Genomic DNA, 121,896 nt, shown 5'->3' on the forward strand with positions numbered 1-121,896 from the left:
AGAAAAAGAAAAATTTTGTGGACAGACTTTTAAGAAAATGCATAATATAGATACTGCAGTCAAGTTGATTTCTGTTTGAAATTACACTGATGCAGAATCTATGACTATGGTAATGCTCCACAAGATTTGTAGATACTGTAAAACGAGGAATGTTCGTGTACATTTCAATTTCACAAATTTTGCGAGAGGAAAGATGCGCGAAATTGAAATGCATGTGAAAGTTCTTGTCTACACTATACACATTGATTGTTATGAATGTTAGAGGTAACTCGTGAAAATTTCATGCCGCTAAAATATCATGTTTTATAGTGAGCAACATGCCATCTTGTGAGAGAAATCGTACAGGCTGTAAAAACAGTGTTCATGCCAGTGGCAGCAGTTTGGTCAAACAGCTTACCTTACCACCTGCTGACACATGATGCAATATTTGGTACACTTGGGTACCAAATGAAAATTTGCCATTTTGTTGAATTATTTTTTTTTTCAGTGCTGTACCCTGGGTTACCCAAAAATGTGTACAAATAATCTTTAGTATTATTGTGCACAAAAATGTTTTCTTGTTTGTGATTATGCAACATAATCAACATTGGGATCGTTAGCGTCGCGCCTCTTTATGCCGGCGCTGATGATGAGAAAATAGTCGCCATGACAACATTGCACAACTGTATGATAATGGACTCAAGATGGCGCTACACAACGCCGTACCCTGGGTTATGACGGTACGCCGGGGTACGGCGTGCCGAATCACATGTAGAGAATGCTTCCTCAGTTGTGGTAACCTCGATCTCTGCCTTCTTCATTCGCAGGACAAGGAATTCCTTGAGGAGGAGACCTCCTTTCTGGAATCTCTCAACGGTTCCTTCCGCCTCGGTCCCCCTGCGGTGACGTAGCGGTTTCTCGTCTTCCCAAGAGTGAGCCTGTTTCTTGCCGTAAAAAAACAGCATTCCTGCCTTTGCTTTTTACGCATCACAAACACAACAGCAAAAAAGGCATTTCCTTTGGTTTATTGTGCATTACAACGCACAGTGTGACGTCTGTAGTTATTCTTTTCCCCCAAATATACCATTGGTTGTGAACATAGAGAGCACATTCCTTCCAAATCAGAATACCCAGAATTTCTGGCTGTTGTGACTTTGAGTCTTAGCTCTGTTAAGGGATTTTTTTTTTTGTTGGTTCTGTTTCTTCTTTCTCTCTTCAGTCTTCTATTGTTTTGTGGATGAGATCATCAGCAGAATGATTAAAGTGAAGAAAGAGCAGTGCTCAGGTTGACGTTGGGTTTAATAAGTTCGTGCTATTTGACAAATTTTTGCTGAATGTCAGCTGTTGACTGTTTGCATCAAATATGTCTCTCACTTATGTCTTCCGGAATTACAGTATAATAAAAATGTTTTTGAGAACTAGCTGCCACATTGAACAAAATATTAAGCTGCCCCTATGTGCAAACATGTGCTTTCATGTGTATAATGCTGCAATATGACAATAAATACATTTGTGCTAATGTATCGTGCTGATGGGTCTCATTCACGTCATATATCAGCAAGAGCAAGTGCAAAAATATGAGATTTTTTTTTTTCTGTGGATCTTGAGAGGATCTTGTTAAGGTATGGATTCCAAGAAACAAACTGCATTTTTACACCTCATGAGGTCCCTTCCAATCTGTATTCATATGTATGTAGTATATTTACTTCTATAATAAATGCAATCAAAAGGAGACTGACCAGAAATGCATGTAATATAAATGAAAAATTGAGCAAAGAAAATGGGATTTTATTGGAATTCGAACCGGAGACCTCCAGTGTGCTAGACCAGTGCCCTGCCAAGTGAGCTATAGAAAACCCTGATGCAGAGTTCATACATATATCTCAGAAACTTCTCTATACTCTCAATGCTTGTGTGGTCAGAAGCTATTATAGTGTGTATATGTGTGTGTTTGTGTGACAAACACACACACAATAATCAATTGATGGAAATCAATGTGTGGATGAAATGTGAGGGATCACTGAAGTGATGCAGCTCTGTGAATATTGTTACTATTAGATATATTTTTGAATGAATGCAAACAAAGGGAAATGGAACAGAAATGCATTTATATATACTGTTTGAAAACAAACAGAACTTCTTTTTTTTCCCCCTACCCCTATTGGAAGAATTAAGGCGATACTAAAGAAGTATAGAGAAATATTGGAGTCAGGCAGAGAAGCGGAGAAAAGAGCTGGAATAAGATAGGAGTGAAAAGTTATGAGGTGGAGAAGGAGTTAACCTGTTGAGAAAGAGTCCCGAGTATTAAAGGGATGGTACAGTATTGGTGGAGATGAGAATTGGGCTTTTAACTTTTTGAGAGATACCAAGAAAACACTATGATATAGTACAGAGCATACCATTTTCAGTGGAATTCAAAGTTTATTTGATGAAAATCAGGTTTGAAATGACTGAAACATCCAAAAGCAAAGTAAAACAAAGCGATCGTAATAAAGTGTGGGTCCCACACTTTATTAGAACCCCCTTTTTTTGGATATCTCAGTCATTTCAAAACCAATTTTCATCAAATAAACGTTGAATTCCTCATAGAATTACATGCTCTTTCATATTTCATAAGAGGTTTCTCATTATTTCACCAAAAAATGTTAGAAACCTGAAATTAGGTCTCAACCAAAACTGTATGATCCCTTTAACGTGTCAATGGGAAATGTGTGTTGTAGTAAAATCAGCTTGTCCTCAATGAGTTAAGAGAACAAGAATTTCATAAGAACTGTAAGTTATTTCTGAAGAAACATGTTCAATTTTATTCTGTCTTCAAACCATGATCTATAAATGCGACCTGTTGATCCCGTTCTTTCGGTACTGATTTGGCATAAGTACTGTATCTGTTGTGTCCGAGTGCTTAATCAACTTCCCATGAGAAAAATACTTAAACCGTTGAAGATGAGTCCCAAGAATACTCGGGCAGGTGTCTATGGGAAATGCCTGTTATAGCAAAATCAGTTCATCCTTGACGGGTTAATAATGCGCCTTTCTATGACAGAAAGAAGTATAGTACCCTCAGCTTTGCTTTCTTCCTCTGGGTTCTCTAGTTGATCAGCTTCCTCCTTGTCATCATTATCTGAGTCGTCGTCGTCTTCTTCCCTTTCTAGGGATTGCATCAACATGGACAGGGGCTTTCCTGTCAGTCTGGGGTGTGATGGTGAAGGAGTCGGGGATGCGTAGAGGGAGACCATTGGGCTTCCGAACACTGTAGTGGTATTGGGTTCGGTGACTTGCAGAGCAGGTCCAGGCTGACTCTCATTAGGGGGTGATGGCTCAACCAGAATGTTGGGTGCAGGTTGCACAGTTGCCGTAGGTCTATCATGGGTGGATGCCTTAGATAGGTTGGTCGTTGGTGCTGGCGCTTCAGCAACTGTGGAGGTTATTGGCTTGATTGGTGGGGGAAGGCTGGGATGTTGAGTCCGATAGTGTTGGGCCAGATTGGAGGAGCGGCTGTTGATGTAGTTGCACCGCCTGCATGCGTAAGTCTGCTGCCGATGTCCGTCTTAAATATGGCACTGGAAATCAGTGTTATTCACACATCTTTGCCCACAGTCCGGGCATAATACACAGTATCCCATCCAGGCCTCCGCATCGTGTCGGGCCAGATTTGACTAGCGACTGCTGATGTAGTTGCACTGTCTGCATCAAGAGTCCACTGCCGATGTCCGTCTTGAGTATGATGCTGGAGATCCATGTTACTGATTTCACACATCTCCCCGCCCCACAGTCACGGCAATACACAGTATCCCTTCTAGGCCTCGACATTGTGTCTGTGAACAGAGAGGATGTTGAGATATTGATCAGGATGTTGGCTTAGATATGTGGGATGCTTTCTGGTGTGTGTGGGATACCTATGGCCTTTCTTTTCCAGTGTTCCGGCATTGCCTTCTAAGGAGCTGTTTGTTTGGGACTCGGGGGAGGAGGCTGGAATTTGAGCACGTTTCTCGTTTGGATGCCGTGGGTTGCTGTCAACTGGGGACCTGTCCTCTCTAGGAGGTTCCTGAGTGTGGCTTTCTAGGACTTCCTCATTTGTATTGGTTTTGTCATTCAAGGGATCCAAGAAGACAATTCCTTCTGGTTGTTTTTTTCCATGTCCAGGGGGCAAGGGCTCTCCACAATTTGGCTTCAGCCTGTCGCAGTGTACTACCATGGATTTTGGTTTGGGAGAACTCTGAACACAAACTATGACGTCGGACAGTTTCGTAACGATTAGAAAGGGACTCTTCCATCAAAGCTGAAAATTCGGTGAAACTCCCATCTTCTTTGCAGCCTCATGAGGCCACACAAAGTCATTCTCCCTTAATCCCACCTTCTGGATGTGTCGATCGTACTCGGTTTTCTGATGTCTAGCTGTCTTTTTCTAGGCATTTGCTGGGCATGATGGTGAGCCAGCATGTATGCGACACTGGAGCTGTTGGGCAAAGTCACCTTCCCACTTTTCTGTGGTCTTCATCAGACACTGATGACATTTCCAGGTCAATGGGGAAGCTTAATTCTCTTTCCAACATGATATTGGGTGACTCGCTGGTTGCGAGCTTCTCATCCCAACTCCTGGTGTTGTCTTCCTCCGTCATCATGGAGGTGATGTTAATCAGCGTTTCATTGAACCGCTCTACTTACCCATCGGACGTTGGGTTATATCCTGTTAGCTCTAGTTTTCCTGATGTTGCGGATGTTACACACCTCTTTGAAAAGATTGGATTAAAAGTTGGATCCTTGCTCTGTGTGTAGTTCATGAGGAACCCTGAAATGGCAAAGGAATTCGTCCACCAATTTCCTTGCAACAGTCTCAGCCCTAGCATCCGTAAGTCCACATGCCTCCATCCAGCATGTATTATACTCACAAACCACCAGTCTTCATTGATTTCCTGAGTTGCTTTTAGGGAATGAGCCCATTAGGTCTATTGCTACCCATTCCATGGTCACTCCTGCTCTGTATTGTTGCAGTGGTGCTTTCTGTTTCTTTGATGGAGATTTTCTCCTTTCACAAAGGTTACACATTCGGAGATGTGATCGCATGTCAGCAGTCATCTTTGGCCAGAAGACCCTTGCCTTCACTTTGGCCAGGGTTTTCCTCAACCATAAATGACCACCCAAGGGTCCCCCATGAGTGCCTGTTATGATGTTTTTTCTCAATTTCCTTGGCAATACTAGTTGCCTTGTGACTAACTTGCCGTCGTCAGTCTCCCAACGCCTATACAGCAAACCATCATGGACCTCTACTTTGTTCCAATGGGACCAGTATGTCTTCATTGCTGCTGACTCGTGTGTTGTACTTCCCCATTCCGGTCATGGATCCTACTTCTCTTTTGCAGTAATAATCCATCCAGTTTTATTGTGTGCTAGTTGCATGTCACACTGTTGTGTGTGTATCAAAGTAGATTGAGCCCCTATATCTCTGATGTGGACTGTAGACTCATCCTCAGACAACTCTTCCTCATCAGTCTTACTGGTAGCTATTGGAGCTTCATCTCTCCTCCCACACTGGTTGCACTGTTGACTTGACAGATCATCAGCATTCGCATGTTTTTGTCCAGGCTGATGTTTGATTTTAAAGTCATATTCATCGCTCAAAATGTCCCTCTGGATCTTTGAAGTTTAAAATCCATTTCAGTGATGCGTGATCAGTTCTCACTTTTACTGTACGGCCATACAAGTACTATCTTAAGTGTTTTAACGCTGAAACCAGCAACCCTTGATGAATGACACAGTAGTTTCTTTCAGCTCTGCTGACTGAAGTAGGCCAAGACTTTTTTCTTCCCCCATTTTGCATTTGGGAAGATACTGACCCTGTTGCATCTGCACTATTGTCATTGTTGAGCATGAAGGCGTTGTTTGAGTTGAGAATGTCAGTATGGGCATTTTCTGTATCCGTCATTTGAGGTCAATGAAAGCTTCCCTGCACTTGTCATCCCAATAAAATTTGTCTGACTTAGCACTAATATAAAGTGCATGAAGTGGAAATGCAATTCCTGCAAAGCCTTGGACAAACCTTCGGTAATAAGATGCCAGTCCAAGAAAACTCCAGACATCCTTCTTGCAGCTTGGTCTCGGCCACTCTTTTATGGATTTCACCTTGTCCTGGGGCCCATTTCATAAGAGATGTTAGGATGGCAACTCTTGCTGGAATGGCAACTGCCATTGGCAACAGCCAATCAGGAAGCTGGATTCTTGTCATTACTATGACAATTGCCATTCCAGCAAGAGTTGCTGTCATATCAACATTTTATGAAATGGGGCCCAGGTCTCAGTAGACGCTCCTTCTAATGAGACAATGTGTCCGAAGTACAGGAGAGATTTCTGGAAGAGCCGACACTTACTCGGCTTCAGCTTCAGGTTTGCCTCTCTTAGCCATGAGAAGGTGAGGGAGAATTGTTTGGTTTCCTCCTAGACCGTTCCTCCGAACATGATCACATCATCAAGGTAGATGAGTAGAAATTCAAACTGAAGGATCCCTCATTGCCTTCTCCATAAGCCATTTGAATGATGCAGGTGCATTTGTTAGCCCAAATGGCATAACTTTCAACTTTTAGAGGCCGTTGCATGCAATGAAAGAGGATTTTTCGTGCGCATCTTTATCAAGTGTGACATGCTCATATCTGGCAGAAAGATCAAGGGTTGAAAACCATTTTGTGGAGCCTAAAGCGTTCAGGGTTTCATTAATTCTGGGCATTGGTTATGCATCTTTGATGCTTACCTGGTTGAGGTTTGGATAGTCTAAGCACAGTCTTCTAGATCTGTCTTTCTTTTTGATTAGGACGATATTAGATGCTCAGGGGCTGTCTGATGGTTATATTACCCCTCTTTCAGGTCTTGTACCTGTTTGTCAATCTCTTGTCAATGAAAAACGATGTCATCTTGCTTTTTGCTTTATAGGGTATGCGTATCCTGGTTATTGGTTATGTATCTTTGATGCTTACCTGGTTGAGGTTTGGATAGTCTAAGCACAGTCTTCTAGATCCGTCTTTCTTTTTGACTAGGACGATATTAGATGCTCAGGGGCTGTCTGATGGTTCTATTACCCCTCTTTCAGGTCTTGTACCTGCTTGTCAATCTCTTGTCAATGAAAAACAATGTCATCTTGCTTTTTGCTTTATAGGGTATGCGTATCCTGGTTATTGGTTATGTATCTTTGATGCTTACCTGGTTGAGGTTTGGATAGTCTAAGCACAGTCTTCTAGATCCGTCTTTCTTTTTGACTAGGATGATATTAGATGCTCAGGGGCTGTCTGATGGTTCCATTACCCCTCTTTCAGGTCTTGTACCTGCTTGTCAATCTCTTGTCAATGAGAAACGATGTCATCTTGCTTTTTACTCTATAGGACGTGCATCTCCAGTTTTGATGCTATGCCTGACTATGTCAGTGCAACTGATATCTAGGGAAGAGGTTGTTGTGGGAGATTGAGAGTTTTCTTCTTGGATGCATCGTCCTGCATTTCAGCAGAGGTTAGTGCAACTGATATCTAGGGAAGAGGTTGTTGTGGGAGATTGAGAGTTTTCTTCTTGGATGCATCATCCTGCATTTCAGCAGAGGTTAGTGTCCCTGCTGTGATCCCTGCTGGAATTTCCGGTTCTTCGTCATGGAGGTTTAGGACTCTCATTGGAACAACATCTGTTCCAGCACCAACAAGTGTCCTGCCAAGCACCAGTCTTTTTGACGCCAGCTCTCCTTCCCCCCTCTACTGGCTCGATAAGCGCTGGGCCGCCCATACCTTCCTGACGACCAGCTATCCTCACGGGAACAATAGCCTCATGCCTAGGTGGCCCTGTGGTTTGTTGCACAGTCACTATCCTCGCAACAAAAGGGTCTTCTGACTGAGTTGGAGCACTGGATTTGTTCCCCTTTGATGTTCAGAGACAATTTCCTAATTTCTAAACTTCCTGTTAGAAGGAGAAAGTTTATGCCAGAGATTGCTTGGCCTTTGATATCAGCAAAAATCACTTTCACCAACTGGGTTGTCCTTCCAATGCTTACTTCCATCCAGGCAACACCTAGAACTGATAGTGGGGTACCATAAACTTGTGGGAGTTTTACTGTAGGTCATCACTGTGGTTTGCATTCCTTTTCAGAGATTAACATTTGAGTTGATTATTATGTCAGTAGATCCAGTGTCAAGAAATTTACACTCAGTTAAGAGCGCAGTTTACCTGTCACGTAAAGCCCATGTTTTGCCTCTGCACCGAGATTTTGGATTGTGATGACTGTCTCACTTACTTTGGGTTTGACTCCTTGTTGCTTGGTTTCGATTCTCTTATAGTTTTTCCACGGACCCCTCAGTCGGCTGTCTGATGTTTCCCTTGTTGTCAGCATTCTTCTTAGAGGACCAGTAAATATGGTTTAGATAACCAACTTTTCCACATCCATAGCATCGTCTTGTCACTTTCTGTGGGAACTGTCCTCCTTTTTCATCAAGGTGAGGTCCATTTGATGCTGAAGTCTTTAGCTTCTTTTTCTTCCTGTACCAGCAGGTTTGTCAACATACCCATCTGTTTTGCTTGTTGAGTAAGAACTGTTCCAATTACAACCGCTGGTCAGTTTGCTGTTCAATGCCACAGGTATATATCCAAGGCTTACCAGTTCCATGCTCACTTTGCCTTTGTACTTCAATTCTCTTGAAGTTCTCAGTTTCTAGTGCTGCTCTGATCTCATCATCCAATGATGCAGGACATGCTCTATGTATGGCTTCTCAGATCGATTGACTTTCCACTGCAGCAATGAAATGATTCTTCTCCAATCTCTCCCTTGAGATTGGAGGGATCTCAGGGTATGCCCTAACTGCAAGTTTGTGGATTGCCTGACCCAATTCCTGTATTTTCTCCTGTGGCGCAACTTTGCCAAATAATTCTCTGCTTGTTGGCTGGGCCCAAACCTTTGTCCAAGGAACCTTTTCAATTCCCTAGTGGAATTCATTTTTCTTTTTCAATTCAATTCAATTCAAACTTTATGTCATTTTTCGACAAAACATATATGTTTCACTTGTACACCTTTTTTGCATGTCACGAAGTGGTTTCTAAGTATCTTGCAAAAAAAAATAGCTCAAATCTCACCTCAACTAATACTATACTGTCCCTTTGACTTGTGGGGCCAGGGGAGTTGACACATCATGCAGCATGTTTGGGGTGGAGTGTGTGGTTGGATTTGCCAGCTCCTTGGGTTGTTCTGCTTGGGTAGAGCCAGTTTCACTGTTTGCATTTGGTGACTGAAATATTTTGAAACCTACTTCAGAATCCACTTTGTGGAAAGATTCTGGTTTTTCTGTGTTAGGAGAAGTATTATGGCTTTTTCCTGGTCGAGGATTTGATGCATTTCCCTGCCTTTCTTTTTCCAGGGCTTCAGATTAGGACCTTTCCTATTCTATCAATTTGATCTCCATCCTAGAACTGTGCAATGCTTCCCTCAACCAAGATAGCGCTTTCTCCATCTCCATGACTTTTTCTCCAGAATGTTCCATATTCCTTCTTTTTTCTTCTTTTTTTCTTTTACACAGTAGAGTCAAAACAATTCAGGCAAACTTACTCTATACTTGCCACCCAACTGCTAACATTCCAATAACAAACTGATTGATTATACATTAGATACAGAACTCTCTTGTGACTGATATAACACACGCAGGTGTGAGTAACAATGCTCGTGAGTGCTCATGAGTTCACTTTGCTCGTGAGTGTTCGTGAGTGTTCGTGAGTTCACTTTGCTCTTGAGTGCTCACGAGTTCACTTTGCTCGTGAGTGCTCGTGAGTTCATTTTTGCTTGTGAGTGCTCATGAGTTCACTTTGCTCGTGAGTGTTTTTGAGTTCACTTTGCTCTTGAGTGCTCATGAGTTCACTTTGTTTGTGAGTGTTCGTGAGTTCACTTTGCTCTTGAGTGCTCACGAGTTCACTTTGCTCGTGAGTGCTCGTGAGTTCATTTTTGCTTGTGAGTGCTTGTGAGTTCACTTTGCTTGTGAATTCACTTTGCTCGTGAGTTCACTTTGCTCATGAGTGCTCACAAGTTCTCTTCGCTCATGAGTTCGCTTTGCTCGTGAATGCCCAGGAGTTCACTTTGCTCATGAGTGCTCACAAGTTCACTTTGCTCGTGAGTGCTTGTGAGTTCACTTTGCCTTTGAATTCACTTTGCTCGTGAGTTCACTTCGCTCATGAGTGCTCATAAGTTCTCTTTGCTCATGAGTGCTCACGAGTTCGCTCTGCTCGTGAGTGCTCAAGAGTTCATTTTGCTCATGAGTGCTCGTGAGTTCACTTTGCTCATTAGCGCTCACGAGTTCACTTTGCTTGTGAGTGCTTGTGAGTTCACTTTGCTCTTGAGTGCTCATGAGCTCTGCCTTGGCCATCCAAGTTTACTCAATGACAATTTATCCGACAGAGTTCTTAGCTTCCTTAATACTCCATATATACCCTTTGTCATTATATCTTGAGGAATACTTGCGTCCGTTACCAAGACAGAGCATATTGTGGAGCTGTGAATAATCAGGCTTTTATTTTTTTTTATATTGCACAAGCATGAGAATACACAAATTGCATAGCAATGCATTCAAAACCGCTGATCATGAATGCTCATGAGAATTCTTGAGGGCTTACGAGTCAAAACTCTTTCTGCAAAGGCAAATGTTTTTTTGTTTATGATGTAATACCTGATTTATCTTGTGTTATGTTTTTGTTGAAAGAACAAAAAAAAAAAGAAGAATGAAAATAAATGAATTGAACTGAATTGATTTGATATAATTCAAGAGAGTATATTTGAAAATGGTGAACTATAAATACGAGGGACTTTTTTTCAGCCAAATTAGGTATCAGTCCTCCATTACTTCAGGTATGAGCAACTGTTTGTATCATTTCTGAGTTTTAATAGTGTACTACCATAGCGTAACATAATTACAGTGCATATGTTGCACTGAAGATGCTGATGAGAGTTCAAACAATGCCAAATTAATCGATCTCACTGCTGCCACCATTTGTAACATATTTTAGTGTTCTGAATGAGTTGTGCCTAAATGCTTCACGCCAACAAGCACACTGTCCAAATCAAACATGATGTAAAATCTGCCTGGGTTGCTTGCCTATGTATATGGCACGAGAGGCACTTCTTTTGTTTTAACTCGCACGGCAAATTCATGACAATCATGGCACTCACACATGTACCAGTACTCAAATCATCATCACCAGTATCCAAGTCTTCTCAGAGGAGACATAGTGAATGAAATATGTTGCAAGACAAGAACATGCTATTCTGGAGCATCCTTTAAGCAACAGGAATCTGAAGCAGCACACATTGTATTCCAAGTTATGATTTTGTGTTTGCAAGTATATGTTGTATTCAGCATTCAGGTTTCTGTGGAATGTGTGTACAATATGTATATAATGTATGTATTTATTCATATTAATGTTTATATTTTCTAATAAATTTGTATAAAAATATCAAAGTCAGTGTCACCATATCTTTCTTTTCATTACATTTGTGGACTTGATATCTGCATAGAACTATTGCTGAAATTTTGTGTGCATTTATACCAAATACATGTACAGTCATTCATGTCACGTTATGTTTTTCAAAACGTTTATCCCTGCTCTTGCTGGAAAGTATTGGCTGACTGATTAAAAGGAAATTGAAGCCAAAAATAAGAGCATAAAAACAAAACCATAATATGTACAACTGGTAGGATGTAGACAAGGTTTTCATTGACTTTGCATAGTGATGTAGGGAGATGTTGCACCTGTTGGCTTTCTGTTCATACAAGTACAGGGCTTGTGACATCCAACAGTTTTCAAGATTTTCTCCCTCTCGTTGCTGTATCTGAACTCTTGATCTGGCATTGATGACATGAATTCACTATTAAAGGGATGATGTAGTTTTGGTTGACATGGGGCTTTGGGTTTTTTTGTGTGTGAGATAACGAGAAACCTGTTATAAAATGTGAAAGAGCATACACGTGTATTATACAAGTCTAAGAATGAAAGATTATTTTAAAAAATTGTTCAATTCAAAGTTTATTTGATGAAAATAGGTTTAGAGATGGCCGAGATACAAACTTTATCTAAGAACACAGAGGTCCTAGTATGTAAAAGGTGGGACCCACTTTTATTAGGATTGCTTTGTTTCACTTTGTTTTTGTTTTTTGTTTTTTGATATCTCAGCCATTTCAGATCTGCTTCTCGTCAAACAAACTTTGAATTCCTCTTACAATTGTATGCTCTGTAATATTTCAGAAGTGGTTTCTTAGTATCTTGCAAAAAGTCAAAAGCTCAATCCTCATCTCAACCAGTGTGATACCCATCCCTTTAAACACCCATCATGTGATGACATTTGTCAACTCAATTAGCTAGGAAATCTAGTTTAGGGGCTGTTGTGTAGCCCCCATGGTTCTGCATCCTGTTTCTCTTTTCCCCTTTTTTTCTCTTCCTAATATTGCTCCTGTCCGTCTCTCTTTCCTTCTCTCTCTTTCTCCCTCTCCTCATGTTATCAAAAATACAACTGAATATCACGTTTCAGACAGTACTCTTTTACCGACAAATGATTGTCAGTTTTATTTGCTCAATTTCCATTGTATACAAATGAGTCATCTTTTCACTGCTGCATACCAGTTTCGGGAGGAAACAAAAGGACGAAATGCCCCATGAGCAGCTTCATTAACCCATAAGCCAGGATCGGTAGTTCTTGACCAAGGTTGCACTGGAGCCAACTTTAGTTGTACGCTGCAGTTTACAGTTTGTGTGTTGCTATGGCTTTTTTTTTTTTTCTAAATAACACTGTATGTATACATTATACATTAAACCTTGAACATTAGTGAAAAACAATTTTGTTTCAACCGGCCCATAGCAAATGATATTCTGCTTGCATAGATCACGATTATGACATCTCTTTTCAATAGTTGACCAAAATGACCAATGTGACCGATGACCAATCAATGATTCTACAGAGACTGCAAAACACGCCTGCCAAGGCAGGTACAGTATTCCAAACGGGGCTTCTAATACATTCCATTTTGATAGCTTTTCCTACACAAAGTTTATTACAGAGACATCAAAAACAAAAGAAGATTCTCTTTGGTTGTATGCCAGGTTTTCTGTTTGTTTTGCTTCTAGTTCAAAGTTCATCAATCTTTCAGACTTCCACAATGTCCTAACATCAAAAGTATATATCCTAAAGTTGTTTGGTGTCTTTGTCCTTTTCCTGGTCATAATACTTTCACTTTTTTTTTTTATAAATTACTAGTAGTCTGTTCTGGCCTACTTTCAGTTCATAAAGCTCCAAGGACACCAAAACCAAACCCACACATTATTACAGCATGAAGGCCCCCACATAGCATTCAATACTACAGTTTCCCATGGCACAATCATTGCAAACTGCATCACATTGGAACGTAGTGGAATGTAACAATCAGAAGACTGTGCAAGGTGATATTGGCATCAACAATTAACTTTCACGTAGACTGCACAGGACTGATGCGTGTCGCAATATTTAAGTGACAGTGGTGGAAGTGAAAACTGAACCACTCGTGACAAGTGTGAGCAAACAAGCTCAAAATTTCTACCAGTATTTCACGGCCGTTTCAGTGTCGGCAAATCATCATGTGTACAAACTGGACAGCGATGACTCCACTTTGAATTCTTTTGTTTTGCTGTCCTTTAAAAGCAATCAACTCTATTTGTACCTTGGTACCCACACAGAGAGAGACAAAAATTATCCTGTTAGTGAGTGTGTGTGTGTGTGTGTGTGGGGGGGGGGGGGGGTTGTGTTGTTGTTGTTACTGTTTCCTTTGGTACCTGCTGGATATTCAAACAGAATGAAATCATTCTGCAATTGACGATGCAAAACATCTTTTGCAATATTTGCAAATAATTTGCAATAAGTGATGAAACATTATAACACTTTTGTTCTGGAAAGTGGGAAATATGAAAGCAACTTTTCGTTGATAAAGCAAATGGGTTCTGGTTTTATATCATCGATGGGATTACCAACTGTGACTTTCTCCCATCTACTCAGTACATTGTAGATGCCTTGCCAAGAGATTTGTTGAGAATCAAACGGCCTATCAAATTGTTCACTTCTGTGAGACACCTACAATAGGACTGTACTAAAACTTGAACAGACTACACTTCCCTGCTGGTACAAAGAGTACTTTGGCCCCAGTATAAGGCTTTGCATCGGGCATAACCATCATGGCCATGTGCAATTACATTGTATCAGTATCAGATCATTGCATGGACGGCAGAAAAGCTTTACAAACAGCTTGAATTTCAGATAAGAAATTGATTTCATCTCCAAGCTGATGCCCGTTGCAGGTCTTGTGTATAATATCTTCGAGAGTGGACAGAACAGCACACAAAATAATGATTTTCCAGAATGATCATAATGTCATACTGTAAGAGTTTGGAAATTTTCACGCATTTCGCACAACCAGAAGCTAGCATGAAAATAAAAGCACGCAAACATTTTTGCAAGCCATAAATGATACAAAATGATCTGATTCTGTGGAATTACAGACATGGCAAATCTTACCCAGCCGAGCTGAAAAGATTATGCGAGTATATCCACTTTTATGGTATCTATGGTAAAATACGAGGCTGGGACAGGACAGCCGGGTCAACAATGTGAAACATTATCCCTCGGCTGGCTCCAAGAAGGTGAAAAAAAATGTATTGCGTGTATGATCTATTTGTTGAGTGAAATTAAACAACATGCTGCCGTCATTTACTGTGCCTCATGTCCTGCTAAAGTTTATCTGCACCCAAACTTGTCCTTTTCTTATCAGTGAGTGTGATGCACTGTGGCAGTCCATTGCCTTCAGAGAAAAGGGTTCACCTAGTGGTGAAATGTTCACACAGAAATTAAAGTTTCTGAAAAAATAACAAAACAAATAAACTGAAATAAATGGGTCTGATAAAATACTACATGTCATTCCCATTATTTGCATGTGTACCTGCTCACAACAAAATTCAGGAAATGGGGACAACTTGGAGAAAATACGGAAAATTTGGATTAGTAATAGGAAATTTCACCTATCATCAATGCATCACTACTAACAGGTTTTGACAAACTAGGAATACAAGGTTAAATGAAGTTTCTTCTTTCCTAACAAGTAGGAATGTTCCTATTACAATCAAACCTGTCTTAGCCACCACCTGTCTATAGTGACCACCTGCCGTATATGACCACTTTTTTTTTTCCATCTCTCTTGGGTGGCCGCTGTAGACAGATTTGACTGTATACAGTAACAGTTGGCAGGTATGTACATACAGTTTGTAGTGTATTTTCAGTATGGAATGAGAACAGGCTTGACTTAGTCTGCTATTCAGACCCATCTACTAGTGGCATCATTCCAAGAACATTGTGTTTTACCTTTCTTCTTGGTATTAACTGCATCCGGCGACACTTCGTGGCGGAGGTATAAAAAAAGCCATGACAAGAAACTATAAGAAGGAGAAATTTAAAAAAGGTACAGATATTCTTTAAGCAGGATCAGCACAGTACCTCCTCAGACAAACAATGTGTAAATTCCACTCCGATCATGTAGAATACATTGTACTAGCATCAAGCCATCGCTCGATTATTTCATAATTCATAAAATCACATGTGACTTTCAGACCACTCTGAAGGTAATTATACCAGTATTATATGTCATAATCATTATCAGTCATATTTTAAACTCCATTCTTTTTAATTGGCATTTAAGTATCATTTTTTTTTCACGTCATATATAAATGTCACTGATTCACATACAAAAATATTACTCAAACATTTTAATATTCCAGTCTCATTTGTACACATGCTGTTTGAAATATTTCCATAGATGATGAGATAAAAAGCTTTTTTGTTTTTAATATTTCACTTTAAACATTTCACCGTAAAGCACCTCACCCACACTGCTTCTTGAACCAGCTCATTTTTCATATCTGAAAATATATACATGACACTGAAGTTTGATAAATCCATTAATCTGATGAGGACGAGCTAATTTTGCTCTTACATACGTTTCCCACAGACAAGTCTCACACCAGTGGGTTAACTCGGGACTACTGTAAAAGTGGATATTTTCACGTGACTAATTTTTCGCGCTAGGCCGGGTCAGAAGAGTTTCGCGTGTTTTTAATTCCGCGGAATCAAGACATCACGCACAGGAACGTATGGCAAGCAAAAATATTTGCGTGTTTTTATTTTCGCGCTAGTTTCTGGTTGCGCAAAATGCGCAAAAATTTCCACTTTTACAGTAGTCTACAACGGTTTAAGAGGAAACTATACATGTAACTGAATGATAAGCAAAATTGATGGTGTATCCATAGACTGTTTATTTCACAATATAATTTCTTTTTAAGCATTCTACAGAATTACACATACCCTGATATAGTATATTGAAAGTGCTACACCAACACATCCGTTGTCCTTACGTACAAAGTCTGTAGGTCCATTCTTCACAAGAATTAACAAATTACTTTCAACACACAGCAAAACAAACACCTACTGTGAGACAGAGGTTTAAGTCTGGTTACAATCACAACATGTTGACAACTAACTAAGGTTAGATTCCTCATCATTTCAATGATGATAAGCTTTTTACACAAATAAAGCACACAATTTCTCGATCACATACTATTGCAATCAAACTCACATCAAATAAAACCCAGTAATGTTCACTGTGTGAATCACAAACAATAACATTGCAGAAAGCAACTCTGTCATATTCACTGAATCAATTTTTCAAATAAATAAACTTATTGCCTCCTGATACATAAAATACTTTAAATACATTTTGATTCAAAATTATATATGAATGTAGCAGTATGAAAACATGATACACGTACCTTTAAAGTCAATGCATGTACAGCAACTGGCATTTGTTAAAAATTCTTCTCATACTTCACATCAGTAACATATTATGTTATATTAAGATATGGAAAAAAATGAGCGAAATATGCAACATGTCACATAAATGATATTGCACCCATTAGGGACATTAAACATCACAGCATTTGCAAAACTCTTTGGAAAGATCGCCAGAGTACGCCTTACTATCGTCATGGAATACACGTACCACTTTGGTGTCTGCGTACATTGTAGGATGCTACCTTGTAACTACAATATTACAATGTTCCAATTTTCTTTAAAAAGGAAAGAGACAAAATCACAACTGGAGGAGCATTCTGAGGCCATGATATCGTCACTTCGACAAATTTGCTTATGTGCTGCCATCCAATATTACTTTTTTGGGAATTTTTTTTTTATCGAGCCCATCGAAGGTGCGGGGAGACTAAGGGATCGCCTGCGGCGTCTGTCCGTCCGTCGTCCCTCTGAAACGCTAAAAAAACTTGAATAACTCTCTATTGAGGACTTTAATTTCAATCAAACTTGGAGGGAAGAGTGGGTATACAAAGTTACACATTTTACCAAACATGATGGTCACCTCAAGGTCAAATGTCACAGGCAGGGGTCAATGAACTTCAGGGCCCAATGTTAAGTTTTTACGGCGCGTTTCGATTATGGCTCATAACTTTTGATGTATATGTCCGTTTGTTACCAAACTTGGATGGTAAATGTCCCTTTGGGAGTTGAAGGTCACCACACGGTCAAAGGTCACAGACGGGGTTAACGAACTTTAAGGGCCCAATGTTAAGTTTTTATGGCGCGTTTCAATTATAGCTCATAACTTTTGATCCATATGTCTGTTTGTGACCACACTCGACTGGTAAATGTCCCTTGGGGAGTTGAAGGTCACCACAAGGTCAAAGGTCATAGGCAAGGTCTATGAACTTCCGGGATTTAAAAAAAAACATTAATTTCTTCTATGCGAATGGGCGAGACACATTTTGGCATTTGCCTTGTTGTATTCTCTGTCAAATCTTAACGACCTGGTAGCGTAGGGATTCATGGGTGGCCTGTTGCTGGAGTACATTCGAAAATCACAAATAGTGCCCGTCAGCTGATACGTGCATCATAGCGTATGCTTTCCGACAATGGTCGACTCCAGTCAAGACTCTTCAGCTGTAGAGATCAGTGATAAATGTGTAGAAAATGCAATATCGGTACTCTCTGATATATCCAAGCCAGGCCAGTCTTCCCACTCAATGGTTTTCCCACACTACCGGGTCTTTAACGTAACTTTTACCAGTCCTTCTGTTTAATTTCAATTTTTGGCTACATTCAAGTCAACCTGGACATTAAAGGGCAAATCCAGTCCAAATATAAGTTAGTCTGAGAAGAAAGAGTAAAATATGAAGAGTTCAACGGTAAAACTTTGATTGAAATTGGGTGAAAAATAAGGAAGTTTTGACATTTTGAAGTTTCACTAATTTTTTTTTTTTTTTAGGAAACGGTTCTTGAACGGTCAATATGAATATGCAAATGGCAAAGTGAGCATGTCATTCCCTCACAACTTGCCATGTCGTATAGTTTGTACATAAAAATGTGAAATTTCCAGTTTTTCATTCAAACGCAATTATGCCCGATGCTCAAATCTGTAACTGGTCACTATTCTGAAGCTATTCAACCAGGAATAACAACATGTTTTAGACTTCAATGACAGACACATTGAATTTTCGTCATTTGTTTTGTACATGATCAATGGAAAATTGTGAGGTTATGATATGGTTAGCTCACTCATATGCATATTCATGTCAACTGTACAAGAACAGTTTTGCAGAAATTAGCAAAACCTCAAAATCAGACCAAACTTATTTTTGGACCGGATTTCCCCTTTAAAACAAATTGTCATATTAACACCACAGCAGATGCAGCAGATGTTATGACACACCATTAGCCATCTTACAGTGAACTGCACAGGGTTCAAAGTAATGTTACGGTGCTAAAAGCATCACGTTGCAGACAACGAGATTTGGCTTTATTAAGCATAAGCTGTCGTGGGTGTAGATAGAATGCCCCTTTACAATGGCACTGTTTGGTCAATCATTATATAAAAAAAAATCTACAATGTCCCATCTAATCTGAACTACATCTTTAAATAAAACTAATGTTATAACTACATACATGTATGTTTGAATACAATTCCTCTGCATGTACTAGAATCTGTGCGTAGTTAAGAAGTTCCACAAAATCAAATTTATCATGATAGAAAGACAGTAGAATTGATGAATTGAAGTTACAAATAGAGGTTAGAATATGATTTCGAAATAAATTTTACTTTCTTTACACAATTTGATAGGAAAATACGTTCAAACAGATCAAAATTTCAGAAAAAAAAGGTTTATCATACATTTTCTCCTTATTGTAATTAAATGCGTTATATGGTAATTCAGTTTAAAATCCTGGAGAGCCAGAGCACATTCAATGAAATTCATGAAATTAAAATGAAAAAAAAAATCTGGTTTTATACTGGCATCAGAAAGAATTGCAGAGCTTCCAGGGCCCTCCACAAGCCGTAGACCGCTTCTATAGTGAACGTTTTGCTTGCGCTCATGATGATTGTGTGCATGTTCGCACAATCAGAGTTTCCAGTTTCCTAATGGGTCCCGGTGGGAGAAACTTCCACGTTTTACAGATGCATGGGTTTGGAGTCTCTGCGGCAGTGGCAGTCATGGATAAATGAACACAAAACTTTCAATGATGAAAACAAGCTTTGGCTATTCAAATCACTGCACCATCAATAACATTAACCTGTTGAGGACGGGCTGATTTTGCTACAACACACATTTCCCATAGACACTTGCCCGAGTATACTCTGGACTCATCCTCAACGAGTTAAATTGGCAATTGTAGTATTCAGTAAACATCATTTCATGACATGTAATAATAAGTTCCTGTAAAAGACAGTATCAAAAAGAGTATAACACACAATGACAAAAATGTTAATATACATCTTTAGAAAAAAAAAATAATAAAAGAGCTCCTTGGGTCTCTGAAACTAAGCAATGCCCACACAGAATTCTTCTAATATCAATATAGAGCAATTATATGTAAGAGAGATTTTTTAAAAATGCACACATCAGTAAATTGAATGTTAATGTTGCTGGCACAGACAGTGGAATGTTATCAAAACAATGACAGTTCAATGAATGGAATGAGCAAAAATTTCTCTGGTTGAATTCAACATGATACCCTGTTGGCTAAATTCAATGTCCATTTCAACCCTGTTGAATGATCGATGTACAGAATACCCAGTGTTCCTGGAAGCAGTATTAGACACCCTTTCCATTACACTCCTACGCAACGCAGAGGAAAGCATTGGCAGATTCACCGTTTATCTCTCCATTCCTTAAAGGACAAGTTCACCTTCATAAACACAAGGATTGAGAGAATGTAGCAATATTAGTAGAACACATCATTGAAAGTTTGAGGAAAATCGGACAATCCGTTCAAAAGTTATGAATTTTTGAAGTTTTTGTGCAGTAACCGCTGGATGAGAAGACTACTGCAGTGTGTAATGTCACATGCGTACAACAATATAAGGACAATATAAAGAGAATTTCACAAAATATCATCTTTTGAAAAAAGTACACATTCCCTCGACTCGTTACCGACATATGTTATGGGTAATATTATTCCCCCTGCCTTTAGAAAGCGGCAAGCCAAGTGCTCTTTTATTATGCGAAAAAAGTGAAAATATGTTGAATTTTCTTTACATTTTCTTTATACGGTTGTACGCATATGACATTACAAGCTGTAGTAGTCTCCTCACCCAGCGGCTCCAACACAAAAATTTTAAAAATTCATAACTTTTGCATCGATTGTCCAATTTTCCTCAAACTTTCACTGATGTGTTCTACTAATATTGCTACATTCTCTCAATCCTTGTAAACACTTATGAAGGTGAACTTGTCCTTTAATCCTCCATAAGGTAGTGGCACTTGCCACAATGTATTTGTATCTTTTCTAAAGAATTACAAACCATGATTCATCACATAAGATTATAAAAATAACCCTGTGCTTGCTCATCTAAAATTAAATAATGGATAGAATTCTCATTAATTAATACAAAATTTATATACTAACCACACATTTCCAGTATTCTTTGTTTTTTCTTCAAATGAATTTTGACATCCACAAGGAAATGATTAAGTTCACTCACCATAAGCATATCATTTGACATAATTATTCTGATTTCAGCTGTGTGTCAGTTCTATCTCTCTCTGACCATCAAATTTTCAAGCCAGGGGTCCGTTTCATGAAGTCATCACATAAAAGTCATTACGGAAATCTCATAATGGCCAAAGTCACTCATATGTAGAACTTACGAAAGACTTTCAAAGAGAAGTAAAATCTCTATTTCACGAAGTCTCTCATTACTGTGTCTTATGAGCGAAAAGTCTCTCATAAGACTTTCATGAAACGGACCCCAGGATGTGCACAGTTGTGCACATCAATCCTAAATATGGCAGTAGGACCTCACAGTACTGACGCCTTGATTAGCTTAGACTCTATCCTTTCTATCCTACCATTCTGGCCACAACACTTTTTTGAGGTCATTGACCCCGTCAAAGTAACAGTGACTATCATGGCAGTACAACTTCCTAGAAGTAACCAACCTCTCCCACCTTCCTTTTGCAGGGTCATACCCTGACATCTGCTACAATCTACATGATGCAGTAACATTTCTGTGAGCTCACAGCCCCCTGGATTGGTCCATACTCGCATCGCTCCCCGTCCACCGTCAGAATGCCGTTGCCGTTGAGCGGCTCGAGCCGGAATGCCCGGACCACCCGCGTCTTGGTGACGTCGTAACGCAGGTAGTCGCCGGTCTTGAACTTTTCCATGGAGCTGAGGAGGTCGCGGCGGCCGACAGTGGAGTCAATGTACTGGACGAGGATGACCCCCTCGTCCATGGGCCGACACGGGTGGCAGACAAAGTCTTTGGAGATGTGGGAGATGTAGACGATCAGGATCCCGACAAATTCGCCCTCCAGGACCGTCCAATTTGACGGCACAGGCTCACTCAATTTGGGGAGCTCCACCTCTTCCCTTGCCCCATTCCCCCCTGGGACCTCTACTCCTACGTGCCCTGCTTCAGTGCAGGCATTTGAGTTCTGGTTGCCTCCGTGCGACCCAGGATACGGGGCTGGTGGAGGCGACTTCTGAAACAGGTGATTGTACCTAGATGGGTCCTCCACTTCCAGAAAGGATAATCTGCCAGCGGGCTTCCGCAGGAACCCAATCCGGATTATAGAGCCTATGGTGAAGCGGGTCTCGCCGAGGAAGCGGAACCGCTCACTCTCGATGTCGATATCGGCGATGATGCCCCATGCGATGGACAGGAAGGAAAAGGCATTCATGGTCTTCGATCTGACATTGACCAGATCCTTCAGGTGTGGCTTGCCTTTGATGATACGCATCACAGCATGGACTGCTATATTCTTGTGGCACTGCTCTCTGTGAAATAAAATGGCAATAGAAGAAAACAATGAAAACATTTTTTGCTTTTTCTTTCTCCTGCCTGCATTCAGTATCAAAAGCAAGGAAAGAATACATTTTCGCATATGCAGGACCATCTCCTTCAAGATGCAATCGTTCTGAAGTGAATTAAATGTTGGAGTATCTGAAAGCATTTCAATTCTAGTATCTAGTGTTCATGACATTTTGGTGCGCAATATTTTAAGAGTGCATCATTGTCATGCCCAACACTCTTTATCCCCTGCACAAAATATCTTATCTATCTTCAATAAAAAAAAAAAACAACAACAGACAAATCAACATACTGTACTTTAACTTGCTTTCATGATACCTGATTTGATCATCTTTAATAGTATTAGAATATTTGTCAAATCTTCCTGTGCATGCTGTTCTCATTTCCGGTGAAAGGATCTGGAGGAATTACCTCTTCCTGTTACTTACCTAGACTTTAGCTAGAATTGTGATCACTACAATTTGGTCTGTGTCTGAGGGATTGCCCTGTGATTTCTGGTGTTCTTGAAAAAAAAATTACCTCATACTTCCTACTAGCCAAACAAAAAAAAAAAGGTATGGTGAGATAAGCGGGACAATCACAGGCCGGACAAAGTCTGCCCAAGGGAGTGATAAAGAGCCAGGGTCACAGAAGGACAATTAACATGTAAGTGACAAGGCTTGCGCTACTCAGCATGATTAATACTCACACAGCTCAGCATTTACATTTCTTTCTTATTTTCCTTTTTTTTTTGCTTTGTTTTTCAGCAAATTGTCTGCTTGTGTGTCTATGAAACACCTGACCAATGCAATAATTTCAGAATAAACCCTAGCAAGGAAACCATGAACTATTGTCAGTCTAACCAAGTTCAACAATACATAAAAAAATAAAACAAAACAAAACAAAACAAAACAAAACATATCCAGTGTTAATTTTACAATTGTATTTTGTTTATAATGCACATAAATTCAAGCTCTGCATTCTATCTACTGCATAATGTGTACTCTATATGCTACATTTGCATGTTCATTTCTAGGATTTGATACGGTACCGTGTACCACTTGATTGGATGAAATGAATTTGAATTGATTCAGTTGGATCAAATAATCGAAAGAGCTGATAGAGCTTTGCATTTAATTGGCTAACCAGCCATGGGCATGTACTCTGGCTGTGATGGGCTGATATTATTAGGCAAGCAATATTATGATGCAGGTTGCCCAGTCCGACCCAGCTAATTTTGTGTATGCATCAAGGGGTCTTTAAACTCACCCTCTGCTAGATAGCACAGCTACACACAGTGCATTCCCTGACCCACCGGGGACCATGCCAAAGGGAACCTTGAAAGCTTTCTCCCTGTCCTCCCGCTCCCTGAAACCATTGATGAACTGCGGCAGGAGAAAAATAGACAGTGACAAGAATTATGTTGCTAGCCATGTCATAAAGGGTACAAATTGTATGTACTGTATACTGTAAAAGTGGTTTCTTTGCGGTGGTTTTATTTTCGCGCTTTGAGGTTGAACCGCAAATTTAACATCAGGCGAAAATGTTTTGAACTCGTCGCTTGTTACAACGCTATCATTACCAACCGCGAATTTAAACACAAGCGAAAAAGTCGGCACCGATGGAAACCGCGAAAGTTTCTGTACGCGAAAGAAACCACTTTTACAGAACGCCGAATATTTTGCAAAGTTTTCATTCTTGCAAAGTTTGCAAATCAGGTGCTATTTGTGACTTTAAAGACATGCAAAAATATTGACTCTGATCCCGATATGAATGTGACCTGCACCAAAACATTTCTCCCTTCAGTACTGCACTCAATGATTGCAAATTTAACCACTCATGAAATTTTCAAGAAGTCCCGATACACAAAAATTTAGACCCGCTAAATATATGGCGTATACAGTAATCACAAATCCCTGCAATGATTTCATTTGTGATATCACCTGTGAACAACGCTCAGCAGCATGCTGTCTAAACCATAAGAATGCTCCCTACCACAATATGCATTTAGAAGATTATCAATACATGGTAGTATCTTCTCTCCCCGAGGATCAAGTTTAACATTCGCTGTTCATATTCCGCCATTCCTGTCTGAACACATGTATTTAAAACTTTGAGTCAACTTTCTGTGTGTTTTCAAATTACGTGTACACTTCTTTCAAATGGTTGCTCTTGGCAATGCTAAGACTTGCCAGAAAGCCATAATCGAACTTAATAGCAGCAACCTTGGCATGAAAAACAAATTCCCAGAAAGAAATTGGAATTAAAAAACAACAGTTGTAATGAGGAAAGCTCAGCACTGGCAATAGACTGACCTTGACCTGCCTGAAAAATAAAGGCAAACATTCAAAACAAAAGACTGATCCTAAAAAAACAATAAAGTTTATCTGAGGTTTCCACATTCTTAACATTCTTGCTACTCAATGCTTGATAGAAAAAGATACTAGTCATACTGCTAATACTATAGGAAGTTCTGGCTATTAAAGAAGAATAGATGCAGACAACATACTGTAAAACGAGGAATTTTCGTGTGCATTTTAATTTCGCGAATTTCGCAAGCGCAAAGATTCGCGAAATTAAAATGCACAAGAAAGTTCTTGTCTACACTATATGCATTGAATGCCAGTGGCAGTTCGCGAAAATTTCATGCCGCAAAAAAGGCTGTCGGCTCAAATTCGCGAAAAATTCATGCTGCGAATATATCATGTTTTACAGTATTTGGGCATGAGGCACTGTGCCAAACCTACTGCATGATTTACCTGATGGCATAGCAGTGAGGCTATAAAATGAATGAAATTGCTACGCATCTTCATATGAAAATACAGCTTGTTTGGTAAGATTATTAAAAAAGAAAAAGAAAAGAAAGACTGGAAATGTGTATTAACTCACAAAAAGGCACAAGTACATTACATACTCATACGAATGGAGGAATAGATCAACTGATCAATATCACACATTGTACACAAATGCCAAACATATTCATACAGTACAAATTTTAATACATTGTAACCTCCACTGAAAACTGCTTTCCATAATCAACCAAATCAGACATTGGGTCACATGAGGGCTGAGTCGATTGCATAGCACGTCTTTACCCTTTTTGAGGAACTAATTAGCAATCAAAGCTGAAGTCCACTAAAGACTACTATTATGATACATAATAATGGAAAAACACAGACCATTTGCGTTAATATTTACCACACTCTCAGCTGATATGGATGTAATACTTCACCACTACAAATAACCTAACCGTATCCATCCTGAAAACATTATCAGCGAGCAAATTTGTCCCAGTGTAAATAGTTCTAATAGCTCCTCTTATCACCACAAATCTCTAAGTGTAACTGCAGTGGCTGTCAAACTGATAGATTTTAATAGTGCCAGCTTGACAAAATAATGACAACCTTTATGGCACTTCGCTCTCTCACTCAACTGGCAACACGCTGGTACATGTACATGCATACAGATTAATTAATGGGTAGAATTTTGACTGGATCCAACAATAAGTGCTGGGCTGACAAGTCTCATCATTTCTCATGCTTGGGTGCTGCTCATCTCTGATTTTAATCTCTCTCTTGAGTTACAAAAAAAAAGGAAAAGAAAAACAACAAAAACAAGAACAACCCCTGATATATTACCTATGGTTGTAAATGTATCCCTAATCGGAATCAGACCATTCTACAATTACAAGTTTGGAAGGGGTACACTTAAATAATTACTCTGGAAAATAATTGGATGAATTCCATTTATGGCAAGAATGAGTCTTACTCTTCAAGTTAAAGGGTGTGTACAGTTCTGGTCGAGGTGTAGATTTAGCTTTTAACATTTTGCGAGATTTTCAGAAACCACTCTATGAGCTGTCAAAGAGCATGCAGTTCTAAGGGGTATCAAAAGTTTATTCTATGAAAATCGGTTTTGAAATGGCTGAGATATCCAAAAACGAGGTGAAACATGTCGCCTTTTATTATTAGCACTTTTTGGGATATCTCAGCCATTTGAAAAACAATTTTCATCAAATAAACATTGAATCCCACTTCAAATTACATGCTCTTTCATATTTCATAAGAGGCTTTTCATTATCTCACTTAGGAATGTTCAAAACATGAATCCCTACCTCAACAAGTACTGTACAGTCCCTTTAAGATTTGCACATGATCATCATGTCCTGTTGCCTGATACTACTACAGCTATATACTACTCACTGTTTCTACTTCAATTACACATATTTCTACTATAATTCTGATGATGATGATGATGATGGTGATATGACATCAAATATCAAAACATGTACAAAAAAAAAAATTTCAGAAATTTTCATTTTTCCTCAAGAATTTGGGCACAGACAGAACCCTGTGTACGCCATCCATATTTCACTCCTTACCTCAAATAGTAACCCATCTCCTGAAACGATGATGATGCCACTGAACTCCTCGAGATCCATCATCTTGGCCAACTCACGAGCATGGCCTTTCCTTTCTGCATGGGACATATGTGGAGTTAGGATAAAAGTAGAATGTGGTGGATGCAGGCACGAGGGACTTGGAAAATCACCTCCATTATCAGTACATACTATGTGATGAGAATTTCAGTGGGATAATGTTCAACAACTTTAACGATTTCAATTATCATACTTCTAGTCTGGCACAAGCTGTCTGCTGCTCACCAGTTCTCACGCCCTTAAAGGGAAGCAGTCCTGAGATTTTCACCATACTGATAATTAAGAAGAGTAAAAAATACAACCATTCACCAATTTATACGCGTGGACATCAAAAATTGTCTCCATGTATGCGATTTTTAAAAAATAATTCCTGCAAGCGATCGTGTAAGAGCCTGCCAAAAGGTGCAACGTCATTGATGCCCTACTCTCAAGTTGACAGCCGTGCCTCAGAAAACCAATTTAAGTGTTCAAAATGATCATGGCCTTGCAACTGATTGTCACTGGCCAATCAAAATCATTGTTGCATGCATGTCTTCTTAATAGGGCAGACCCTGAGCCAATCAGAATGGTTGTTTCAAAATTAGCAATTATTTGCAATTGATTGCAACTTTCTTGCAACGGGGCCCATATCTGATTTTTTCATAAAATGTGACAATATGTGGTTTTATTATTTTAAACAAAATATTTCAAGCTCATACAATTAATATAAAAATAAATAGTAAACATGTATTTATAAATAACTAGGGATGACGAGCAGAACACAGCTGGAAAGAGTTGTGCATCGATGACGTATGACTCTCCGCCAAGACTTGCTCATTTGCAGAGTCACACTTTTTTAACCGAAATGTACGAGCTTATTTGGTGATTTGAAAGTTTGTTTTTGATGAAAGTAGTTCACTGGAGGTACCAACAACAACATATTTTTTTTTAATTTCATGAGGACTGCGTCCCTTTAAACAATTCAATCAGAATCCATAAATTCTTTCTGTATATATATTCTGAAAGTCAACTAAATATGAATGAACAAAAAACAACAACATAGGCTCTGAATCTCAGTGCACATCAAAGGTGGCAAAGTTTGTCTGACTTTAATTTTATGAGAGAGAAAAGTTATAAGATATAGGATAGTGTATCTGTGCATTTAACAAATTTGAAGTTCATTCCTTCCCAAACAGCTGTGCAGAATGATGTAGTGCACTGATGCTGTAAGGTCACTAACCTCTGAACCAAGGCTTTTGAATTGATAGGGTTCACTTTCATTCACAAGCCTGGGCAGAAAATTTGAATAAAATGTGTGACACCAAACTACATAATGATTAATTCATCAAGGCTGTGAAAGGTCTCATTTTGGCAAAGTTCAGTGACTTCGATTCTGGCCTTTCATCTGTGACAGATGTCCCCCATTCCTACAGTTGGGTTCTTGGTCTACAAAAGACGTTTCTGACCTTTTTGATGCTAAAGAGCAGTTACTGCACAAAACTCTAGATGAGGTACAGTGTACATGTACCATCAGTTTGAGGGTGCACTCTGCTATCTTCTTCCCCGATAACTGCAGAACTATCACAGCTTAAGGGAACACTGGAGTGAAATGTTTACCTGTCAAGTGGGGTCTGTATACAGTACCTGTTATGACTTTCTTGTACGTGATTCCCGCCTCGTCGAACATGCATTTGACCTTGTGTTCAAAGATTTGGGGGGCTTTCCCCTTGCCGCTGAATGGATTGATGCAGACTAGGTAGTGGGGCGGGGTGGGCAGGTCATCCTCTTTCAGATCTGAAACAAACGAGCGAAAAAAAGATCAGCAACGTAACACAACACAGATGTCAATGATTGCACAAGTGTTTTTTCATTTACTTCATGTCCACAGAGTTTCATTGCACAGAAACTGACTATCACCCACTGTGGACTTCAAAGTAAAAAGACGACATAGTGACTCAAAAAGAATGTATTCACTGTATATACATTTTAGTTTGTAGCGTCAAGGGAATGCAGATTTAGAACTGCCACAACTGGTAGATACTAAACATGTATTTCACTTAAAATATTAGAACATGAATCTTCTATTAAAGACATTTCAGAGTGACTGGTTCAATGCAAACTTAAGGCCTCTTTTTTTTTCTATCCTATCATTTTGTTCATAAGATTTAAATGATATGGTGCTTTAAAACATAACTGAGATTTGATCACAGAAAACCACACAATGAGATGGGGGAACAATTGTGTCTTATTAATGTAGAATATACATTGCACTTCTACTGCAGTCATTTTGCAGATATAATGCACTATCTAGTAAAATATCCAACTGTTTATGAATACTGCATGAGTGCCAAACATCCTCAGGTAGAATTCAAACTGCTTTCAGCTACATTGTATACTTGAGTCTTTGAGTCTTGCTTGTACACCTTACTGTAAATGCAGAAATTTTTCATGATATATTCATTTTCAAATATTTTGCGCTAGTTTTGGGTAGCATAATACTAACACCAATACCAATAAAACAAACCAAAAACATTTCTTCACAATTTTCTCTCCACATTTTGAACGGCTCGACAATTGCGCAGCACAAATTTAAGAACCCACAAATACATTTTTGATCCGCTAAAAATCGTTCGCATGAAAATGTTTGACATTAACGGTCTACATGTAAATGACTAAGATGAGACACAAGGAAAATCTTACGACACATATACTTGTAATAGTATAAGTACTCTCTAGAGGCTATATGTCATACTGTATGTTATACCATGGTGCTTGTTGTTGCTCTAAACTTTAATACCACACACAGATGAGCATCAATATCTAAGAGGTAATCAAGCACATTACACAAAAAGCAGAATAACCCACAGAAAGGGAAACACGTCCCCTAGGAGACAAAAGTCCACTGAATATGTGACTATACCAATGTGGAGGTTTATTTGCGTGTGTGTTTGTGGAGACAGTTAGCTCAACTTACAGGTTTCTGTTCTTTTGTTTTCCTCTGCACCAACTGAGTGAACTTTCTGTAATTTGGTGTACAGACACAAGTTGTGTCACACAACCATGGGTGGTTGATCACGAGCTGCAATGTACTAGTCACAAGGTCGTTGTGGCTATGGAAGCTTGTGTAATGAGGTGTATACATTGTAATTATGATTTGCTATCAGAGTGACTGACCTACTATACTACAGGAGTTTGTCATACCCTAAACTAGAGCGGATGACTGTCCTGAAGTACACTTGTAACTGATATTAACCCTCCCAGGCCCCCCTCCAGATCTCGGCCGTTGACTGCGCGATCGCGACGAAAATTGGCACACACATTGCCTATGATGTAATATAAAGTACTACGAAGTTAGATTTAAAACTAGAAATGTCGCTACGGCGACTGATGCCTCCGCCATAATGCATGATTCTCCCAATAGGTGTATAGTACAATGTCTTCACAATGTGTGATGACAGTTTCACATAACTGGCAAAATATCGAAAAAACAGGTTTATCGGAAATATCTTGAATGTTCACTTTCCACGAACTGGGTTTGCTATAATTGTCTATCAAAGAGTGCAGACCAGTACACATATTTGGGGAATTGAAAATTTTTACTTGACTTCTGACCGACCATATTATAAGTTTATGCATTGAGTATAATTTTCAAGGTATGAAGAAAGAGTGTAATTACAGTACAAAATATTTTTTTTTCCATTTAAACCTAACCTTTGACCCTTAACCTTTGACCTTTGACCTTCTGGCTGGAAATTTCCAAGAGAATCTCCATTAAGTAATACATGTACATATATTAAATTTTAAAACTAATAATGCAATCATTGCATATATATGAGGGAAATAGTAACATTTTGAGGAGTTGATCTTGACCTTTGACCCCTGACTATTGACCCATGACCCCTAAATTCCCTAGATAATCCCTGCCAGTCAGTACATTTGTACATGCATATGTACCAAGTTCCATGAAGATACATTGAACCATTTGTGAGAAAAGTGATATTGCAACATTTTCACCTAACCTTTGACCTTTTGACCTTTGACCTTATGACATGAAACTCTCTCTGGAGAATCTTTATGCAGTAGTACATGTCTACACTAAGTTTCAAGAAAATAACTGCGGGCATTGCATAGATATGGGGGAAATAGCAACATTTTTAGCATTTGACCTTGACCTCTTGTCAATGTCACTAAAATCTACTCAACTAATTGTCCCATCATACATCATCCTTGGACCAAGTTTGGTGAAAGCTGCTTCATCCAGTTTTGAGTTATCACGTAAACAGATAAATTTTAGGATTTGACCTTTGACCTCGGTCCGGTTTCACTGAAAACCTAATCAAGTAATTGTCCCATCATACATCATCCTCCAACAAAGTTTGGTGAAATTTGCTCCATACAGTCTTGAGTTATCGCGTAAACGGATAAATTTCATGATTTGACCTTGACCTTTGACCTTTAGCCGATTTCACCTAAAATCTAATCAAATCTTTGCCCCATCATACTTCATACTTGGACCAAGTTTGGTAAAATTCCAGTAAATATTACTCAAGTTATCGCGTAAACGAAAGCGGACGGACGTACGTACGGACGGACGGACGGACAACCCGAAAACATAATGCCTCCGGCACCACTACGTGGCGGAGGCATAAAAAATTGTCATTTATGCTAGATTATGCTAATTTATGCATAATGATGCATGAAATCGGACAATTTGGTATAAATCACTAAATAAAGCTCGAAATGGGCACATTTTTTTTGGTGTAAATATTCTTTTTAGTGTCCTAAGCAAATATGAGAGAAAAAAATTGAGCTATCCAAAAAAAATTTTAAAGTATTTTATTGTTTTTTTTTTATTTCTTATGTATTTCTTTGTTTTTTCGACTTTATGTTTTTCATTGTATTTTCGATGAAACTTGTCCGCGATATTGTTCCGAACAAGAAAATATGTTATTAATTGATTTTAATCAATAAAACCCCAAAATAATCATGCTTTTATGAAATTTGACTGTAAGCACAGTTTCCATTGAAATTGTACACGAATTCACGTTTTTGAGCAATTTTTGGTCTGACATGCATGTACATATTTATGTGAAACTTCGGAACCGCGCGCCCGGGCATCACAAATTTGGTGTCAAAAGATGCGAGAGACTTGACAGAAAAAAGTCATGAAACGTTGCGGCGATAGGTTTTCACGTTAGCGATACATCACGCGGAACATCGAGGGGGGGGGGCCTCGAAGGCCCCCCCCCCCCGGCCTAGTTAGGGTTAACTCAACCATGCCTCACTCACAATTATTCTATCCACAGCCCAGATACTATAAAAACCTTTGAATAGTGACACGGCTCTAAATTTTGACTTGACAAGAAAGCCAAGTATACAATGTCTGACTGCATATTACAGCCTTCTGTTGTTACAATGCAACATGACCACAATAAGTCTGTAAGATTAATATTGTCTGAATAAATTGATAAAAAATCAGCTGTCAAACAAGTGGCATACATTTTTTATAAGACGGAATGATTAATGATTTCAGTTGATGGTGATGACCAAGCACAGCTCCTGCTAAAACTACATAGCACTGAAAATAAAAACAAACAAAAGACCCTACATGTATACTCTTGTGCTGATTGATTTTGTAGTGATGTGTATCCACAGCGGGTGAAAATATTAATTATCTTGCTTGGAAAACAAGCATCTATGCTTTTAATTACACAGGGTGATTAAAAACTGTCAGTCATTAACAATGACCAAAATGCATCTCTCATAAAAACTCACTTCAAAACAAAACAAACAGTAGATGACCCTGTATTGCGCTGAATGATTACACAGCAATGACATACAACTATACATTTCAACAACTTGTGGAATATCAATCTTGCATTTATATTCAAGTGGCATACTGTATTAAAGAGCGATTATAGATTTCAATCAGTGATGAAGATGAAACATATCTCTCATCAGAACTAGAAAGCCAAGCATCCATTTTTCATAACAAGCATAACATGACAAACAGAAGACACCTTATGGCCGTAAATGACACAGTGACATATTTCAATATACATGTATTAAAGTCGGACAATCGTCACCCCTAATGGTACGTTATTGCATAACTCTTCCGAACGAACGAAATTTGTGCATGCAATTGCGCAATGTCAGACTGCAGTGCTATCCATTTAACGTGTGGGACAGTGCTGCCACTGACACGTGTGTGTGTGTGTGTGTGTGTGTGTGTGTACATTGTACGCATCATACACAAACTTTGTGGCCGCAATCTGCAGTGATTGGAGGAGAGAGGCCAGAGGACGCGTGGCTCTTTTGGCCTCTCTTCATGCGCATGCGCACTGTGAGTGTGCATCTATTCGGCACTGATCAGAAACTCTTGTGGCTCGGACAGCCATTTTGGGTCAGGTGATTTAGACTCCAGCATGTGTTCGCTGACCCACTGAGCCAGCGCTATTCTCATTCGGTGTCACATTTGATACAGAATGGGGGGAGGCAGCGTGTTGCGTTCGTCTCCGTGCCGCACAAACCACTCGCCACGACTGTCAGGCTTTAAATGGGTTAGTCAAATACCGGTTAGTGATTGGCTAAACACAGTCATGTGATGGAGGTACATTCGTTATGTTTGCCCAATTCTCATAATGTTCTCCCATGGGAAAACATTTTCACGTAACAAATGACAGAAGGCCTAACGACCGCGCACGCACGGTGAATTTGGCTCTGCGTAAGGGAGCAATCGAGTGCGTTGTGCTGGGTGGTTGTCGTTAATGTTGTATTTGACGTATTTGACTAACCCATATTATTTATAAATCATAACAGCTTTTGTTGTCGGGAACATACATGTACCAAAAGTTCCACCCTCAGGGTTTGAAATGCTATTTCAGGAGGCTATAAGTCCCTCAACTTCGTCTCGGGACTTATAACCTCCCTCAATAGCATTTCAAACCCTTCTGGTGGAACATTCGGTATGTTTCCTCCCCCGCCAATCATCACCTATATCATGATAAAAGTACCATGGCTGTAGAATCCTTTTCATGTAGACTACCATTTGACAGTCTCCTACTCATATCAAAAGACCTCTGACAGCATAATTTGGTAAAGAAAGATCTACAGAGCTGTAGATCTCTATTTAATTGTGTGAAGACTTCAGTGGCAGGCCTACAGATGTACTGTGCATGGCACTACGCCTGTGCATCTAAGTACTGATATGTGCCTAGACGCTTGCCAATATTATCAGTCATATTGCCAAGATGACAAAACTCCTGTAGGTCTATTAGACACAAATTGTACCTATAGTAGGTCTCCTTTGATGCTGTGATACAATACATTCTACATTTTTGTGCACTTAGTTTCTCAACGTTAATTTTTGCAGGTTTTTTTTTGTTGAACATTGTATTTTTTGTTTTTATTTATATATATTTTTAGGCAACGCCTAAATGATATGAGAGGCAATGATTAAAACATGTGCTCTACTGTGGGACAAATGTTGGTAATGTGAATGCCCTATCACAGGAGTGTGCACGCCGGACTTGTTCCGAGACAGCACGACCAATGTGAATGCATTTATTATGGGACCGTTACAGTGTTACACCTGGGCAATGTCTCGGTGCAACACCGGAGCATTTTTTTTTTTTTTATTCAGGCAATGTGAAAGCGGTATTGGTTATTAAATGGCTCTCAGTATTATAACAATCTGATCTGTAATGTGCAACCAGGGTAGTCTGTCCACCCTATACACACTTTTCTCTGTGAGCTACCCCCCACCTCTTCATGATCAACTATTGTTTGATAAAGTCCTATATATCCAAACAGTGATTCAGATCAGCACCTAAAAGCCTGGCCTTTTCACTCACTGTAAACGGGGTCCAAGAGTCCAGAGATATCTTCTCATTAATATTAAGATTTTTCAATATAGGAATGGAGGGATGAGGAATTCATTAAATTTTGCTCAGGATTTCCAGGTGCCTGTGTGCTGAGTCAGGAACTTTGTGGTAAAACTACCCTACATGTAGATACAAGGTTCTGCTAAAAGAGTTTTACTTTCAATTTCTCCACTTTATAAAACTGATGGGGATTAATCAGACAGTTTCATTATTCACTGAATATTAAACATCAATTGATGCTTTTGGTTTGATCTACATTTCTATGCAAATGTGCTTGCTTATCATCTGACAGATCAGAAGAATATTTCTTTAGCTAGTTAAATTTCACAAAACTGAAAATATTTTCTTGCTTTGGATATCAAAAGTGCACTTGATTAAGTAGCTCCTTGAGAAGGCATATGTGCTGCTAATACTTCCTTTGACATAAATTGTATGTATAGTAGCTCAGTAACAGATCATAATCACATGGAACGTGCACATACAAGGCCTGGTGTACTTGTTTTAAAAAAAAAAAAAAGAAGGAACTTCAAGACTTATGAAATTCATCTTGAATATCGTCTCTACCCTGAACCATTCAATTCCCATGACATCACAAATTCCTTTATCAAAAATTTGAAAGTTCAAAATGTTCTGCATCTTTTGAATTGTGAAGCTCCTACAGCCAACATGAAGGTGGCTGTACCTTTTTCACAAGCACTTGATAAAGTTTACAAACATGGACATTTGATAATCAGCAGATCAATTGATTGGACTCATGCTACAACGTACCATTATGTACATGTATACACTACAAAATGTTGTACATACACATATATAGCAAGAAGGTACATCACACCTCCTTGGCTGTTTATATACTCAGATAACAAAATCTTGCCCTCTGGTGAAAGGTTAAAACTGTACACCTCTTGTAGCTTTAAGGTATAGATACGAATGTGCTTTGTACACTCTGCTGATTAAGCATCCCTGCACAAAACAAAGAGCAAATCTAGATACTCTGTGTGCTTTTAATATCAGTTGTTTGATTTATAGGGTGTTGACAAAATATGCAAAGTGTCTACCAAACTTTGACTTCTTAAATGTTAATACAGTAGATATGACCTGAAAAACAATGGCATAGTTTTCCTAAAACCTGTTGTTTTGGTTTGTTCAATATTTGTGTGAGTTCTTTTTTTTTTTTTCTTTTGAAGTATTGATCTGCGGGCTAGTAGGATTCAGATGTAGAATGTATCTCGCTTGTGCGATAATGAGTTTGTTGCTTTCATGGTCTTAGATACTCCCTGTCAAAAAACAAGATTTAAACTAGACTCGGAATTTGTCAACACTGACAAATTAGGTGATCCGATCTATTGGGAAATCAATGATTTGAGTCCTGATCCCAATAGGCATGACCATACAGGTTTCATCTGTGTTGAGGGAACATTCGCCATGTGATGTTTGGAGTCTCATTTAGAAAAGGGAGTCAGACCTGCCATATTTGGTACCGAAATCCGTATGCACTAACGAAGATACATAATGAAGTATATTTGACCTTTGATCCCATTTTGCACACCAAAGATGGCATCTGAGCAAAAAGTGGTTATTTTGTGAAATGATTCTTGTAACATGGTCTTTGCGTGTGCAAAATATGGGAAAGATAGGACAAGTATTCACCAAGATACAGGATGAAACATGTATGACCTTTGACCCTAATTTACATACCCAAGATGGTGTCCGATCAAGTAGTTGTTATATTATGAAATAATGTACGTGACATGAACTAAACATGTGCAAAATATGGGGGTGATAGAGGCTGTTTTTCTTGAGTTATTGCAAAGAAAGTTGCAAAAAGAAAGAAATATCTCAATACATCGAAGATAAGCTTTAATTTCAACCAAGTTTTTTAGCATTATCCCGACATCGTATGAAAAAACAAAAGGCACATTAACGATAGCGCAAAGTCTCAGCTACAACATATGAAAATCTGGGAGAAATTCACCGAAGGGTAACTGAGCTAAAGCTCGATAAAGACAATCATGTCAACTTTCACATCTAGAAAAATTCCCTCCCATAGACATAACACGTCATAACGATGGTACATAAAAAAGTACACATGACCTTTGACCTTACTTTGCACAGACAAGATGGCATCTGAGCAAAAAGTAGTTATTTTGTGAAATGATTCTTGTAACATGGTCTTTACGTGTGCAAAATATGGGAAAGATAGGACATGTATTTACTAAGATACAGGATGAAATATTTATGACCTTTGACCCTAATTTACATACCCAAGATGGTGTCCGATCAAGTAGTTGTTATTTTATGAAATAATGTACGTAACATGAACTAAACATGTGCAAAATATGGGGGTGATAGGGGCTGTCTTTCTTGAGTTATTGCAAAGAAAGTTGCAGAAAGAAAGAAATATCTCAATACATCGAAGATAAGCTTTAATTTCAACCAAATTTTTTGACGTGATGCCGACGTCGTATGAAAAAACAAAGGGCACACTTACGATAGCCCAAAGTCTCAGCTACATCATATCAAAATTTAGGAGAAATTCACCGAAGCATAAGTGAGCTAGTGCTCGAGAAAGATAGTCATGTCAATTTTTATTTCCAGAAAAACTGCACTCCCATAGAGATAACACGTAAACTGGTTAAATTTGACAAGATTACTTTCAATCCATTTTTACAAGATGATGCCGTCATCCAATCAAAATGCTGTTATTATGTTAATGAAAGAGCATTCAATAAGCTACAACATACTGAAATTTGTGTGAAAATCAGCAAAGGATAAGTGAAATACGCTCGAGTGAACTTGAATTTTGATGACGTCATTTTGAAAATTTACTTTTTTTACTTTATTAAGAAATTTGATATCTTTTAATCATTTTTTCAGCATTGCCAACCCATGAAATGACATGTACAACTCATCAGCTTTCAGAATATGTAAAGAAAATGGGAGGTCACCGTCCATCCTGACGAGTAAAATCGGATTTAAAATTGGCGGTTCTTTTGCATAGTTGCACTGTATATCGCCATTGACGCGCGCGCGGAATTTCAACTTTGACGGGCCCGTATGACGTCATATTGAGTCGGATTGACTTGAAACTTGGTAGAAATATTCCTTGACTTTTCAGGTATCCGATCAAAGTGAAAAAACGGGAAATTTCTATTGCATATGAGCTGTGCGTGCGTATATGCGCGCGCGCGTACGCGTCCGTCCAATTTTTTCAATTTTTCAAAAAATGCTCTAAATGGTCTGAAACGTGTGCAAAAAAAAATTGAGCTCGATTGGAGCATACAAATATTTCAACGCGCGCGTACGCGCGCTTTTTAACAATAAATATGAATTTTGATAATATGAGTAGAATGCGCTTGACTTGAAATATATGTGACGTAAATTTCATTGAAAAATTCCATTCCAATAATGAGATATGAATGAAAATGTGTTTTCATATAATGACGTCATAGTGACGTCACGGTCGACTGATCACTATGATTTTACTTGCGCTGTCGTCTTTGGGACATGATACATACATGGTATAATTTTGAAATTGATAGGAACAGGACTTTCTGAGCTAACCTCTGCACAACTTTTGGGGAGAAATAAAGAAAAAGAAGAAGAAGAAGAAAGAATCCGTACAGAAACAGAAGGTGATCCGAGAGGATACTCGGATCACCTAACTAGAAATGTCGCTTTGGCGACTGGTATGCCTCTGCCATAATGCATGATTTTCCCAATAGGTCTAGATAGTACATGTGGACAATGTGTGATTGCATTTTCACAAAATTGGCAAAATATTGAAATGAAAAGTTTGTCACAAATGTGTTGAATGTTCACCTTCCTTGACCTACACATTGTAGGTTTAATAATTGGATGAATAGGAGAGCATGTATCGAGGGATTTAAGGACTTTAACTCGACTTTGACCCATTCATTTAGGCATGAGTAATTTTCAAGGTACAGGTGTGGAGAAAAAGTGCAATTTCTGAATTGAATAGTAAATTGTTACCATTTTCATCTGGCCCTTGACCCTAAAATTCATAAGATAATCACTTTCAGGTAGAACATGCATAATATGTACTAAGTTTCAAGATAACTTGAGCCACTTCCGAGATGTGGAGGAAAAAGTTAGTTCAGCACTTTCACTTGATCTTTGACCTTTTGACCTTTGAGGCAAAAAAAGAAGAAAAAAAAAACTTTCCAGAGAATTTCTATTAGGTTACACATGTATGCATACACCAAGTGTAAAAAAAAGTAACCCTGCTGGCATTGCATGATAGGAGGGAAATAGTAAAATTTTGAAGTGTTGCACTTGACCTTTGACCCCTGACCTTTGACCCCATGAACCCTACATTCTCTAGATAATCACTTCCAGTCAGTATATGTATATACTATGTTCCATGAAGATACCTTGAACAATTTTCCAAGGTATGGAGGAAAAAAAAAAGTTTTAATATTTTTACTTGACCTTTTGACCTTTAACCTCATGACCCAAACTTTGACCAGAGAATCTTAATTGGGTAATACATGTATACACTAAGTTTCAAGAAAATATCTTCAGGCATTCAATAGATATGGTGGAAATAGTGAAATTTTATGTATCTGACCCTGACCTTTTGACCTTTGACCTTTGACCTCATGACCCAAACTTTCACCAGAGAATCTTAATTGGGTAATACATGTTAACACTAAGTTTCAAGAAAATATCTTCAGGCATTCAATAGATATGGTGGAAATAGTGAAATTTTATGTATTTGACCTTGACCTTTTGACCTTTGACCTTGAGCATGTGCACCCATAAGTTGATCGGCACAACTTCACCCCCTAACCTACATGCCAAGTTTCATTAGGATACCTCAACAGGTTTCGATAGTTACCTTGTCCACAAAATTCATTACGTACGGACGGAAGGACGGACGGACAACCCGAAAACATAATGTCTCCAGCACCACTTCGTGGCGGAGGCATAAAAAAAATAATAATCCTTCATTTTGGGATACAAATGAGAAGCACTGAGAACACACACACACTTTTTATGAGGGCCATTCACATTGATAAAAGTAAAAAATCCTTTATATAACAATTACTGTGCATTTTCTTGTTATCATTGTTATCATATATGCTTCCTGTCTTTACAACCAGACATTGTATTATATTTGGCATTTACCAAAATGTGCTGTGGAGATATAGATGCACCGAGATTGCTCATCTATAGGCAAACAAACAAACAAACAAACAAAACAAAAACGTACAAGACATTGTAAAAGCAACCTGTGTACGTATACAGCTGCTAATTCTGTTGTTACCATGGTACACTGTACAGGAGAACACAGGCTATACAGTAGGTAACAGGGTGTTCACAAACTGTGCAGCTCCAAAGAGCTCTTTCATTGGTTATTGGTTATTGGTTATTGGTTATTGTTCCTTCATGCCTTAGATTCTGTCTTGCTGAAGTACTGTATACGCCATATATTTCGCGAGTCTAAATTTTCGCGAATTGGGAATTCCCAACAATTTCGCGAGTTGTTAAATTCGCGATCGTGGAGTCCTGTACTGAATGAGAAGTGTACACTGGGATCAGAGTCAATACTTTCGCGTGTCTTTAATTTCACGAATAGCACCTCACTCACGAAATTCGCGAAAATATGAACCTCTCGAAATATTCGGCGTATACAGTACACTATGTACAGTTTGTATTGTAAGCTACACAATGGGTGATTTCAAGTTCGGTGCCAGTGAACACCACACCCAACACCAACTACCTGAAATATGGCACAATTTGGAGGTCAACCTCCAAACACAGATTGATTTCAAGTTCGGTTATACACCGATTGCTGGTGTTAGTGTTCACATAGCACTAGCACTAACACCGAACTTGAAATCATTCCTTATAATGACCTCCCCTTTCTGTGCCTTTCTCTTTATCCTCTTCAGAAAGTCCCCTTACCACCACCACCAGCTACTATGCTAGTAGCCTGACCAGATACAGTGACTGAGCTGTGTATGGCTTTTAGGCAGTTAGCTTTAGTGGGCAAGTCCAAGGTAAGGTCCCCTCAGGAGGCAAAATTTCATCTTTGCTCAGTATTGACATGTTTGGTATCATTTTGAAGTTTTGATTTCCATGGAGGAAAAATAATATTATGTAAATTTATGCAAATTTCAAGGGCCTCATTTGCATAAATGTGAAACACAGCGTTACTTATGGGACATTTATAAAAAATTCACATTTATTCAAAGGAAAGCAAATGATATTTTATTAATATGTGGACATAAGAAGTCCATCAAATAGTTTAACTCAAGTGGTATGAAAATTTAGGGATTATGCAAATGATTATGCATGAGATGTCCTATATGTAACAAAGTGAGGTCATTTTTTTAGGTTTTTTCTGAAATTTCTAAGGTTATTTGAATGCCCTTTTGGAAAGTTCTAATTTATTGTTTAGAAAAGTTAAATACCATAGAAAGAAGACAAAATAGTACAAGACATATTTTTTATTAGGCAATGAAATAATGTTACGTATGGGACAAATGCGTTACGTATGGGACATCCTCGTACATATTGCATGTGAATGCATGTAGCCAGCTGGGAAGGTCCCTCAGTACACAAATGGTCAATCATCCTGAAGAAAGCATCCCAACTTTGCAGCTACTTTTGAGTTATAGACACTTGAAACAATACATGTACTTGACTGAACAATTTTCAGAAAGGTGGAGGGGGAGATAGCAAAATGAAAATCAGTATTAAAGGGATGGTATAATAATGATAATAATAATACATGTACATACAATTTCTATAGCGCCGTTCTCCACTTTGATTAAATGCTCAAGGCGCTTTACATCAAAGCAAACAGACTGAAGATACAAGTACATACACCGTAATAGAAGAAGATGAAGAAGCAGAAAAAAAAAAGACATGAAAGTCTGTCTTCAAAAGGCACTGGTCTTCAAAATGCACTGCTAAACAAATAGGATTTTAAATTACTCCTGAAAGATGTTATGGAGCTTGAGTCTTTCAGCTCACAAGGAAGTGAATTCCACAGTGTTGGTCCAGCATGAGCGAAAGCTCGTTCCCCCCAAGATTTCCTAGAAAACGGAATATGTAAGAGACCTGAAGTTGAGGATCGAAGAGTTTGTGAAGGTTGGTATTGACGAAAACAAAGAAACATTGTAATCAGGAGCTGTTCCCTCAATAACGTGATAAACCAAAAGAAGTATCTTAAACCGAATACGCTCCTGTAGTTTTGTAGAAATGGGGATTCAGTTTTCAACATTTTACGAGATGATTGGAAACCAATCATTTTGTGAATTATTAAAGAGCATACAATTCTAAGACTAGAGGAATTCAAAGTTTATTTGATGGAGATCCAATTTGAAATGACTGAGATATATCAAAAAACAAACAAATACAAAGTAAATTGAAGTGGTCCTAATAAAATATGTGACCCACCTTTTGTTAGGACACGTTTCTGGATATCTCAGCCATTTCAAAATGGATTTTTGTCATGTTAACTTTGAATTCCTCTTAGAATTGCATGCTATTTAAATATTTCATAAAAGAAGTGCTAATTATCTTGTAAAAGTTGAAATCAGAATTCCCATCTGAACCAGAACTATACAGTCCCTTTAAGTAGAGACCTCTGATTTAAAGGGTACTGAAAACCAATACACAAGCAGATTTAAAAATTGCAGTTCAACTACTATGTGTATTGGGCACTGGTACTGTTCACCACACAGTGTAGAGCTCTAGCTACGTTGTACACTTGTAGAGTTCTGCATTGTATAACACATGCATAGCACTTGATGATAATGAAGATCGATGTTACTTCAAATTAGTGTGTTTTTTTTAATCATTTTTTTTTTTTTTTATTGCAAGTGATAAACAAATTGTCCTTATTCAGTTTTCAGTAGTAGCCATGACAAAATTCATGGGTATACATACTGAGGTGTGACTCGAATCAATGACCTGATTGCTAGACAGACATCATAATATCTACTCGATTACTTGGGTTCCATGCAGCAGGTATTGCGTATCAAAATTAATTTCTAAGTGTGTCAAGTTGTTTTTTATTGAAACTGAATGGCAAACTGCCCTTCATCAATGGAAGTAAACACTTCAATACTATTCAATTTTTCAGTAGTAACTATAGGGTATCCTACATACTCAGGTTGGTCATAAAAATATAGAATTAATGATTAAATATGATTATGATGGTAAATATTCGGGTAATAATTGTTCCCTTGACAATCGGGATCAGTATTTGAGCAATTTCAACTGATTCTACCTCGAAAGAAATAATTATGCAAAAATTTGTTTATGGGTGTTTTGCAAAATTATTTTGCAAAATACCCATAAACATGGCTCTCAACACACTAAACGAATGGGGGACAAAGGGCATGCATACTCAGGTTGGTCATTGTGAATAAAAATATAAAAATATTATTGAATATGATTATGATGGTAAATATTTGGGGATTATTGTTTCCTTGACAATCTGGATCAGTATTTGAGTAGTTTCAACTGATTTTATTTCAATAATTATGCAAAATACCTATAAACATGGTTCTCCACACACTAAACGAATGGGGGACAAAGTGTCCAATACGTAACTGTCCCATACGTAACACATCATGTCTGTCTTTTAAAATTAGAACATACGTAAGGAGGTTTTTGCCTCATGACATGAAACTTACATGTACCTCTAATAATCTTGAGTGTTGTGACTTTCATCACAGTGAGTTATACAAGTTGTAGAATGAAATACATGTACTTTCAGAGAGTTTTGAGGATGAAAAAAATGTTCAAAAAACAAAATTTTTCTGGTCCCATACAATGTACATTTACGGCACATATTTTCTCTTCTAGAACATAATTGTGAAGGTCATTTTTTTCCCATTTTTTGCATGATTTATACTTCTCCTAGATATCAATCACCATGATAAAGTTCAATATGATCAAAGGCCATGAACATTATTTTTCAGGTCATAAAAGTCTCTGAATGTCCCATATGTAACGAGTGCGTCATCTTGGACTTGCCCTTATTCATTCAGTGAGTGCATGCATTCGTTTGTTTTGTCATACGGTCTTCAAATCAATTCCAATGATGAATTCCTTCTCCCTTAATTGAAAAACAAGAAGAAAGACTTTCCTGTATAATATATGTACTATGTAATATTTTCCACTAAAATTGATCTCAACAAGTATCTGAGATTCACAAAGTGTTCTGGAATTAATCTATTAATTGTAATAACTTATAAGATCTTCCACAAACATCAAATAAATCTCTTGATGACAATCTATTAATGAATTAATTTATCATTATAAACTGTCAACACAGACCAACATTATGAGTCTATGAGTCACACTTTCAATTTATCACTGCATAACATTTTACTATCATAAATTATAAATACGGTACTATACTCTAAAGAATTGTTTTTCGTCAATTCTCTCATCATATCCGCTTGTGGTCACTCAATAAGAATATTAGTTTTACAACCCCTCTGGTCCACTGCGTCGTATTATACAATGCATCTCAAATTCTTCCCGAACAACGTAATGTCACCTCCGGTCACCACAGCAACATGAGATGGATATTGATTTCGACCAATCTCCTTTTTCCTACACTCCACATCTCAAAGTAAGTTTCACAAACCAGATAGCTGACCTTCTCCAAAGAACATTCAACCACAGAAATTCAACCACAGAATTCAAAGATTTACACTCACTACACTTCTTAACCAGCTTTTGACGTGAAAGCATGGAAACATATCACTTCAAATACTACAATACTCACCCAACCTCATCATCAATCATCAGACTTGCGAACTTCTCTCACTTTCTCTATAGATATCCCATTGTTTCTAAACTTCACCTTTCTACTTCTTCCCCTTCTTGTGGAATACAACTTACTTGTAGGCCTAATCACTGAATCATTCATAATTGTGCTATTTCTACCTTGTGGGAATTATTAATTGTGTTGCACTATAAAGTCATGTGTATTACCTACATATTAGAGAAGTGCAATACCTGAACTTTAAATCGGAGGACCATTGGTATAATCGTGATATTGTGGTAAACGGGACAATGCGCTATTGTTGCGTCAATGCGTTAGGGCGCGTTGTGACCATGCCAATGACGCAGCTTGCGTGGCTGGCATCGTTGGCATGGGCACAACGCAACTTTTATTTTTACGGGAATACAAAGACGCAGATTTAATTCATTTTCACATCTACTTCAGAGACAATTGGATGTACTTTTTGTGAGTTCTCGGTATATTCGTTACAAGCACTACGTACACATACATAGCTGCGGGAATCCGGAGTTTAAAGTAATCATATATCGACAGACTGGTGAGTAAAACCTTTTCGATTTGATTCTTCTTCTTCTCCTTCTCCTTTTTCTTCTTCTACTACTAGATCTATTTCTATACTAAGTCGAACTGGAATTGCTGTCAAACGTGAATTATTGTATAAAATCAAAATAATGAGCTAATGATATATGGAATTTATATTCACCGCAAAATAAGACTAGTGGTTGGTGGTCGCACTCGTACAGCCCTGTCACGACGTATCATGTACAGCGACTGGGCTGTGTATAGTTAGGATGTAGGTAGGGCCAATGAATATTAAAGTCAACATTTCACACTCGTGTCATGACACTGTTTATTAATGACTGATTACTCACTGATTAGTGATAGTGCTTGGCATATTTATGCCTTTTCATGTACACAAGACTGATGGTAGTAGTGCAGTGGTACTGCATGTTTATAGGCTGACTGAGCTGCTTTCACAGCAGACATACAAACCTTCTACTTTCTGGAACTGGACTTCGTTGATAAGGGCTAAGATGACCAGTCTCCATCGATTCACCAGGGCGAGGTTGTCCTTTGCTTCCACTCCGACGTTATCTGCCACAAAAAGCAACTCCAGCCTACACCGGACACCACCGTGCTCCTGACGTTTATTGTACTGGTATGCAAAAATCTTAAGAAAGGCAGCATTTTCGCTAAACTCGGGCTTGGAGCTGGAGGCTGTCTTCTTTCCAGCCTTCACACCCGACGAACTTCCACTCGGCCTCGGCGGCTTACCATCTTCGCTAGCTTCGTTTCCCCCGAAACTCCTGGATCCAATAATGTCAGCAACCGCTATATCGCCCAGCTTGATTTTACCTGCATTGATGGCTCGACACTCGATTTTTTCCCGGTGGAGAAAGAGTTTCACGTGGCTAGAGTGCTTCCCAAGTAGGAGAAACGTTTCTGGCTCTAACAGGCAATCACTGGTATCAACAGAAGTGTTTGGATCAATTTCTCTGGAAGACATGGTTGCTGTTTAAATCTCACCATCGTTCCTCAACGTGCAGCTGGGTGTATGTGTTAGATGTAGCAAAGAACCACCTCTTTGGATCTTGCATGTGTACGTGTGTGCGCAGCTAGCTGGCCGCCGCGCGCCGTTGGCAGGAGTGTACAGTCTATGGTCGTATGGGGATATGTGGTACGAGGCCGCAGCGCATACGCAATCCGTGATATCCGATGCGATTGCTGCAGTGTGAACTCGTGTGATGTTAGATCCACACGGTTTATGCACACGACAGCGAAAGATGGACATCAAACCTACTTTTTGATGACACTCATTGAAAGAAAATGATTCTCACTCTCCCTGCGAAACAAAAATGAGCTTTGTAACATTTTGCTGAGAATATCAACTTCAATAGTCTGGATGAACTGCATGTATTTATTGCAGGTGTAATGGTGTACGAAAAAATGATGACCAACGGTGCAAAATTGCTCTTCTTTAAATTCTCTTCTTTTTGTTCTACTTCTTCTCCTCCTGCTTTTTCTTCTTGGTATATCATCAAAATCATCATCACCATTGTTATTATGATCATTATCATTCATAACTAATGTCATTGTCATTAATTGTTGGTTTTATAATATTTGCCAGTATTGTATCATCATTGTATGCATCCACGTGATTACTTTTATGTAGAAAAAGTTTCTTATAGTGGTTTTGAAATGAATCACATGTTTCTCTAAAATAAAAGACAGAAATAATGAGCAAAGTCACTCCTTTATTTCCTCTTACTTAATTCTTTGAGAAATCAAAGATGAAATCACGCTGAAGACTTTTATGCATCCGATCAGTTGCCATGGCAAGATATATGAGAAAATTATAATTCAAATACAAAACCATGCAGAAACTTGTTAGGCATGGAACCAATTTTGTATTATGCAGAATTGATATTTCTGATATCATCATTTTCTAGATTATTTCAATTTAAAAAAAAAAAGACAGCATCTCATATTTGGTGAGCAGATCTGAAAATGCCCCCCCTCCACCATTTGCACATTATGATTTTTGTGATAGACACTGATGATCAAGTGAAGAGTTTGTTCGCAAAAACCGACGCCCATTTTTGAAGATTTTGAAATACGGTCTTTGTCATAAAGTACAAAATAATACCTTTTAAATGATATATTGGTCACTACATATAAAGGCACATTTTTGAAGTTATGGTCAAAAGAAGCAAAAATTTTCTTATTATTCTCTTTATTTTTCTTGACCTTTAATCGCAAAAATCTCCGTTTTGCAAATATGGACTTATCGGTTTTTGCGAACAAACTCTTCAAGCATAACCTGTGGTTTTATGTTTCATACATGTAAATATGTAGTGTGGATCTGATGTATGCATAGCATTGATTCTGAATGTTCTGAAGGAAGGCTTTTCCATTAAGTACCAGAAACCGGCCTCCCTGCATATCTATCTTTATGTATATATCAATTTGTCTACATAAATGTATGCATATAAGAAGTATATATCATATATTACTCCTATATGATATATGATATATGCATATATTTACAGTGTATACATGCACGTAATGTATTCTATACCACACACAACAAACAGAAACATGTATGCTTTTCAAAAACTAATTCAAACCCAAAGTCATCAAAAACAAATCTAAGCATGAGTTCAATGCTAATGTTCTTGACAATTCCATCTTTTATTTTTCAATACATTTGTGTTGGGGGAAAAAAATCCAGACCCAGGAATTACATATGCATATCTTGTTGTTGTATTTCTGTACTCGTTTAAGAAAATAATAATGATTAAAAAAACTAAAAACAAAACAAAACAATAGATAACAGGCATGTGGAGCATGGCACAAAATGGTCGCTATAACTATACATAAAGAACACACATGGTGTGAAGAGAAACTGATCATTTTCAGTCCAATATTGTGTGGCTATACTGTTCCTGTTTGATGGCATTTCCATTACATACCTGTCACCTCCATGAGAACACCAGAATCAATGTGTGGGACTAGTGATACAGAGCGAATGAGCAGCAGTGGTACAGGTAAAAAAAGAGGGGAGTATAATGGGGATGAAACGGGGTGCAAACAGGATAAAAAGGCACTTTAGAAGAAAATGAGTTGGTGTTGCGGGGGGGGGGGGGGGGGAGGAATTCCTGTGTTATGTAAGACTCCATTTTCCTTTGGAGCACATGTACATTGTAATGAACCTAAGAGTGGTTAAAAAAAAAATTGCATTTGCAGCACAGGAGAGTTACGGTGTGCTTGAAAAGACATTCATCATTTATCTGGAAAAATGCTCTAATTCCCCCCCCCCCCCATGTAGGCATAATCTTTTGTTAAAGTTGTAAACTGAATTTTGTCTCACTCTGTATACATCTTAATGACCTCACGATACGTTCATTTGTGTGTGTGTGTTTCAATAGCTTTACAACAATAAAAGTTGAAGGTAACCAGAGTAGCTACATGTACCACTAGGTATTGTAAATTTTGCAACAAATGATCACTCAAACGTGTCATTCTATGAAATCCCACTTTTTCCAGCCAAAAGGTATTTTAAGACTCCGGTCTCAGAGTTGTCGAAGCAGTGGTCGTACCCTACGCATGACAAATCCATTACAGGTGCGGACTTACCACCTTTAATACCATACCATTTCGCTACTTTGAGATCTTTGGATATGTTTGTTTGTTAATTTTCTTTTCTGCCTTTTTGTTTGAGGTTTTATTTGCAAAGACAACATAACCATCCGTTTGTGCCTTAACCCTAAAAAGACTGGGGGGGGGGGGGCCTAAAAGGCCCCCCTCGACATTTCGCGCGATTACTCTGCAACACGCAATGCTCTCGCCGCGATGCTTTATGACTTTTTTCTTTCAAGTTTCCCGCACATTTTCACACCAAATTTGTGATGCCCGGGGGTACGGTTCTGAAGTTACGTAACATTTTGTACATGCATGTGATGCCGAAAATGGCTCAAAAATGTGATTTTGTGTACAAAGTCAATGCAAATTGATTTTTTTCACATAATTCATATAAATATGCTTATTTTTACTCTCAATGGCTAAAATTAATTTGTTTTAGGAGTATTATGCTTCAAAAAGTGTCTGCCACAAAGTTTGTTGAAAAAAACAACAGAAACAAAGGGTTGAAAGAACAAAGAAATACATAAGAAATTCATGGAACAATAAAATAAATAAGAAATTAATTTTGATACCGAAATTTTTTTCAAGTGCATTTGCTAAGAATGCCACAAAGAGTAATAAGACCAAAAATGAGCACTTTTGGAGCTTTATTTACTGATTTAGATCAAAGAGTCTGATTTCTCGCATAAATTAGCATAATTAATCAAAATAAAATAAAAGAAGACTATTTTGGAAAATTCAAATATACGATCTTGTAGATTACATTGCACACTACCATTGTGCAAATTTTCGCGGCGATCGCGCGATCCACAGCCGAGATCTTAAGGGGGGGCCCTTTAGGCCCCCCCCCCCCCCCCCCAGTCTTTTTAGGGTTAAAGAGATTGCAAATCCCGAGATCAGAGGCGCAGGTTCATGCAGGATGTCTTGGCATTGTTTCACCACTTACATCAGTCTTTACAAGTAACATCCCTCAGGTACAACATGGCACAGTTAACCCGTTTCCTACGGGAACCTGGTGGCCTGTGTATTGAGTCTATGGGGATTTCAGAATTCAGTATGAAACGGGGTAAGTGAGCGAGTGACAGCCAGTCTGGGCACACATATAGCCACTCGGATGCATCCGAAGGAATCTCATGCACATGCTGCGCAATGCCACAAATTGAATTTTATTTACAGAAAACATGATGTACATGTATATAGCAAGCTACAAAAATCTTTTTGTTTTTGAAACGTCCAGTCATTATAATCCTTACACATGGTTTTGAGAAAAGGAAAAATATAAGGAAATAAACTTCATAAGAACTTCAAATAATACAGTGTAATCTCCAAGACAGCTGTGTCATATACTCAATGCCACTAATCTCACGTTTGTTGCTGATGCTAAATAATGAATGCCATGAGTGCGTGAAGCTTGACAAACACGTCAGGACCATGTTCCATTATCAGCTCACTATAAGTCTTAATCTACATCATGCACAAGGTGAATTCATCATAACTGTTTCTAAGTTTAGCCTCCCAAGCATATCTGCCTGAGACATGAAAACATTCAATGCCTACAGCGCAGGAACTCTACTTGGCTACATTCAGAAAATCATGATATATGGGTCTAGTCAATGGTGTGAAGCATATCATATATAAACATTCTTACAATTTTTATATCATTCCACAAATTTATGTACATATCAATAGAAAAAAAAATCATTTAAATCTCACAGGATTGTATTACACTGTCAATAGAGGAACAATATATATATAGTTTTATGCTACTTTCAATGTTCATATGATACAATTACTACAAAAAAAAAAAAAGGTGTAGACACAAGGTTGCAAAGTAAAGAAACAGCTGACACAACGATGGAATTAAATCCATCCAACTGGTCTTAGAAGAGGAAGAAAATTTGTTAACTGATGAACAGCTTGCGATTCGTGACCTTATGCCGACATACAACCTTAAGAAAATATCATTATCATGATCATCATCATCAATACTTTGATCACAAGTATGTCTAAACTCCACATCTATAACTTATTCTGTGCAGCTACAATTTGAGACTAATGATTTACTTTGGCCAATAATTACGCTGCTTTCAAATAGCCAGTCTTACTGGCAAAAACAAAACAAAACAAAACAAAACAAAACCAAACAAAAAACGCCGTAAAGTTTGGGTTTGTGAAGCTCAAGTTCTCAAAGTTTTGCCAGCTTGACTTCCGGAAAACTTCTTGCAAAAGTTCTCAATAAACCTAGAGAAATTTCCCAAACCCCTGCAAGTCTTCTCGAAGTTTGTGCAGCCTCACTGCTACAAACTGAAGTCCACCTTCATAGACATGTGGATTGAGGGAATTAAGCAATATTAGTAGAACACATCAGTGAGAATTTGAGGAAAATCAGACAATCTGTTCAAAAGTCACGAATTTTAAAAGTTTCTGCTCAGTCACTGCTGGATGAGAAGATTACTACAGCTTATGATGTCACATGTGTACAATGATATAAAGACAATATAAAGAAAATTCAACATATTTACAATTTTCTGGCATAATAAAAGAACACTTGACTTCCCTCTTTCAGAAGGCAAGGGGAATAATATTACCCCTAACATAGGTCAAAGACAAGTCGAGGAAATTGTGCACTTTCTACAAAAAGTGAAATTTTGTAAAATTCTCTTTATTTTTTCCTTATATCGTTCTACGCATGCGACATCATATACTGTAGTAGCCTTTTCATCCAGCAGTGACTGGGCAGATACTTTAAAAATTCATGAACTTTGTAATGGATTGTCTGATTTTCCCCAAACTTTCCCTGATCTGTTCTACTACTATTTCTGTATATGAAGGTGAACTTGTCCTTTAAGTATGTCACATGACCATTCCACCACCTGTTTGCAGGCCATGCCTCTGAAGAGCTCATTCATTGGGACGTATAGTTGAGTGACCTGAACCTCGTCATAGTTCATGTTGATGCATGTTTAAATCACATTTCATCACTGAAATTCTATGAAAGCTCTCTCACATACAGGAAAAAATGCTGAAGATTCCAATAGAACCACAAGTTCAGTGATCGATACCGGACATTTGCAGCTATCATCGTCAAACGCGAACGATGCGGAATAGTTGTGTGCTAAGGAAGGGGCCCACAACTCGTCACCCCGCACTCCCATGGAGAAAGCACGTAAAAGATGTGTTCGGGTGACCGTGATGCTCCCATAGACAAAACACGTAAAAGACACGTACGGGTGACTGTGATGATAGTTACAACACGTATTCCTAATATAAATTCAAGATTTTCACGAAAAATTGCTCGGTTTTCAACTCGGTTTGCTTGGATGTGGTAACCCTGCAAATTTTCGAGTGTGCTGAACACAGTCCTGGGAGTACATTTTTGTTCAGTGCTCTTGTTGGAATTTTACGCAGGGTGACGGCATTAGGGTCCCTGAAGAGGTGCGGGCACCTCACTATACCTGTGTGAGTTGTCACTTCACAATCATTGGCTGTCAGATGGTGTGCTTTCTTCTTCATCACACACATGCATCAGTGACCACAATTTCGAGAACTGCAACTTTGAGAAGTTTGGCTTCCAGTGTGAACAGACGAGCAAGGATCACAAAGAGTTTTTTGAAGTTAAACTTTGAGAAATTTTGCTGCAGTGACTGTGGCTAATGCTTACAGTCCTCCACTCTGCTATCAATATCCAAAATATGGCAATCAATGGAAGCAGCTTTAGAAAATAATAACAAACAAACAAACAAACAACCCTCAGGACACATACACTGGAATGGCCAAAGTTTACAGGTATTCTCAATTAAGTAACGGTTTCAAAAAATAAAGCAGTAGATCTGCATTATGCAATATTGTACCATGTGCGAATCTCTGTTAAAGCAGAATATACATCAACAAGGGCTGAGAAGAATGCGTAATTAGGCGTAGGCATTCTGGTATAGGAAAAAACATGATCTATCTGTTATCTTCTTATACAAACTTGGGGAACTCTGACATAGACTCATAATATCAGAATATATACGAGGGAACAATAAAAAAAAAAAAATCCATTTGCTCTTGGCCAAGAAAAAAATATCTGGGAATACATGCATACATGAGTGTAATAATTCGCTAATCTCAGTAATTACTGACATGTTTTCATTGTTAAAAGTCAGCACTCTATCTTTCGGTGCAAACCACAACTTATCACTGTCTATAATCTTATAAACAGCTGTGCCATGCGATGTTTTTCCATCACATGTTGCATGATCCTTTTGTGTGTGCTATACAACACTGGACATTGAAGGACATATACATATAAAAGGCTGCAGCAAAAATTTGCAATGTTTTTCTACAGGCACATCTTCAAAAACTGTGCAAATATGTACTTCAGAATACAGGGATGTCTATGTTAAAACCATGTACTAGTATTTGAATGGTACATATTTTTAGTCGGACAACAATAAGACAACAATTTTCTTTTTTCCTTCCGGCTTCCAGCCACTAATTTTTGGTTAGCTGTGGCAACCACTGTAATCGTCTTGCAAACCCGGTCTGAATATCTGTTATCAAACAAATGTGGAATCACATGCCTTCACTCCGCAAAGAAAATACATTGTGATACCAGGATATGCCTGGTGGGGCATATTGTAGCAGGATTAACACTGGCAATGGGGGCAGACAACCCAAGGCAAAAACATACAGGAGAAAATCTTAGAAGAAACTATCAAACATAATATTGTTTCAGTACTAAATACAAATCAGTAAATACAAATCAGTCATTTTAGATACATGAGTTGACTTTAAAGAAAGAAAACAAAAGACATGACTATTGAATTATTCTTAACAATCCAAAACTATAATTACATAAAGGAAATACACATGTATAGGAGTATCTCACATGTACATTCACTGCACATGTTGTTGGCACATCTTTATTCATGCCAAATCTTGATCAATGTATCAAATCAATTTGCAATGAATACGCTATGCCTGAAAAAGGGGGGAAAGATCACATGAAGTTAATTACCGAAAATATATTATGTATATCTACTGCTTAAGGCATTGCGGTCTTCAACATGGTATTCGTATCTAACTTATTTTGATATTCAAATACATTTATGCATCAATTGCATTATATATAAGTCTGCGACAAGAAAGCCCTTATACAATAACATACAAAGAGTACGCTTTAAGTAAAATGTGGATTATCACTCAACATTATTAAAAAAAAAAAAAAAAGAAACAAAGAATCTGTGACATATGAACAATGCAAGTGCCTAAATTGCCACTAATACTCCAACTTTTAGAATCCAATAACAATGATCCTTCAGGAAGTGTGTGTAATGACGGCACATCGCCTTCTCCTCTATGACTGCAATCTGTACCACTTGTTCTAAATATATTAGAATCTGAAATCAAATGATAACATTCGCAGGAAGCAGCTGAAAATTTATCATGCCTACCACAAGTGTCTGGAATATTGTACGCAGTATCATGCCTTACAAAATACATCTGTGATATATTCCTATAAACATACATGTATGTCTTTCCTACATCTTACGAACAGGAACTTTTCTCTTTCTCTCATCTGTGAATTGTATGTATGCATGCATGCATACATACATACAGGGCCAAGTGGCTTTCTGTGTCTCAACTTGAAGAATCACTGACATGCAACAGGAATCCACAAGAAGGGGACGGGACACCAAATCCTCATTCGAGGGTGTCCCCACTGACAAGTGAGGTTGCTATGAGATTGAAGTCCTGTGAGAAAAGGATGAAAAAGAAATTTTGAAAAAGAGGAAAAGAAAAAAAAATCTGCCCTCCAGGCATTCTGCGACCTATAACGCAAACATGTTGTTCTCCGTTTCATTCATCTGCATCTGCCGGTTCTGGGAGCTGGAGGCGGGGGCCATGACGTTGCTATGGGTACCGACGTTGTCCGTCGCCCGGAGGGTGTCCGCGGCCTTGGCCCGCTCCTGGAGAAACTTGTCGAACTCTGCATGGTGATGAGACCAAAGAGAGGAGAGGTCATCCAATGTGTTCTCACGACATAATCAAAATCAGTTTCATTTTCCCCCTCTTGTAGTCCATCTTTTACTTATCTTGCAATTTCTGTTAAGTGTTTACTACACAAGCTCAGAATTACGGCATATTGCACGGATAAAGTGCGATAATTCCATTCTCAGTTACTTCTGTAATAAGTTACAGAAGTATATCAAGTGAAGTGAGAAACATGCCAGAGCATATAAACATGTCCTTCACACAACACTGTGCCTTAAAAGTAAGAGCAAAAAAAGTACCCCCCCAAAAAAAAACCAAACAAAAACAACAACAACAGAAAATCCAAAGCACTACCTTCCTTTAAGAGACTTCACAACGTAAACAGTCATTGTCACTTGATACCACTTTATCAAAAATGCTGTTCAACACTGTTGGTCAAACCTAAACACTGTAAAACTTACGCATGGCCATGTGTCCGGTAAAATCCGAACGCATGGCTCAAGTCTTGAATAGTGTAGTCAGTGTACCCGACGCATGATGGGGAAAATGGTTGTATTTCAGTGAGAATTGGATGCTCTCGTTTAACTTGGGAACGGTCTAAAACCCGCTCGCTGCGCTCATGGGTTTAAACAGTTCCAAAGTTAAACTCGCGTATCCAATTCTCACCAATCCACTCTGTCCTGTGCTTCATTTGAATACTGTAACACAGTTTGATCTATGGCAGACCAAGAAGACATGCATTCAGTTAACATTAACCATCACGTTAGTGTACATGATAAAAAATGTATTTCTGGTGAAATGTTTGTCCCCCATTTTGTAAAAATGGATGATGCATATGTCTTTTTGTTCGTCAGTAGGAATAGTGTGCATGTGGTGGTAAAGTATGGAATAGACCGGTTTACTAATGATATGCATAATGACGTCACATCCCACGCGACCCTAGTGATTGTAACTGTGTCGGGCAAGCGAAAGCGCGGATGCCAAATTGTTTTTGCATTCATGCGTGTATTGTCTACGATCGTTACTCGCTGCGGATAATCGACAACTTTTGTTTGCTATAATCTTGCTTTGTGATGGTGTCAGCTTCAAGTTCTAGTCAAAGTTCGAGCATGCCATGGAAGGATTGGACAGTTAAGGAATTAACTGAGTATTTGAGGGATAGAGGTGTGAGCACATGCGGCTACAACAAGGAGAAACTCATCAAACTTGCAACTGCCATAGCCGATTTGGATTTGCCCATCGATCCCGACCTCTCCTGGGCAGACACCGGCCGGTCACTGCAGGAGAAGCTCGCTCGGGTAGGCTGCTCGTTCTCCGATCCTACCAAGCTCGCTGGGTTTACATCCAACTTCGAGAGTATTCCAGATTTTGGACTCTTTGACGTGTTCAACTACCTGATCATCAATCGGACTGACTATGATCGGAAAAAGCTAAAGGGATACAAGTCATTTGAGGACTACTGTCTTTTCGCGGATGGGAATGTTTCAAGCCTGAAGTTCAATGAGGTTTCAGACACGAGCCCTGTTTGTGTTTTCCTTGGAGAGGTTAGACTGACGCAAAAGGACCGGACATACCTCAACAAACCGACGTACCATACCTGGGTCGTGATGAATAAGTCAACGGGGGAAATAAATGTTGCCTACTGCGAATGTCAGGGAGGGTAGGTCTATCATTGTTTTTGTTTTTAGGTCTACAGCTAGATCTACTCTAGATCTAGTCTATCTTACTAGGGCTAGGCCCCTAACTGTTATTGTTAATAGAAAAGTGGGTCAAAATCATCATTCTATTTCATGAAGTCTAATCAGTCTGAGTCTAACTTTAAACAAGAGACCCGCGGGTCTAGCGCTCACCTGAGTATCGCAAGTTCACCTTTCACGCAGTCACTAATCTAAATTATTCACAGCTCTACTAAAATTTGACCAGGCATTCTCAAGTAGAAGATGAAAATGTACAATAAAAAAAAAGGGCCCAAATTTTTTAAGATTCCTTAATTTGGGGAGATTGGGGGCCCCTGATGGGGCCCCCTGGGTGGGGCATGGTGCCCATTTTGATAAATTGAGATCCTGACCCCCTAGGGACGCTACCTGCCAAGTTTGACGAAAATCCATCATGAGGTTTTCAGGAAGAAGATGAAAATGTACAATTCAGGCCCCCATTTGGACCCCGCCCCCAAGAGGGGCACCCCTGTATCTGCTATGAACAAACTTGAAACTACAGTAATTAATGTACTCACTCATAGTATTATCTTAGTTCTATAACTTCTGATTCTAGAGAAGATTTTTAAAGATTTCTTCATTTTGGGGGGTTTGGGGCCCCCTGGGGGCCTCCTGGGTGGGGCATGGTGCCCATTTTAACAAATTAAGATCCTAACCCCCTAGGGATGCTACCTGCCAAGTTTGGTGAAAATGGGTCATGGGGTTTTCAAGAAGAAGATGAAAATGTACAATTTAGGCCCCATTAGGACCGCTCCCCACCCCCCTCCCCTGGGTCCCAAGGGGGGCACCCCTGATTCTGCCATGAACAAACTTGAAACTACAGTCATCAATGTACTAACTCATAGTATTAACTTAGCTATATCGCTTCTGGTTCTAGAGAAGAAGATTTTTACAGATTCCTTAATTTTGGGGGGTTTGGGCCCCCCTGGGGGCCCCCTGGGTGGGGCATGGTGCCCATTTTAACAAATTGAGTTCCTAACCCCCTAGGGATGCTACCTGCCAAGTTTGATGGAAATCAGTCTTGGGGTTTTCAAGAAGAAGAAGAAAATGTAAAAAGTTTACGCACGACGGACGACGGACGACGGACGACGCACGACGGACGCTGGACGAAGGGCGATCGCAATAGCTCACTTGAGCCTTTGGCTCAGGTGAGCTAAAAATTCTTTGAAACATATCAATTATGAGAGATTCGTTGTCTACACCCCCCGAAAAAAAAAAGTTCTGAGAAGTTTAGATTTTACAATCAATCATAATGCTTAAAGGGGAAGGCTAGTATCTGATCAGTGGGAATCAGTGGAAATGCCGAGAGATGATTGTTCCAATCCTTATGGGATTCATTCAAGAGTACATTGTATATCTATTGTTGTGTGAAAATGATTTGCTTCAGAACGGTCTCATATTCAAGTAATGTGCAGATTAATGCTCCGTCACTGACCAGGGACGCTAACCTGGAAGCATTAAACTGCACATTACTTGAATATGAGACCATTCTGAAGCAAATCATTTTCACACAACAATAGATATACAATGAACTCTTGAATGAATTCCATAAGGATCGGAACAATCATCTCCCAGCATTTCCACTGATTCCCACTGATCAGTTACTAGCCTTCCCCTTTAAAATCATTGAAGTATGAAGGGAGGCGGATATACTGTTGCATGTTCCATAGCAGCAGTGTTTTCTACCCATTTTCAGAAACTACTGAAGACAAAATCAAAACCAAAATTCAACAAAATCGAAACTATAGTCCAAATTGCATTTGATCACAGCAGAATTCTCCCTCATCTAAGGTTGGGAATTGATTTAGAGCCACACGAAATGCCAGGAGGTAAAGTCAAAGTTGATGCATCGCACACATGTACACAACATACACATAAGTCTACATGTGGGGACGTGTCGGGGACGGCTGCAGCAGCCGACGTTGTAGGCTCATATCCTTTGTTTGCCCTAGGTTGCGGCCGTGTGCAAAATTAAAGATCTGTGCATGTATTAGTAAACCGGCCTATTTAGTCTAAACCCACCTGGCTTCGCCTCGTGGGTTGAGCATTCCATAGTTGCCTTATGCACACAATTCCTACTGACACACTCAGGTCTGTGCATCATTTGTATACTGGTTTGCAGGCAATCTAGAGCTACCTACCTGAACTTGTTATTCCGCCATCCGCTGCATTTGTGTTAGCTGCTGCATAGTCATCCTGTTCTTTGGACTGCAAAGAGCAAATATAAAGCATAAGAAATAGCATACTTACAGATTATTATGATAACCACTATATAACAATAATAATGACAATGGCGAAAATCATAGTGACAATAACTGTCAAAAAAATTGCAAGAGCAGAAAAGCAAAGCTTTGAAAAATATAAAAAGATATTCCTTATTTTTTCGTGCAGTTAATTTTTCATGCAATGTATGCATTCCCTCAATTATTCATCTTTAGTCAGATATTACGATTCATGTTAATATTAATATTATTTCATATTTAATCTGTGTCTTCTGGCGGAGTAAGGTCCAGTGCTCCTTTGGTGTCCAAGAAAATGCTTTTTCTGTTTTTCTGTTTATATTTTCTCAACATCATTGCACTATTCTGACATCTATCATTATTGTGGTGCTCCAGTACATGAAATTACCTAGAACTGCACAAATTTAAGACTGTTGAAGTCATATCAAGATTTCCCTTTAACTTCTACAGCGTGCTTCAATAAACTTCCTCAATCCACTGAGTACACATGATATGTTTTGGGAATCATCCCCCACAGGAATTTCCATCAAATATTTACAGTACCCTATGTTTGACTTGCATGTACTTGTCAGAAAAGTGCCTTTTGAGTTAACCGCAAATATATATTTTGGATAGACGATTCCTCTTCTGAACCGAGTTTGAAAATTTGTGGACAAACACGCGAGTGCAATTGAGAAGCGAGACCAGAGAATAACAAAGATTAGAAAGTTGGTGACACATGGCAGGCAGGGTCAGTGCACTGTCAAGCATTTGGTGGTTGTTGTTGTTATTGTTATTGTTGTTGTTGTTGTTCCTATGTCAATATCTCACCAGGTCGCTCGCTGTAAGCCACTGCTCGACCTCATCCAGGCCGCTGCGTCCGGTCGTAGCAGCCGTCGGCGCAGCGGTGGGCTGCTGCTGTTTGGGAGGAAGAGACAGTGATTCAATTGATTGGCATCGATTGAATGATTGACATTTTTACACTGGGGAAAACGGTCATGAATGGATTTTACAGCTCATGGTTGACAATAAAATCTGTAAAATAGGGCACCACACTGCAACAACAGAATGACTATCCATGCAGAAAGTAAGTTGACACTCTGACACATATTATCGTCAAACACAAGGATAACTACATTTTCTGGTGGGGGGGGGGGGGAGGGGGGTGAGGATACGGCCACACTGCAACACAATGGAAATATGAATATTAGATCATCTCTATCATTTTCACGCATCTCTCTCAAACACTTGAATAAAAGAGCAAATCATACGCATGCCCAGGGTCTATTATTTTATTTCACTTCTTTTTAGACGAACAGGGTACTTGAAATTCTGAATTTCTGAGCATGTTTTCTCCATATGTATAAAAACCTTGACATTTTTCTCTTAATTTCTCTCATGGGAGAAATGAACTCCATTAAGGGATATTACAAGCAGACACTGTCATGTGACGCTGCCTTGTTATCCTTATCACCCTCACATGTCACTGGTGGTATTGGGTGTCAGGAATATTTTCGCAGGGTGAACCTAAAACAAACAAACACATAGCTGAGGTGAGAACGTGACCCATTTTAGTAATCTACACACGTAACTATATCTAATCAAAGAGGTACAGTTGGGTTGTATTGCAATACATGTACAACTGTAACTACAACGGTTAAGGAGGTTCTCAATTGAGACTGTGATTAAAGCAATGCCCACAATACAATACATACAGTACATGTACCACTAATAATCATCCTACATAAATGTATGCATTAGGTATACTATTTGACGTATTGAACCTTTCGTTATCAGCACTCACAGTAGTAAAAATAAACCCGACCAGCAAAGCTTCATCAAGGAATAAAATCTTTTAAACCTGTAAGAGGTGAAACATTCTTATTTTTTAAAGCTGGGCTAAAATTCAACGTTAACCCTATTCCCATGGGGGGGGGGGGCATTTTGGCCCCCCTTGACGTTTCACGTGCTTAGTCCGCAACGTGTGATGCTCTCGCCGCGACATTTTATAACTTTTTTCTTTCAAGTATCGCGCAACTTTTGAGACCAAATTTGTCGCTCCCAGGCATACCTTTTTGAAGCCACGCCCCTTTGAAAAAAATTTGTCGACCCAAAAATTGCTCAAAAACATGATTTTGTGTACAAATCCAATGTAAATTGTGTTTTTGCAATTAATTCATATAAAAATAAATATTTTACTTTCAATGGCTGATAATGATTGATTTTAGTCTGATTATGATTTAAAAAGTTTCTACGACAAATTTTGAGGCGAAAAAGCAAAAAGTAAAAAACAAAGAAATACATAAAAAAACAATTAAGAAGACGGATTTTGCTTCAATATTATTGTTGAGGATATTGAAAAGAATATGTTCACCAAAAATTTGAAGTCTTGGAGCTTTATTTTTTGATTTATAGGCAAAAAAAAAAATATATTTTTGCATAAATTAGCATAAATTAATATAAAATACATAAATTAAAATTTGAAAAATCTAACTATACAGTCTTGTAGATTACATTGGCCTCTACCTTAGTGCAAATTTTCGCGAGGATCGCGCGATCCATGACCGAGATCTGAAGGGGGGGGGGGGGCCAAAAAGGCCCCGTGGTTTCAAGTCCTTCAAAAAACCCGGTACCAGTGGGATTAGGGTTAATGATTTTGCAGATGACTGTTTTTTTGGTAAATAGTTGAAATGCTCACAAAAAATCTTAAAAATAAAGTCCTGTTCTGATCAATGGACTAGTTGAGTTGACTCCTGCAAATTTTCAAACCATGAAATATTCCACACTGATAGTTCTTCTATCTATGACAGAGAAATCCACTTGGATTTGGTAAGCGACTCTTGACGTCTTTGTACGTGTACGTCTTATCTTCAGACAAGCCTAGGTGGGAGGTTACACGCCTTGCAAATGGGGTCTACAGGTGCGTTTATCAACTCACTCCTGGCATAGTGTTAAGGTTTTGGAACAACTTCCAGGGAAATTTGGGCAGACGATAAACACAAAGCTGTTTTGATTAGGGGGTTAGCAACGCCTTTCTGAAACACCAAAAAAGTGCGAGCTCGCAAACACGTCTGAGGTAGAAACGCGTTTTTGTGGAGATTATAAGCGGGAAGTTGTTTTGAAACGTGTTTTATATACAGCTGTACATGCAGCTCAGACCTGTCCATGCCAACCACTGCCAGCTACTCATCTCTGCTCCTCGGGTCAAACTGCGCAACGGAGCTGCACAGTGACAAGACCTCCCTCTAAAACTCACGACAGAGATGATAAGGGCAACAACAGAGCCCCATGGATGCATTCACACATAGTTTAGCCATGATATCCCTGCTTCTGCACACATTATAGTCTTATATTATTTTGTGTTCAAACAATGTATAAACTTTCACATTAACATGGGGGGGGGGGGGGAGTACAGTGGAAAGTCTATTGTCAAATGCAATTATTTTACTCAAATGTTCAATGCATCCACTGAGTAAATACACACAGCACAGTAAAAAAACACACATAACATGGATCAAAAAGCTGAAAAGATTAAAAGACACCAGAAGCACACTGAAAGGAGTCAGGGTACATCATTGCATTGTAGTAAGGTTTGGGAGAGAGGCTTTTCAGATCAAATGCAAAATGATCTCAACTGCAAACATACTTTCACAGAAACAAGTGTGATGCAACAATAGTTGCGGCATGCCTTGCAAGAGAAATAAAATGAGAATCATATTTCTGCAATCGCATTTTGGAAAATCAATTTGACTAAATTGTGTTCTACGTGTACAGTCACTTCAGCCATCTGAATACCAGGCCATACATAATAGCTCTGCACTGGACAAAGGGCTTAGTTTACATGCATGATTGTACAAGAGGTGTTTTCCATGAAAGTTTCAACTGAAGCTGGGTTTGCACTGACCCGCTAAATGGCTTGACCTATCAAATACATTTGAGAAAACAAAATTCCCTGATTTTTCCCTGATGAAGTCTCAAAATTCCATGATAATCATTTCAACTCATTTCCAGTTTCACATGGCCAGTCATCCAATGGAAGTTGTTTTGATAGACAAACAAAATATAACAGAGTCTGACAGACTACTTTTGATTTTTGGACAAATCAAATTTCCCTGACTTTTTGCTGATTTGAGGTATTTGTATCAAATTCCCTAACTTTTTCCCTGACTGGAAAAAAAGTAAAATAATTTTCCCTGATTTCCCTGATGGGCTGGGAACCTTGTAGATACAAGAGTAGAGGCTCACTTCAAAGCATGATTACAAACAAGATTTTTTTGTTATCTGAAGCCCCTTGTCCTCCGTAATCTCTGGAAATTTCACCCACCTCTTTCTCCATGACACTCTCATACTGATGGCATGTGGTGAAATGTGACAAATTGTAATCATTACCACAAGACAACTGCATACCAACTGACTCGACAATCATTAGCTAGACATTCCTCTCGCCTCATGGAAGAAATGTATATTATCACTGCAACAAGTCAAAATGAAGCTTTTTTTGAAATTTAAAATTGTGAAAAATACACTACACTGAAAGAATATTGAAGCCAAATTAATGACAAAAAAAGAATTATATTATGCTAACAATAACAGCAATTTTAATAATAATAATACCAATAATAATAATAATAATAATAATAATAATAATAATAATAATAATAATAATAATAATAATAATAATATAATAATAATAATAATAATAATAATAATAATAATAATAATAATAATAATAATAATAACCAGAAAAGATCGAGATGACTCTCAAATGTATGTTAAGTTTTGGAGGAAGAACAGGTAGCACTTTGATTAAAAACAGGAAAAGAAAATACAGAAATATTGGAGTTATGATACCTTGGCTGGATTTGTTAATGTGCAATTCACTCCATGTGACATTCATCACCTCATATAACTTGCATACACTGTATGTAGCTACAATCAATATCCACTGCATTGTGAAAACATGCAAACTTAACAATTTTCAAAACTGTATCATCGGAAGTCCAACATTGATGATTCTAATACTATTCCTTTTGTCTGGTTTTAATCTATCTAATAAAACTAATTTGATTATGGAGAAATATTGTTTTTAATCTATCTATTAAAATCTACTGATCATGGAGAGACATTGGTTTGAATCTATTAAAATCAATTTGATCACGAAGAGACGTTGGTTTTAGTCTATATATCAAAATCAATGTCACCATGGAGATATAGATATTGCACTTAAACATACAGGAGGACGATGCTACATTATCTCAAGTGACAATCTCGTTCGACTAAATTACCTTCAACAGTACCTTCTCATGCGATTGCACAGAAGTTTGTCCTTACTTTGCGGGCATTTTCTTGAGATTGTACCTTGGAACCTCTCATTCTCTATCTCTTGATTTCTCTGTCACATTTCATTCAGAGCATTTCTGCAGAATTGAACCACCAACTCACCGTTGGAGGGGGGTAAGGATTCGCCCTGTTCTGGACAAAGCCTGCCAGGGCTCCGCCAGCCTGGTCCACGTTAGTGTTGTCCTGGTATGTGCTGCCCCTGGAGGAAAGAGAATACATATGGAGTGAATTTTATGGTCAGTATCGTATGATCATATGTTTACCATGGCCACTGAGGAAGTCATGTACAATGGTAAGCATGGAACCACAGGACCCAGGGCTTGAAGTCCCCTCAAAAGGATATAATAGGGAGCTTTAGATTTTGATGCGCGGACGTTCAGATGGAAAAAAAATATGTTCTGAGTATGCGCAGAAGCGCGCGTCAAGTCAATCTATTTTTAGCTTGCGTCGCCTGAGTTTTTCACTACGCGTACTGGGCTATTTTTACGTCTGCACAGTTTGCAACATAGAGAACTACTTCATGAACCGATCATATGGGGGCACTATTCTATTTTGCATATGTTGTGTCCCAGCGTAATCTAAAGCTACTTTTCTACACGACGCAGGGGAGAGGAGAACGTCCAGCTCAAGCGTCGTCTCAAACGTCTGCACGTCAAAATCTAAAGCTCCCTAATAATGGGGATGAAGTGTATTGCCCAGGGGGAACAACTTCTGCAGCCAAGGGACTTGAACCAGAGACCTTGTGATTGATAGTCCATAGTGTTGTCCACTGTGCCTCTACAGCTCCTCCATGATGTGGTATGGTATTCACATGTCCGAAAGGTATAAAAACTGATACTTTCCCTTTTGTATAACTCCAGTTAACAAGGGGCAGTTTTGAAATATAAGAATTTGTGAAGGCAATTGCAGAAAAAAAATGAATTTTTACAATTCCAAATGACTCTTAATATACAAATCCCCCCCCCCACCATAATTTACCATTTGCCGGTGAACAAAAACTTAGCATTAGTGCTTTAAAATAGTTCTAAATTGTGAGTTAGGGATAGAAACAGCCACTGTAAAAATTTGAATCCATATAATCGATGTTAAGTATGAAATACACAAAATGCGTACAATAGTTAAATGTTTCCAGACTAAACCGTCTATAATTACGGTTTAAAAGAAAAATACTGATATCTCCTTACATTTTAGGCTTTATTGAGAAAACTTTATATGGTAGGGTGTTTTGTGGTACAACAGACCTACACATATGCATCAAATTGGATATCTTGAACATTTTTTAAATCATTGCTCCCAAAGGTAAACAGGACCTCTGTAGTAATGCCAGGGTGCGTGCATATGTGCTTCTTATTATGACATCACAAAAGAAGTTTGCTAGAGCTGTCATCCCCTTCAGCCGAGTCATGAGTCGAACTGTGATCGGACCACTGACTACAGTGGATCGGACTTCTTCGGACTCGGGGAAGTGGACCAAAGCGTAAGCGCCAAAGAGGAGTCGATAGCATAGGTCTCTATTGGAAACGTGCGCCGTGCGCCCGCGTACGTATTTGACTAAAACACCGGGACCATGCACCTTTAACCCATGTCAGGCCACCTACAGGATATTCCGTAGTTCGTCCAAATGCCGCTGGGGCCATATACGGAATATCCCGTAGTGAATGAAATGACATATAAACGATATCATTCCAAAGTTTTTTCACCTTCTAACCTTTGACAACATATCCCAGAATGCTTTGCTACACTGTCTGCGATAATTCAAGAAGGTTTTGTCAGTCGAACGGCAACAATATCGTAAAAATCATCAAAAAAATGTGTGTTTACATGGAATAATGCGAATAACCACAGAGCGTCAGTGGGTGCTATCTACAGCTGTACTGAGTGCTCAATTTTGGATTTTCTGCCGCAGTTTTTGAGGAGGTTTGGACACTTGCTGGGCGATGATTCAATTGTGATAACAGTCCCACATGTACATCCACATGTATGTACAACATAATTCAGTCGAAACTGAAAAGCTGTAGAAGTGTATCTATCGTGACGAGTTTCGCTTCAACAAACTATAGGATGAACACATTATACTCTTGATTTCCCATGCACTCGCAATGGCTTCATCGTCATAGACATAAACATAAACCTGCAATTATTGTATCAATGGTCATGATATTTATATGTCCATAAAGGTGACACTGATCATTTCTTTTCCGGTACTGGATGTGTAAAATTACAACATTTACTATTTCTAATTCAAGAATGAAAGCAAACAAACAAAGTGATTTCGTAACTTTTGGATGACTGTACTTCACTTCTGCTGAGTACTATGAATGCACTTTGCATTGAATGACAGCATGTCATATACCATTTTAAAGGAATTTTTATCCTCTTTTAAATGATATATAACTTGTCTATGTTTTGTTCATTGCTTGCTAATGAAGAGCGATTGTTTGGAGAGTTGTCTGCCTGTCGGTGTGTGTGTGTGTAAACGGTGCTGGGCCACTGCAGTGTTTGTTTACACAAGTGCATTGGCCCAATATGGGTTAAGGGTGCACTGATTGCCGTATGAGACATGTTCTGAAGCCCTGACGTGCATCAAAGATTTTTAAAAATTCTGCTATGACAGTTGAAAAAGTTTATAAACAATAACATCTTTGTTAAAAAACAAGCACAAAATATATAAAAACAAAAAAGAAAATCACTAACACCCCTCATCCAATCATCTCGATTGTATTACCTTGTCCGGCTTTTTGGGTTGCCACTTGCAATATGGCTCACAGAGCTGTAATTGATAGCAAGCTTTAGATTGTTTGTTTGTTTGTTTGTTCATTTTCCAGCTGAGAAGATGGCTGGACAGCCCATATTCAGCTACGTTAAGCTGATCTTCCATGGGGTCCAGTTGGATGTGAGGTGGGACCACTTCACCGGGTTAAACACCCTGCTCTTTGCGATGAATGAATGAAGCGGGATCTTTTACGTGCATGAGTTGTTGCTTTCTCATACACGGGACCTCCATTTTATGTCCTATCCGAGGGACAGGGTGTTTTGCCTCTTGCTAGAGGGGACAGTACATGTATGTTTACACACAACATTGCTCAGTCCAGACTCGGGTTCGAACCTGGGCCGCGTGATCGTGAGGCAGACGTGCTACCGACTGAGCCAACTCACCGCCCTGCGACGTGAACGCTAAAAAGACACAGCTTTTCGGGTTTGACAATGGAAACAGCTGTCTTGTGCATGTGCCGAACACCATTTTTAGCCTAACTGGCATTGTCTCTGCATTTGCATCACAGATCTACAGCTTGCTATTATCAGTAGTGGAAATGGTTGAAAGCTCTACAATCTAACCCAAATCAATCATATTCAAATGTTGGCCTTACAAAATTGAAGAAAGTACTGTCAAATGATGCATGGTCTTTTTTTCCCCAATACATGGAGACCTCCATGCTGAAATTAAGCACAGCCTATTTTGGACAGTCCCATATATCCCATTTCAATATTTGGTGTGTGAATTTATTCTTCTGCCCCCCCCCCCCCAAAAAAAAAGAAAAAAAAACAAGAAAAAAAAGAAGAAAATGAAACATGGGTTTGCAAAACTCAGAACATCAGTCACTTACACAGTATCAGTAAACTGTTACGATACTAATATCAAATCCTACAGAATCGTAATTTCATCAGGACTACAAAAACAGACCTAATGTGAAATAAAGAGAATTTTGGAGACTGGGGAATTGCTTGTTTTGAAACAGGATTGATCAAAGTTGTTTGTTTCTTCAATAACAATGACTGTCAACTCTTGATAATGTCCAATGACTGAGACATTGGCATAAAAGTGTAGATGTTCTTCGACTCACGATCTGCGGCTGTCTTGGTACGTGGTCTGTCTGCTCTGGGCAAACATGTCAAAATCATCCTCTGGCGGGGGTGGATTCACTGACGTCGGCATATTGCCGATTTGGCCCAGCGTGTTGCTGACACTCCCTCCGGTCATGCCTGGATAGGAAACAAATTCAATATTTAATCTTTTTTCCATATTTTGTGTGTGCATGTGTGTGTGTTTGTGTCGGGGGGGGGGGGGGGAATCGATGCCTTCAATATTCAAAGACCCAAAATGACATTAGTTCCAGCAAATCAAAACTTTAGTATTCGAATATCAAGCACCTGAAAGTTTTTTTAATACTTTCCTTCAAAAAAAAAAAAGCCTCATTGCTGTATGTGGTAATAATAACTTGTCACTTTCAATAAACCATTTGTAGTTGGCACTTTTTGCCTCTTGTTCAGAATGTACATAGAACAGTCACTATCATTCTCAGTCACTACAAATTCTAAAACTCTGTACCTGGTATGACTAATTTATGCATGCAGTTGTTCAAATGTAAAAGTCTTAAAATCATCTGGAGGTCTCCTTTAATAATAAAAGGAATAAAATTCATCACATAGAACAGGAGAGGCTTCACCAAATATATACCCAAAATATCTTCAGTTATGACAGTTACATGTTGTTATGAAGCAGAAAGATCAGTTCTAATGACAGAGTTTTAATGCAGATTAAATGGCAGTGATGATGTATCAAGTGGACGCATTATTAAAAGACTTGTGCATTTGTTCTCCCCACGGTAAGCCAGCTTCTGTACCCCGCATTCAAACATTTGATACACCGTATGTCCCCCCAAAAATTACAACGGGACCTTCAGCAATGATAACTTTAAAAACAGTGAATCAATCAAAATACAATTTCAGGGTATGAAACTATAACTCATTCCGCACATCTTACAGAAAACCCCATTCGATTTGTTTCAGTGGTCAAAGAGCAATGAGGAATTTTGTAGAGCATGTCAGGAATCTCTTCCCTCCAAGTTTTGTCTATTGTGTTTACACACAGGAGCATCCAAGTGTTCAACTTGGAAGAATCAGACTCATGACATGTTTTACAAAGATCCACATTTCTCTGTGACCGCTTAACCAAATTGAATGGGGTTTTCTGCAAAATAGAGCTAAGATGTTAAATTTCAAGACCCTGAAGTAGCATTTGAACAGTTTAATCCTATTGGGTGTAATGCACAAATCCGATTGTATTTTTTTTTTTTTTTTTTTTGGGGGGGGGGGGGGGAACATACCGTACATTGAGCATGCTTACAAGACATCAGACACACCCCCATTACTATCACACGAGTGCACACTTTGAGGTACGTATGATACTCACTGAGACCTGCCAGCTGATCTGCCAGTCCAGACGCAGGGGCAGGGGCGGGGTTGGGACCCAACTCTGGGTACGGGAGGCCATCGTAGGGCGGAGCTGGTGCCATTACGCCCCCCATAGGGGGTGCAGCATGGACCGCTGGGGCAGCAACAGGTGCAACAGGCTCATCCACTCCAAAGTCTATCAGCGTTCCTGTGCTCTCCTCCGGGGGAGGACTTCGAGCATGCTAGAAGGTAAAGATGGAAAAGAGTTTGGTAGGACAGTCGATCGTAGCACCGGACGCTTATTTTTTTGTGGCTCTGAATTCCGTACTCAGAGGATGAACTTTCGGCCCAAAATAATACTATTTATTCACAAAGTTCTAAAAATTACAAATTTTGCAAAACCGTGTAAATCATTCATCCCAATTTTTGGAAAATAGACTTCAAGTTAACCCCTCTACAAAAAGTTATCTTTCAGCACGGTGTAAAATGGCATTAAAATTCCAAACACAATTTTTGTAATGGAATAATCAACGTTTTTCACATCTTTTTCTTGCACCAGAATCACAATTTATACCCACAATTCATCATACACATTCAAACTGAGTGCATGACAAAGAGAAAATTGGCAAATGAGGCTCCAACTTGGGTGAAATGAATCGTGTACCGATATATTTTTAATTTTGTGAAAGGTCACAACAATTGAGCAAGCAATTCAAACAACTGACCACATCCATGACTGTTAATGACTTTGGCAGCACACAACATACAAGTAGTATTATAAAAAGCTAACTGGTCTGCATGACAACAGCAAATTACTCATGCTACACAACTGGCAAACATGAAGAAAACTGCAAAGAAAATGACAATTATATGGCTTACCTTCAGATCAAAGATGTAAGATATAATATCATATAGTATATGACAGATGAAAAATATGCAAGAATTTATTTTTGTGGTAGTTTTACATCGCATGAAAGCTGCCAAAATGTCAACACTGTGCAAGTTTCCATATTTGCAACAATACTTCTTACTCATTCTGGTATGATTATTCTCTATCATTTAATCCAATCACTTGCAAATTGTCCTAAAAGTTCTCCAGTACTTGGCATGCTGAATGATTGCACTTTTTTTTTTTCTTAATGTTGGAAGACATGTGAAATGTATGCAGCATCTTCTTAATTATAATCATATATACCACTTCTACACACATACTGTTCAGTGAATGCATCCTTCAAAAAAGTCTATGGCAATGCACCCACATAGGAGTACACATCTTCTTACATGTGGGACTAAGGACGAGAGGAGGCAACTCACCACTGGCTGTGCTACAGGCATAGCAGGAGGCAGTGGCTGCGTCACGGCCGTGGGTTGGGGCGGCGGCACACCCTGGCTTTGTGATTGGGATGTGCGGTACCGCTCATAGCGGTCGTAGCGAACGAACAGGTTGTTCAGATCGTCGTTAATTCTCAACAGCTCCCCTGAAGAACAAACAAACAAACACACAAACATCTTTGCCAAGCAATCAATACATTGCATAGAGGAAGAGTTTAAAGACAGTTCTAAACAACTAGTCCCACCAGAGTGTAAAATGTCTGCAGCGAGGTCTTACATGCACAGGTCTGACAATACTTGCAGAAAAAAGTCTGAAAAAATCTGAAACTTATGAAGAAAGGAAGTCTGAAGTGCATTTTAGAAAAACTGTGAACATCTCATTGCAATTGAACTTACAAAATAAGTCTGAGAGGTGGGTTTTGGACAGAATGAAAATCAGGGAGGCGTTTCATCAACGAGTTCGTCGGAGGTTTTCACCGACAAATTTGCTATCAGCCAATCAGACGCAAGGATTTCAGTAGCTTTTAACAGTTGTCAGTGTAAATCACTGACAAAAAGTTTCATGAAACGTCCCCCTGAAATCAGATTAAAGTCTGAACTCTCACATGCCTGGTCACCTACAAATAAATTCCTACAGAGACGTATGTTTACAAGAAATATATTACCACCACTATAGACTCATAAATGACAGATTACATTTCTGTCATAATTGGCATCCAAGGAAAACCTGCATGGTTCACTTGAGTCTTTGAAGGACAAGTTCACCTTCATTAACGGATTGGGAGAATGCAGCAATATTAGTAGAACACATCATTGAAAGTTTGAGGAAAATCGGACAATCCGTTCAAAAGTTATTAATTTTTGAAGTTTTTGTGCAGTCACCGCTGGATGAGAAGACTACTGCAGTGTATGATGTCACATGCGTACAACAATATAAGGAAAATATAAAGAGAATTTCTCAAAATATCATCTTTTGAAAAAAGTACACATTCCCTCGACTTGTTACTGACATATGTTATGGGTAATATTATTCCAATTGCCTTTAGAAAGAGGCAAGTCAAGTGCTCTTTTACTATGCGAAAAAAGTGAAAATATGTTGATTTTTTTTTACATTTTCTTTGTACTGTTGTACTCTTATGACATCATGAGCCTTAGTAGTCTCCTCATCCAGCGGTTCCAACACAAAAATTTTAAAAATTCATAACTTTTGCATCGATTGTCCAATTTTCCTCAAACTTTCACTGATGTGTTCTACTAATATTGCTGCATTCTCTCAATCCTTATGTTTATAAAGGTGAACTTGTCCTTTAAATCTTTCAAAAAAGGATGGGAAGGGGGGTTCTGCTAAGACTCCACTCAGGGGTTTCAACTGGAAGATTAGCAGCCTTTCACTCCAAACTCACACATGGTTTGTTTATCTACACTATAATAAATGACATCCTTCTATACTATCTGAAAGAAAAACATGTCACTGTCAATAAAACAGGCCAACTAATTACAAATCAAGTCCCCTTTCCTTATTTCCAGAGATTGGTCATTACAATCTACTACATTACAGTATCTTTGGTCTGACAAGGTGGTAGGACCTGGAATGTTCCACTGCATTCCAAGGGGTGATGAGGGGCAGAGAAATATCACAGAACCTGTCACAGGTTCCCAATGACATGTTTTAAAAGCAACCTCGTTTGGTAATCTTACCTGTAACTTCTTCATGGCTGACCTCTGACAAGAGTTCAACGACCCTCTGCTGCATGACACGGCAGGTCTGGTTGAGTTCCTGGAATTCATATTAAAAACAAACAAACAAAACAAAGATGACAAAAATCCCCCCCAAAAAACTGAAGAGTGTTAGCCATTTGAATGACAGTTTGTTGTGCTTTACTATGCAATTGCTTGCATGTAAAAAGGGAGAACACAGCTGGAGAATATGACCCACAATGATTTCAACTGTTTAACCTTATGAACAAACATCAAGGCTTGGTTTGAGTTTCTTGGAACTACATATAAACATACATACATACATACATACATACACACATACGTACATACACGCATACAGACAGACAGACAGACAGACACATACACACAAACACACACTCACACACACACACGTGCAGAGTAATAATGATAATAAAAGCAATGCTCAGGACAGGGTTTAATGGCTTTTATGAATGAAATATATGAAAAAGACATCAAAGAATTTATAACACTTTCCTGTGGTAATCTATACTATTTTTCAAGATCAAACAAATATTCTCTGGATATTACACTTGCTTGATTGAAATCTAGGATGATATTGGCTACTCACAATACAGCCAAAGTTGTTACAAAGAAAAATTGTTGCTCCACATTAAACATGCATTCACTTGTTTTCCTCTTATTTCACCTCCGTCTATCTACTGTACTCATCTATCCATCCATATATCAATCTATTCATCTATCCATTCATTATGCCAACTGACCAGACACCTACCTATCTATCTACCTATTCTATATATCCATCCATCCATCCATCCATCTACCCTTCTATCTACCTACATGCATTTGCAGGTTTATATATATATATATCTATTCATTTACCCACCTATGTTTATCAACTCTTTATGAGCCAAGTTCCTACATCCGACTCGGTTGATGGCACGCCAACTTCGCATATTCTGCTCAAACTCACAAACCCGCCTACACCGATCGATAAATCGTCAAATCCCGCGGTACAATGAAAGCGTTTCTGGCGATTCCATTCCTGTCACATGTAGCTTACATTTTATGTGGTGATTGACTATCAAGGGGTGTTCCTTACTGGAAGTGCCAGTGCATTCTTAGTTTCTATTACTGTTTTGTGTGCAAAAGTCATGCCTCTTATACAATAATGTAGCTACTGGTCATTTGAAAGAAATGCAATCATAGATTTGTCTTACAATTTCCATCAAAGCAAAGCTGACTTTCTCGCTAACACTTTGCACATTGTTTGTCCAGCGTAACAGAAATCTATAAAAGTTACATAGATTTTAAAAACAGAACGTTTTCCCAAAGCATGACTACGTAGCTGTCTCAGAATAATGTGGCACACAGCAGGTTAACACCATGGCGCAGAGAGAGTTAACTACTAGTTAACTCTTTCTGCGCCATGGTGTTAACTATACTACCTCCTATTTTTATTTTACTTTGCTTGCTTTTTCTATGCTAACGGTTCCACATTTATCGGAAACGAGGCCAACCTGTAATAGCTCCAGATCATCTGGGCTCTCCTGGCCGGGTGTCATCTCCGTCAGCATCTCCGACATCACTCTGATGTTGCCTAGCACCAGGTCCAGGTCCCGCCTCAGTTTGGTCATCTGGTTGCCGCCCATGCCCCCTGCGCTGGTGGGGGCGGCATTCTGGGGGGCCTGGGGCGGGTACTGCCCCGGGGCCTGGGGTGGATACTGGCTTGGGGCCTGGGGTGGGTACTGGCCCGGGGCTTGGGGCGGGTACTGGCCCGGGGCTTGGGTTGGGTACTGTCCCGGGGCCATAGCTGGAGGAGCGGGCTGCGTTGGCTGGATGAAGAAAGAAGGGCGCAAAGTGTGTTGTTTCTCTCATACAAATTTACCATTGTTACCATGGCGATGTCACAATTAAACAATGTACACATTCAGTTTATACAGAAGCGACATCTGGCAAACTTAAAGTCTATTGAACATTAGGAAAAATACCCCCCCCCCCCAAAAAAAAAAAAAAAAAAAAAAATCATCATTTTCTTAGTTCATTGGCTTGCCTAGGTCAGTTATTATGCATGAAAAAGTCATACGCCGTAAAATTTGGTGTGTTTATCCCAAGCCATTCGAAAGTTATCTTGCTAAAGAAGGAAAAAAAGTCACATTCTAATAACATGCATAAATATGAATTATATTTTAATTAAAATCTACTACGAAGAACAAACAAGAGTCTTGTACAAGAGCCAAAATCTTTGCATTGATATTATTTCTTTCCAAATAGTCAGAGCAGAGGTTTTAACATTGTAGGGCGATTCAATGGAACAAGTCATGTATGCACATCTGGCCCCCATTTCATAAAAGATATTAGGATAGCAACTCTTGCTAGAATGACAACTTCCTGAATCAACAGGCAACCAAGAAGCTGGATTCTTGTCATTACCATGACAATTACTATTCTAGGAAGAGTTGCTATCATATTAACTTTTTTTTTATGAAATGGGGCCCTGATTCATGACTTTAACAAAATTCCATTTGCCAAGCTTAAACAGTTGTCGAAAAAAATGAATGAAACATGAGAAAATATTCTTTAACCTTTCTGTTGGTAATCAAGCACCACAGGTATCACATTCTGGAAAACACAAATACAATGATAAGTTGCCAAAAATATGATTTTCTCATGTCAAGACATAAAGGCTACTCTATGTGCAATGCTTGCGCAGGTAAAAAAGCAGTCTGTTGCTCTCCTATTGCTGGTGGAGTTGGATATGCTGCACATGTCGTTGGAACTGGTCCAGAGTTGTACAGCCCACTACCTCCTGGGCAAAGAGTCCCAGAGTCCCATGGAGTCTGGGGAGAAGGAGTGCTGGAAGTCTACAGTTCTTGCATAGGGACTACCGGTACAGTAAAACCAGAAATTTTCTAGTAAATGAAACTTTCTCGAATTTTGCATGGAGCCAGGATTCATCAAATTAAAGTGCATGCACAGTGTTTTTTTTTTTCTTACACAATGCACTGAATGCCAAGTGATAATTTGCGAAAGTTTCATGCCACGCAAAAGTCAGTCAGCTCCGATTCGCAAAAGTTTCATGCTGGAAAATGTTTTGGGTTTTACAGTATCATGAACTTTTGAGTGTGCCCTCTTAACCCATTGAGGACGGTTTGATTTTGCTATAACACACATTTCCCATAGAAGCCTGCCCGAGTATACTTTGGACTCGTCCTTAACGGGTTAACGTAGTGACTGTTGCAGCTCGTTAGTATGCCATGGGGATTAAACACTTCGGGAACATCGAAGCGCTCTATAATGAGTACAGGACAGTATTGTGTCATGTGCTTTAGGAGAGCGCTCACACACACACCCCACGAAAAAAATCTGTCCCACCCTACCCCTCACATTCCCCCTCCCCCTTAAATCCCCTCCCCCTCCCTCTCACATCCCCTTCAAACTCCCCTCATATTCCCCCTCCCTCTCACATTCCACCCTCCCCACTCCCCTCATATTCCCTATCCCCCTCTCCCTACCCTCACATCCCATTTCCCCTCCCCCTCACATCCCTCCCCCCCCCCCCCCCCACCCTTATATCTACCTGTCTGGTTGGTGGCGGTCTGCTCATGGCTGGGTCCACCTCGGGAGTCATTCTCTGGGGCGTCCTGATGGGGGACAGTGTGTCCAGGTCCGTCGGCGGGAACTCAATGGACTTACTCTTCAGCTCCTCGTAGACCTTGACCACTCCGTGCAGCGAGGGGTCACTCTTGAACGCGTCTGCCCACGACTGGATCAAACTTAGAATCTTCTCCTGTATTTTTTTTTCAAAGCAAGGCAAGATTAAAGAAATCATTCAGCGACGATAACAATAAAAATAACAGTAACAGCAGAAGTAGTAATAGTAGTAGTAGCAGTAGTGGTAGTAGTAGTGACAGTAGTAGTAGTAGTAGTAGTATTGAATATAATTATAATGATCAGTACATTTTGTTGTCTTTGTTGTTGTTGTTGCAGTTTTTTGGGTTTTTTTTTTTTTTTTGCTTTGCATTTTTTAGCCACTAGGAGATGTCCTGGAAGGCATAACTCACGTACAAAGAAATGTATTTCCCCAAATGTATGACAAATTGTTTCACTGAAGCAAAATCCCATTTTATCAGTAATAATCTCCATATGTGACCCTGCACCTCAAAACAAACAAAAAGTCGCCAGACATGAATTTATAGTTACCATATTCTGAAAGAGCAGACTTTAAGCTTTAAAATGATGTATAACTCAAATCAGATGGACTCTCCTAACCTATCTAAATATTGGAAAGAACACACAAACTCAGGAAAAGTGTGAACTGAGAAAAGAGGCTCTGAAGTACAGTGTCTATTCAAGCGCTTAATCTTTACCAAACCATGCTGGCTGTGCGATGAATGGGACAAAAACAGGAAGTAAACCACGGGAGTAACAACAATGAAGGGATTATCAGATTAAACTGAAATTTAGCATGCCCCATTAACACATTCTGTCCATAATCAATGCCAACTTTCGAAGCAGTAGCACTATCCTTTCAAAAGTTATTAGAGTTGAAAGTGAAGATAGTGGACAAGGTTTTTCAGAAATGAAAAAGGGATTCTAAAGACACACCTAATCACACTATTCTACCAAAAATGTTCGAGATAAACTGCTAAAAAAACACACTTTCCTGCATGTTTTATGATACCAAATTTTTGCATAATGTAAGAGAAGACCCGCTCTTTCAGAAAATGTGAAAAAGTCAAGTTCGGCTAGGTTGACCCATTTCACTTATTTTCAGTCCTCACGCAAAATCAGTGTGTGCAACTTTATGTTCGTTTTGAGGTGCACGGTCACATATGTAAAAAAAAAAAAAAAAAAAAAAAAAAAAAAAAAAAAAAAATCAAAAATGTACAAGAACAACTGAAAATTGAAAGTGTTTCAAGATATTCATTCATAGGGCAATATAATGGTAACACCATGAAGTTCACAGGCTTATCTTATGCTCTTTGAGCTCATGCAGCATTGTGTTTTTGGCTCACAAAGTGAGGTCTGCCCCTGGGGCAGGGCCAATGGGTGGAAACGGACAGTGACAGTGTTCTAGGACCCGTAAAAAAGTGGTGACCAATAGGAGACAGGTAGAGGTCACTGACCTGGACGATGGTCGGTGGGTTCTGGCTGGGCTGGATGACCTTCACCAGCTCCTTGCAGAACTCCTGTTTGCAGACCAGAACGTGGAAGCGATGCTGGCAGTTTTTAACACACGTCTCCAGGACCTTTGGGTTTGATTTGGAGAAGAACAGAAGAATCATGAAAATCTCGTCGACAGAATTCATCTATTGGTGGACAGCAACACAGAGCTACAATGTATGTGACATGTGCACATGTATGTGGGTACATACTGTATAAGTGGGAATGTTTGTATATTTCCCGCGAGCAGAAACCAGCGTGAAAATAAAAACATGCCAATATTTTTGAACGTCAGATGTTTAACTAGTAAATATATGTATCTTGATTCCACAGAACTGAAAACACACGAAATTCATCTCGCCCAGCCAAGCAAGAAAAATTACTCTGAGAAAATAACCACTCTTACAGTTATGTATTCATATATATTTCATAAAGGAATATAAAAACGCATACCTTTATATTTTCATGACAAGGATGATTTTTCAAATTAATGCAACATAACATATCTTGTGTTTTTAAACTCTGATTATACAAGTTGACTGCTATATGTGATACATCGACAAGAAGCCAATATGTTGCCTATAGACACATCTCTAAATGTGTACAAGACAAGGTAAAACTTCTGTTTCCATGGAGACAGGAATATTGCCTCATCCATGATATGAGAAGTGTAAAGAGTACCAAAGTTTGATGCCACAGCCAGTCATCGCCATGGAAACTGGTTTTAAACAACCTTACCTGGCCCAAGTGTTTATGCGCACACCTGCTTCCAAGTTATACAAACAAATGAGTATGACATCATTACTTTGGTACTGTAAGATGGGAAGTTGCTTACTTTGTTTGTTTGTTTGTTTGTTTGGTTGGTTGGTTGGTTGGTTGGTTGGTTTGTTGTTGTTGTTGTTGTTGTTGTTGTTGTTGTTGTTGTTGTTTTTGTTGTTTAAGGGCTTCACACTAACATCCTATTCTGTTGTTCTGGTTTTAAACTACAAAAATTACCCCTTTCAATATCACCTTTAAGGTCCACAGTCGCACGATTCTGAAATCATGTAACTTCACATACTCAATAATGCATTGTCTTTCTCAATTAAAACAAGTCTATACCAAATACAGTTGTATAACTAAGTTTGTTAATTGGATGCAGAGGTACCATCTGGTTTGAGAATAGCATGAAACAGTTTTTTATTCTCACATTTATGTATTTATCATTTTCTTCATTAGCTTGAACCCTCTAAAGGTCACCTTGAAACTGTGCAGTATGCTATCATGAAACGATTAACAGAATATCATTACAAGTAGATGTTATACCATGCACCACACATTAAATATCTTTAAATACTAATCATGTTGCCACATGGGGCTATCATTTCATGCTACAGTGATCTAAATCCTATTCCAGATCCCCCCCCCCCCCCAATATTTCATAAAATGACAGAGACGTCTATGACAAGACTTTGATAGGTTCATTATGCAGGCATAAACCACATGATCTCCTCATGTACAAGGAGAAACATGCCGTTTACGGCATGACTCCTGAAACCATCTTCAAGTTTCAACTCTGCTTGACGGTTGTCATGGCTGAATAATATCTCTTGCATCATTTTTTTAGATGCAAATGGCACACTAAAACAATGATAGCGTGCAACTAAAGCAGGTTAGTTTTCAGTTTTAGTCAATGCAAATGATGTTTCACACCACAGTATACCACAATATAGGAGAAGATGGGGTTGTTTCAATATGAGGCAGAGCTGATTTAAAGCTACGATTGGACTACAGTATGTCTATATTTCTATGGAAATGTATGCATTCACAACGTAGAGCAAGTATCATTCTTCAAATATCTACTGAATCCTTGATATGGTGATATGCTATGCATTTCAGCTCTTGCTAAATGCCGTTGAAAGCCCTTAAGAAACATTCAGGTTACCAAAGCATCATTAAAATATCTTCTTCCTATTGATTTTCATTTTTTCGGCTTAGATTTTGCCTCTTAAACAGACAGCCTTTAACTTTGCATCTAGGGAACTAAAACTCACACAATCCTCTATTAGTGTGAAAAAGAAACATTTACAAATGTAGAAACACATGAAAAGTTATTTGGACTATGCAAAACTTCTGCTTTGAAATCTCCATTGCAGTGTCTGCAAGGTAATTTTCATTATTATTAGAATAAATGTTGAGGATTCTACCTACGAAAATTTAAATACAGCCAACAACGCACATCTCTCTCCCCATCTCCCTCCCCCAACCCTCACCCCCACCCCCACCCTCATCCCCCCTCCCCCACCACAAACACACACTTCAGTATGCTACTATGATGAGTGGGGGGAAAATAATGCCTGGATATCAATCTGTAATCTTAATCAAGCAGGAAACGCGTCTGTGACTCACCCACTTAAGAATTAAAAACATAACATCCATCTTCTCAAAAGTCTGTGACTATGAGCTCTTCTTGTGCCTCGTGTAATTCTCACTGCATGTATCTATTAATTATACACACTCTCATAATAAAGAGAATTAGGCCAACTAACTACCCATAATAATTCAATGGCATGGCATTGATATGCAATAACTAACACACTACTACTTTTGAATAAAGCAGAAATACCCTTGCATGCTAGGGAAGGAGTTAGATAGGAATGTACGGTATGTCTTCGATGATGCAGGAGAAACGAGCAAATTTTCAGAAAATATGAAATTATACATGTAGACAATGCAAATCCTGAGTAATTAGCACCGTTAAAGGTACTGTTTACCATTGGGAGCAGTGATTTTAAAAATGTTTAAGTTATCACATTTGACGCATATATGTCTAGGTTGGTTGTATCACAAAACATCCTATCATAAAAAAATTCTACAATGAAGCCTAAAATACAAAGAGATATCACTATTTTTCTCACTAAACCATAAATGTAGATCATGGTTTAGTTTAGAAACAGTTTTATTATACAAGTTTTGTATCTATACCGCATACATATATATACAATACTCAACATCAATTGTACTGATGAACTTTTTTACACTGGTTGTTTCTATCCCTAACTCACATTTCTGAACTATTCTGAAGTACTACAATTGAGTTTTTGTTTCATCTGCAAATGGTAAACTGCCTTTAAGAGGAGCCTTCTGCAACAAGGTCAGGTCAAGCTGTCAATTACATGTTTTCATGTTGGGATAGATGTACTCAAATGCAAATATTAGATCTACACCCATTTTAATACAACGTACCTGCCAGGTTCTTTTGGAATATATGTTGGGGGAATTTTTTCCACCAAAAGCAACATTTCATGTGCCCCAGTGATCAACAGTTAAATGCTATTAACATTGAGTTAGGAGTATGGCACATAAATCCTGGAAAGAGATCTTAATCTGCTCATTGCTCATTGTATTACTATAGTGTACTTAAAAGAAAAATATGCCTGTTTGTTATTTTACCCAAATGAAAGAAAACTGCTACAAACGTGACCTGTTTTAAAATATGTTTTGGATGTCTCTGTACATTAGATAGGGGAGACAACTAAACTGACAACTTAAACATACCATGTACACTGTCAAGATACACTTATCCACGATGTAGATATTGTATGGCAAAGAATACTCACGGTCAGACTGAACATAACTTCCTTCCATTTCTTGTTGCCAAATAACCTCTTCTTCAACGCTTTTACTGCATCCTTGGCACTGAAAGGTGATCATAGATCCACACACACACAAAAAGAAAAAGTAGCACGTTAATTTGATTATCATCCACTATTAAAACATCCACACAGGCTCAGTGATGTAATGGAAGTACACCACAGACCTGTTGGTATTATAACCTGACTCTTTTAGGGTGTGGCATATCAACAAGCGGAGTTGAACAATCTTACACAACACCTGCCGATACTCTCAATGCGATTGCAATATATACCGGGTATTTCTTCTTCTTTGTGCACTTTCAGCTGGCTTACATACATTCATACGAGGTGCTGTCTCAAAAGGCGCATGGTTGCCATGACGACGCTCCTCAAGGCTGCTTACATGACGTGATTTGCATAGAATCTGGGAGACGAGACAGCATGGCTTTATAGCCACAACAGCAATTAAGGGCAATCTCCTCCATTGCAATGAATGTAACAGCTCTTGGCAGTTTCAGGTGAGGACAATGGATAAAATCATTGTAGTTTCATTTGATACCAGACAAACAAGAACAACATGCATCATATTGCTTTAATCAAATTGTGTGGATCTACTCAAATGTCAGCTAAAGTATTTAGGGCTAAAACATAATCTACTTTACTTTTGTGGAAAAGGTCACCTGAATAAAACAAGAATATAAGTAAACAGCTGTATGCCACAGTATTCAAATTGAATAATGAATCAATAAACTCTGAAAAAGCAGTTAACATTTGAGGGGGTCGGTGCAATATAGTGCTAACCCACACTTTTGTCAAAATTGAGTTACATGCATTTTCATAATCCTTATCCTTCACTCTAACCTCCGTGAAAATATCATATTTGAATTCAACCAAATAAGATGGTAAAAAATGCATGCATTTATGTTTTATCAATGTACAATGTATGGACTGTCCAAACATTCAACAGCGATTATCTCAAAATGACAATTGTGTGGGTTAGCACTATATTGCACCGACCCCCTCAATTGTCTTAAGTGTATTTCATGTATGGAAGAAGCAGATCAGCAAAGGCTATGGCCAGGTACAATATGTAATTCATCGTGCAGCTCAAATTTCATGAAGAGAAATAATGGTACTGTATTTAAATGCAGTATGCAGTGCACTTCCGTTCAAACAACGAACACGATTATAACGAAATTCTCGTAATGTAAAATGCATTAAAAATTCGGGTCCCCAAATTTCCATCTAGATGTATACAATTTACTATTCAGTTGTAACAAAATTTTGATATTTTACATTCCAGGAAAAATGCCGGTTCTGAGGACTTTGATAACAGGAGTTCACTGTATTTTGTGATTTTTTTTTTATGTATTTTGTTTTTTGTTTTAAGTGATCTTTTGATTAATTCCATTTTTATTAATTCCATTTTTACTGACATTCTGGAAATTAACAACACACACACACACATATTAACAAAATGCCTCCTGTAACACAAATGTGCTGTACATTGTCTCCACTGTGAGAAATCACTCATATTCTTTCTCCTGAAAAGGGATGATCTATTTTCTCAGTCCAGCACTATGGTTCTCGATTGAAAATTCAACCACTTACTTTTATTGCCAAACAAATCTCAATTCACTAAATATATAGCATATATGCATGTAGTATTCAGATGTACTGGACATTTTTTTTAAAATCAATCATAATAACTGCCATTATAATTGAAAGCTGTGACAACTTCATTGCCATTTGTATATGTTTCATAAAACACATAGGGGAGACTACACAACTCCCAATAAAACTCCTCAACAGGGCAAGCACAAATTCTTTGAATAGGACGAGAATATCAGCAAGGGCAGATGGTGCATGAACGTCCAACAGGTTTAGTCATCGGCAGCAGAGAGCCAATTCAAATTCCATCACTCTGCAGTTGTCATCATTGGAAGCATTTGTGAGTACAAATAATCTGGCCTGTTCACAGTGGCCACAGCAGGGAAATTACAGTGTATGCACTATAAAGCTCGCTTCTGAAAGCTTGAATGTGGCCATTTGTGTTCCATCAAGTCCCAGGAAATACTATTGCAAATATGTTCAGTTGTCATCATCAAATACATTTTGTAGGCACCTCTGAAATTCATGAAAATGCCTTGCACTGAAGAGAGAAAAAAGATTAAATGGAACTGCTGCAGTTCATGCATTGAATTTGCTCAGAATCAAAGAAAAAAAAATTGCCAATTTGAAACACACACAGAAACATCTAAAGCCAACAAGTGTTGCCTATTTGAGAATCAGTTCTAAATTCAGCTATAGAGAGGCTTTTTAAATTCTGCAGCTGAAACAAACAACCATCACTACATAAAAAACAACAACAAAGGGCTCAATTAAAGAACTTTGTGCTGTGTTTTTTTTTCCTCTACCATATAAAGCACTACCCAAGAATACCAAGTACTAAAAAAAAGGCACAAAATCACAGATACATGTATACACTTGTAACGTGGTTTCTGAGATGTGATATGTTTAAACCAGCTAACTGTGCACAGGTGGCTGATATAGTGAAGTGACCACTATTAAAGACATGCTTTAGTAACATACAGAGTGTTCAGAGTATTCAGACACAAAAAGTTTATACTTGAACGGTATAGCTATATGATGAATTTATAAGTTTGAATGCTATTAATGAAACAACATACATTGTATAACGAAACGACGTACAGCGAAACAACGTATAGCAAAACGACAGAGCATCGTTTTGAACTAGAACTCGATAACAAATTAGCATTCCATCCTGTCTATTATGTGTCTTCGATAACGAATCAGCATTCCATCCTGTCCATTATGTGTCTGAACGTCTGGGAGTGCGCATAAAAGGTGACTCTATACCTGTCACTCATGACCATAACAGCATGCGCAGTGGGAAACAGCACATCTATACGACGTTTTCCAGAACGATCGAGATTAGCATCTGAACGGTCTGTACGCTATACGATGATCCTTTGTACGTCATTTCTTTATCGAGTATTGGTATAAACTGGCTTGCATTTGAACAGGGGGTACATGTACTGGGCTCATACCACTAGACCGACACCCATGAGTCATACAGCCCACGAGTTCGACACTGAAAACAGGTCCATGAGTCATACGGCCCATGAGTTCGGCACAAGGCAATTAAAAAGCCCATGAGTTCGACACTAGGTAAAAATAGCCCACGAGTTCGACAGATACAACACGGGGCTTAATGTGTTGGTCTCATGGGCCTTGTTAGCTTAGTGTCAAACAAATGGGCTGTATGACTCATGAGCTGTATAATTCATGGGCTGCATGACTTGTGGGCTGTATGACTCGTGGGCTGTACAAATGTATGACTCGTGGGTTGTATGACTCGTGAGTTGTACGACTCGTGGGTGTTGGTCTCGTGATATGCATCCCATGTACTTACCCTTCATCTGTCTCATTGATGATGTCTGTGATTTCCATGATCAGACCCCAATCCTCTGAGGCTTGGCTCTCACTGGTGGCCCTCTCTGATCAAAGACAAAGAACAACAACAACAAATTATTACCATTATTTTTCTAATGTAATTATTTCCGTTCTGTTTTGAATTGTTCTGTTTCAAGTATATTCATAATCTTTTTGTATAGATATGTTATCTATTGTTCAATGAAAACATAAAAAAAAGAGCTTCACTGACCAATACAGTACATACAATACATTGTTTACCCAACTGAGAAGAGTACCTTACTTACAATTTGTAGCTTTAGTACAAGAAGAACAGACAATACTGATGCTAATGACGTTGATATGGACAGTAACTACAGTTGTCACTACACACTAATGTAACAATAATGATACACATGAAGCAATTATACAGACTTTGTAATATTATGTTTTGTTGATGATAGCAATGATAACAATAATGCCTTAATCATCAACCACAACTTCTTAAATAAACAAGGCAAGTGCCATAATGTGTCTCGCCCATTCGCGTACAAGAAATTGTACGCGAATGGGATACTAGTATAACAGATCAAAAAAGAGATATAACAGATAAAAAAGAGATATAACAGATAAAAAGAGATATAAAAGGGTAAAAATTTATGGCAAAAACGAAACTTGCCATGAAAACTTAACATTGGGCTCTTAAAGTTTGTTGACCCCTGCCTGTGACCTTTGACCTTGTAGTGACCATCCACTCCCCAAGGGTCATCTGCCATCCAAGTTTGGTCACAAACGGACCTATGGATCAAAAGTTATGACCCATAATAGAAACGCGCCATAAAAACTTAACATTGGGATCTAAAAGTTCGTTGCCCCATGCTTGTGACCATTGACCTTGTGGTGACCATCCACTCCCAAAGGGACATCTACCATCCAAGTTTTGTCACAAATGGAGTTATGGATCAAAAGTTATGACCCATAATAGAAACGCACCATAAAAACTTAACATTGGGCTCTAAAAGTTTGTTGACCCCTGCTTGTGACCTTTGACCTTGTGGTGATCATCCACTCCCCAAGACACATCTACCATCCAAGTTAAGTCACAAATGGAGTTCTGTTTTTTTTTCAAAAACCCATTATACCCTCTTCACTTTCAACTTCAATAACTTTTGAACAGATACAGATACACTTTGAAAGTTGGTAGGGTCATGACTAGACTATGCTACTGAGCACTTTGAAAGTTCGTAGGGTCATGACTAGACTGTGTTAAAAAATTTCAACTTGATCTGTTTATCCCTTCACTGTGGTTAGCCTGGACTTTTACACCCCACTCTATGTTCTCTTGCTTGCACAGAGCACAGCTTAGTGAGATTATCTGAAGCACTTGAATACACCCTAAATTTCAAAGCCCCTTATTTCAGTACACACTCCTCTAGGGTGTGTATTGTCCCCCCATTAAATAGATAGGGAAGTCCATTTGCATTGATACATCATTTCAAAGCACAGAATCTGCTCTTCCAGAATCTGTCCTTACCTAAAAATCCATGTATGGCGACTCTTTGTTGGTTTTGTGATACAGGGTCACATTTGTACTTCACTTTAAAGGGAAGGTAAACCCAAAGAACAATGTGGATTGAGTGAAAGCAGCAACATTAGTAGAACACGTCAGTGAAAGTTTGAGGAAAATCGGACAAGCCATGCAAAAGTTATTAATTTTTAAAGTTTTGATGTTGGAACCGCTGGATGAGGAGACTACTACAGGATATGACGTATGAGTGGACAACAATACAAAGAAAATATAAAGGAAATTCAACAAAAATTCACTTTTCTAGAATTATGAAAGAGCAATGGACCAACCGCTTTCAGAAAGCAGGGGGAATAATTGCTACCCTTAACATATGTCAATATCAAGTTGATGGAATTTGTAATTTTCAAGAAAAATGGATTTTTGCAGAATTTTCTTTATATTTTCTTGGTATTGTTGTCCACTCATACGTCATAACCTCTAGTAGTCTCCTCATCCAGCGGTTCCAACATCAAAACTTTAAAAATTCATAACTTTTGCATCGATTGTCCGATTTTCTTCAAACTTTCACTAATGTGTTCTACTAATGTTGCTGCTTTCACTCAACTCACATTGCTCTTGGGGTTTATCTTCCCTTTAAATACTACTTTTCTCTTTGATATTACTATCAGTTAGGTTACAGCCCTCACTCTTGAGCTAAAACTATTGACGAGAAAATATGGCTATCGCCAATTCAATTCACAATTCACATCATGTCAACACAATTCACAGTCAGACTTGTGTTAGGGCATGATTGTATGAATTTTCTTCCTCTATGACAGAGTAACATCTACATAGTATGTGGGTAATTCCATGAAGTTGGGGCAGTGTCCATGTAGCATCGTGATATTTAAAAAATACATTTCAGCATAACTCAATATTAATTATGCTATACATTTGTTTCTAGGCTTTACATTTGCATTGAGGCCACACATTTTCCTGGAAATTTTGTGCCATTCAGACTCAATTTTGATGAAGTTATTAAACAATATGTAACAGTGTCCTGTAGCATCGTGACGTGTCCATGTAATAATAATAATAATAATAGTGAGACTCTAAAAGCGCACATTTCTACCTAATCGTGACATATTAAAATTTGGTCCTAAGAGACAAATTATGGCAATTAGCTTTACCAAAATTTGATGCAATATGCATATTTAGAAGATATGAATGAGATAGCTAAATATCTCAAATTTCCTGTACACAGTTTTAATTTTAAAAGAAAATTACAAAATGTATCACAATGCTATGCGGTGTCCTTTTTTGTGACATTTGGTGGACACCGCGTAGCATACACACGTAGTGACACATTGTGTAATTTTCTTGTAAAAGTAAAACTGCGGAAAGGAGAGTTGAGATATTTAGCTATCTGACTTATCTAGTAATTATGCATACTATATCAAATTTTGGTCAAGCTAATTGCATTAATTTGTCTTTTAGGACCAGATTTTAACTATCACGATGATACATGGACACCGTTACATATCGTTTTAATAACTTTATCAAAATTGAGTCTGAATGGCACAAAATTTCCAGGAAAATGTATGGTCTCAATACAAATGTAAAGCCTATAAACAAAATATGTATAGCATAATTAGTATTGAGTTATGCTAAAATATCACACTTTGTGCCCCAACTTCACGGAATTACCCATGTGACATTCACTTTGAAATTTACAATCAATACGATTCTGATGACTTTTATTTCAGCTATAAGCATACTGAACTACAGACGTTGAAGAATATGTGAAGTGACTGTGAACTGGTATGCATTGCCACTGGTACTGTAGACTGCCAAGAAATATATGTTTTTATATCATATTGACATACAATATAAAACAAAGAAATCAATATGACAAAGAAATCTGATAATTGCATAAACTGTGGAACATACCCTGCAGATCCCATTTTCCTATTCCCCTCCTAGTTGCAGGATGATATTGTACACATTTCACAATACAATAAAAAATTACAGCGAACAATACAATAAAACATTTCCCCTAAGTTGCTGGTAGTGATATCTACATGTATAAATTGTAGAGTAAAAACCAACACAGAATCACATCTATTAGATGTGGCATGTAAGCTTGTCCATATCATTACAAGCATTTGCAAGGTAATGTACATTGTAGTTTAAAGGGATGGTACAGTTTCTAAAGAGATGGGGCTTCAGGTTTATAACTTTTTTATGATGATTTTGTTTTTTATTAAGATAATGAGAAACCTCTTATGAAATATGAAAGAGCATAATTCTAATTCTAAGAGGAATTCTAAGTTTATGTGATGAAAATTGGTTTTGAAATGCCCGAGATATCCAAAACAAAGCAAACTCAATAAAAGGTGTGACCAATCTTTTATTAGGATCACTTTGTTTTACTTTTGTTTTTTGATATTTCAGCAATTTCAAAACCCATTTTTATTAATTAAACAAACTTTGAATTCCTCTTATAGAATTGTATGCTCCTCACCTAAACCAATACCATGTCATCCTTTTAATATACTGTACGAGCTGAAATTTTCGCGGCACCAGCTGGTTTTATTTTCGCGAATTTCGCGAATCGCCTTTGAACCACGAAAATAACATGCAAACAACTAAGTTCAGTTAGACCCTCGCAACCGTGAAATTAACAACACGCAAAAATGTCCTCCAAGTAGCAATTCGCAAAAATATCTGCACGCGAAAATTTCAGCTCGTACAGTACATATGGGACTTGAAGGTCTACAAACTAGAGAGTTCAGACTGATTTGTTTTTGTTTCCTTTTTGTTATGGCCCCGTCTTTCTGTCTGTCTCTGTGTCTGTCTGTCTGTCTGTCTCTCTCTCTCTTTTGTCTCCATCATTTTCACCTTGTCTTTATTTGTTGCAATTCTCCATTGTAATCAAATATGTCTGTATGCTATACATTATATTATACATGTAAATAGATATGGCCTTTTTTACGATCAGTGGTGTAACTTTTGTACTCAGAGGGTCAAAATTTCAAACAAAATATTTTTTCATTATTCTGTTTGATTCCTGTTGGAAAGTATTCAAATTTTTGAAAAATTAACATTTCAGACCTTAAAGCTGAAGAGTTATTGGTGTAATTTAAGGAAAACCCTGGCACCTGGAGTAAATTTAAGCAAATTTTGTTTTCATGAATTGCACCATAATGACAAAACTCTGTAGTCAAACTTCACCATGCAAAATTTATATGGTTAACAACAATATATAGTTTGTGAATCAAAACTATTTGGGGGTTGAATATAAAGTGAATTAAAAAAAAATACATGAGATTTATAAATTTTTGGTAAAAATACCAATTAGACATGCAATTTTTAAGATTTTAACTATTTAATGGAGGGCAAGCCAGGTCAAACTCAATATTATAACAAGTCTTTAAGAAGGGCTACCTTCCTATGTAGGTTAAATGAAATTCCAATCATTTCTTTAAATCTTGGATTTTTCACACATGGATGTTTCGGAGGTGACAGTTAACATAATAGAATGTTTCGGAGATGACATTAATATTGACACTCAGTTTTTTTGAGAATAAGTGACAATGACACAAAACTTCTTCTTTTTATCAATGTTTTTAGTAATTATAACTCGAGAACAAGAAATTAACTCCTGTTTCAAGCAGATAAACTACACAGAACAAGTGTTTTTTTTACACTTCATTAATTAGCATGGGCACCGGTAGTTTGCCTTCCATTTGGACGAAGCCTGTAAGCTAAATATATTGTAATCTGAAGAAACGTGGCATTCCATTTTCTACCTTAAATTGAGATGAGGGTGTGAGATCATTTTAGTAATGTTTCTTTGCTCTCAGAACATTTTATTCCACAACACCAGGGAAGAATCACTTCGTTTCGGAGGTGACATTCAATGTTAACATTGTGTTGAAATATTCATTTACAGTAAGAATATGATGAACATATTTAAAGCTAGATATTGTAATCTGAAGAAACATGGCATTCCATTTTCTACCTTAAATTGAAATGAGTGTGTAAGATCATTTTAGTAATGTTTCTTTGCTCTCAGAACATTTTTTTCCACAACACCAGGGAAGAATAACTTTGTTTCGGAGGTGACATTCAATGTTAACATTGTGTTCAAGTATTCATATAGTATGTCCCCCCCCCCCCAAAAAAAAAAAAAAAAAAAAATTACAATTGGACTTTTGCATTGATAGCACCCAATATGATTAAATCAGCTAAAATCTACTTTGGGGTCTTAAATTATAACATCTTAGCTCTATTTTGCAGAAAGCCCCAGTCAATTTGGTTAAGTGGTCTCAAAGAAATGTGGATTGTTATAAAGGATGTCAGGAGTCTGATTCTTCCAAGTTTAGCACTTGGATGCTCTTGGAACTGCATATTAATGTGTAAACACAATATACAGAACTTGGAGGGAAGGGATTCCTGACATGCTCTACAAAAATCCTCATTTGTCTTTGACCTCTGAAACAAATTGAATGGGGTTTTCCGTAAGGTGTGGGCAATGAGTTATAGTTTCAATCCCTCAAATTGTATTTTAGATTGATTCACTATCTTTAAAGTTATCATTGCGGAGGGTACCATTGTAATTTTTTGGTGGGGACATAGGTTATGAATGCCAAAAGCAAAAATTCTTATTTGACTTGTATTATGTTTTTGTTTGCACATAGTATTATAAATAGATTAATTCAAGGATGTTCATGAATTCTTCATCATTCTTGATAGCCACCATACAAATGTTATAATACTGGTGAAAGGTGTTTGGTTCATCTGGGATAAATTTTCTATATACCAGATTCATTTAAACTGTTGACATTACTAAAATATATTTTATGTATCTTTCTGAATTGCTTGAAAATTACCAGCAAATCATAGTCACTTTTGAGAGTAAAAAGTATAAGATAAGAAAAAATCATTTTATTGTTTTGGAGGTGACACAACACAGAGACAACCCAACTTCTCAGGTGTTAACTAATACAATTGTGAACATTCATGTCTTTCCTCATGGCTTTAATTTTCAAATATAAGCTCTTTCTTTCAGTTCTTACTTGTTATTTTGTTTAGTTATTCTCTTTCATGATAGTGGATACCAGCTCATATTTTGTTTTGGATTGTAATTCATACTAATCTTTAGCAAGTTTTTACAGTTTGGTTAAGACAACAGTTTGTGTTTCGGAGCTGAAGAGAGCAGCATAATGCTTTCGTGTGAACTTATGGGGAAAATTTTTTTTAGTTCAGTAATTTTACCCATCAACTTCACAGAAGGTCCCGGACACAAACTGGTCTCAAATAACCCTATAAGGAACCAAAAAAGGACAATTTCACCTCAATAGACACGAGGGTTGAGTAAATACAGCAATATTAGTAAAACACATCAGTGAGAGTTTAAGGAAAAATAAGGCAATCCGTTCCAGAGTTATGAATTTTTGAAGTTTCTGCTCAGTCAAAGCTGAATGAGAAGACTTCTATAGCTTGTGGTGTCACACATGTACAAGGATATAGAGAAAGTATCAAGAAAATTCAACATATTTTCACTTTTCTTGCATAACAAAAGAGCACTTGACTTCTCTCTTTTGGAAGGCAGGGTGAATAATATTGCCCTAACATACACCAGTAGCAAGCTGAAGAAATGTGTACTTTTTTCAAAAAGTAAAGTTTTGTGAAATTCACTTATATTTTCTTTATATCGTTGTATGCATGTGACATCATACATTGTCGTAGTCGTCTCATCCAGCAGTGATTGCATAGATATTTACAAAAAAAAAAAACATAACTTTTGAATGGATTGTCCAATTTCCCCAAACTTTCAATGATGTGTTTTACTAATGTTGTTGCATTCACTCAATCCACATGTATATATGAAGGTGGACTTGTCCTTCAAGAAACCATTTTCTCTTCCTTGAAATTCCAGTACTTAAAGCCAAATTCTAAGATAAAACATAATAACAAAACAAGGTAAACACGTCATCAAAATTATATTGAGATAGAACTACAAATCTTGTTTTTGGATCTTTCCCTTTCCAGTCCTGGGGACTTGTTCCTCTGTTCACTTTAGTTGTCAGATAACTTCAATAATCTTAAAAAATACAATGTCATAAACAGTTGGTTCAACTTGGAAAATGTAATAATTATTGTCATATTAAAAAAAAAAATCACATAATTTTGTTTATGATTACCACGTTGTACATGGAAAAACAACAACTAAGAATTCAAGAACAAGTTGTGCACCAGCTATAGGCATGTGGACTTTTTGTGGAGTTTGATTATTTTATGATTTTTTTAAGATTGTGGACTAGGGCATGCATGAACTGCCACATGTATCACTTTGGTATCAAGGGAATTCTGGTGAGCTAGGTATACAAAAGTTACTTCTATTGTGATGATTTTGTAGATATTAAATGTATTTGAAAATGTTAATAGTGAAAAGGAACTGAAGTCTTGCCTTTCACTATCACATATTAACAATATGGTGTTAACAAACAATGTCACCTCCGAAACACAAGAAAAAGCAACCTACATGGAAAGCTGTGAGTGGTAAATCTTCACAACTAAATTGCTTAAATTGGAAATCAAGCTTCTAAGATGAAAGCATCTATATGTTTACTTACACTACGTAATTAAAGCAGGAGAATTGATCTTGAGAACAATATTATATATACAACAGATGGGTGTATTTTGTGCATTCTCTTTGTTAAAAAAGTGAAAAAAATGTAAATTTGCCCTAAAACGTACAGTATAGTAATAAAAATAAGAGTGAGAGTGTGTTAGTTGATTTCTCCACTTTGAGACTTATGTTACTAAAATAAATGAAACCATTAGTGTACATGATATGGTTTCTCTTCAATAGAAATGAGCAAAAACTCTTGTTAACAGTGTTTTGTCACCTCCGAAACAGTAATTCTTAGTTTTTATTAGATCTTTTATTAATCTCTAGAAAATTCTCACTTCCTGTTGCCATATTACTATTTTCATCCAAAAGAGATTCCTGTCAATTGGACAAAATCAAACAAAATTGCTTTGTCTTCGAGAAATTATCAAATATAATACGCTTGTTGTTTCGGAGGTGACGATTGTTTCGGAGGTGACAAGTGTTAACGGAAAATTGTAAATTGCTCCGAAATGAAAACAACAGGCTATATTTCTACTACCTTCCTTCAGAGATAATGTGAGGGGATATGTTACATTTTTGTAAATGTAATGTATAACTGATGTCAAGAATAAAAAAATCAAATACATAAATCTGTTGTCTCGGAGGTGACAGAAAAGTTAACGGAAAAGTTGCATAAATTTATAAACACTCACCAAAAAATGATAAGCTATTTGAATCAAATAATCTTTGGATCGAAGTTAAGTCAGATTGATTACTATTCTGTTTTGATGGAAATTAGCAAAGTTGAATTTTATAATTGTGAGCAAGAGCTAACTCAAAAGAGGGGTTAATTGTTAACGGAAAATGTCACCTCCGAAACATAAAGTTTGGACAATTTCAGTCTTTAAAGAAGACGAAGCAGAACCTGGTAAACATAATAGTTCTTAAGTTTGGATACCTGTCTATCACCACAACAACAAAAATAATGAAAAGGAATAAACAATTTAATATGCTAGGTCTGACAAAAAAACCATGTCAGAGTGCATACACCAAAAGTGTTGGATTTCAAGCATGTAAGTGCATGCCACATCTGAAAGAAAAAGAGAGGAAAGTTCATTAAGGTACCCAAGGTAGACACTGTGGGTGGTAAGTTTATGAGAAAAAATAATGCATATCTGTCAGTGTATAAGAAAGTTATACACCAATTAGTGTCAAAACCGTGTTTTACACCACTGATTGTAAAAATGGCCATATGTGTAACTATACATACTCATATGTAGCATCTATACAAATATAAATTAGCAACTGCCACTGCGCCATAAAAACAAGCAGCAATGTGCAACACTCTAAACCTATTGTATCTGAGTGAACGGCTGCCATCTGAACCAGTGCACTTCACTTTGTAATATTAATTACTGAAAAATTCTCACATACAGCAGGTGATTTAAGATGTTAAATGTCTTTATTAAGTCATAATTGGGACTTTTGGGGCTCAATTCTGCCATACTTTTATAGCTCCCCATTTCAACTATACATTACACTTCACTGGGAAGTGATACACTATTCTTAGAATAATAGATTTCTACTGCAGACTGATATCACCGAGTGTGCATTGAATGACCCTGAGGGATATTGAAATAAAGGTCCTTGGATTTATTTACATTTGGCAGCATTTTCACAAAGCATAGTAATGAGGGCAATCTGGACATCTGAGGGCAGTATTCTAATATTCTAAGAAAATATCACCCAGTCACTGAAGATAGAAATGCAGCCACAATTAACCCGACGACGACTGCTCCTGAGTATACTATATGGGAAATGCGTGTTGTAGCAAAATCAGCCCGTCTTTAACAGATTTAATAGTACCGGTATACACTGTGGCCCGAATTCATGAAGGTGGTACAATCTTGTCCATGGTTTAAACCATGGACAAAGACCATGGAGCATCAAGTGTTGCATGGAATATTTAGTTACGGCAATGATTATTTCGTCACAAAATGACAACATTTTGTGAACATTTCGTCGACAAAATGACTCTTTTCGTAACAAAATATTCCGGGAGACACTTGGTGGCCCATGGTCTATATAGACCCCATGGTTAAATTCGCGATCGTAGAGTACTGTACTGAATAGAGAAGTGTGTAGGCCTATGTGTGCGTCACATTCATATCAGGACTAGTCATTATTTTCACGTGTCTTTAATTTCGCAAATAGCACCTGACTCGCGAAAATTCGCAAAAAAAAACAAAAACAAAACATAAACAGTATAGGTACACTGCACTTCACATCGCTGTGACCAAACCTCATTAGTCATATTTGATATCAAGACATGGAATATGTGTGCACAGCTAAAGCTTTTCTAAAATCATGCTCTCCCAGTAGTATGACACCCCCTTTAGATAAAAATATCCCATTCGTAATTTGCCCTGGACCATTGTTTACATGGGACATCAGCCTGTATGACTGGTGTAAGATAATTACAAATGGGACTTGAAAACAGGTACATAGGTTGGTATGCTGTCATTCCCCAACTTGCACCAAAGAGTGGATCCAATCTAGTCTACTTCAGACTACCTTAATATGAAATTATCTTGAGCCAGCAAGAAGTGTGTTCAACTGCTGACGCTAGCAGCATTGTAATACTTTGCTGAAAGAAATAGGACAGATGAGTCTTGGAAAAAATATTGCAATCAATATTAAATATTATTGTAAATGCATATGATTCAGGCTACATAAAGGAGTGCCTGGGGTGGTGGACATGAACAGGCTAGAATCAAGACTATGGCATTACAATCTTCTATCTCCTACGGCCCTGCATTGTGATTACAAACACGTTTTTGTGTTTGAAAGAATTTCTTCAAGAAAATTCATGAGCCTTTGGCACAGAGTGTTGTAATCCACACCGCATGGAAACACATTTAAAAGTAAATCACGATATCGAGGACAAACATGAACAGATGACACTGTATCTGAATGCATGGAATGTGGTGTAAATGTGGAAAGTAATTTTTGACGTACAGAACTGATTGTTTAAAGGTTACAGGCAGACTTTGAGATATGAGCAAACACACTCTTTGGCATTACAAACCGGAGTCCATCATTTTGAAATATTTAAACTGAACACAAAACAAGTGACGTTTTTTCTGCCTGAAGGACATCTAAGACTTTTCAAACAGTTTTAGATCAAATATGTCCTTTAAAAAAAAGTAAAATTCAAAAGTGAGTATGCCTAATGTCTTTTTATACTTGACAGTACTTTTCAGACAGCTACCTGCAAGGCTTTGACCAGATGTGTTTCTATCATACATGTACATACATATACATGTACACAAAGAAACTCTTTTCGAACAGACATGCTATGGCCTATCATGAGGCCCATTTACGTACAATTGCCAAATTTCGGCCCTTCCATTTATGGTGATTAAACTTGGCATTTTTTGTCCAGGGCTAATTTTGCACAGTTTTGGTGAAACTTGCCTAGTGATCACCTTGGAAAATCATGCCCATGGAAAAAAAACCCCAAAAACATGCAAGGTGGGGTGCAATTTTTCTATAAATTTTGCATAGTTTGGTGCAAAGTTTCATGTATAAATTGTTCACTGCAGAAACTGTGTGATTTTTCTCACGTGACTTTTGAAATGCTTTGCTTAGTGCCCGTGCAAATTAAAGAAGATACACATGTACAGTATCATACACAAGTGCACTGCAGTGTTGCTGTATTTGTTTACTATTAAAAGAGCCTGCAATGTGATCAATTGTAACTGGCCTACAAATTTGTGCCTCGCAAAATAACTGCATTCAAGAGTGTTCAAGCAGTTCAGAAGAGCACTGTAAACCCGTAATAATGGAGAACAACAATTCTCACTAGGGTATCGAGAAAACTATTTTTTTATTCTGTGTTGAGACAATACAAGATTCTCTTTAAGGCCCCAAAGATCTGAAAAAAAACCCCCCAAAACACAACAGATGTGTCTTTATCAGCCCGAAGTTCAAACTAGCGTGCTATTTTGCGGTTACAAACAGGGCGTAAGAAACGATGTCAAAATAGTGCACTGTTTGTGTAGTGAAGCCGCAAATAGCGTGCTATTTGATTGGGAAAATTTCCCCCAGAATCTTGGGCTAGTTCGTGAACTAGCGCGCTATTAATTCGTTTGCGTCTTCATAAAACCAAAAATTTATCGACCCCACCATACGCACCATACACGGAAGCACTGGCTGGTGCACGTACTGTAAGCAACAGATGTTACAAACTGTTCCCTTCATTTTGCTTCCTGGCGAAGGCCCCGTCTACTTATCACAGATGTACGCAGTGTCCTGTAAACTGACAATGTTGATACGATTTGCACACTTATGTGCCAACAGAACGGTAGAAAATAGACCTGAAGCTTATTTCATGTATTGTGTACACGATTGAGATCGACGCGATGAACGTGAGTCGATCGAGCTTGTTGCTACCTATTCTGATACCTACTGTATACCTGTAACAGTGTCCGTACCAGTCTGTTGTGTATCAAACATCCGGTGATACGGGAGATTTGCACAAGGAAATCCACTTTCAAACTGAAGAGTGATGCAAAGTGCACATTCATCAAATTTCGGGCTAATTTCCCCAAACGGACTGTTTCAATCTGATGAAGATGCACATTCACAATATTGGGCTATTTTCCCAGACCGCAAAATATCCCGCTAGTTTGAACTTCGGGCTGATGAAGAGACACGCCTAGTGGCACGTGGGGGAAAGGTATCTTTTCCAGCATTTTGGGCTTGGCTGAGAACCTTGACTTGTCTCCACGTGGAAAGGTTTCCTTTGATACTCCAGTGGGAAGTGTTCATCTTTTCCAGTACTACACCTGTCCTTTCAAAAGTTACGTGAGAAAATCGCTAAGTTTCTGTAGTGAGAAACTCACACATATATGTATGAAAACTTGCACCAACTCTGCAAAGTTAGAAACAAAGTTAGAAAAAAATCATACTTTGGTATATTTTGCATTTTTCTTGGAACTAAATTTTGCAAGGCTGCTCAGCAACTTTCACCCAAACTTTGAAAGTTTGAAAACATGTTCAAAGTTTAATCTTCAGCGTAAATAGAAATTTGGGTATCACCGCTTCAATACCACTGTGCATTATGTACGATCTCAAAAGATTCCAATTGGTATGAACAGATGGTTGCACTAACTTTTGACCAAAGCATTCCTGTCTCTTTACGCTATTCCTATGACAGATGTGCAAACATATTGTACATTTTTGTACTTGTACCTGCATATATTTATAGTTGTAGTACCAACAAAACTGAGGCATTGTAATTTTTCAATGCTTGCTATCATATGTTGTAGCCTGCAGTCCTCATATAATATGTGGCATTGATGGTGTCAGTGTAGTATCATTGCTTTTGTGTGGCTGTTTGAAAACGATGCCTCGCTTTGTATTCATGTGCTTGTATGTTTAGACATCTATACAGTTAGTAGAGCTCTTATGAATTGTATTATCATCATTTATAATCACTATCAACTGTCAAATCATTACAGCAGCCACAGTCATACCCCATTGTAGAATGACTGCAGCTGTCTAAAGGACAAAATACACACTGGACAGGTACATTCACTTGTAGATATATGCTAGCTTTATGTAAATCTTCATATTTCTTTGTGTGTGTCATGCTTTTCTTTAGATAAAAAATAAAATTTTTACTGTATAATGCATAAACTGTCTAAAGAAAGTTAGTCTAGAATTATTAATCTCAATTGGTAACATCTCTTACTGAAGTTTGAGGCAATGTCTTCAAAATTCTAATTATTTCAAGTAGCAGTTGGAAGTGGCTAAGTGTTTGTTGCAAATTTCAAAAGTCAAACACTTACAGCACTGAAAATATAAAGTAACACATACAGGCTGGTGTAATTATGTCTGAATGATTTCTAATAATTGTTCCTTCCCGCTTTATTTAAATGGTTTTCACACTGTGTGTGTCACACTTAAAAAAACACAGACAAACAAGCATAAACAAACAAACATGAATTGCATCTTGGGAACATGTTGTGTACAATGTATGTCACAAACAGGTCACTCCTTCAAAAGGCTGGATGTACAAAATTGTAGCTGAGGTTGTGAGGAGAATATTGTGCTTATTGAAGTAAGGTTTTTGAATGGGGGGGGGGGGGGTGATTTGAACATATAACCATATATGCAACTGAAACAGATTGAAATTTCATTAAAAATATATATTTTTTTTAATCATAAAGAGGTATCAAATCTAGTTTGTGTCTGTCATTTGCTAGCCTGTGTCACGCACCTTTCTTTTGTCAAAAATGAAGTTCTGTATTTTAACACTACAGCTCCTAGACTGTACTACCCCAGGGCGCTCCATTGTACAGTTCGGGCTGGTCGCAGTAAAAGGCACATGGTCCCTGGGGCAGTGGTGGTTTAGTCAAATGCGTAAGCGGCGCACGGCACAAGTTTCCTAAAGAGACCTACGCTCTTGACTCCTCTTTAGCACTTACGCTTTGACCCATCTCCCCCCCCCCCCCCCCCCCCCCCCGAGTCTGAAGAAGTCCGATCCACTGTAGTCCGTGGTCCGATCACAATTCGGCTGAGGGGGATGACAGCTGTAGCAAACTTCTTTTGTGATGTCATACTAAGAAGCATTAAGTGTAACGCACCCTGGCATTAATACAGAAGGCAACAAAGGCAACGTTACCTAGCAACACCTACATTGTACTGGTACGTGCTCTACCGGTACTCTTGATGACAGCTCAACTTCGGCAAATCTTCGTATCAATCGGCAGTATCATCAACAGTGCCCCCGCACCCACCGGGACTATGCGCCTTTAATACCGTACAGGCATTATGGACTACTTTTTCTGGGGCAGTGTTGATGTTTGCATTGTTTACTGGCAAGTGATCTCAACTCCATGCAATGTTAGAGTAGTATAAAGTACCAGCAGGACTCTATAGGACCAAATGTCTCTGCTATAAATACAACAGTTTCAGGCAGGAGGTTCAGTCTCCACAAAGTCCTGCTCCGGTAGAAGGGTAACGTTGTTTTTTAGCTGCACTAAGTTTATTTTGTAGTTGCACAGTACTACACACCATAAAAGACCTGCCAAGCAGTAGCCCAACCAGATGCCAACACTTGTGTACAGCAAGGGTGTGACACATGTTTTAGCCAAACAGTACAAACATACACCAGATGGTGGACTGTTGTACTTATAGTTCGTCTGTTGAGAACGAGAAGGGCGTTAAGTGGTCTCGAACACTATGGGTTTAGTGGCAACTTAACGCCCTTATCATTCTCAACCGACGAGTTGGAAGTATAAGGAGCTTTCCCCAAAAAAGGGTCATCAAGTACTCGTAAACTCACAGCATGGATAGAGTTAAGATCCTGACCCGAGATAACATCTAATTTATTAATACTAATATTTGTATAATAAATAATCATAATTTATGATGCTGTGTTGTTTAGTAAGTCTACTCCATACTCTACTCTTTCTTCTTCTTCTGCACTATGTCTGAATCTACCATACTGTCAAACACCCCTTTTGAGTCAGAAGGGGCCAACCGTTATTGTTTATTATTGTTTATTACGCAGAGAGAGAAGTTTACATGTAGAAACTAGTTGCTTTGCTTTGCTTTTTTTTACCTACAGGTCTAATGTGTTATATATATAGATATCTATGTAAATAGAAATAGACTAGGTCCCACATCTTTTCGGGGTTCGAAGGTTCTGTATTGTAATTTAGCTCTGTGACTCATGATCATCATCCAGCATTCGGCAGTAACATGATTTTGAATGTAGAACTCATAATAGAGTCTAATTGATTTACAGAAAGGTGGTCATCTGAAGTTTGGTCAAGAACGGCTTGCAGGCAGACAGTATAAGTTTTCTCACAGTCACACACACTACCATACCACACTGAACACAGCAGAGACGTTTGAGCACAGGTGTCCCGGGCCAGGCAGTGGCATACTGAAGTCAGTGCTGCATGCAGTGGCCGCAATGGTCTGTATTGAATGACATTTGTCAGGCATATCAAAACATCGGCTGTCTTTCGTGAAACAGTCAAGGCACTTTACTTACCTATCCTCTGGCCAACAGGCGAGGTGAAAGGATTTGTTCTCATGAACGACATGATTGTCTTTCGGTTGTTTGGTGCGTATGCATAAGCCGCAGTTTCGTTTCAGTCACATCAACTCAATATCTTCTCAGCGACCCTGTCTCTAACGTTAGAGTCTCACAACTTGAATACAATGTCAAATCTCACATACAGTACGGTCCCGGTCCCACATATACGGATAGGTGTTACAAGATTACCGAAGACGCGACGTTGTACATGTACATGTGTGAAGGGGCAGTGCAGTGTGTGTGTGTGGGATGCGTCGATCGGAGTGTATCTGCCCTGTACATCTAGTCTGCGTGCAGCTCTCACAATGCACGCTGCATAGTACTAAATCTCTACTGAGCAGTATTTCCCGTTTTTTACTAGACGGGTCAGTATTGATAAGAAAATTATGCAGCAAACCCCGATTTTTCAGTCATCTTGGAATGACAAACATGTTAGCTCTTTATGATGAGCAGGAACTTATCATTTGTAACATATCTGTCGTCAAATTCTACCTCAAGTCTTAGTTGGGTGGTACGTGGTTAGCTCGATGTTATGCTATCATGGAAAATGATGTCATCGCTAAATATAGACCCACAATAAGACGAAGCTTCGAAGGCAAATTTAGAAATATATATATATATATATATATATATATATATATATATATATATATATATATATATATATATATATATATATATATATATATATATGTATATATTATATGTGTATAACATATATACAGTATATATGTTGTAATTATTAGAAGAAAGAGTCTCAAGTACGCCATGGATCCAACGATTACACAAAAATTTTATTACAAAATTTTCGGTCTGCCTCAGACCTTCGTCAGTGCAAAGACAATGATGGACAATGATAAACATGAATCATAACAACAATGCTATGCGCGTCATGCGCGTAGTGCGTTGCCCTGGAGCTGCGTTGTCAAGGATATCTCAGAAACTGACTGTACACGACCGCTTCTTTGCAGTGTTTTGGATGGAAGCTTTCATGGCGAAGATAGGTGTGTTTGTCAGTGGGCTTGTGATACACACTTGTCGAAATCTTGTTTCCGTCAGATATTTTGAGTTTAACATCAAGGAAGGCAATCTCTGACTTTGACTTTGACATAGTGAATTGGATGCTTCGGTTGAAATGAAATTCATCATCCAAACCAGGTTAAGCAGTTTCTCTTTCTACAAGAAGTGAAGAAATGAATCTCTAAGAATCTGAGACTAGACCTATATTATATGCATATTTTTCATTATTTACAAAAGGTAATGTTAAGATTTTATTACTTTCGCATTGACCACTTACCTTTTATGTTAAATATGATGTCTTGATTATCCGCAAATTTATCATATTCTCACCATTGCAGTAAACAGATGCTTCGATATTTGGTTATGATTATTATGAGCTTATTTTTTCATGTTTTTCTCCATTTGTAATTGATGCTTGATTGATGCTTGATAGGCGTCTTTACATGCTTTTTTGGAGTCACAAAAGTCAAATATTACATGGATGTATACATAAAGTAATGTATTTATATATAGTATATATAGCATACATTGGCATGCATATAATATACACATACGCTCGGAACTGTTGAGTTTGAGTTTAGTCTTCATTGAGATTTTAATTGAGTTAATGTTGAGATTTCATTATATATGTACTGAACACTATTTTTTTTTGATATGATGTCTTGATTATCAGTATAATATATATATATATATATATATATATATATACAATTTTTATTTTTACAGTAAACAGATGCTCTAATAACTAGTTGTATTATTAGCTCATTCCTTTTAATTTCTTCTCCATTTGTAATCAATGCTTTATATGCGTCTTTTCTTCGAAGTTCATCTACGAAAAAATAGAATCGCTAAAGTCTATTATTACAAGGACGTATATAAAGCTATGTATTTTTATAAAGAGTATATATATAGCATAGTATGATTCAAACAAGCACTTGAAACTTTTGTTGAGTCTGAGTTCAGTATTCATTGAGATTTCACTTTCTACCATACGTATCAGCGCTCTCCTTGACAACGCAGCTCCAGGGCAACGCACTACGCGCATGACGCGCATAGCATTGTTGTTATGATTCATGTTTATCATTGTCCATCATTGTCTTTGCACTGACGAAGGTCTGAGGCAGACCGAAAATTTTGTAATAAAATTTTCGTGTAATCGTTGGATCCATGGCGTACTTGAGACTCTTTCTTCTAATAATTACAACATTCGAAGTCCAACACGTGGAAAATTCCAAGATATATATAATATTGTAACGCGAGAAGGGGGGAGGGGGGAAATAAATAGGGACTGAACATCTGAGAATATCCACGTCTCCTAATCCTGTAGTATGCTGCCACCAGGTAATTTTTGGGTGTACCACTCCCTGCTGAGGAGTCGGGAACTAACTTCCTCAGCTAACGTGTTTGGAGAGAGAGATCTGTAACTTGAGTGAGTCCTATATGTAAACGATGTCTATGCTAAAGAATGTTGTGGCTGCATGTGTACGTTACATACTGGTATTCCTCTTGCGTATAACCTTGACGCCTATAATTAATCATCACCAGTGTCAGTACCGAATGCGCACGCACACACTGCATCTCACATGCGCGCATACGTACCTCATGTTCGCGCCACTCGAGCATGTGCACCACTCTCAGTTGAGTACTCTAGTCTAGCACAGCCCACACAAACTAGCATCGGCAAACATTCGCTCATCTTATTCATCTAATACGAGGAAATACCTCAGAGAATCGACCAAGCATTTAGGGTAAGCTAAGTCAGAATTCTTCTAACCTTCTCTGTATCCAAATTAACATAGATCATGTGTAGGTAAGCATTTAAAGTAGAGCCTCAGTCTCTAACTGTCACAGCTAGACTTCTACATGCGTGTACACACACAGGTATACAAACATCTCAGGCACTCACTCTCCCTCCAATCACCAAGGCTATCCAATAAGTTCTAGGACCTCGCGTTTGTTGGTAACGTGTTTAAAAGGCTTCGATGTGCGGTTCGTTTGTTCAAAGTATATGAACGTGGTGCATAGATTTGTCCGGTGTCTTTGTTAATCTACAATACTTAATTAAATCTCATATCCACAACCTCAATCACTGATCACTGTATGCATTCATTCCAGCATCCAGGCAGTACAACTACAAACTTGATGTCCGAACGTTTGAATTTAACTTGTAACTTTTAGACTTTAATAAGTCTAAATTCTGTTTGTACAAGTATATACAAATCATTTCATTTACAACATTTCAAACATCTTCTCTTAGAGACAAGAACCAACTTGAATATGAGTATTTTCCCAGCTTAATCTGACCAAGGTTCACTAACGCTGTAGCCCAACTACGAATCTACGATATCCCAGCTCAGAACGTACCACATATGACGTGGTACTGTAGTTAGACCACTCGTGACATTCAAAGTCACATGAATATTGTAAATATAATTCTCCATAATTCAGTATAATTCTTTATCATGGAGACTACTATGTAAAAAAAAAAATACTACTCCACTACAATGTTATTTAAAGACATCTCATTTTGAGACCCAATTTGTTGTCAGAAAGTGAAATTTCTTCCGTGCTTTTGTTCCTACTAACCTGTGCGAACCTCATCCTACTAGCGAACTCCTGTAGACAGTAGACTCACTTAGACTCCAAGTCTTCCTACCCGTCTCTTTCCGAATAACATCTCTCAGTAAGTGCACATTACTCTCTCCAATAGAATAAAGAATAAAGCAATAAAGAATAAAATCCTTTAATAACCGCTCCGGTCACCCCTCTGGGATTTCAATCCTTAACATAAAACTGCTGCACCACACAAAAGAGCATTAATGCGCCCCACACACGATGTCGGTGGCCACGCGTCGCTGTCTGTCTACTCCGGCAGAATTTGGCCTCAAGTGACGACTCCCAAATTACCCCTGCCACCAAAAAGCCTACGAAATTCTACAGTGTTTCCATTAAGCCTCTAAGCACGTCGACTTGCTCATGACTCGTCCCGCGACTTTCTTGAAACAAAAAGAAGAAATTTGGCTAACTCAACAAATTAGCTTACTTTCTTATATAATGCCTACTATTATAAATCTTTTATTACTAACAGGCCAAGTTGAAAAATAACCTTTTACTCAAGTGTTTGGGAATGGAGCTTGCTACTAACTGAGGGTGGGGAAATTGAAAGAGATGGAGGGGGGGGGGATGGTAAAGGATCTGGACTCAGTCTGGTAAACAGCTTCTTGTCGTTCCCCAGTAGACATCAGCGTCACCAGCTCAGTCCAGCAGCAAGTAGGCCTGCTAGTCTGTCACCATGAACCCTCAGATACAGATAAGTAAACACAGCTCCGGCACTTTTGCCCTCAGTGGGTGGTGTCAGCACTCCAAAGGGAAGGGGGGGGGGGGAAGGGAAAAGGAAGGGGTAGGGGTAGGGAAGGAGTGGGAACGGTAGTGGACACCAGCCCTCGGACACTGGCATAGTAGCACCCATCTGTTGACTTCGTTGTTTTTCCCCGATATAGACTGCATTACCAGACCAGAGAGACCCTCTCTATTGGCTGCAAACCCTGACAATGTCACTCTCTCCTAGGCCTCGCCTGGTCCGCCAGCTAGTCCATTCAGTTCCCAGCTCATCCGCGTAGTGGTCACGGTTGCAGGGGATGAGGGGAGTGGGGGAGGGGGTGGGGAAGCAATTCCTAATTCCTCACTTGAGTATTAGGGCTACTTAATATTTTCCTCATATTAAATAATCAAACCAGTTACTGATAATTAAAATCTTATACATATACTTCTTACTAGAACCTTGGTCATGTTTACTACCTACGACACAATACTTGTCACTCCGACATTAAGCTGGTATGATGCATTAAGCATCCATCTTAGTATTTACACAAAGGAGTATACACATCATAAAAAGAATGTGATGAGCATCTCTGTGCTCAATTAGTAGCAATCAACCACAACAGTGCACGTATTTACAAAATTATATAATGATTACCCTACAAATACATTGTATACCTATCAAGGGTACGCTTGGTTTATATCAAAGACATACTATGTAATAGGTGGAGGGTACTCCCTCCACTCCACCTCCATATTGTCAATTATCAGGTTCGACTGGCAAATAAAACATAAGAAAGACTAAAATAATTCTACTTGTTGTTATACTTCCTTGAGCATAAAATCAACTAATAAGGTCATGGGAATACATCAAATATTTCTTCTCTAAAACATCCATCAAAAGGCATTTACATCTACCAAAGATCATAATCCTAGAAAAACATGGGAAAGAGCTCCAAAAATCCCTAGCTGGAGTTAGCAATGGAGTTTCTAAACAAAATATACATCATAAAATTCAGCAAAGCCAGCTGTATCTTCCTATATATGAATTATAGCTCTGTTTGAAATATTCTTGGAATTCGTACTGAACCGTGGAAGGTCACTCATCAAATCATCAATTAATTCTCAAAACCTGGTAAAGAGCTTCAAAAATCAATAAATCCACTTCTACTCAGAGATAAGGGACAAACAATGTACGACCACAATTAGCATACTGTGTAGAACAATTTAAGCTCCAGTTCTACCCCCAATTTTTACTAATTAAAATTTTTGTTCTTCAACTCCATAAGCCACTATGTTATACAATTTCCCAAAACATGGTAAAGAGAGCCAAAAATCCTAATTTCTGCAGTTTTATATAAAATTCCCCCAAACAACATATCATCTTAAGCGGAATATTATTTCCTATCATAACAACAAATTATCTAACAATTCTATATTTTACCATTTATTTTTATTCTCTAACCCCCTTTTTCAAATCTTCCCTCACTCTTCCTATACAACCTACATTATAACATACAGCAATCATACAACAGCAAACCCCAAAGACGTTCACCCCAATAAATATTCCCGTTCCACATGAACTAATATCCCTTACCATTCAGATATATTGTTTTAACATCTAAAGGGCCTTCAATTATCTCTTATCTATCAGTACCAACTATAAATCCTAACATCTTCTTTACTCACGTTGCTTGGATTCACCAAGAAAGAGGGAAGAAAACATCTGCTGTAAACTTCTGAACTGTAACCGATCAGCTGTGTCGAGTAAACAGTCGTCTGCATATGCGCGTATTTATACCCGTCGGCCCCTTTACACAAGCGCGTACTCTACACTATTTACGCGTATTGTTTACTTCTACATTGGTAGTGTAACGCGAATGCGCTAACACAGCGCTACTCCAGCGCAACTTCCTTCCCACAGCTGCATATGGACTGATTCATAGGGGTTCTTGCAACTGTGAAGAAAAATTATCGTAAGTTACGTTGACAATACAAAAAGGGACTGCAAATTATGACAACTATCACCAGGAAATGTGCCAAGAAAAGCAGGTAAGTACCTATAAATATGAGTCTCTTATTCGGCCCTCCGTATAATAACTGTCATTACAACCCTACTCATTAATGGACAGGGCAACTTAGATTCATGTGCTGTATGAGTGACAGCAGTGTATACAGTGTATCTGTCGACTAGCAGTGTAAGGGTTCGTATACACACGTACCGGTAAGTTCTACGCACCGTACACAATCTAGCGAGTATGTCAGTCTAAATGAACTCATACACAGTCTTTCTCCATGTCTCGTTGTAGTGGCATGTAGGGTTGGACCTACTACTAATCGACCGCCTAATGTTTATTTGCTTGATAAGAATATTTAACACTGAAATTCACGTTAAAAACTTGACCTACGTGATTGAGAAAATCCAGCTCTATCAAATGCCGTTGTTCCCTTTTCGATTCGAAGTTTCAGTGCAAAAATATCGCCGACGAACTTGCGTGGCCTCGTTTCAGCTCCCCGCGGTAAATCGCATTTTTAGGATCGACCGCTGATTTTGCATTGACAATGCACGTAAACCGAGTTGTATTGAACACCGTGTTGTACGAAGCTTTTTAGAAGCCTTTTAGAAACTTCCATAGACATTACATTGTGCTATCATTACGATTCGGTGAAAATATTCATTCGAAATTTTGTCCTTGATTAAAACCATTAATGAACAGTGAATTATCGCGTTTTCCCACACCATCCTAATCTACATTCAAAGCCAATCCATTTTTATGTGCTTTGCGCGCAGAAAAGTGCGTACTAAATGTTCAGTGCGCGAATTATACGCGGTCGGTTTCAATAAGGGTGGTCGATATGTAGTAGGGCTACTATACACATACAAGTTAAATAAAAATGAATTTCAGGGTGTTCTCGCCACAATATGTATATACATATGTTTGTGTGTATTTATGAGGAGTTTGTTTGCAAGAACCGATAAGTCCATATTTGCCAAATGGAGATATTTTCGATTAAAGGTCAAGAAAATAAAGAGAATAATAAGAAAATATTTTGCTTCTTTTGACCACTTAACTTCAATAATGTACCTTTATATGTAGTGACCAATATATCATTTATAATTTATCATTTATGTTCATATATAATAGACACGAAACATAAACCTTTTCAAGTGGATTATTTCATGATGAAGAAAAAGTACATTCTTTATTATGATCAAACACAAGCGCAAACTCACATGACAATGTCAAGAATTTACTGTAAAATCTGATGATTAATGACTAAGGGGAAAAAACCACAAACTATGACAACAAAGACAATACACAGTACACGTAACTCGGCCAGCTCCGCTGTAAGTGTTCAGCTATCCTACGGATTTCTTTATGTATTGTCATACTTGAGCCACGTGTTATAGTTAACTTGTCTGACAGAGATTTACCTTTAAAAAGCTCTTATTCCTGTTGATTTCTCCTCTTTTGCTATATTAATGTACCATTATATCTATGTATGCTATATTGTTGTCGTTTTACTCAGTATGTGGAAATGAATGAATGAAGTGATTTTTACACTGAATTGCGTCTTTTTTATACCATGAGCTTGTTACACATGTTACGTATTCGAAAAGAGTTGGTATCATACACAGCCAATGAGACTATACGTACTTATTATGAGTAACTTCAGTGTTAAAGCATCAATCTACGATGTTGATTAATTCAACTACGCACACCTACTGTGTACAATATGAGAGTCCTAAACTATACGAAACGTGTTACATGAACAAAAACAAACACAGTATACCTGCGAGAAGAAAAGATGAATAATGTTGTGTGTTATACTTCGTGTATGATTATACGCCTTGAGAAACAAACCACAAGGAAAACTTTTGAAGTGTAAACGCTAGGGAAATGTCAATTCTGGTAGACTAACACATCGATACTTAAGCTACAAAATATCTGTATGTGTCGATGCATACATTATGTACATAATATGTTGCCCTTGATACTTTTAGTGCCCCCCCCCTCCAATCTTCAGCCACTATTAAAGGTATTATGGTAAAAGGTATTATTATATTAAATGTATTATCATTAATGGTATATCGTACCCTTTTTGATTACTTATGTTGATATCTCTTTCCCCTGTACGTATGTACTTTTGCTAATAATGTTGGAGATGGGAAGAAAATAAACTTGTACAGTAGTTGTTAGAGCATGATGTTGAACAATCATAATTAGAAGGTTCGTGGCGTTTTTGAACTTTTCCCCAATTCATTTTCTGTTCTTATTTTTTTTTTTTTTTTAGTTCAAAAGTCTTTTCAGGGGTGTGTACGTCAAGTCCAGGGTGCTGTATATAAATCCACTGAAATGATGTTGCATGCTTTCATACTTTAGTGTATTTTCACCCTCTTCATCTGTGTATGAGCTGGGTCGTATAAAGCCACTTTAGCTTGCCACGACTCAATAACGCATCGCGGTTATTACGCTTTCGATATCTAATTCTGAATCTCATACTTTAGTATCATCGTGTGCACTATCTTTTCAATTTGCTTGCTTTTGAGGCGGACTTATGGCAGCTAGAGTCTATACTGATAATTTTGTTGATCATACTGATCAAGGAAAGCATTTTGACAATGCATATTTGTTTGTTGTAATTTTCGTCATTTCATCCTTAAGATTATTCCTTTCGAGATTTGGTCGTACATTATTGCATGGCCCCGGCGCCACGTAAAATGTGGGGGCAAAGTAAACTTCAGGGCTCGCAACTTCTGGTGTCACTTGCGGGTTTCTCCAGCTGACATGCAGAAAAGTGGGGGCCCGATCGAGCCCCCGGCCCCAAGTTCCGCCGGCCCTGCATTCTTCATTTAGGTTGCCGACGTCTTGTAGCCTAAAAAACTGAGTAAGCTGTATTACTGACCCACGAGTTGACGTCATATTCTAACAAATGCAAATCTATATGATTTAACCAGATTCCGCTAATCTCTGTCCATATCCAATTAGGATACACAGTGCACTGTATATTCACGCAGCGTAATTAACCCTATAAACATGATAAAGCCCAGGGGGGGGGGGGGGGCACATTGTGCCCCCTACCATATTTTCGTTTGCCACTCCAACACCCTTTACCCGATTTCAACCAAATTTGGTGACTTTTCTAGAATCTTATTGCAAACATTTTGATATATAATTTAGCTATGTCTGATATTGCTGGTTGCCATGGCAACCGTAAACTGACAACCATGCGTGTTCGTCAGATTTTGCATGATTTTTCTGTTGCAATTTCAGTTAACAGTATATGATAATAGATGAAATGGGGTTTTTTCTCAACTGTAATTTGCTGAAGGACCAAAATGTGAAATAATAATGGTTGTGAATTATCCTGAAATGCTCTTGTTATTATTTCCTTTATTTTTATACGACATAGGCATCAAACAATAGATATGATAGAAATAATCGAAAGGAGGCAGCATTTCTCAAAGACTACTTTTTTATTTTGGGTTATTTTCACACAAGGTTTGCCTGTGATATCATTTATTTATCATATTTTCAATCTGCAAACTCAAAATTTCAATATTTTGGAATTTTTTTTTTTTACTTTTTTTTTCTTTTTTTTATATGTTTTATTGGAGTAAAAAACAAATCAATACATACATGAACATGTATATAAGAACAATCATCGGGAAAAAGAGAAATACAATAAAAAAGGGGAAAAAAGGGAAAAAAGGGGCAGCACTACCCATGTAATAGCAAATAGTTCTAGATGTGCTTTAAAAGCAGTCACTTTGTCTCATACAAGATATTATCTATGTATAACAAATATACGATATATATTCTTAAAGAAAATTGGAAGTAGATAACACAAAAATAACATAGATTATAAATTTGTGTAACGTACAATTGATACGAGGAAATAATTCTAAAATGCCAAAAGAACCGTTAATCAACACCCACAGGAGGGCATGGGACTGATTTCTATGCATTTTATCACAACTGAACAATTATATTCAAGACATAATTAATTCTAATACATTTGGATATAACTGAAAAAAACAACAAAAACATATCACTTGAAAGGAATCTCGGCCCATACACCCCCACGCGTGGTGTCCCTTGGTACATCAATTCAAACAAATAACAAATTGAACAACGTAACGATTATCATTATACATGTATTCAAAAAACAAATCTCCATTTCTGGAAATGTATAGGGAGCTTATTATTTTTCTTTGCGATACAAAATTCAAGTTCTTTATTGGTCATAATAAGGCATTTATATCCTTCGAAGCTTAGTGGTTTATTTTGAAATTTACATACATAAATATAGTATTTAAGTAAAAGAAACAAATACGTAATAAATTTATCATGTTCAAAACCAAACATTTTTTCAAAAGTTGAAACATTTAGCGGTTTATGAGTTTTCTGAATAATGATGTTTATAGTTTCATTCCAGATGGGTTTAACAAGAGGACATTCAACAAAAAGATGTACATAGGTTTCAGGGTCAGTGTTACAAAATGAACAGTTTGGGGAGTCCTTTCTTTTAATTTTATACAGAAAATCATTCAAGGCAATGGCTCTATGAAATAACTTAAAATAAAAAGAACGCATTCGAGTACTTATTGTGCATTTAAAGTTATTCATATGAGTCTTTTTCCAATCAACTCCATTATGTTCATGGAGGGCATTCCAAAATGAAATTTGTCGTTCTGGAGTACATGATTCTAACATAATATTATATGCATATTTCGGAATTTTGGAAGTTTTCAAGAGCTTGCTTTTAGCGTCGTCAAATATATTGTCAGGGGTTAAGTCGGAAGTGACTAGCCAATCATCTGGTATATTTCTCAATAGGAAATTGTATTTACGCCTGTCTTTTTTACTAATATCATAATCAAGAATAAGTTCCTCAAATAATTTGTAACCGGGGTGGGGAGGATTAAGTAAATCACTAATATATACAATTCCTTTGTCTAACCACTCTTCATACAAAAAATACTGCTTAGACTTAGAGGAGATATGTTTATTAAACCATATGCACTGACAAGAACCAAGTGCAGAGTAAATTGTATTAAACTCGTTTTTAACAAAATTTTCTCTAAATATGTACCATGTTTGAAGAGATTCAGCTAATTGAGTTGATCTCAATTTGCTTAAGACACTTGTCGGAGCATGTGATTTCCATAATATATCTTTTATAATAGAAAAATTATTTAAACTTGACAATTCAATTGACTTCCACATGCTTTGAAAGTTGTCATCAAGAAGCATTTTGACCCATGACATTTTTTGAGCATTTTTTTTTGGAGCATTTTTTGAGTATGTGTATGGATCAATCATTTTCAAACCTGCTAAAGAATAGTCATTACACACCAGTTGTCTTTTGACCCTATCACTGCCACCATTCCACACAAATTTGTACAGTGTTGTATTCAGCTGTTTAAAAAATTTCTTAGGAATTCTAATACACAGCACTGAAAAAAAATAAAGAATTTGTGGCAGCAATAGGGTCTTTATGACACAGATCTTCCCAACCAGAGATAAATTTCTTGCACGCCAACAATTTAAGGTATTTTCAATGGATTTAAGTTTTATCTTATGGTTAAGTTCATATAACTGGTCTAGATTTAAAGAAAAGTGAATGCCTAAAGTTTTAAAAGTAGACTTATTCCACTGAAGTCCTTTCTCGGAAAATGGAAATCTTTGAGAACCTTTCATAGAGCCAATCCATATTGCTTCGGATTTAGAAATATTAAGTTTACAGCCAGAGCACTCAGAAAATGAAGCAATAGTGTCAAATAATGCTCTAAAGGAGTTATCTGAGCCATCAATAAAACAAGTAGAGTCATCTGCTAACAAAGATATTTTCAGTTCGTTTTCTAAAACTGGGATACCTTTGATATTGGGGTTCTGTCGAATAGCAAGAGCCATAGATTCAATAACTAACAAAAATAAGTATGGGGATATGGGACACCCTTGGAAAATACCTCTTTCCATATCAATTGGTTTGGTCAAATATCCATAGTTTGAAACATAACTTTTTCTATCTGAATAAAAAACCTTTATCCAATCAATGAAATCATCGCTGAAATTAAATTTTCTAAGTACATGAAAAAGGAAATTATGGGAAACACTGTCAAAGGCTTTTTGGATATCAAGGAGAAGGATTCCACCAGGGATTTGATTTAATTCTGTATATTCAATTACATCGATAATTAGTCGGATATTATTTCCAATATGCCTTCCTTTCAAAAAACCAGATTGGTCTGGGTGAATCAAGTCTGAAAGACATTTTTTGAGGCGGTTTGCTAAAGTTTTGGCTAAGATTATATAATCTACTGTTAAGAGAGATGTATTTTGGAATTATGAAATGTGATACCAATATAATGTACCCATTCCAAGCAATACATCATAGGTTTCATCATTTCTTTGTATTGTAATGAATAGCGCCCCCACATGTTGACCTTGAGAAATTTCAACCTTATTACAAATAGTGAAGGTTGACTTGCTTTTCCTTTATGGAAAATATAAAAATGATTGATATAAAATGGAAACATATATACTGGAGATAAAGAAATAAAAAGAAAGAACATGATTTTAGCATATTTCATATGTATGTCTTTATATTTTGGTAACAAGCGCCCTCAGTGGATGACCTTGAGAAATTTCAAATGTCAGGTCATTGAGAGTATGAATTGCTTTACCCATGTGCCAAATATGACGGTCATACATCATATAATAAAGAAGTTATACAGGGGGGCACAATGTCCCCCCCCCCCCCTTGGGCCTGGAAGGGGTCAAAATAGCTTTGGCTTTATAGAGTTAACATACTAGTAAACAAAGTGATAGAATAATCTGCAAATAAGTGTATGTATCAGAAATACGTGGCGAAGTTGTCCGTTGAGATGCATGGTTCATTAGTTTCCACTTTATCCCTAGCAGCCCGAGCCTGTCAGTATCGTATTCAACGTATTCAGAATCCTCGTCAGTGTAACGTCAATGATAGGCTTGTCTTTACACTGACGAAGGTCTGAGGCAGACCGAAAATGTTGAAATAAGGTCTCAACCAAAACTATACGATCCCTTTCATGGCACTTACCCTAGTTACACTTGCTGCTACCACAATGTGTGACACCCTTTAATCACACTCACTATATTATTATAGACAAGTAGAAAGCGAGGGAGCCGCCAAACAATGCTACAAGGCAAGAGAACAATGATAGACATTGTCTATCATTGTCTTTACACTGACGAAGGTCTGAGGCAGACCGAAAATTTTGTAATAAAAAACTTCTCGTTGGATCCATGGCGTACTTGAGACTCTTTCTTCTTATAATTGCAACATTCGAAGTCCAACATGTGGAAAGTTCCAAGATATATATATATATATAATATTTACAGTACACTCGAGAGGAACTAAGAAATAGATTTACAAAAAGTTTTACTCGTTTTATCATCTTGATTTCTCTATTTGTATTCTCTGTATCTTATATAGCATCATTGAACCCCAAACCATGTAAAGAAGACATGTCTTCTCTTTATAAGTGGAACTTTACTTTTTATACTAAAAATTTGTGAAATTTGCATGTTCTTTATCTCATTCACTTTCTCTTCCTTCCGCGCCTACAGCACTCTGCAGAGTGGATTTGTCGCTATATAAATCATATCTATTATTATTATTATCATTATTAATATTATTATTATTATTATCATTATTATTATTATTATTATTGTTATTTTTATTATTATTATTATTATTATCATAAGAGATGACGAAAAATGACGACGAAGACGACGACAACAACAATAACAACAACAAATCGTCTAATTTCTTCCTCAGGTTCTGGACGCCTTGACCAAAACTTTCAACCTGATAGGAACCGGAGGGAGTTTGGTTCAGCTGCCAATACCCAGGATTTCCCAGTTTCCTATTGGTCCTTTCCGAGAACTGGCGGAATGCACCCAAAACCTGAACCGGTTTGTGCTCGTTATGATAGAATCGCACCAGCAGACTTTCAATTATGCGGACACACCTGACTTCATCGATCTCTACCTCAAGAAGATGGCTGGAACCAAGGTAAGAATGGAAAACCAAAAGAGAAATGTGGATTGAGCTGCAGCATTAGTAGAACACATCAATGAAAGTTTGACATTGTTTGAGGAAATCGATGCAAAAGTTATGGATTTTTAAAGTTTTTGTGTTGGAACCGCTGGATGAAGAGACTATAGAGTTCATGACGTCATACGTGGACAACGATATAAAGAAAACATAAAGGGAATTCCACAAAAAATCATTGATCATCTTGATACTGACATATCATTATCCCCCTGCTTTCTGAAAGCGGTTTGTCAAATGCTCTTTCATAATGCTACAAAAGTGATATCATATTTTGATTTTCTCTATAGTATTATTTTCTTTATAATTGTTGTACACACATACGTCAGAAACTCAAGTAGTCTCCTCATCCAGCGGTTCCGACACAAAAACAAAAAGTCATACCTTTTGCATCGATTGCCCGATTTTCCTCCAACTTCCACTGATGTGTTCGACTAATGTTGCTGCTTTCATGCAATCCATATTACTCTTCGGGTTTTGGTTTCCTTCAACATGACACCACAGTGTTAATGCTGAATACCTTCATGCTCGTTTGAATGTTTATGTGATGTTTTACATGGAAAGAAACACAAGACAGAGAACTGAACTATAGATTGGATATAGACTAATATGCCACTGGAAGGTTGTTCTAAAGAATGCAATTATCATCCAACGAACAAAATTCTGAAGGCCTATCAGTGCAACCGCAGAACTATTTGACGATCTTGATCTTTAGAGATCAATTTTCAATATCTTTGCACACTTATATTATCAAAATCGAAACTTCCATTCGTAATCACATTCATCATTATGTCACACACCTCCAGTGCCTCAGCCGACCATGATAGTCAGAGTAGGCCTACAGTTTTCTAACTTTTATGATGATTTCTTCTGTAGGCATAAATGAGGTGAAGCGCGGACTCAATGTACATCGCATGAGAAGAGATGTTGGAAAATATTGACAATCATGCATAAAAATCCTGATGCGAAGATTGTCAGCAACTTCTTGTAAGAGCTAAATTTCACATAAAGACGTCAATCCCTGTGGTCAAGCAGTGGTTAGCCTAAAGCTAACGGTCTCGTGCCTCCTTGTTGAACCACATACTTGTAATTCTACAGGTCAATAAGCATTTTATTATGTATCCCAGCTGGATGTCATGCATAATTTGGGGTTGGAAGGGGGGGGGGGGGGTTATGGCATAGTGGGTAAGATAGGTACCTGGCATCGCTAGATAAATAAAAATAACAGTGCCCTCTAATGGTGGAGCAGTAGTAGCACGGAAGAGGATACCCTGGAAAAAGAAGACCATGTTATTATCATTATTTTTTCATCATCGTTATTCCATTTTGTTAAATATGATATATTTTTCACTGAAAATGTTAACATAAACGGAAATTGAAATGAAATGATCTGCTTTTTCTGATTGATGGAACCACAAAATGTTTTATTATAATGATGTGGTGATATTACACGAGGTTGTACTTTTGCGTTGCTCCTTTGTAATCGAGTAATGTTTTGTGTTTGATTCTTTATAACGATGTAATTGCAGTTTATTTTGACTTAAGAAGCAGAAATGCAAACAAACAAACAAGCAACTACTTTCTTCAATTTTTTTTCTCTCTCTACAAATGAAATTTGTAAAATTGCAACAGCTGATCTGTGATTTTACAACATTGGTGTGAAGAAAATTCATATCTCAAACTTCACTCCTCTACGTTATATTCTCTCGCAGACAAAGAAGAAACTAATTTTCTTGCATTCTGTTCAAGAAGGGCTCTGATTCATCCTTCGACGCGAACAATCTGACTGTGTCCATCACTGACCTCTTTCTAGCTGGAACGGAGACTACGGCTACGTCACTCAAGTGGTCAGTGATGTTCATGATGGACAACCCCGACGTCTAGGAGAGAGTCCAGGCCGAGATCGACAAGGTCGTTGGCCGCAGTCGACTGCCGACCCTGGATGATCGTAAAGACTTGATCTACACCAACGCCGTGCTCCTTGAGGTCATATCTACTATACATATGAATGGTTTTATCGCAAAACGAGCTAACTCCATTCTTCTTAAGGTGATATATTTGTGATTAAAGGTACTAAAAGAAACAAAGAAATAATAAGAAAATACAGGATATTCTTATCATTAATTCTAGAATATTCCTCGTTACGTTGCAAGTGAGGCATTACTGGAAAGGTTTAAGTTCGCTCCATCTGATGATGGACTTACTTTGAAATCTTTTTTTTTTCATTTTTCGATAAAACTTTTCATTATATATATATATATATATATATATATATATATATAAGATATGAAGATTTTGTTTGCAAAAACCGATAAGTCCATATTTGTCAAATGGAGATATTTGCGATTAAAGGTCAAGAAAAATAAAGAGGATAATAAGAAAAATTTTGCTTCTTTTGACCATAACTTCAAAAATATACCTTTATATGTAATGACCAATATATCATTTAAAAGGTATTATTTTGTACTCTATGACAGAGACTGTACTTCAAAATCTTCAAAAATGGACTTATCGGTTTTTGCAAACAAACTCTTCATATATATATATTACATGACTACGTATTCAAATAAACAGGTGTTATACATGCGTGTGTGATTGTGTGTATATTCTTTGCAAGTAAGCGATCGCAGATAAAGCTATATCTTACTGACTAACAGCAATCCGTTAAAATCGTATTTCATATTTGACAAACGGAAAACATTCATCGTCAGCATGAATCAAATTTGACGGAGATATGTACAGTATGTGACGAGTATGTATTCATAGATGGATAGAAAGATAGACAGATAGATAGATAGATAGAAAGATAGATAGATAGAGATAGAGATGTACTTTTATACAGGACATTAGGTAACCTGAGCATATATTATTATTATATTAGCTGTTGACAAGAACCTGAGATTGTGAGCTAGATTTGATTATCGGGAAGCGTTTAGCTAAACGAGGATAAGAGCAAGGACCTTCAATCTTGTGTCCCCGGTTCGAATATCTAGATGACGCTTTGCAGCAGTATACAAGTATTCAAATGGTATCATTATAGCGAGAGACTGTATCTCTTTATCATTAATAGTCCACGGGAGGACTTGAAACATCGGTTCAAACAGTGGTTGCTTGCGTATATGGGTAGATTATTGCTTCCTTACTGGCCACTAATAGGAAAAATGAATACAAGACTGCCACAAATTTAATTACATTATGATATAAACAGGATTATATTTCTTCCACATGATTTGTAACCCAGTGCATGCGATTTGGCACGTTGGCACCAATGGGCGTAGCCCACACAGCTCTCGGAGACGCCACACTCGGCGGCTACTCCATCCCGAAAGGTGGCGTCTTACTCGCCAACATCTGGCAAATTCTCCGCGACAAGCGCTACTGGGATCAACCCGAAGAGTTCAAACCCGAACTGTTCCTGTCTCCTGACGGGTGACTGCTCAAAGTGGACGAGTTCGTGCCATTCAGCACAGGTGGGTGAAAAACAGTGACCAAACATACTTAAACAAATGTACACACATACAACACACACGCACACACATTCACTCACACACTCACACACTCACACACACAAACACGCTATAATCAATAGAAATTCTGCTCACCTTTTGACCCTTTTCAGTATTTCGACAACAAGGACACATAGGAGCTTTTTAGAACCTGAGTTCTTTGATGAATCCTGGGAGGATGTTCAACAATCCTTTACAAATTAAAGACAAGATGACAAGAGAAACACAGTGAAAAGAAAATAAGGCTTGTCATTATTATAATTTTTGTCGTATGAAATCACAAGATGTATTCCCTTTTCATTCTTCTAATTTTCGGCTCTTTCCTTATTTTGGTCTCACCTTGTCAGGACGTCGAGTCTGTCTCGGGGAGCAGCTCGGGCGAATGGAGCTCTTCCTCTTCTTCTCCGCACTCCTCCATCGCTTCACTTTCAAGAAGCCGGCCAACTCGCCGCCACTGTCGTTCAAAGGCTTGCTCGGCCTCTCCCTCAACACGGGACCGTTTACCGCCTGCTTCGCCGAGAGAGACACCTCATGAATAGCTTTACTTTGATGATACAAGGGCTAATAATCGAGTCAAAAACCTTGTTCATGGTAGATTAGCAGGATAATAATCTGCTATATCTCTTGCGCTTAAAGGCATAATTTGCCATTTGGAGATGAGACAAAAACTAGCATTAGTACTTTAGAATAGTTCTAAAATGTGAGTTAGGAATAGAAACAACCACTGTAAAAATTTGAATCGGTAAAGTCAATGTTAAGTATATTGTTAAATATACAAAAAGTAAATAACGGTTATAATGAAAATGCTTCCAGACTAAACCATCCAAAGTTATGGCTTATTGAGAAAAATACAGATATGTCCTTATATTTAAGGCTTCAATTTTTATAGCGAAAATTGTATATGATAGGATGTTTTATGGTACAACAGACCTACACATATGCATTAAATGTCATATATTGAATTTTTTTAAATCACTGTTCCCAAAGGTAAATAGGACCTTTGATTAGCTAACATTGCTTTTCTTTTTCATCGAAACAAAAAAACCCCCAATCATTTATGTAATTCTTGAATCGGTAATTATATGAAAATTGTCCCCAAAATATATTTTCATTTATGTTTTTTTGTCTGTGATAATGCTTTTGTGATTTAATAACTTTCAATTTGTGACGATATTTGTATATTTAATGTGAACCATGGATACATACCTGCTAAATGAAAAAAAAAAATAGAAACTTAGAAGTTAGAAAGCTAAACCTACTTGAAGATCAAATTACATTCTTGAAAGCATAAACTCACAAAAAAGAGGATCTCTTGAAGTGGAAGATGGGGGAAGGGGAAATTATTGAACAATATCTTTTCGCTGCTTTAAAGGGCCCCTGAAATTCAAATGCATGTTGATTTGTGTTGATTTATGATACCCTCAACATCACTTTTGCGGTGAAACGACGATCTAGAAACATTCCACATATTTTAGCGATTTTTTTCTTCTATTTTTCTTCAGATTACTTGGGAACGCCTACAAAAAGAAATCCTTCCAAACCAATATTCCTCAGATGACCTCATCTGCCAATCATTACTAAAGTACTGAAATATTTTAAAAAAGACATTGGAATGCACCTTCCCCTCGACTCAGCATAACTTCCATGTTTCTGTCATATTAATGTGACTAACAAAAGACATGGCGAGAAAACAATTGACTTGTGTCTCATTGAATAATCACCAGCCACTTTCTAAGGAAGAAAATTATGTCTTTGTGATGGTAATTACTTTATGCCATCCTACTCATAAATAATAAGTGATGTATATATAAAGGTAAAAACAAGGGGATGTACGACCAGAAACTGCTAAAAATGATAAAATAAGATTGAAAATTACTTGGGCACTTATTTAATAATTTATTCATAAACAATTATACTTGAAGATTATTTCCTGTCAGTTTTCTTTGTCGGAAAACCGCCTTTCCATGCAGAAGGGTAAAGTTTTCAACACTTTCACTATGATACAGCTCTGATTTACACCTTAGGACATATTTCTGGACAGGATTGACTTGTTTTATTTATGCTTTGAAATGAATTTTCATTTCATTAAATAAATCAGTAAGCAAATTATAGCTAACTTTATTATGTTCATGTTCAAAATGAGTCTTCAGACTGCTCAGCAAGACGGCGGCATCGAACTCCAATTATCAAAATAATGTATACATGACACACCTGTAAAATTCTTTTGTACATCAATAGAAAACTGACAACAGACTGTTTGAATAGTTGGAACTCCATCTCTTAAGCCTCCTTGGTCTTTTACACCTCTTGTGTATTGTACGACGCATGTTTACTTCGTAAATAGAGTATGTAATAAAACATACCTGTGTGCCACTGTGCCACGAGCACAGTTACAAACCATATTCGATGATTCGATACTTACTTGGCGTATATACAGAAGAACAATATGTTTTCCATGTTTCTCATATTGTGCCTTATACGAAGAGCAGAGAGAATCGAAAGTGTTATAGTAGAAATTAGAGGTTTCATCCTAAGAAACAAATGTTGGAACTGTCAGGTTTCATTCTTCCTTTTACTTAAGGCATAAATGATATCACTTAAAATGTGGTTTAAATCCGCATGCTTTGATACGTCATCTGCATTATGTGTGAGTGTGTATTAATTTTGTCTGTCATTTTTACTGAATACTGCTTGGGTACTTTGATTTTATAGCCCAAATGCCAACGTTACTGTAAACGTACACATACTTTTTTTTTTTCAATGATATTTTATTGATTTCATTCAAATCATTCATAAATCAACCCATTCTGGGTGTAACATGAACATAAAAACGGTACAAATGCCATTCAAAAGACAAATCCATTACCAACTTACCCTTCAACATAACAACTCGTTTATAAATCAATTCTTCTGAGCATTTCCTCACGAGAAAGTATTGACATGTACAAATATATATATATATATATATATATATATATATATATATATATATATATCTTTGACTATGGTATACTTATACTGCCAATCATCTCTCTTCAACATAACAACTCGATTATAAATCGAGTATAGGGTATATATATACAAGGGTATATACACAAAAAAGCAACAAAAATACGTTGTACAAAACTAGAATGAAATCATTTCATTGAAAATCAAATCCCCATCCCTAAAACCAACCCTGATGCACTCAAACCTATCCCACAACCCCAAACACATACATCCACATTCACCACACACATACACCCCAAACGCGCAACACACATACACACCAAACACCAAAACACACATACACACACACACCCCACACACAAACACACCCGAAGCGATACCACCATCCTTCCTAATGAAAACGACTTCCAAATGTTGATTGATACATACAACATACAACATACAAGCGTGTAATGGGCCGTATGCAGAAAAGCATCGTCCGCCCGCACCCAAATACCGCTCC

General features: G+C 37.9%; 4 protein-coding genes across 4 annotated transcripts in view; 2 read left to right on the top strand and 2 right to left on the bottom strand.

Annotated features, from left to right (window-relative positions):
- The window catches only part of LOC140232238 (uncharacterized), a 32,955-nt gene extending 32,065 nt beyond the window's left edge, over positions 1 to 890 (top strand). The window contains exon 27 of the mRNA XM_072312371.1: positions 807 to 890. Coding sequence (XP_072168472.1) covers positions 807 to 890 — 84 coding nt within the window. The remainder of the gene's footprint in view (positions 1 to 806) is intronic.
- A 20,647-nt stretch (positions 891 to 21,537) lies between these two features.
- On the bottom strand, positions 21,538 to 45,946 carry LOC140232239 (sphingosine kinase 1-like). The gene is made up of 5 exons (XM_072312372.1): positions 45,433 to 45,946; positions 28,405 to 28,554; positions 26,725 to 26,819; positions 23,613 to 23,728; positions 21,538 to 22,330 (listed from the first exon to the last, which is right to left on the bottom strand). Exons 1-5 carry the CDS (start codon positions 45,944 to 45,946, stop codon positions 21,538 to 21,540), a joined length of 1,668 nt encoding a protein of 555 aa, XP_072168473.1.
- An 8,451-nt stretch (positions 45,947 to 54,397) lies between these two features.
- LOC140232240 (TOM1-like protein 2) lies at positions 54,398 to 100,504 on the bottom strand. Its single transcript, XM_072312374.1, has 14 exons — positions 100,453 to 100,504; positions 84,254 to 84,338; positions 80,803 to 80,881; positions 77,167 to 77,289; positions 75,618 to 75,827; positions 73,558 to 73,872; positions 72,038 to 72,116; positions 70,322 to 70,485; positions 69,027 to 69,249; positions 67,678 to 67,816; positions 63,938 to 64,034; positions 59,327 to 59,413; positions 58,418 to 58,484; positions 54,398 to 54,556 (listed from the first exon to the last, which is right to left on the bottom strand). The coding sequence occupies exons 1-14, from the start codon at positions 100,502 to 100,504 to the stop codon at positions 54,399 to 54,401; spliced, it is 1,878 nt and encodes a 625-aa protein (XP_072168475.1). The 3' UTR covers position 54,398.
- Positions 100,505 to 103,173: 2,669 nt separating this feature from the next.
- LOC140231750 (cytochrome P450 2D20-like) lies at positions 103,174 to 121,073 on the top strand. The gene is given in 5 exon segments (XM_072311901.1): positions 103,174 to 103,265; positions 114,664 to 114,900; positions 116,652 to 116,988; positions 118,181 to 118,409; positions 118,793 to 121,073. Coding segments are annotated over 3 exon segments (462 nt in total). The 5' UTR covers positions 103,174 to 103,265; positions 114,664 to 114,900; positions 116,652 to 116,943; the 3' UTR covers positions 118,981 to 121,073.
- Positions 121,074 to 121,896: the final 823 nt, after the last annotated feature.

The sequence above is a fragment of the Diadema setosum genome, chromosome 8 (assembly GCF_964275005.1).
Source record: "Diadema setosum chromosome 8, eeDiaSeto1, whole genome shotgun sequence".
Lineage (NCBI taxonomy): Eukaryota > Metazoa > Echinodermata > Echinoidea > Diadematoida > Diadematidae > Diadema > Diadema setosum.

What these genes read in the sequence shown, in the direction of transcription:
- LOC140232239 (XM_072312372.1), bottom strand. Translation starts at nt 45,946, where the DNA reads ATGTCTTCCAGAGAAATTGATCCAAACACTTCTGTTGATACCAGTGAT. An exon ending in GTACAAGAAAGTCATAACAG is followed by an intron (nt 26,820 to 28,404) that starts GTACTGTATACA and finishes TGTCCCATGCAG; the next exon opens with AAAGGAAAGGCCATGCTCGT. An exon ending in GAGATGGGTTACTATTTGAG is followed by an intron (nt 23,729 to 26,724) that starts GTAAGGAGTGAA and finishes CTCCTGCCGCAG; the next exon opens with TTCATCAATGGTTTCAGGGA.
- LOC140232240 (XM_072312374.1), bottom strand. Translation starts at nt 100,504, where the DNA reads ATGTCGTTCATGAGAACAAATCCTTTCACCTCGCCTGTTGGCCAGAGG. An exon ending in ATCAATGAGACAGATGAAGG is followed by an intron (nt 80,882 to 84,253) that starts GTAAGTACATGG and finishes ATCACCTTTCAG; the next exon opens with TGCCAAGGATGCAGTAAAAG. An exon ending in GACCGCCACCAACCAGACAG is followed by an intron (nt 73,873 to 75,617) that starts GTAGATATAAGG and finishes TTCTTCATCCAG; the next exon opens with CCAACGCAGCCCGCTCCTCC.